Below are 144,179 nucleotides of genomic sequence, written 5' to 3'. Positions count from 1 at the left end.
GAACAGCAAATCTTTCGGTGCTTCTGGGTTCAGCAATTGGGAAGCATAAATCTAGAGCTTTTGGTGCAAATCTCTTTTAGCCATCTGTTCTTTAAGGGCAGACTCAAATTTATGGAGGCATTCAAAGTGCATGTTGTGAAAACAAGGTAGTATGAGCATGACCTCACCACTTTATAAATGTTCATACATCTTTCTCCCTTTTGAAATTTGCGCTTCATACTTTTTTGGGCTAAGACAAAAACTGTTGACTATATGTCTGCTTCTCTGTCAGCTGCTTTCTTGATTTAGCCGTCTTGACCAAACTTCAAAACTGAGAATAAATTCAACGTGCTTATCTTGTTGCCATTTAGAATACATCAGAGAAAACTTTATGTGATACCAAATTTACCAACCCTATAGACACTGTCTATATATATCTGCAGGCTTAGCAGAAATAACCTGAAATAACAAAGACAACCAGCAGTCACAGTAGCATTGGACAATTACTCCACAATGAATACTGCATTCAATATACCTTTTTCAGTTTATATTTTCTGCTTCTGTTTGTGTCTAGGAAACGATTTCCCTCTAAACATCTGGCATTTGTCCTTTTGTACAGTATGTGAGTAGCAATTTCCTTGGCTGGCTGGCAGCATTTCTTCTAGCATGCCTTTGTGAAGATTTGGACCCAAAATAGGGTCTCATGCATTCCCCTTTATAAGCAACCCCTTTTTACTCAGCTATACCTGCTACGCGCAATTTGTTTGAAACAATTCTTGGCTAAAGGTTTATTCCAAATTTCATATACTTCTGATCCTGCATGTAATGCATCTTCTATGCACCTATCTATTTTTTCTGCTTCTGATCATAACTCAAAGTTAAGGAATAAATAGAAAGAAAAAAATTCCGCACACTTCTAAAAATCAGAAAAAAAGCTTTGACAGTTCATACACAAAATCACATGGAGAACCAGGTGGTAAAATGATCCTGTTTAGTTGCATTAATCCTAGTGAAAAGTCAAAGCAGGTAGTTACTACACCAGGAAAAAATAAAGGAAAGTTTTTGCACTCTTTCCTCACCTCTTTTGCACCCACTGTATAGACATGAAAGCTGTGAGAATGTTCAAAGTAGGGTATAAACTACACTTTTGCCTGAGACTTTGGTGAAGAGAGGCCAGGCTCTGAAGCTGGGTACTTGAGGTACCTTCTGCACATCAGATAGAGGAGTAGTTCCCTTCTTTTGCACCATAGGGAATGTCCCGACTCTCTCTTATTTTGGTACCTTCAGAAGCTACATGCGATCTCTCAGTGTCACAGTGCCACTTACGTTCTGAGATTTCAAAGCTATTTCATTTTCTAAAAGACAAGACATGAAGATATCTACTCTGCTCAGATTCTGCTCCTTGAACAAACAATGGTTCTTTCAACATGGATCTTTCAAAAAAGTAAAAAAACCCCAAACAAACGCTTTGTGTAAATTAATTAGAAAACAGAAATGTAGCTTTGTCGAACAATCCATGTTTTCTTGCTTCCAGGAATCCTGTTAAACAGACTTGGTTTTTTGATGAATTTTTCATTTTTATGCTAAATTGAGCCTCATCTTTGATACTTTCTACTTAGTTGAAATTGTTCTTTCCTCCTGCATACCTTCATTAAAAAGGAACTTGGAAAAAAACAGTATATTCTAGGAATCAGCATGCTTTTTGTGAGTGAGTGTAGTATACTGAAGGAGCGTAACGTGTGTTAAAAACTGTTTAGCAAAAAAGACTGGTAATCTGCACCCAGCGATGCAACTTGACAGCACCACTAACTGCAGTATGCACAGTATGATACAAATACGTTTTCTCTACATTACCACATGACAAGAAGCGCACTGGAACTCTGTTAACTACTTCCCAAGGTGTATGAGCTAATCTGATCACTTCAGGAGTATGCTTTTGCTCTAATGGTTCTATGAGTAATTTCTAGGCTTCACTACTCCTTTGCCTGGACTGCCTCTTGTAGGTAATATCTAGGGATGTGAACCTACAAATGCCACGTATTAGACATGACAAATGTCCACCTTCTATCTTTTTTGGAAGGCACTTTGACAAGAATCTCATTAAAACCAGAAATGAATAAAATAAAAGGAGTAAAGTTAAGAAGTGATGGAGTTAAAAGACAAATGGTCATCGTTTTGTGGATAAGTTACAACAGTAATACTATATGTGGTATAAGCAACATCTGTTTGCCTGCAGAGGACTCAAGATGCTTGCAAACAACCTCACACCGAATCCACAGGAATGAAGAGACTCATAATTGTTCACAGGGGGCCTTGGAGTCTGATTCAAAGTCCTTCATATTTGTATAAATTCACCATGTCTTTTGAAGCCAAGAGATGTTACAAAATCTTTGTTGTGTGAGGCCCAGAAGGAAAGAACAATGTTTAAAATATTAAAAATAACATTTTAGCATGGCTGTCGGAAATAATCTGTATGTTGTCCCTATTTGGTTTGACATAGAATACCTATGTATTCCAATATACTGACAAAAATGCTATCCTGAATGAGTGTGATGATAAAAAACACCACACGAGCATGAAAGGGAATTCTGTCTACTCTAGGGTTTATATTAATAGTGCATCAACATGGTGCTTGAGTGCTCCCCATATTAAAAAGGCAAGAATACCTCAGTGGGTCTCCTTGGATCTCTGAACCATAAGCATAATTTTACAAAAGGAGGTGAGGAAAGACTCTGATGTGATTTGTGGTGATAGAACAGATTTTCAGCAACGTGAAACGGCTATTATGTGGGAAGTATAATCTCATCTCTAGAAAAGCAAAGGCTCTCTATCTCCAAAGCTGTCTATTCAACACCTTTTCACAGCTTGGCCTTCATTCTGCAATAACACTAGCACTGACGCTGTCCTGTTCCTAAATAATAATTTAAAATCCCTTATTCTTTTATAAAATGTTATGAACTTTTCATTTTCATTTCCAAAATCACCCCAGAGCACCAAATGACAGTTACAACTAAATTAAACCAATGCATGCATCAAAATGGCAGATCTGCATTTCTTTCTTTACAGGCTGAAGAATCACATTGTGTATGTGCGTATGCAGGAGTGGAAAGAGTGCATATACATATGCAAACACACACACAAAGGCAGATATAGAAACACAGCATACTGAAGGTTGAAGTGATGTCTCCATTTTACCTAGAAAGATATTAATATTCTAAAAATTACTTCTCACATATTTATGCACAGAAATACATAACAAATAGAAAAAACTGATTTATTAGTTGTGAAATACAACTAAGTCTTGAGGTTACAAGACTGGCAAGCACATATTCTACACCCAAAGCAGTTTTGTCTAAGGCTTCCTGAGATGAGTCTATCTAAAAACCACCTTTTGTATTCTGCCCCTCAGCATGATAGCTCAGATTTCAGCAAAGGACAACTGGAGGACATCACAGTAGAAATTATTCTATTATGCCAGCTGCTAAAACAAATGGGAACACTGAACTACAGTATACAGTACTAAAAAAGAACATTTTACTAGCATGGACTTGTCTCAAAATTTTGTGAATGTCAAATCTTTAGCCACAAGGACACCCAAGACATAAAGGAATTAAACAGATGTTTTACATGCTGAGCAGTGAAACACAGCAATGCTATATTCTTATCTGCTCCTCAGATGAAACATACCTTTCCTATCTGGTCCTTTTATTCTGCCAGTTCCTATTTTCAGTGTCACAAACATATGAGTTACCTTGTACATATATGGCTTATTAGGCTAGCTCGTAGAACTTGGTATCCCAATAGTCCTTTTGGCCATATGTGATTGACAGAATGCGAAGGACATGGAGCTCAACTTCCACTGAAGTTAGCTAGAGTAGCTGTACACGGTTTGCATGACAAGGTTTTGGTAGTGGGGTTACAGGGGTGGCTTCTGTGAGAAGCTGCTAGAAGCTTCCCCCATGTCCAATAGAGCCAATGCCAGCCAGCTCCACAATGGACCTGCCGCTGGCCAAGGCCGAGCCCATCAGTGATGGTGGCAGCAACTAGGGGATAACAGGTTTAAGAAGGGGGGAAAAAAACAACTGTGCAAGGGCAGCCAGAGAAGAGAGGAGTGAGAAGATGTGAGAGAAAGAACTCTGCAGACCCAAAGGTCAGTGAAGAAGGAGGGGAAGGAGGTGCTCCAGGCACCGGAGCAGAGATTCCCCTGCAGCCCCTGGTGAAGAAGGCTGTGCCCCTGCAGCCATGGAGATCCACGGTGGAGCAGATATCCACCTGCAGCCCATGGAGGACCCCACACCAGAGCAGGTGGACGCACCCTAAGGAGGCTGTTACCCCATGGGAAGCCCATGCTGGAGCAGGCTCCTGGCAGGACCTGTGGACCCATGGAGAGGAGCCCACGCTGGAGCAGGTTTGCTGGCAGGACTTGTGACCCCGTGGGGGACCCACACTGGAGCAGTCTGTTCCTGAAGGACTGCACCCCATGCAAAGGGCCCACGCTAGAACAGTTTGTGAAGAACTGCAGCCTGTGGGAAGGATTCTCACTGGAGAAGTTAGTAGGGGACCGCCTCCCCTAGGAGGGACCCCATGCTGGAGCAGGGGAAGAGCGTGAGGAGGAAGGAGCGGGCAGAAACAACATGTGATGAAGTGACCGCAACCCCCATTCCTTGTCCCCCTGGGCAGGGAGGAGGTGGAGAATTTGGGAATAAAGTTGAGCCTGGGAAGAAGGGAGGGGTAGGGGGGAAAGTGTTTTAAGAGCTAGTTTTTATTCCTCATTACCCTACTCTGATTTGATTGGTAATAAATTAATTTTCCCCAAGTTCAGTCTGTTTTGCCTGTGGCAGTAAATGCTGAGTGATCTCCCTGTCCTTATCTCTATCCACAAGCTTTTTGTTGTATTTTCTCTCCCCTGTCCAGCTGAGGAAGGGGAGTAATAGAGCAGCTTTGGTGGGCACCTGGCATCCAGCCAGGGTCAACCCACCACAGTAGCTCTCTATATACCTTTGAAGGTCTGGGGTAAATTACTTCCTAACTTTGCACAAGTTCCTCCATAAACAATAGTGATTTCATTCTGGAATGCCTCATTTGAGGCAAATGTTTCATCAGTTTTTGCAGTCTTGACTACCTTGCTTTGAGTAGACGGGCTGGTTTTATTTGTTCAGCCAGAAGTAAAATATTGAAGTTTAACAGCTTCTTTCTCTTGCCTCCACCCCCATGTGGGATCAACGCTACTGAAACATGACCTAGAGATGATTTTCAGTTATGTCGTGTTTTCTTTCACAGATTTCCAGCAGTTCTCCGTTGCTTTCAATTTCAGCATAAAAAGCCCAAGGTACCTTTATTGTACCTTGGCAGCACAAGTGGATGTACAAGACGCAAGACTTAAAGACACAGATGAGGTAATACAGAGAATCTCCTTTACTCAACTGCTGTTGAAGCTCCAGTGACTATAAAGCCTCACTCCACAAAACTGAAACATTGACATGAATTAGTCTATTGTCTCTCATCATCTCTTCTGTTGTGGGAGTCCAGAACAGATCATACTACCTTAGCATACAGTTGCACCAGTGTCTCTATGAATCTTTCTATAGAAACTTATTAACAATTGAAAAAACATCTTTGATTAATTTTGTGGTATCTGATGCAAAGATTGAAAGGAGATACTAAGCAAGATTTCAGAATTCCTCTATTTTAATGAATCACAAATTGAGATAAAGCAGCTTTTTTCCAGACCTAAATTATACCTTGAGTTCTGCAGAAGTTTGACTATTAGGACATCCTGTCCAATTAGTCAGAAATGTGTAAGTGGAGCCTAACAGAATTAAAGCTTGATGAAGGGGAAATGTGGTAAAATATCTCAAATTATCAGACAATTAGGTGATTTCACTGGCTAACAGGAAGCAGAACTTTGAGGAGTGTGTTCCAGAGTTATTTTCAACAAAGTGACACAATAGTTAATAAATATAAAATACCATATAGACATGTCAAAATGCTTTTTATTTAATGGATGGCTAGCCACAAGGAAGTCTGTCTGCACAGTATATATACTTCAGGCAGATAACAGCAAACACTATCCATGTTTCAAAAAGCCCATAGTTCCATTAACTCAACACTGAGATAGTACATGCTGCATCTCAGCAGGAATGGAATGGCTGAAGTTAAGGACCTGCATGTAAAAGTCCAAGCATATATCAGGGCAATTACAATTTAGGCAAAGAAATATCTGACTTCTTTACACATCCATTTTGCTATTGGATTCTCAAAAGGAGTTTCCTGATCTGCTTTATTTTTCATAAACATCTAAGGCACCCTGAATCTTCTAATCAACCAGACTTCCATGATCATGAAATTCTGAAGCTCTGCCACATAGCAAAGTAATTCCTAGTGCCTTGGTTTTACAAGCTTGTAATCTATGTGCAGTAAGAGGTTCGTGCGTCTTTTCTAATGAAGTCAGCAATGCAGTTCAGTTATAAATATCTAGTCCTTGTAAGCTTTTGTTGAGACAACAGTTTGTAAAGACTCATCCTTTGAGATTAAGATTCTCTTGGCATGCATTTACCCATGTCACATAAAACAAACTATGCATCTGAGATGGAATAGCTGGATGCCTGCCACCCATGAATGCAAAAGGTCACCTAACTCTTATGGCTTAGAGAAGGGATAGATACAGAGTAAGAGCAGAGCTTTGTTCTGTAATTTCCAGCATACATGTGAAATCAACTGGAAGAAGCTGGGGCTAGAATCATCAGGGGGCTAGCATGCATGGGTCATCTTAGCTCCTTGTAACCATTAGGATCTGCACTATGTACATAGCAATCCAACATCTTTGCTAAGAAAATTCCCCCCTTTGCTAATGGCTGCAGGCCAGATCTAGTAATGGATTCAAGCCACCTGAGTTAGTCACAGCTTTATGTCTGTTGTAGGTGCTTATATTAAGGTGCAGTTAAGTTCTGTTAGGCACTAAGGTATCCTTTATGTGGAGAGTTAAACTCCTTGAACAATATCCAAAATCCAAAAGTTGGAAGCTGGTGGACTCTAGCAAACAAAGAAAGGCTCTTGACAGAAGCAGTTGCACAGAGGGTAAGAAACAGAAGAAAGCCTGTCAGTGCTACAAGAAATCATACCTTCTCCTTGGAAGCTCTGCCTATCCTGCCCTATGGGCAGGAGCATACATTTTTCTTTCAAAACATCAAGCAAACCTTACTAAATGTAGTTCTGAGAAGCCGTGGTTTTAAATTCTCCTGGCAGACAAGGAAAACAACTCTCCCATTTCCTGGATAAATCCTCTAGCCACTACATCATTATATGGAAGGAGGGTAGCAGTTCTTCCTTAGGGTGCAAATTAAAGAATAAGCAGTTGGAGATCAAGTCTGTGATCCTTTACTAGATGCATTCTGAGAACCTCCACCAGGAAGCTTCCTTGGGGATTTAAGCAGGGTACTCGCCAAATTTCTGGCTAATCATCCCCAAGAAATGTGAAGTAGTTCTCAGCATGACTGCAAACATATTAAGAACTTAATGGGAAGGTACTTTAGGCATCAGCAGAGCCAGTTATACCATAGCATACAAGATCATGTCTTTGAAATTAAATATACTGATTCTGCCAAAGTCTCTTTGTGGATCTGGCTTAGCTTTGGAGTCTCTTTAATGAAATAGGATACATGCTGCCATACTTCTGGCTTGGCCAGAGTATTGAAGTGGAACTTGCATTTTAAGTAAAATTTTTATTCACAAAACCGTGACTCTCGATATGATAGCATGTGATAAAACTGAACTTTAAAAAAGTATCTAATTAAGACCATTGGGTTAAATGTAATAATTAAAATAATTAGCATATTTACCATGACTGATTATAAACTTCATTGTTTTCCATCATCCGTGTGTTTCAGTTGCTCAAGAGACATAGTCAGGTAGGCTAATTTGACATCTTAGCTGTTCTGTTTCACTCATAGTAATTAACCTCTTAACATCTGTAGCTGTTTCCTCTTGTGTGGTTAATGTGCACCTAAAGTGTCCAACGTGCACTATTTCCCCAAAGCGCTATGTTACTTCAACTTGGCCAAAGGCCAACTTTTTAATATCCACCTTTGCCCTTCACATAGCATTTCTGATTGCTAGTGCAAGACAGCAAAGGTAGTGAGCAGCTCCACCTGGGAGAATTAAAAAAGTGACTGCATAGCCCACTTATGGATATTTGCAAAGGTGTTAAACATAGAGCTTTGATAATTGTCCAGGGAAAATCTGGCCCAGCAAAACATCTGAAAGCCTTGACCTTTGATGTTCTTTAGGAATTGCTATTAAGTTATTTCAGTTCTATCTTATATTCTATGCGGTAAAAAAGGGATAGTCTATTCATCAGATTAAATACTTAATTTCTCAAAAAAAGGGTCTAAATCCAAAACCCACATCAAGGCTAAAGGAAGCCTTTTTAATTATTTCACTAGTCTTTGGATCAAGTTCACTTACTTTCAGGAGGATTTAAAAATTGAAATGGATTATTTCTTTTCGCCCAGGGGGTTAGGTTACATGAGAATGAAGCATGCCATGATAACTGATTACTAGAGCAGTCTAGGAGTGAAATATGAAGTGTTAGCTGGATTAGATGATGAGGTTCTTTATTGCTTCTTTTTTGTGTGAAGGAAAAAATTTCACTGTAAAATTACATCCAGTTAGGTTTTACAAATTATAATGGTGACAAAACTTCCCAGTGATCTGGGATGCCTTAATCATCTCCTGATTAGTCAGGGAATATTTATGTTAAATAAAATAATCTAGCAATAAAAGAAATTAGCCTTCCATTCCCCTCAGACTCTCTACTTCCTACCAACACTAGCTTTGCTCCTGTGAAGCTCTACTCATCTTCACAGTCAGGGGAGAAAGAAAGGGTCTGCTGATTGTTCTAAAGGTTCAAGGGCTTTTCTGTTCCAAAGTTTGAGAAAAGGACTCATGGAGTTACTACTGAAACTATTACAAAGCAAAACAGTTTTTAAACATTTGAACAGCAATTTAGCATTCTGCTTCACTGAACAGTCTCTTTCACCTCCCTGAATGCATCACAGCATCATACGTTCTTCTCAGGATGATGCAATTTGACAAGCACCTCCATGAGATCTGACCTAGACCAGTCCATCTTGGTGCACAGTGATACATGAGGGGAAGAAAACCTCATCTAAATCACTCCACATTCCTGTCTAAGAATCAGTGTAGATGAATACTTCAAAGGATGCACACAGTAAGAATTGAGTGATAAAACCAACATTCACAAGTGGCATGCCTTACCTATGGACCACACACTGTCTTTGAAATGATGCCTATGCTCTTCCCAAGTACAAGCAGTAACTCTATAAAGAAACCCACATACAAATACACACACTTTAGACTTCAATCCAGTGTCAGTCCCATTGGCACTGAGGGCAAAGTTTGTGTAAATTTGATTAGCACAGACCTGTAAAGGACAAGATACCCACTACTAAAAATAAGCAAGTGAACAAGTGGCATGTCATATTAATATAAGTACACAGAATTTTAGGCACTAAAACTCCCAGAGCTACCTAGAACCAAGAAATTGACAGTCTAGAAAAAAGCAGGTTTTGGCTGAAGATCTACAAGAGGCTGAATACCATCAGTTGCACAACTTTCCCCTCCATTCTGCCCAATTTGTCAATGGATTAACTTCCAGGGGCAGTGAGCATGGTAAACATTCAAAGACTACACAGTGCTGTAGATTTTAAGGAACTCATAAATTCAAGGCCACAGGGGACTACTATGGGTAGTATTTGACCTCCTACTTAACAGACCATTTAATTTCACTCGCACTGAAGAAGATTCTCTGCCATTTAAAGTTGAAGCTATAGACCTTAAACTAAGACCAAGGCTCTCATTTTGACATTTTTATACCAATAAATGTGAAGGTTCCACATTTTTCAGCATGGTTTCATTTTTCATGCAGGAATAGATTAAATTTGAGGAAAAATCTGCAAGCCTACCCCTAGAGCAACAATTAAGAACAACCTTATGTTCTATTACATGGTAAAGGACAGAGATATCAGAATTTAATTCCACAGCAAAATACTTACTTAGTTAATGAACTTATTTTACATTATTTGTAATTGCTGTGAAAAAGCTGCCCCAAGATTGCTTCCCCTCCTTGTTCTTGTTTCTCTTCCTCAAAGAGATTTTTAGATGTTTTTAAGGCAAAAACAAGAGCTCCCGCCAGATCTGCCATCCTGTTATGCCCTCACAGGAAAATATCTATATATCCTTCAATATGTCACTAATCATAAATCTGAGTAGCTGAAGATCAGGTTGCCATGACAGAATGCATCAAACAGGGCATTTTTGTTGTACATGTCTGTGTGTGTGCTTGTACATAAATATATGTACAAGTATATACAGCTATAGAAAGGTATGGGGCCAAGATAGTTGTAGACACGAAACATTTATTCTCTGAGAAGAGATAAATTTGAGTATGACCTTTCATTTTCATCTGACCTTTCAAAAGACACGATTAAACTCGATCTCCTGGCATTGTAATTGATTTTCCCCAAAGGACCATTTATCAGAGAATAAACTGGGTTTGGACCTTGAAGTTTATGTTTTGTGGCTTTTACGTATCAATTGGTATTTTAAAAGAAGCTCTCCATTCCAAAAACACTTCTGAGAATACGAGGGTTGGGGGGGAGAAGCCTCAGGCAAGAGTCCCTGGATTTTGTCAACACATCATTCCAGCAAAGCTTGTCAGTTGACAGATCAACTTTCGAGAAGAGCTAAATTCAACTAAGAAGCAGAATTAGATCCAACTAACAAGCTCTCAGCAAAGAAGGGGCCCAAGATCTTGTTTGAATCAGTGCACAAGGAGACTACAGTTCATGTGAAGTTTGGGCTTTAACAAAAGGCACAAGTCCTCTTTCCCCTCTGTCAGAGTGGGTGGAAGACACTTCACAGTATCCTACCAAGCTCACTGATGCACAGAAACCTTTTCTTTCCTTTCAACACACAGTACCGTAACATAAAGGCATACACAGCCATATTCCAGTTAAAAGTCTCCAATACCATAAAGATCAAATATTTGATTTTAATTGATGTCTGGGAATTACCATGCACACCAACCTGGTCATGGAGACACTTACACCTGTTCTCAGCTCCAGTGTGAGTAACTCTAAAACAGCTGTTATATTCCTTGGGTTTAGAGTTGTAGACATCCTGTTTAGGGACAGGCAAAAATGTTCATAGATTCCAACCTTGAGGCAGAATTCCTTACTCTGAATGTTTTAATTCATTCATTTTAACACTGTTTTTAAACAGAGTACTTACAGTAGAGGGAATTACATCATTTTTATAAGCAGTCCAATGCTAGAATGTACAGACTCAGACACAGGATTCACTAGTCCTACAAACAAGACTTAGTCCTCTAGATGCATTAAGAATAACTTCATCATGGCAACTACAAAGGAATTTAAGTTAACCAGAAAGTAATTACCTGCACAGTGCAGCAGAGGTAAAGTGATATCTAGATTTAACATTAACATTAATTGAATTATACATCTGCTGTGGGAAAAATAACTCCCTTAAACTCAAATTATGTTCTCCCAAATGTGATTATACATAACACATTCACGTATTCTCAGACAATCGAAGCAAATATTATTTCAGAAGGCAGAGTTACTAGGAATATTTACTGTAATGAAATACAAGAACATACAGATAAACAAAGGATTGGGGGGCAAGTGCTAACCCTCTGTAGTGACCTTTACTTGATTCCAAGACTAACAAGAGGAGTTGGTAAGTGAACCAACACAACATTTGAGCACATCCTTAGTCCTGAGCTTGAGTTGTCTCAATGCCATCATGCTTCAGAGTTTTGGCAGAGCCAGGCATTATACAAGCTGTAGATTGTCCTCTGGAGATAAGTGATAGCAAGGTTTAAGTTTGATAAACCATTCATTTAAGAAGCTTTCAGGGCAATACTAAATACACCTTTGGTATCTGATCCTCTCGTTTGGAGGGGGCTACTTAAGTCCACTGATTTTGGGGGAATACAAGAACCAGAACTGCATGTCACGCCAGGACTCCAGATCAGCATTGATGGCTGCGTGTCAGGAGGTATGCATAGCTTCTTGCAATCCTCTCAAATTCAGCATCATGCATACAGTAGAACAAAATCAGAGTGTAGATGGAAAGATATAATACAGACGGATTTGTGGAGATGTGCAGCATGCCAGATTAGGGAACATACCATTGTTAAACAAAACTTCATTTCCTCCAGGAGATCTTACAGCAGCGTCAGCTTTGGTACTCTCATTAACAGAAGGAAAAGCCAAGTTGCTAGAGTACAAGTGCCCTGCTGATGGCTATCCAGCAGACTCAAGGCAAAGCCTTACACAGGGCCTGTGTAAGAGCGCAATAAACTATACTGAATCTCTGACAAGCGCACTAAAGAGGAAAGGTTATAAACTGAGGAGAAAAAAAAATCTCAAAAGACTCTACTTACAGAACAGCATTAGTTTGAGGCAGATTAGTTTTTAAAACCACATAGCAACTGAGATGAAAAAACTACACTTTAAAACTGCCTTGCTTTCCAAGTGAATGATGGGTATAATTTACTGTTCAAATGCACATGGGAAGGGATTACTTTATTGGGTACACTGGCCTGCCACTGTATGCATTTCACTTGTAGGAGCCCTTAGGCACTGTTCAGAGTTGGGGACAGCTCCGATTTAGCAGTCACCAACTGCCAATCAGGACAGCTGCACCAGAGCTGGTTCTCAAGCACAAACATTTGTGCTGATTAAGCTAATTGAGGTTAACTTCTTCTAACTCAATATGCAAAAAGCTCTATCTTGCCTGGCTTCAGCCAGGGGATATCACAACAGCTACTTCAGTAACTGCCCAGTATCCTAGGAAAGTTGGCACAAAAATCAAGCAAGAGAAATTAATTGGGCAGAAGATTGCATGACAAGATGATTTGATCCCTAGAGATGTACAAATAAATTTGAAAGAATGTTAAAAACATACTGATTTGAAGGGAGTGTGTTTAAGGAGCCCCTTGTTCCAATAAATTCAAACCTTAACTCTGTTCCTCCATCTGGCACAGTAATTTACAGGGCGATTTGAGAATTAATGTGCAAATTTTAGAGTGTTTAGAAAAGTCAACATTTCAACATAAGGGTTTTTCAACTAACTGTAGCAGAACTAGATCTCTACTATAATTAAATGTCCCTGATCAAAGGAAAACATAAAACACCATCTTCAAAGTCAGAGTGGTAAGAGGTTATCAGTAATGTGCACCATACCTTTCTAATTTGGATGAGAACAGCAGTTTTGTCTAGGTACTCTGTGGCCTCTTATGTAAAACAATCTGACACCAACTATTTGTCTAAACAAGTGCTCTTCAAACCATGTCTTCACAGATGTCATATCACTGTTCTCACTATGCACACCCACCAAAAGAGAATATGAAATAATTGCCAGAAAATGAAAAATTACTCTAGAAGCATGACAAAGGCACTGGCAAGATACAATGCTGTGAATCTCACACAGTGCAGTAAGGAACCCAGAAGAAATAGGAGATAATCAGTAACAATTCTATATTGAGAACGGATTATAAACTAATTGAGGTTGTTCATTCTGACACATGTGCTGAATTCATGAGTACAAGTGTGCAAAATTATCATTCTTAGAGAAAAACTTAACCAAATTGCATGTCTGATGGGAGACAGTAATATCTAAAAAGAAGACTACATTTCAGTTGGTTCAAGTTACTAGGGCCCTGACAGAGTCAGTGCAGCTGCACTGATTTATACCAGCTAAGCATCAGCCTAGCATATCATCTAAAACAGCACACTGAATCTTTGCAGAGAGCCACTAAGACTGATGACATGTTTTCCACACCTCAAAGTAGGGATCCCAAGAGTATAAGCACAAGATGATACTAGAGAACTTGAAAATACAAGGCACAAGATGAAGCCAAAGGCCACCAGCATCTAAATACAAATGGTCAATTACTAAAGGAATGTAACCTTGAGAGCTGGCTAGAACTGGTTTCAGGGCATAACAAAGAGAAAAAAGCTGCTGCAGTATCCAGCATATGTAAAATGACTCGTATGGCAAAAACACAAAGGTGATAACAAGAAGGTACGTACGTGAGACACAACCTTCATAAGAACACAAGTGAAATATTCCGGCACTGTCCCCCAGGGTTAAGGACACCACAACTGATCAATGCTGTTGTGTATCTGCAGAAGGTCCTGGCGCAACTTTGCTGGAGAAGTGCTGTTTTTTGATTTTTCAATCACCCTATTTTCCTACTTCAACTTCTCATATGTAATATATTATATTTACTAAGTAATTGGGTCGAGTAAATTAGAATTTAGAGAGCAGTGTGTATATAGATACATGTGTTTTCCGCTCCAACCTTATCACATGACAATGTGATTAATACCAGCACACCACAGTCAGTAAACCTTGTAAATATTTAATCTTTGTCCTTATAAATGCATTAATAAAGTAGCAGTAATAGGTGTAAGAATGCTGCAACACTCCACCTCTCTGCTATTATTATTTTAGGTTTTTCTGTAAAATCATGTATTGCATAAAATATTTTAGCACATTGTTGTGGTTTAACCCCAGCCAGAAGCTAAGCACCACACAGCTGCTCACTCACTCTGGAGTAACTAGCAGCAAACTTACCATCTTGTAGGATTTCCCTGCACCAGAGGGCAGGAATCTGAACTCAATGATCTGTGAAGTTCTGTACATGCAGACAATCTATTATAAAGTTTGAATGCTAGTTTAAAGTTCCCTTTTCCAATCCTCCAGACTTTTATTTCCACTCTTATTTAGTATGCTGCTGTTCAACATGTGAGCAAGGATATTTAACTGGTGGGCTAAGGTGAAAACAGACCGCCACCAACAAAAGAACCCAGGACCACAGTGAGACAAATGTAGTTCAATAATTTCAGTGTAAAGATGTACAGCCAACATCTTCAGCAGCATTTTGACTTTTAACTCCTTTTAGCTAAATTGGCTTCAAAGGGAGTTGTGCTTCTAAACACCTTTGTGAACCTGGGCCTTTCACTGGGGGCTGCAAATGCCTCCACCAAGATCCCTTAGCTGGACAGCAATAGAGGGAGCCAGTGTAGACTCCCCAGATCAGTGAGCAGTAAGTGAACCAACCTGTAAATCATTAACTTTCTAGTCTTCTTCCTCCCTCATCCCAAAGACAAACCAACAGAAAAACCTTCTTTCATTTTGCTTCTAAGCTATGCATTGCACCCATTCAGTACACAAGAAAACCTTCTATCCTTTTAAACTTAACACATTACCTTTTGTTAGCCTATTATCATTTGGCATATGTCACACTTCAGTGAAATTGGTTTAGTCTTATAGAGGCTAATGGGACATGGCGAGCCTGTTGATTACAATCCCAACATATTGATGACTGTAATACAAACATGAATATCCCTAAAAGTTCTTCGGTGCTTGTTCTAGACATTAGTAAGTTGTGCAAGTTAGCTGTTCACTGCAGCATTTTGGCATTTGATTTTTTTTTTAAATATTCTTGTTCTGTATCAGGCACTCTTCTCCTAGGAGAAACACACGGGGAAAAAACCTGCACACTTTGATATTAAAAGTAGCAGGGAATGTTCAGCTGTTCATACTGCTCACTTGGTTTCACATTTCTGTACTTGCTTCCCTCCAAAGAGAGGGATTCTTCTGCACCAAGGGATTTGATACATTGTTCTGCACTGCTGCACTCTGGATAAGGAGGAATGCTTTAAAACTATCGACTAATGTCCATAGGTAGCTGGGGAGCCATCCTTCCCTTTACAGCATCTTTGCACACAGATCCCATTTGGGGAAGATGTGTGGCACAACCCTCAAGGCTTCCAGTATGCATAACCCTCCTGTGACGTATAATCAAAGCACCAGTGTCCCTCAGCAAATATTATACACCGCCTTAGCGTTCCAGGCTCTGAAATTCAGCTTTAACTCTGACATCTACTCTCCTCTGAGCTGGCTCGATACAGCACTTGAGTCACACAGAGGCAGACAAAATGACCTTGTGAATAAGAATCTACTATGTAAACTTTCTAGTTAGGAAAACTCCACTGCCATTTGCTTTCCAACCCAAATATTGATCCACGATTTCCCATTGCAGCTGAACCTGCACTCAAAGCTCTTGCCCAGGAGGCAGACTGAGCTGCACAATGTTAGTGGGACTTACCCATGTGGAGCCAGGCAAGGAACCACTTTCAGGTGCTAGTGGTTCCTCTGGCACCATAAAGCAGCAGACAAGGAGATTCTCCCCCTGACCTCAAGAGGTTTGTTCCCCACCTTATCCTACCTTCATTCTGTCTGCCAAAAAATTACTGACTACTGTGCTGAATCAAAAATAACTGCAGTAGGTATAGTAACTACATTGCTATTCTGCAAAATGAGTTAAATGTATTCATCCTAGCAAGCATATGAATTTCTTCTGATGGGAGGCAGGTGATATTCAAAGCATAAGACACAACAAATAGTGCATTTTTAGAGGATTAAGTCTATTCTTCAAGTATGTTGTCACATGGGACTGAAGGTCAAGTACATACAACCACCTGATCAGTGAAATAATCCTCCAGAAATACCTTGCCTGCCAAGATTCATATTATTCTGAAATAAAAATTAAGAAAAAAATCAGGAGCTCTGACTTTTTCAGCGATTAAGTCTATAAATATAACATCATTCAAAGCCAATCAGAAAAGTAAAATATTTCAGCTGTTCTGAATATATGGTATTTCTGGATGTCAGATATTACTCATCACTAGGGTAGCACTGTGGATTTGTTTTAGCTGATTACATTAAACTAATATTGTTTAAAAATTCAAAAGACTAAAAGCCTGCATGTGTCTGCTGCCTGTGTGAATAAGTTTGAGGTTGCTATAGTGGAATGACTGCTAAAGTTGACAGTTATGTCTGGAAACTGAAGATACTGTGCCATGGTCTGCCTTTCACATCCTGGAGGAATACTGTGTAAAGCATACTTGAAGCAAGTTAAGGAGATGAGCAATCATTTTGTATATATGAATTTCGTTCTTGCAAGATCCCTTCTGCATGTCCAAGTTACTTTAGTGAAAAATTCTGCCTAACTGAACTTCTGTGGCACTGCAGCTGCATACGATGGAACTGTCCTTCAGGGCAGCTCCTAGTCAGGAGTAACCCCAGCTGTCCTACAATACCAAGACTTGGCAGAGAAACAATTTAGCTTCTAATCACATGGTAGGCAGGCCCCAATCTACTGCACAAGTATCAGTTAAATCAAAGAGGACACATTTCTCATTGTCTGATACAAAAATTCCTACAGAATTGTTGTCAGAGCCCCATCATTTTCTATTACATTGCTAAACCACCACCAAGATAAAAAGCACTTGAAAAAATTGTGAAGGATGCAACATTCATCTGAAACTTCTTACAGTTCTTAAGGCCTTTTTTCCTCAGAACACAAATCAAATAAAAGGGGTGCTGAAGTTAAAAAAGAACATTCACTTGGTTTTCTTATTTCCCAAGAACAGCAATTTACAAGAAAAGCAGCTGCATTACCTTCTTTGAAAAAAGGACAATGAAAGCCCTTATCCAAATTCACTGAGTCTCTCCAGGGCTTACAGAAGGCCCAAAGAGTATGGAGAAGAGAAAGCACATGGAGATTCTGGATACTTGTGCAATTCTTTTCAGCAAATCCTCATTGCATTTTTTGATAAAACTCTTTCAATTACCAGGAGCACAAGCACATCAGAAGATCACAGAATTACAGAATCACTAAGGTTGGAGAAGACCTGTAAGATCATCAAGTCCAACCATCAACTAACACCACCATGCCCACTAAACCATGTCCCAAAATGCCTCGTCCACACATTCCTTGAACTCCTCCATTGACAGTGACTCCACCACCTCCCTGGGCAGCTTATTCCAGTGTCTCACCACTCTCTCAGTAAAGAAATTTCTCCTAATATCCAGTCCAAACATCCCCTGGCGCAACTTGAGGCCATTTCCTCTCATTCTATCACTAGTCACTTGGGAGAAGAGGCCAACACCCACCTCTCTGCTACCCCCTTTCAGGTAGTTGTAGAGAGCAATGAGGTCTCCCCTCAGCCTCCTCTTCTCCAGACTGAACAACCCCAGCTCCCTCAGCCGCTCCTCATAAGACTTGTGCTCCAGACCCCTCACCAGCTTCGTCGCCCTTCTCTGGACACGCTCCAGCACCTCAATGTCTTTCTTGTAGTGAGGGGCCCAAAACTGAACACAGCATTCGAGGTGCGGCCTCACCAGAGCCGAGTAGAGGGGCACGATCACCTCCCTGCTCCTGCTGGCCACACTGTTTCTGATACAGGCCAGGATGCCATTGGCCTTCTTGGCCACCTGGGCACACTGCTGGCTCATATTCAGCTGGCTGTCAATCAACACCCCCAGGTCCTTTTCTGCTGGGCAGCTTTCCAGCCACTCGTCCCCAAGCCTGTAGCGTTGCATGGGGTTGTTGTGACCCAAGTGCAGGACCCAACACTTGGCCTTGTTGAACCTCATATAATTGGCCTCGGCCCATGGATCCAGCCTGTCCAGATCCCTCTGCAGAGCCTTCCTACCCTCGAGCAGATCAACACTCCCGCCCAACTTGGTGTTGTCTGCAAACTTTTGTCATTTGCAAACAAAAAAGATATAGCAGTATCTATTTAAAATGACATGTTGCAAGGTATAAACAAGGTGCTTCAGATTGAATGGGTTTACATTAAACAACTGGCACCAGCTGAGGATCAAGTTCAAAAAACATGACATAGAGTCGATTAAGAAATTGAATTCGAAATTACCATCACTTTATAAACCATATTTAACACATTAAGTAAGCCAAACAGCAATCCAAGTTCCAGAAATACTGTTTTTCAGATCTTTGTATTCCAGGAATACTACACAGGCAACACCTCCCATCACATCTAGAAACCACTCCAGATAAGAGACTCTGCCATCATTACAAACCAAACCACTCCCAACTCAGGCAGGCATGACCTTTTAAAAGGGTACCTGCATGTCACCTCACTATTCAGTACTATATCCATAATCTGCCCACCATTCTGCAATCTAAAAATATTGCCTAAGGCATTTGTTTCCTTTCCTAGCCTCATAATTGCAGTCAGTTTCTGCAGCAGATTCTGACATTCTCTTGTTTGCTGGCTGAACTCATTCTGTCATGAAAGGTCAGAAAGCAAACTGCTTCAGAATGTCAATAGGTATTTAAAGCATTCCACCTCTGCCTGAATTTCTCATGTGCGAAACCATCAAGTGTTGATTTAGAGGTCATTAACTTTAAGGTAGGCAACTTGAGCCCATAAAGGGAAAATTTTCTCTTTACTTACCTTCAATGAAAATTTCGGTCCAAGTCACATTGACCATTAGCAGCTATTCAGAGTTAAGATGAAGACTATTGCTCTTCTTAATCCCCCTTAACAGTTCCATGATGTGTATTTAATGACAGTGATATTTAATCTACTTATGTTTTAGGAGGCTGGCTTGTTTAATAAATGAGGATGTTGCACTATAGATCTATTTAATCTGACTTTCCCCTAGTTTTCCACAGTGGTGCAAAGGAACTATTACAAGTCAAAATAAATCTAATGCTATATAACATTTTTCATCTGTGTATTTCAAAAGACTCTCTACAAATACAGTTCAGGATCATTTCTACTAAGAAAAAAAAACTTGCCAAAAGCTGGCCCGTGCTGAAGCCAGGAACATAACGCAGGTCCAGTGCATTGGGTCAAACAGACTCAGTTGCCCAAGTGTAGACTAATACAGGCAAAACAAGTGATGAATGTATAATTGCAACACAGTAGAAAACAAGTGAATTTGTGAGGAAATCAAAGGACAAGGAAGTACTTTGATTCTCAGAGCTATAACCATGTAAAATTTTGAATAAAAAAGTTTCTGCAAATCACTTTTCCTTATTTGATATAATACAAATTCACAGGAAAATTAATGTTAAATTTAGACCATATGTGAAACTTAGTATTTATTAAACTTAACCCTGCATTCCCCAATTTGAAATTCTTTGTTGACTGAGATTAAGCTTTTTGTTTGCATTCTACATTAGGTTTCCTTTTTCCTTTAAAAAGAGAAGAACAATGAGAAACAATGTTATTTTTCTCATAGTTTTAGACTGGTTATAGCATTGTCTTTAATATTTCTTTGAAGTTCAATCTTCTTTAATGAAATTGAATTTTGAGAGCTCATGTTGAATCCACTCTATTCATAAGAATAGCTGGGAAAAAATTACACCATGTAACAGACCACCTATAAACCCAATACCTTTTAAAATTTAGTTTGAAAAAAATCTACCAGAAAAATCCCACTGAGAATATAATGAGTGGGGGGCTGAATACATATTACTTTAAAGCTTGTGAGCTTATTTTCTCTAAAAATAGCAAGCTCTCTACATTGTTTCTCTTTTTTCCAGTATGAATGAAAACAAATGTTTCATTTTGTTATTCATGTTCTTAATCACTTAGTGCATGTTTGGTTTTAAACACTAGCCTTAAAAAAGCTGAGTAAGACCCAGTTTTGCAGAAACAAACAAGCACCAAAATGTCATGATCAAATAGAGGAAGTTTCAACTCAAGAAGACTTCTTGTTTGCAAAGTGAGGAGCAACTGAAAATGGAGTTTACAGTGAAGCTGCATTTCCAGCACAACTTTATTTGATAGATAAATGATAGCTCTCTCAATGTACACTACAGTAGTTTAATTGAAAACAAACAAAAAGCTAGCTAGTCTCTGAAAAACAAACCAGAGATTGAATAATGAAGTAATCTCTGAACACTCCTTCAGTTTGCCATGCAGCATCTCTTGCTTTTATCCAGCAGCATGCAATTTAAACATTTTTGCTTATTTCCTGTTTTGTTTCTTTGCAAGAACAGATATACACAACTGACTACTAGCCTCCTTCTCTATTAGTATGCCATATGCATTCTGGGCTCCAGCTGTCATGTTAAAAATGTATAAGGCTAAATTAAAATCTGCTGCAAAGACTTTTGGTGGTAATCAGATAACTCTATGTGAAATATGATTTAAAATGATAATATTTTCCACACATTTCACATCAGTAATATAGCTGAAGGATAAAAGAACACTATGTTTTGATAATTATCCTTTATGGACATTCTGTGTCATGCTATAAATGAACTGTATTTCTCAATAGCATTTAAAAGTGCAAGTACCAAGTCGTAGATTCAGTGGTACAAACAGTAGTGAATCCAGACATTTTCACCAGCTTGAGCATCGTCATCAAATGAGAACAGTTTTTCTCTTTGGAAGAAAAACAAACCCTTAAAAATAGTTAGACTACTCAATAAATGCAGTGAACTGAACTATGATGTTCAGCCAAAATCAGACCAATTACCAAATGGAAACAGTGGAGTAAAACCCACAGTAGTTTTTGGATGATCGTGATGCCAGGATGGATTGTTGTTTTGGTCCCAAGGAGGGAAGAGCAGAAGGAAGTGAAAGCTGGCAAATGTGAAGTATACATAGTACTTGACATGGCCATGAACTCCAGAAAGTTCCATCTAAAAGTGTGTAGGGTTTCTGGAAGCTAGTTGATCTGAGAGGGAAGATGACCCTTACAGCTGAGGTGGTATAACAAGACTATCCTACATGCGTTACACTTCTTCAGTCAAATGCAGTTTAACTGGCTTAGTCACAACCCTGCCCACCCTTCTGTCCACAGCAGGAAGACAATGAAAGAAGTATGTCATGGTTGTTGGGCTCCTTTTTCTGTATCTCCCCAATGTCCCACTGAGGGCACGCGTGATTGCCTCACTTTCTGCATGTGGCCTTGTCTGAAATATCCCAACTCTGCCTCTCAGCATCCCTAGGATGTTTAGTGGGAATGTCCTAGCAGCAGTGCTAGTGACACTTGAGATTATTCTTTTCAGGTAACGTAACACTGGAAGTTGCATTCTTCTTCCACAGCCAGTAACACAAGTTTTCAAAGACCCACTATGTCACACTGCTGCAAAAGCAGGGAAGAACAGCAATAAGGATCAGACCCTGTGCAAGCAGACCCACTACTGTGCACAGCAATGGGTCCAGCTCTTTGAGCTCTCTATAGTTTGATTTCACTGACTGTATAGGGCTTTGTGTTTAATAAACTGCCATTCTGTGTCTGTAGATTACTACTGTTATTGGATCCCCAAAGTCCAGTAGTGGACTTGGGACAACAGATCTCATAAAATAGTACTCTGTGAGGGATTTATAGAATCCTTCCTTTGCAGATAAGGAGACTATAATCTAATCCATCATCCCAGGCTTTCTTTGGCTTTGTTTTTACACATGGGAAAGAAACCCATCAAAACTACTGTTCAGCTGAACAGATTTATTTTTTTAAAGCAAAAAATTATTACTATAGACCATCTGTATATCTGCACAGAGGTTAATAATTGTCAAGTCAGGAAATAATGGGCACATCTAGATAATAATTTTAATTTTAAAAAATCTTGGACTACTGCACAGTAAAGTCTAACAATTCTTCCCTCCAACTACAGGATGTAAATTTCTAAATACATGATTATTCAATTTATTATAAGAAAAGATAAGTATTGTGGATCAACCAGCTATCAGAAACGGATTAGAATCAAGAAATTCCTGTGCTGTGCATAATGAAACATTACTATGTAATTTAAAAAAGACAAATGAAGCTAATTTCATATTGAGGAATAGGGTAGCTTCATTATGCATTTTATAATAACAGATACTAATATATCTATCTTGTCCACAAGCTGTAGTTTCAAACTCAAGACAAAAGTCCACATCATTCTGATATCCACACATACATAACACAAAGAGAAACCAAACCATAGTTGCTTTAAATACACACTTGTAATAAAGCAGTGTCGGAACATTCATTTCTAAGACGCAAATGCACCGATAATGCAAAACTTCGATTACTTAAGCTATTCACACCAGAAAACTCCATATAGACACATTTCACCAACGCAGGAAAAATTGTTATCAGACTATCCCTGATAATTAAGATGTGTGGCATTTCAACACAAGACCTATTTTCTATTGTCACAGCATATCTAACCTAGGGTACAGCACCAGTGCAACAGAATGAACTGAACAGTGCACTGCCAAGAAAAATCTTTAAGATACCTCTATTGCACATACTACTGTGGGAATTTTGTTATTGCTGTCCAATGTTTTAGATGCCACCATAAATAGGATGAGCCCTAAACATACACAATTTAAAACAAGGGATACATTGACCCTTCTGCCTGTCCCCTCTCCTCAGGTAACAGACAATATAGAGTTACATGAGCTTCCTCAGTGTCTGCTTTTCCTTTTTGTATTGAACCCTACGATAAAGAATGAAATTTTAAACCCTTTTACTTAAATGTATTGATTCAATACATGGTGCTAAGTTCCACAAGTCTCAAGTTGAGCCTTCAGTGCCAATGCAGATTGAATTTGTGAGTATGGGATGGACAGCTGACATACCTGAGGAATGCAGCTAGCATACTGTGGAACTGCACAGCATATGCAGATGCTGACAACCTATATACTCAATGGCTATTTAGCAAAAGCTTCAAGACTCCTTAAAAATCACTGCCTCAGCACTGAAAGCAATAGATTACCTCTCTATTGCTAAATCATTAAACAGAACAGGTTAATGAATCTAACGAAACAGAAGACTAGCATTTTATATTAAACAGAAAGCATGTAAATTTGCCTTGAAAGCATTAGACAGGAGTATGTGGGACAGAAAATGAGTACTTCACAATAATTTTAACCCAAGCAATTGATCTGTACAAAAAGAACTCCAACATTCAAACTTGAAATTCAAATTGGTCAGACAGTCTTTTATTTCATCTAGTAGTTAAACTAACCTTGCCTAGTGTTTGGAGGAATCATTATGTGTCTATTATGTAGGGCAAACTTGCTTGTAAATTAAGTATGTCATTTCCTTGACATGATTGACTTTGGCAGCATTTTCCAGGGGAAAGACCAATTCAGGGAAACCTCCTGAGCAAAGGAACACAGCTGCTTTTTGCAATAGGAACTCAGATGGAATAGGAACATGGCATCAATCCTACAAGCAAGCCTGTCCCTTCCACATCAGTGACTGACATGCCCATTTCTGAGTCTTAAGGGACCCTATGATTTGCTCCCTTGTAGTCTGGTGGTTGCTTTGTTTTGGTTTTTTGACATTTCTATTCACCAGAAAATGAAATCAATCCTTGCAATAATATGCTGCTGCTTTTCTTTTCACTGGGTGTACTCCTAGGTTTCTTTCTGCAATAAGGCCTAAAATCATCCTATTACATTTCTAAAGGAAGTTTTACTTTCTTACTCACTTATGTAACCTAACATACAGCATAACATAGCTATCGACCTTATACATCTTGCACAGTACATTAGCTCTTAGTGGTATCTGAAGCAGTCCAGGGCAGGTAAGCTTGCCCTGCTACTTAGCCAGGTTCTAAACTGTATGCAGTCCCACAGCTCTTTTTTCATATGAGAATGAAACTCAGACCTGTTCTTTCAGATCCATCAAGGTTTCTTGCCTTCCTTCATTGCATAAAAGGAGAAAACTGAGAGTTCTAGAAACAATGTTCGCTCTTCCTCCTCACCCAGGAATTTACATCTGGCAAGATGACAAGAGCAAGCTGGCAGCTGCTGTGGTGGTTAGTCCAGGCATCTACACCATCACAAGGAGGAAGAGTCCCTAGAACCTCAAACTGCCTTTCCCTATAGAGTGTAAGGGCGAATTACCTCTCAGCAAAATATCAGCATAATGAAAAAGCTTCAGAACAAATCAATAAAATGAACAGTAACAAATTGCTTTTACTAATTCAACAGTTCATTTTCTAAACTCTCCTGAATTCACTGAAGTTTGCTACATATGGAGACTACCTTTCATCTTAGTTCCCTTCCTACATCCAGGAACACTTCTTTCTAATACAAAGATCAGACCTTTTTTCTCTCTCCTATCATTCCCTCTGATGCTCTGGAACTTGTTTCATTCTCTGAAACCACTTGTCATTTTCAGGTGGGATGGTTCAGAGCTGCACCCATTTAAGTGTCACAGAGGCTCACAAAAATCAAATTAGGCAGGTGATAAACTCAAAAATACAACTTTATTTAAACCAAAATTGTTAAGCAGAAAACTAGCTAGAAATGAGGTTTATCAAAATCATTCAACACTCCAACAACATCAGTAAACCCCAGGTTCAGGAACTGATATTGCACAGCCGGCTTTAGAAATGAGGATTCAAAACACACACTACCACTCACCTGTAAGCTGAAGGCTCTCAACCTTCAGGGGTTTCCCTGGACAGCAGCCCCAACCAAGCAGAGAATGGACCCCACTCCAAACAGAACTAACCACATTTGCTTTCCGGCGGGGCTCTATTTATACCCTGGTCGAATGGGAGCTTTGGTCATATATGGTCAGCGGTCTAGAAACTTCTCTCGACCGAGTCCTTTCATTGGCTGAGGGCCTTGTCTGTCGACGGAGGTGTACAGGTGAGGGTCGGCAGGCGTCACCGTAAAGGCGCGAAGGCAAAGGCGCGAATAGTAAGGACAGAGCGGTCCTAATGCCCCCGGTCTCTGGTCAGGGAGGGTGCGCCTGCCACCTGAGCCTTCAATTAGTCATATAAGTAGTAGCAGCAGCTATTTTCTTCGTTTTGCTTGAAAAGACAAATCATGGAATATAATGATGCTGATTTATCTTTTTTAATTAAACATAAGAAGCTTGGGAAACAGTGCCTAGCCATAGTAATGCAGTATTGAAAAATGTAAGTAATTTAATTTTTCCTGCTGTTTGTTCTCCTCCTGCTACACAAGCATTCTTTCCAGCCATCACCTCTCATATCTACATTCTTATTCCAGTGGTATAATTAGAAGCCACAGAAATGCAGCTGAATTACTTCATCTCTAGGAAAAGATAAGTAATGTGGTTATATTGTATGTATGTATGATTATTAAGCAAATAGTTGTCTGGTGTAAGACCAAGAACCAGAAAATTACCCGAAGTGTCTCATTGCACAGTATAATTTCTCCAGATGCCTGATTCAAAGTCCATAAAATGTTGTCCATTTCCTAGGTCGTAGAATATGTTCCATATACAGATTGTTATTAATTGAATAAACAAGTTTAGCTGTGTTGCGTCTTCACTGTCTTTTCAATTTTATATGCAAACTTATTAATATACTCCCTTCACCTCTATTTTTAAAACCTGTGCTTTGGTGAATGAAGACTCACTTTGCAGATTTTCATTTCATCTTCTTTCTTTGCAATACGTCAGTGGATTGCAAGTAAATCAGTAGCTCTAGCGCTGTTTTAAAATTTGGAAAACACACAAATAAAATCTTTGCACTGCAGTAGAACTTGATGAAGTAAGATTTCTAAAAGATCTGACATAGTTTTATGCAAGAGCTCCACAAAAATTATATATGGATAATATAAGTAATAGGAAATAGAGGAAAATCATTACATAGGCTGCAAAGAAACAAATTAAAGTATATTCTACATAGCTTACAATGGAAACAATGACAGAGAAATAAACAGTCTGTTGCATTTCACAAAACCCTCCAGTTACAGGGAATTTTATATTTACTAAATCCATACAAAATCAACACATACTATATTCAATAACCTAAGAAAACCAATTGTTTTATAGCAAGTAGAGGGTCTACTGAAAAAAATTGAAGACCTAAAAGACAAATTAAAGTGAAGACATGAATTGCTGCTGTACTCTTCATTTTTTTTAATAAAAAAAAGAGTTAGCACTTCTACAAATAAATTTCAAGCCAATAACCTGCTTTTCCCAAGGCAGCACTAACTACGTCACATTATTTTTAGCAATTTCTTCACGGAAAGTTTTTTCCCAGGATGGAAGATAACCAAAAATAACATTAACAGAGCTTCATCCTGGTATCTAACTCATGACCTCCAGCCCTAAACCATACACTACAATATATTCAGGTTTGAGCACAAGTAGTTCCATTAAGCTTAATAACTTCTTGTATAACAGCCTAATGCCAAAGTTAGGGAATATTTCTGCCTCTTTCAGCTAATGTTATAGAATGACTTCAGATCAGAGCAATGAGTACATTTTTGGAACAAGTATTAGATCCCTGGTTTCACTGAATCACATCTGATTCCACTAAGTGAAAACATTAAAAATGATGAAGATATAACCTCTGTCACAATACGACCGCAGTACGAGATGACCCATTCCCAAACAGGAGACTGGATGGCAAACAAATATATGTAGCTCTTACGTAGGCATATCAATTTCCCAATATTAGGAATAGTAGCCTCTACTATTACATATCATCTGACATTCTCCTTAGTCATTGGCTAATTCTTTACAGGCATTTTGCAGGAACATATTTTTGAAAAAAATGTTCAAAAGAGGGGTCTCCTGTGGACATCACATACTTTGTATTGGGGAACTGCACAGGGAATAGCATGGTAATTAATAAACAGGAAAGCATATTTTTAAAAATTGTATCATCAAACAACGGAGATGGAACAAAGTGTTTGATTTTGAGGTTCTACTTTATGGGATTCTTCTTAACAACAGAAATATGTGACAGATTGTAAAATATTCATTGAGTTTCTCAAAGCCAAAAAGATGACGTGAAACTAAACAGTCATGCACATATCAGTAATCACAGTGTCCATGAGATACTGTTAAGTATATCTAATGTTAAAGATGATGTGTTTTAAATTTGCTGGTAGTGAATTAATTACATTTATTGTACCTAATGTATCTTGTTAATTCATAACTTGGGCAAAGATTTCTTTACTAAACTCGTGAATTTGGCTGTTCTGACATAACGGTAACAAACAAAATACAGAAAGAAAACCAAGCAACTAGAACACATAAATAAATATGGTGGGGGAAGAATTTTCATCAGTTTCCAGCATGTTTGAGTTACAGCTTTGGTGCTCAGCATGTGATATTGAAATATGAGATTTAACAATTCACTCAGATAAAAGGGCAATTTACAGTTTCTAGAATTACCTCCATTATAAAGCACCACCGCCCTACTTATTTCTGAACATAATCTCTTCTTAAGGTTTGCTACCAATATGATGGGTATTTATTCTTTCCTGTAGATAGATAATACTCAGATGACAAAAGGGTCAAGTATTATTGAGAGTTTCCTCATAAACAGCTATAATTCTGGTAAATGGGTCTTATGGGTGTTGTGGACAGCCCAATAATTCTAGTAATTTTCTTATTACTAGCTGCTCCATGCCTTCACACTGGTTGGGTCACTAACATTCATTTTCTGTCTTCAGAAGTGACAAAAAAGAGGAAAGACTGTATTGACAGCTGACAGAAATGAACATGATAGTAAAGGTAAATTAATACATTAGCTAAAATAAGAACACTGGTGTTATTGACATGATAAATTCTGTTACTTCAAATAACAAGACAGATACCATTCTGAGAGTACTTGGAGCATCCAGAACATTAATAAGTATAGACAGGAAGTTGCAGGGTTCTGACATTTTCATTTATAATCGTATTTCATGGGCTGACATTAGGATTTGGTTACACTCATTCAGAATCTTATTTGAAAACAGTTCTATTTTCAAGAAAAAGCAGGATAATCTACAAGACAGAAGTGGAAAATGTGGGATGTGGGATTTGAACTGATCTTGAACAAACCTTGGGATGTTGGATATACCAATTGCCTTAGCCTATTAAATGCTAAGCCTAAAGTTGATTTAAGCCAAAAAAAATATAGAGTCAGTGAGTATACAGAGAGCATTCCAACACAGACAGAGGAAACAATAAAAGCCTAACACCATCTTTTAGAGACCTGCTGGCAATTTGCGAGTACAGTACTAAATAAAAAAGACTCAGCAGATAAGGAATTGCTTCATACAGGCAGGAATTTTAGATGGGACATATTGGAAACACAGCTAAGAGGAAAATCATGGCCTGGAAACCATCCCCAGTACACGAAAAGAGGACACTAAAATCAGTTCTCCCCATTGCTATTAGCAGCATGGGATCCTCTGTGACATTTTCCTCATCCATAGTAGTCTGTGTGTCTCTTGAGTGACAAAAAATATTTCTCTAATGAAGCCCCATCCACAACCTAGCGATGCCAGTAGAAAATGTCCAGTTAACATCAACAGGCTTCAGATCCAGCCCTATCTGTAGAAAGGTTTATTCTGAACTGAGAGTTCCAAAATACACCAGACTCATTGTAATTATTCTTCATTTTGCCAAGGATTCAGATTTCTTATAATGGGCCCAAGCAGGTCTTGAAGTCAACTTTAACAGGCCAAATCCCCTTCCCATTTGGAACAGTAAGGAAAAAAGCATGAACAGGCACAGCTGGTTTGCACCTCTCATCCCATTGATAGTAACAATTCCAGCTGCTGAGGGATCTTTTCTCTTCCTCATGTCATGCTGCTACTTAGGGCACATGCATAATGTTTTCTTTTATTTTGGTTAATGCTTATTATTAATGTATGTAACATGTGGTAGCCTGTTATAAATTCAATTAAATGTTAATGTAAACATCTGCTCTATTTCATTTGTATACTGATACATCAGGCCAAGAACTAAAATTGTTACCCTATGAGTTGCTTTTACGTTATGCCCCCCTCCAAGTAGAAGGAGACAAAGGAAAGGGACCTGTTAAACTGACACTGGGCAGCTACAAACTCCTCTAAATCATTGACACTATAAAAGATGTCTGTATCAAAGCAATTGAGATTACAGGGACAACAGTTAAAACATTTCTTGCATGGCTCAGGAGTACCAATGACTGTTAAAAGCATAAATAATAACCTCAAAGAGACTGCAATGGGAAATATAACTATGTGGAAACAGGAGAGCGAAGCCAGTTGTATGGGCAGGAGTGTTTACACTCCCTGGCCATCTTCAACTTGTCAAAAAATGACATAATTCTCAGGCACAATCACAGGTCACTCACAGAAGAGGCACCCTCAGGAAGCAGCATCTGAGAAAGGCACATAAATAATAGTTTCAGCTGTTACAGCACATATAAGCAGAAACAGAGATGGCCAAACAAGCAATAGCAGTCTTGGACTGTGAAGCACTTTTTAGGTATGTCCCTCAATTTGAGAGAAGCTGGGAACCATTAGAGAAAATGTGCTGTGTTCTACCACACACCAAAGCAATTATCACCACCTTCTGAGTGTAATTTCAGCGCTTGGTTTCAGCTAAACCATCTAAAAATGAAACAGAACTTTAGAAAGTAGAAAAATACTCACCTGAACTAGTCATAGAGGGATGATAAGAATACCGTTAGTCACATCAAACACAAGAGGCACCCACAACTCCCTGGCATGCTGGAGAGCAAGAAGCCTTTCCACTACACAGCGTAGCCTGTGAAAGCAACAGGTTGAAAATTAAATTACAGAATCACAGAATCACTAAGGTTGGAAAAGACCTGTAAGATCATCAAGTCCAACCTAAAAAAAAAAAAAAAAACCCAAAAAAAAAACCAACAAAAAAAACCAACAACAACACACCAAAAAACAACCCACCCACACCACACAGCACCATGCCCATCAAGCCACATCCCACAATGCCACATCCACACGCTCCTTGAATACCTCCAGGGACGGTGACTCCACCACCTCCCTGGGCAGCCTCTTCCAATGCTTCACCACTCTCTCAGTAAAGAACTTTTTCCTAATATCCAGCCTGAACCTCCCCTGGGGCAACTTGAGGCCATTTCCTCTAGTCCTGTCGCTAGTCACTTGGGAGAAGAGACCAACACCCACCTCTCTACAACCCCCTTTCAGGTAATTGTAGAGAGTGATAAGGTCTCCCCTCAGCCTCCTCTTCTCCAGACTGAACAACCCCAGTTCCCTCAGCCGCTCCTCATAAGACTTGTGCTCCAGACCCCTCACCAGCATCGTCGCCCTTCTCTGGACACACTCCAGCACCTCAATGTCTTTCTTGTAGTGAGGGGCCCTAAACTGAACACAGCATTCGAGGTGCGGCCTCACCAGCGCCGAGTACAGGGGCACGATCACCTCCCTGCTCCTGCTGGCCACACTGTTTCTGATACAAGCCAGGATGCCGTTGGCCTTCTTGGCCACCTGGGCACACTGCTGGCTCATATTCAGCCGGCTGTCGATCAACACCCCCAGGTCCTTTTCTGCAGGGCAGCTTTCCAGCCACTCGTCCCCAAGCCTGTATCATTGCATGGGGTTGTTGTGACCCAAGTGCAGGACCCGGCACTTGGCCTTGTTGAACTTCATCCCATTGGCCTCGGCCCATGGATCCAGCCTGTCCAGATCCCTCTGTAGAGCCTTCCTACCCACTCCCGCCCAACTTGATGTCATCTGCAAACTTGCTGAGGGTGGCAGATGCTGACAGATACATACACACTGGCTGACTTACATGATGAATGTGACCCTACAGCTCCCGTGGAGGCACCACCGTTCTGTTAGGTGAGGAGCTGTAGGACACAGACGTACAGGGCTCTCTAACAGTTCTAGGCTGCACAATGCAGCACTGCCTCAGAGGTCCTCACGCTAGCTCAGAGGCAGCTGAATACCTACATGACACTGTAAAGAACCACTAATGCACCCCCAGAAGCATTATATCCACATGCATTGTAACACTGTCTTAAAGTCTAAAGCTCCAAAAGTGGCTGGAAGGTCTGACAGCAAAAGACAGCTCAGAAGCTCAATCCTATTTTCCCCTCCTCCAGTACTGTGCCTTTGATTGGCAATCTCAGTTAGAAGTGGTGCCATGCAGTTCTACTAATTATTGCTCTGCCTAATTCTTGTTAAGTCTGAGGCAAGTTAAGGTTGGAGAGAAGTTGGTGAATCAAAAGAACCTGTGGGTTGTCATGGTATCTGCTCCCCTGTTGTCACTGTAGCATGTAGACTAACAAGATGGACCGGGTCAGGATAGATAGTAAACTAATGGTAATGGACAAAATGGACAAATGGACAAAATGGACAAAAAAGCAAAAGCATTTTAGGTTTCACAGAGTATAACATTTAGAACACTATCATAACTGTACTAATTATCTCACTCTTGGGAAACTAAAATAGAGCATCAGTGGTCTCTAATGGTAATGCTATGGAGGTTGGTGAAAATGTTGGTGGAATGTCTTGAGATCTTCTAAACTAATTGGATTAGTGCTTATATAGTTAATAGGATTACTCTGACTCTGCAGATTAATAGGATTTTTCCTTATCAATTCCAAGCTTAAACATTATGAAACTGTGTGTGTCTATATACCTCCCCCAAGAACTGTGTGAATCACGACAGTACCCAGACTCATAATCGTGAAGCGGTTTCTCAGAAAGCTCCCTTCTGAATATATTTATCTGGTGTTTTGCAACATCCTCTGGATAAAAATATACAACCAAACACATAAATGTTTTCCAGTGTCTTATGTACACCTTTACCCATTCTAAACTGAATTTTCCAACCACATACATACTTTACTGAAACAGGACTTTCACTAAACATATAATACCCAGTTCTCTCCAAGGTTGCATTTAAGATTACTCAATTTTTTTTTGCCCTTTAACTGATTTCCAATCCATTAAGCTGCTCTACTTTTCTCTTTTCTGCAACTATTTAACTTGGACATTAACCTTTGTGGCTGGCCACAATCTCTTAAACACATTTCTTTGCAATATACTTTCCTAGGTTGTCAGAAACATTTTTCTTAGAGAAATATGGAGAGGAAACTAATAAGCCTTAGTATGACATCTTTGCTGCCATTTTTAGCTTTTGACCTCCCATGAAGCTCTCATATGAAATCTCTGATAAAATAAAATTATTTGGGATAAAGTACATTATTAAAGCAATGGAAATAAATCCACATCAGTGCATGACTTTATTTACAGCATCTGTTTAGATGGCAATTTATATGGACCAAGCAGACCAACACACACATCCTTGATGTGGTACAACAGCTCCGCCTCTATTTCCTCAGCAGAACCATCACCAAAGTGTTCCGAATGGATGTCTGCTTTAGGAACCTATGTCCTCTGCCAATGCATCCAGGGACAAAGCAAAACCATCAGTATCAGGCCACTCTTTTTCCACCAGATAGGAGCCTGTGCTCCTCATCCACTCCCTGTCCTGCCCAGAATCTTCTAGAGAATCTTTCAGAGCCTCCTTTAGAAATACTCCTATGGACCAATCAAGTCTGCTCTCTTTTTCAGTCATCCCATACCCAAGCAGCAATTTCTGATTATATCTTCGTTATGAAGGTGCATGATTTACTATGGGAGTTTGAAAATTGAGAATGAATTAACCCACAGATTGTGCAAAACCTGTAAATGTTAAGAAAGGGAAAACATCACCCAAATGCTTTGAAACAGAGGGTGGTTTTTTTTTTTTCTTAAAAAATAATGCCAAAACCAATTACTGAAATATCCTGTTACTCTTGATCATAACTGTGGAGGAGAAAACAATTGTTCCAAAATGTTAAAGGCAGGTTGATTCAACCCATGTGCTTTTTTTCTTTCTTTTTTTTTTTTTTTTGTTAATTTAAATCACATGATTTAGTCACACATTGTTAATTCTGTACTTTCTTCCTGTTGTCTAAATCACTAATAACAGATATTCAGGCAATATCACCTTAATTAATGTCATGGCTGTTAGTAACAATTCATTTTTTTCATGTAGAATTGTTTTCTGCTAGAAGTTTCGTAGGTTGCACATTCCGCTGCATAGAAAAAAAAAAAAAAAATCCTTAGCCTGGTAAGCTATGTTATACCGAGAACACTATCAACCAAACACAGAAAACTCCAGGCTATGTAGATCATTCTATCTCCAGTATACTGAAGCGTTTCAGCCAGTTTATCTTACTATACAGTCTTGCACTTTTCATTGACTGCGAACTTGGCATCCACAGATTCAGTAATTTTGAAATCCTACCACTGGTGGTCAAATACAACTCCATGGATGAGTTTGAGGCTTCTGTCCCCCCAAATGCTGTACGTACAAAAAGTGAATGTGTTAACATTTATAAGAAGGTAATTTGCACTTTCAGTGATGAAAACAGTTGTGCAGATGTTGAATTGCAAGCAAATTAGTATTTTTACTGTAACCACTGAGACTGTTTATGTGAACCCGATTCACTTTTTTTCCTGGTTAGAACTGACTTTGTTAAATAATTCAATTTAGAGTTCAAATTAGAATCATACTACTGGTTGCACATATTGTTAGATATTTACTCAAGTTGATTATGAATATTAGCTAAGAGTCTGAAACACCAGAAACATCAAACTAGTTCCACAAAGCTCAAACTGAAGACAGAAAATATTTCAGACCGGTTTAAAGCATCTACCTTTATAACATTTGTTTAAAAACCTTCACCAGACTCCTGGGAAAAATAGAAAAAAGTTAATAAGCCCATACTTACCATTTCAGATTGACCTCAAGCAGCCTAAAAGCTGAAGGGCCAGGGAAGTCAGCCATCTCATCTTATTCCTGTAGAATATGTCTTGCTAATGGGTGGAAAAGCAATGAATGCAGTGAGGGAAATGTCTTTTTTTTTTTTACTTCCGTCAATAATAGCATCAATTCTTCCAATTTTTCAAGAATATTTGTGAGGTATTCATGGGGACAAATCATACACAGCAACTCATCTGTGCTTCTGCTAAGAATATGCTTTCTTCTTTAACCTGATCCTTACACGTTTTACATTGGTTTTTGGTGACTGAATAATTTTAATCACAGAGACCCAAGCATGATCATGAAGTTAACTCATGTAGCTATTTCCAAGTCAATTAATTGCTAGTGAATTGATTCCAAACTTCTTGCCCTTCTTTTTTCTCCTCTTGTGCTCTTTTGCAGAAATTTTCCAAATATTTAAGTCTGAACTCTACACACTCTTTCAGAAACAGCGCTTTTTCAATTTGCAAGGTTGTGCAGCCACTCTTTTTGGTAAAACGGAGGAGTAGAGATGGTTTCTTAAAGGCTGCTTGATCTCAGCAATAAGACCACCATAGAAATTAAAGTTAGCTTGCTGGCAGAGCTGAGTGGCACAGGACAATATTTGCTATGCTTTGGTTGTGGCCTTAAAAGCAAAAAGAATGTGACCCAATCATTCAAATTACATAAACAGCAGCTGAAGTTTGTTTGATATTTTCTTATTTGGCATAATTACGCTCCAAAGCTCACAATTTATGCTGTAGTTAAGATCCACAATGCGCTGCTATGAACATTTGATGTGAAATTAATGAATGAATAGGCAAAATCCCAAGCCCAAGCTTTCAGCACAGCACACTCCCTGGAGTTTTTTCTTTATAAAGAACCAATGAAGCATAAATCTCAACTTAAGGTTTTTTCTCTGCTTTTCATCTTCCTTGGGTTTCTCCATAGTATAATTTAAGACCTGAGTAAACAGCATGTGGAGAGGTTTAGAAGATGCTGCTCAGGTTAGCAAAGGCTGAGCCGGTGCCCAGATTCAATTCAGCAGGGTGCGTTTATATGCCTGGCACTGGGCAGATACTCTTTTTTTTCATTACAGTGGATCTGGATGAGTCACAAGAATTACTAGTTGGAAAAACACACTCCCCCACAGGAAGGGATAAAGGAGAAAGGAAATACTTTGTTTCAGTCCAGGAAGATGAGACGACTGCCCAAAAATTCAGATGGAAAAGAAATCAACTTTAGGGAGAAATTTTACAACTTGTTCCTTGCAAACCATGCTTCCAGGTAGCTGCTGCTTTGTCTTATGCAGCTGTTCACACAGCTTGGGGAGATGGAGATTTATTGAAAGTAGACAATTAGTGACTCTGGCTTTTATATTAGCTCAGGGCTCCAGCTTGCTCCTCCACCTCCTGGTTCATAGTGACTATATAGTGGGTATAATCACAAAGAAGGCAACAAGCTCTCCAGTCGGAAAGCTAAGCCTCGATGAGACTCGCCTACATTCAATTTCCACTGCTAAGTGTAGATAGGGGCACCTGGCTTGAGCATCTTGGCTCTGTGAACGGGAGCCAGCAGTTGAGCACAGTTACCAAAGGCAAAATAGTAACAGTCTCCAAGGGAGAAGAGGCTGCCAGGAACCAGAGCTGACAAGTCTGTTTGTCAGATCTGTAAGAAACAAGGTTTCAGTTCAAACAGTACGTCCCATAACAATCCTCCCAGTTCAGCACGCTCTTCTGGAGAACCCCAGTGGGAAAAAGGCTTGATCAGCTCCAGCTCTTCATGGTCATTATTTAGAAGTGTAACAGTCTTGGGAACAGCATTCCCAGATGAGCAGGTTTACAGGAATACAAGGAAGCAAGCGCCTGAATTGCACCTCCTGCAACTTAGAGGCTGACAAATATTGCCCAATGAAATCCATAAAGGATCTGGATTGGGAAGTAACCTGTACCACCCACTGGCAGGGCAAAGCCCTTTTTAGAGGCTGCTACCATTTTCCAGCCAGGCTCCATTTCTCAGTACGTGAAAAAAGGCACATTCTAGCAAGCCAAAATAGTTTGCAAGTGGGATGCACTGTAAGTTAAAGCGCCTGCAGGAAGGGACTTACACTATTCCTATCCCTACAATCAACTTCTTATCTCAAATCTTCTCAGAATTTTACAGTCAGGGTAAAAGTAATTTTTTCACGCAACGCTGTACAAAAGGAGCATATAATTGAAATGATGCATTCAGAGACAGGCATGAAGAACACACTGTCATTTACAAGAGAAGGCAAAGAGCTCCATGTGGCTTCCCTGTATTTGCCCCTTAGATTTTTCATGTTCTCAATGTGCATTTCATTCCGTCTCTTTCATTGTGGCCACAGATAAAACCCACCCTGCTTGCATGTGCTTGGTTAAAAATAAATGAAGCCAAATTTATTTTTGGCACTTTAAAGATTTCCCTTTTGATGTATATTTTATCATAGCTCTGTAAATAAAGGCATTTTAAAAATCATTTATTGTTCTTCTCATGTGTTTCTGATTGAAAAATCTGACTTGAAAATTGAGTTCTCAAGTTTATTTTTAAGTAGATACAAAGCAAATCGGTGTTGTTTGTCTACTGAAAAATTGAACTGACTTGAGCAGAAATACATTAAAAAGTAACACGAGAAGAATACAGGAAAAGATAAAAAATGGTGTGATAATTACCACAGATATGTATCAACCCTATTATTAATCTTTGATGTTACTCACAAGACTGAGTAGCAAGCTCATTAGCAGAAACGTAACCTTATTTTTATTTGTAACAATTATTTTGCACTTGTTTGCAGTGGAGGCGTGACAAAGTAACATGGATTTTGTACATCTGTCTTACAGTTTAGGTGATTAAATACTGGGAAGGCACTAAGCACAGATGGATTGCAAACAGTTATAAAAATACATACTTGATCTTGTATTAATGTGAAAGTTCTAAAATTTGAACCTCAAGTGCTAATTACATTATTTCATCTCACTACAGGCTGGAAACAAAATATCATCATCTGGAAAAAATCCATGACTTGAAAGTTTGCATAGAATTATGGTTTCATTTCTATTACTCCTGGTGCTGCTTCACAGATAAAGGTAACAATGTTTATTAATAGCGGTAAAGTCTTTGGAAAAAAAAATCCCAACAATCATATCTCAACTCATTTCCTCTTGGCAGAATTCAGTGACCACATTAATTTTGAAAATGCAAGTTCCTGTGTCCTTTTTTGTCAGAGTTTCTGTTGGAGCACTGAGCCATTTAAAAGCACAAACTATTTGAGAATTTCACCAAATAATAGATTTGATTAACAAGAAAAAACAATATATGAAATCCAATAGAGAAATTACTTGTTTCAAACTAGTTATTCTAAAAAGTTCCTCGGGCACTCTCTAAGGCAAAATCAGTGTACAGTTTAAACATCTCCACTACTGACTTCTGGATTGTTTTCAACATATATCTTGTAAGTACCACAGGTCATTGGTATGGTTACAATTTTTATTTTAAATGATCATGTTAAATCCTACTGCTTAGATTAACTAGCTTGGCTAACTTGTACTATCTCCAGGTATAAGAGATTCATAGATCCATAATGCTATCTAATGCTGAAAAATAGATGTGAAAATATTGCCACTGAATCACTAGCAAATAGATGACTCTCTTCAACTGACAGCAACTTATTTGAAGGAAAGTATACTGAAAGTAAACTGTCTGTCCTGGACTGAAGATCCTGTGATGTCCTAGGAACACCACCCAGTGATACTTACATCCTACACTTGAGATTAAAAGAAATTTTATACATTATTTTTTTTTTAAATTTTCTGTATTTGAGGGGAGTCACTTTTTAAAATTTAAATTAATCCACTTTTCAGAGTTTCTCTGTCATACAGCAGAGTTCCCGATTCTAGATCTGTGCAGTGAGGAATAGTGTTATGTTACTGGGAACCATTTTGAAGTGTTTTGATGTTGCAAATTGACATGACAATGACAGAACAGCAGTATTGTGGAAATAAATAAATGCAATAAAAATATAAAATGCATAAAGATATCTATTATAACACCTTCATTCCTCACATATTGAGGAAATCCAGACATTTTTACATGGCAATGTGGCATATCTGAATAATGAATAAAAGTGGAAACTTTTTCGAAACTAGACTTCTACAAAATAACAAAGATAGCCTACAACATATAGGCTTATTTTTTCTACCTTAGATTCTACACAAGAGTGTATTCTTGGCATAGTGCCATCACTAAAAATCAAATACACAATGTGTAGACTTAACGCTTTTAAAAATATTTCTAAAAGAGCACAAATGAAAAGATTCCACGTCTTCTGTTCTGTACAAATGAAAAGACTTCACAGTACAGTGGAGCAGGGTTAAAAGCAACGCAAGGACACTGCTGGAGCTATAAGGAATAATAAGATGTGCAGTATAACCATCATGTAGACAAATTGTTTACATACGGCAGAAAGTAAAGCTGCCAGAAAAATCCTTTAATATTCCTAGCTACTTTTCTTAACCAGCTTTCACCTGGTTTTGATCATTTTCGAATATCTATCCTTGGCATGGAGTGGCAGATGATAATTTGAAACTCTGTCATATAAAATAAGTTTGCCATAATAAAACCCTAATTAGTCTTTTTTAGTTTTTAATTTGCCCCTCAGTCCTCCAGGATCATGTTACTCTAAACTTCGTAATAGTTTTTAACACACAGTCTCATATTACTTTTTTTTTTTTCCATTAAATTCAACAGCATTTTAATTCACTTCTCAGAACGTAACATTTTTTAAAATGCTACTCACTTTCCTAGCTGGTCATTCATACTTTAATAATGAACAACTGTCACGTATGATACATATTTGCTAACTTTTATTATTTTAATCTTCTCTTCGATAATTAAAATGCTTTTCAAAATTACAGTTGCTGTATTTCAATTCCACTTGCAGAAAATATTGATGTAAATTTTGTTTCATGCTGAAGATACTTTCTGTGACTATCTGCAACGCAAAGAGAAAGAAAGCTCTTCAAAGTGAAAAATAATTGCGCATACAGATTGTGTTCTGCCTCTCCAAAAATCTCTGGATAGGCTATCTCAGGAGTCATGTCTTTACTCATTTCCTTTTGTCCCCGATCCTGGAAGAATATAGTGACCTCACTTACATGGAAAATGGAAGTTTCTGTGGCATTTATGAAACAAGTTTCTTTCGGAGCACTGAAGGCCAGTTATCAGCTAGATCAGCTAGATTCAATGTCAGATAATCAATTTGTAACATATTACGTTACAAAATTACATAACAGAGGACAAGAACCCAACCGCTCGGTGCCAGGTATGATTTTGGATCCTTGCATGGAAGTTTTTTCTCTTCATGGGTACATTTTGCCATAGGCTGACAAGCCACTCAGATTTAAAATTCAGCAGATATCACCATGTCTGAACAGGAAAAATAACCAACATTCCTTCTCCAAATCTCAAGACTCAAAACATGGTAATCATGAAAACTTTTCTGTCCCAGAATCCTCATGATGAAGGCAAACCTTCAAGCACTTGGAATTCAGCTGATGTGGTGGAATATAAATTTAGCCTAAGGTACTCAGGTTGTGTTGTATTCAGAGTGTTAAATACTGTGGAATGATCCCAGTAATGCATCAGCAGACAATATAAGATAAAGAACATTACTGTGATGTACAAGTGGCTCTGGAAAAGGAAATCATAACACACTCTGAGCTGCAACAAGCTGTAACTGCTGAGAGGCCATGAGAATCACTTCCAGCTAGACCACAACGCAACAGTATAGGTTTCACAAGAGGAATGAGGTGGCTGCTGTTGTTACCTCTCCACCACTATGAATAAATTCAATATCCCAGCTGAAGCTAAGAAAACCACGGGTTTCAATTTCTGTAACCCGCGAACTCAAAAGATGCGATTAAATCTTTTCATTTACAGCTGTTATCTGTGACAGTTGCACTGTTTGTTCTGGCAATGGTTATAAGATTTTGAGCAGCGCACTGGTCACTCAGAAATCCAGGTATGCTTCAGGTAAAATTGTGTTGTTTTATGAGCTCCAGGACATATAAGCCAGTGCTACTCCTTGGCATTTTTACTTACAGAGCCAAATTTTCTTACTTTTCTTAAATTGCCTTTTAACCTAGATATTCTGCAAACTATATATGAACACCTGAGTTTACAAGTGCAGAACTGTAGCTTGAGGATTTGTGGTATATTTGCCTCATCACAGGATAATGCTGCCAAGTGAGTCAGTAGATTCAATACACTCTATTCAAGGAGAACAACCAATCCAAGCAGTGTTTTTCACCAAGTAAAAACTAGTATTCATCAACAAAAATAGAATGTGTGTTTAGTCTGGCCAAAATTATCTCTGTGCACACCTACACCAGCTAAGTCCCCTTTCTTTATCTTGACAATCAACTCAGTTATATCTGCCGAATGCTGTAGTAAACCAGAAGGATCTGGCTCCAGACTCACTTCTCATGGCTGTTGGACATCAACTGTCTTTAAGAGTGTGTTTATTATGAAATTCAAAGGCATAATGACAATTTATGTAGACATGCTGGTGCTGGCTTTAAATAAGCTGTCTTTGCTGCAGATAGGAGTGTTGCTATGGCAGCATTAGAAGTCAATGCAGGCCACAAAACCTGCCTAAGTCCTGGGATCTAGTGTCCGCTAAACTCCTTGTTGCCATGGCTGCACTGCTGTAAGTACTGACTAATTTAGCAAGTTATAATCTGACTCTATGCATTGCAATCTGTTTTTTGTATTGCTCTATAAGCCTATTCTGAGATTATGAGGATAAATTCTAGGAAATAGTTCTGCCTACTATTCCCCAATCTTCCTAAATAGGATGCTGGTTGGGAAACAAGATCAAAGTGACATGATCTCCCAAAAAATAAACAAATGTCATTCGTACAGCTAACACACTTACACGTTTAGCATGTTTCTTAATAGAAGTGCTATCTGACCATATGTAGAAAAAGCCACAGACGTTTACTTCCCTCCATCTGCATGTCAACTAGGTTCATGCATTCACCATGACAATCGGTATTACAGTGTCTCCTGACCAGTGCCTAAACTCAGCTGATTTCAGAAAAACAAGTATGAAGATTTAGTGTGTAGGAAAAGGAGGAAGTTTTCTTTGCTTTAAATACCCAAATAACCAAATAACTCTATAGTGAAGTCAAGAACAAGATATGCCACATTCCATAGGATCTAAGAAGGAAACAAGGCTAAGCTCTCAAAAAATCAAATTTTTTGATTTGTCTGTTTTTAGTTAGAAAACCTCAAACTCAACATGCCACCTAGTGTATATAATTTGCCATCAAGTTCAGTACATTATCAAACCATCCAGACTGCTATAAAGCAGACAAGATCTGTAGTTTTTCAGATTGTAGACTACAGGAAAAATGGGGGAAAATGAGAAGAATGTAAATATTCTTCCCTATCAGAAGATGATGATAATATTCTCCAGATAAGATTCAGATGTATTACAAGATATAAGAGCATCAAATTCAGTTAACCTTCCCCCAGTTTTTACTTTCCAAGTGTTCACAGCACTACGGTCACTATTAGCAGTATTAGTCACTCCTGTGTGCGCTGAGTGACTTTGGTTTTTCAATGAGACAGGAATAGTATTTTCTTTAATACCTTCTAGCAAAGTTTGAGATGCAACACGCTGTGCTTATGGAGTCCTGTATCTGTTTAGGGAGTTAAACAATGACTGCTGCTAGAAAAATCTTCATGAATAATGGGAGTCTCAGTCTTTCTGATTGATGAGATTTCAGTTTGAGATTAAATTACTTTCCTTAAATACCCAAAATTACTTCACTAAAAATAGTTTGCAACCAAAAGTTTTATAATTTTGTCTACTTTTTCCTTCCTCTCCCTAAAGGATCATAGTTCTATATCTGAGGAAAATCATCCCTAATCTAAATGTTTACAAAATATTTTCTGCTTAAAAATAATGCACAATTGTTTTTAAACATTTCCTTTTTATGAGTATCAAGATAACCAACTTTAAAACACATGTGTTCCTTAGCATTACCTATGATGTAGAGAATACAAACTCCTCATAAATTTTCTCTTCTTGCTAAAGTTCAGTCAAAAATTCTGCATGACAAATCACTGCAGAACCGCCACTTCCATTTCTAAGTCAAAATGCAGTGTAGATGGAAAGTCAGGTTAATCCTTTTAGAAAGGAGCTTATCAGTATTTGTTGTTCATGTCATAAATGCACTTGTTTCCATTAATTATGCTTCCTTCCCTGCTTAAGCATCACGACTATAACTTTGCTGTACGTAGTATGCTTAACAAGCTATGAAATGTCCTTGTAGGGCACCATGAAGGTCGCTTCCCCAGTTGTACCATTCACTATGTGCTTAAATGTAATATAACTAATTTCATTTGTGTTGCTCTTGTTGGATAAGAAAACAATCTCAGCTTCCTTCCCCTAAGACTGAAGCTCAAAATCGAGAAAACTTATTCACTGCTGTCTACATTTATAACCTAATGCTGCAGACTGTAACCTTGGAACACTAAAACAAATGCAGCGTTCTAAAATGCATCAGTTTATCCTTCCCACTAAACAATACAAGATTTCTTTTTCTTTACCAACACTGGCAGGTAGAAAATTTACTTAGATGGAACATTCTTTGATGTATCCACAGAGGCCAAAGCAACTGCATACTTTTCACTTAACTCAAAATCATTATTGAAAAATAGATCAGTGTTTAAAAATAAGAAATATAAGGGTGAGCTTACTTCAGGTTTGAGACAGAAAAATTTAGAGGCTAGTTCAAGAGGAGCTGAGAATAAGGATATCCATATCTTAATTCTTATTCTGCTAGTGCTTGAAAAGTGGTAAGAGAAGGCTGACTTTTCATGTGTTTCTCTGATTTCCTGCATGCAATTCTCTCCACTTTCAAAGCTACAGCCAAGACACTGACTTCCTTGACAAAGCCTTAGGCTATCTAATAATGAAAATTGTTGTGTTAAAACAAGGTTTCATTACTAAGAATTTCCTAGAATGACAACTAAGAGCTTCCTATTTCTTACACAAATAAATATATATTGGAGTTAGCATGACTACTACTAATCTAAGTGAACGCAACACAGAGACAATGAACGTAGCTAATAAAGAACAGTATATGAATGTATCCACTTCTGAAGTAGGAAGGCTTATTCTGAGGACAGCAGGAAAGCCTAGACAAAAGAGAAGCAGTGGCAGAGCAAATGCAAAGGTAAACTGGGACTCAGCAACAACATTTCACTCTATAAATGTAACTGCTGTTAAAAAACAAAGTTCCCTAAATTATTTTTGAAGTCCATTATGAGCTTATAATACAGAGTAACACTAGATAGAATTATAACGTAAGACTATACATAGGCTCAGAACTAGAAAGTCATGTAATTCCTTTTTTCTATTTCAGAACTGATATTGCTAAGCAAGCTGATTCAGAATTTCTGCCCTGATTTACTTTCACCATAATTTGGCGAAGTTACAATAATAGACATATGATAATAAAAAAATACAGCTCTCCTCCTGATTCATGACATGTGAAGTGGTAAGTACTAGTGTATAAAAATACATGCTTGCTTCTGAGACATTTACTTTTGGTTCTCCTTACGTTAATGACTAAAAGAACGTAGGTGATAATAGTCTTTCCATGCTTTTGTAAAATTAGAAGGAAGTCCACATTTGTTAATTCTTCTCTTAAAAAGAGCTGTTAGGTCTCCCAAACAAGATCTAGTGAAAGCTGGCCCAGTAAAGCTTTCCTGATTTCCATCTCTTAGAAGATTTTGCTCCTCACCAAAGTTGCTTCCCAACAAGGTGGTTTGATGGTATATTGAAGGTCTTATAAAGTCCAGCTTTCAAGCAAGTGCCTGATGAGAAAGCCCAGGGTACAGAAAGGAAGGAAAACAATCCTGACTACTGTACTAACCTCACTATCTCTGCTCCTGGTTCACCACTGAACAGTTGGTAGAGGGTGTTTCACATCATACAGTGTGGCTTCCGTAGGTACAGTCTCCTGCTGTGCTCAGCGGGGTTGAAGACAGGCTTGGCGTGCATCCTGCCCTTTAGGGCTCTGTCGATCTTTCTCACTTATCCCCCTGGTATAAAACCAGTTATTCTGCTGGGAATGGAAAATAACAGGAATACAACCTTCCCTATCCTCTCCTCTGAAGTCAGTTTATTGCAATCCTGTGGTGGCCAAGGGATCTCATTAAAATGAGATCTCTGCAGATACCTTACTATATTTTTCTCACGGAAATCCAGTACCTGAAAGCTGTATACAAAGCAATGAGGTGTAAAAATGTAAATATTATGTGATATAAATAAATTATACCAAGATAGTGGGCAGCGTTTATTACATCCTCACCTTGCATAACGATTGTGATTGTGCCACTTTCCAGTGAACATCACCTACCCAAACCGTGTGGAAAATAGGATGCAGTTTATGGAATGAAACTGAAAACCTTCCTGACAGTGATGTGTGAGAGGCCCTGCAGTTTGGTGTGACTTTTCAGGTTTGCACTTATTACCTAGCTACATATTCTCTGTGCAGAGGATAAGTCTTTCCTCTTTATAAATGACAAGGATAGAGAAAGAAGTCTATAAATCAATGAGGTACAAGACTTATCTCAATCCAGTCTTGTATGGATTAAATACCACTACTAGAACAAAGATTGTCTCATTTTCAAGGTCTTCCCTTATAGTAAATCTAAGCAAATATGAGTTAGATTTCCCCAAAGTAAAGCTGCAAACAGAGATATGCTTTTTCACGCTCTCTTTCCTTTCTTCCTTCAAAGCATACCTGGATTTTATTATTTAACGGAGTATTCAAGATAACCCAATAAAAAGTTAATGTAATTATTTTGCTGGGTTTATCTTTCGTGGTAAAGTTTCTGATGCATATTGTACTGTATGTATTCCTAAAGTTCTTTTGAAGAGTTCCAGTATGTAATTACCAATGCACAAGGGACTGATATCTCCACTGCAGGTTACTGACTCTGCCATAGGTAATCTAGCAAAGCAAAATCATATAAAGCAGCCTTAGCTGGCCTGCCAAACTTTCTGATACTGGACAGAATTAATCCTTGCTGAAAGCAGTTCTTCTCAGTCAGATTCAGTGAGTACTCTAAATACTGAACTCAGATAACAGTTGGACAGAATGTGTAAATGGAACAAACTCTTTGTTAAAAGATATAAAATACAGCGGCAGAGTCTTATCATCTAGCATTACTCCTCATGATAGCCCATTCTTTCACTTCCTTGCCAAATTAGCAGGATCTGTTTATACTAGTTTATGGAAATTTAATATACCTGGTTATGGCTGTCTTTTCCTAATTACACCGTTGTAGTTCTTCCTCTCAAGATGTTCTCTTGTTTTGGGACCCAGAACAAAGGCTACTTAAGATAAAGGGAAAGATTGCCACAGATGTCAATATGCTTTGTATCAGGCCATTGGTAAAGCCCCCTTTTTGGGAAAATGGTAAAAGAAATGTATCCTTTTTTCTATATTTATAACTGTTGTTAAGCATTGTGCTTGCACCAGCACTGTCAAAAAAATGAAGGAGAAGGCAGATGTGAAAAATTATGCTTTGGGAACAATAATATCTGCTTCTATCCCAAGAGCTGAGGCATGTTGTAGATCACGTTTAAGTTCAATTGAAGAAAGAACTGCTAATGGTGGTGGGTGTTGATGTTAATTCACATTAACTACCAGAAAGAAAGAAAAAGAAAAAAAAAGTGAATTTTATTTTTGAAGGGAGAGAATCAATACAGTGAGAGAATCAGAATTACAAAGCACATTGTACCGAATACAATGGTGCAGAGGAGTACAAACCTTGACTGCAAATTCAGATGAGCTCAGATCAACTCTGGGTTTATAAAGAGCTTAGCAAAGGGATCTCTGTATGTGAAGAAATTCCTCGGGGCTCTCATGATACAAACAATCATCTGTAGGTGATGATAAAGGAAAGCACCAGCGACAGACACCACGCAGCCTTCTACACATACTAGCAAAAACTGGACAGATTATGTTAGGCAAACAGTAGATTTATGCCCAGCAGCAGTGAAGTTTGTCTGTTCTCTGTACAGACTCATTATAGATCCTGTATTGCTGGCATGGCCAACACAGGAACCAAAGAGTGGCTCACAGTGTCACAGTGCAATCTCATGCTCATTACTGCTGAATCACCGATTGGCATCAATCTGATCCTCTCTGTCAGACAGGGATGGGAATTTACAAACAGATAACTAAGTCTCACAGGTGAGGCTTTGAGAATAACATGTTGAGGTGCTGTAGCATCGAGGAACCTTACCACTCCTTCCTGAAAGATAAAAACAAACTAAATGAGTACCTTGCCCTTCAAAAAACAGAATTCCTAGAGGGCAGTGAGATGTATATACATAACATTTTGGGGAGTTAAAAAGCTATTTGAATTGAGTATTTTTCACCAGTTAATTGATGATGTTTCCTCTTTTGCATGTTCATGTGATAATACCTAAGGATTAAAGCTATCTTGCGGAAAGATGTCAATTCCAGTTGCTTTTACCTTTTTTTTTTTTTGAATTATTATTCCAATTCTTCATAAGCTGGCATGTAGCCTGCAGATTCATATCTCACATTTTGCCAGAAAACAACACAATGCTCATCACCATTGCCTTTCACTTGCATAAGTGTTTCTTCCCTAGTATGCAGCCTTCTCGTTAGACTAGTACGCTTGTCAAAAGCCATCCTATATAAAGAAATCCATAGGTGCAGTCCTGTTTAAACCAAAGTAAGAGAGCTAATTATGATAAATGCTACAGTTCATTACCTCAAAAACAAAACCACAAACCACTGTGGAACACTGATGCTACAAATTCTCATTAGGTTTGGTCAAAGAAAGAAGTAGTTTTCATCAAAAAACACCTTATCTAAGCTATCTAAAGAATATCTTGATTTTTTAAAAAGAAATCAACAGCAAATTCAACCAAAAACAACAACAAACCCTATCTATAAATCAAAAAATAAAAAGATTAAATAAAAAATATACTTGGATTTTCAGCAGTGGCACCTCTGGCTTAATTTCCTCCCTCTGGGGCAGGTTCTCAGGTGGTATAAAGCATCTTCAACAGCTGCCAGACAGCAATAACAACATTAGGCAAAGAAAGAGCTTTTCTGAGACTATCAGCCCTTATGAAAGACTGTTCATTTCTCTCTGCTATCTATTTCACCATCATTCACGCCTGTGGCAGTTGTCATACCACCCTGCTCAGCTGCAACTTCATCTTTCCATTTTATTGCATATGCCTTGCAAATGTCTTTCCTGCTAACTTATTTGACTTGTATTAACTGTAAAATAAAGACTGAAAAAGTGGCTATAGTGGTTTCTGGACTCAATCATATTATCATATTAGACGCCTGCGTGTTTCCTTATAACAAGATGCATTTCTAAAGAAGTGAAGGAAACTTTTTATGAATAGCAACACTGTGGCCTGTTTCTTTTTGTGATTTCACATATGTAATTACTGTAGGTTAGCACTATGTTAGCAAGTAGTGAATTGGATGTTGATTTCCTAAATAGGAAAAAAAATATGGCTTTACAGTCTCCACTTTCATATTTAGTTTTAATGACAGTTTCATCTGTAGCTTGAATACTAGAGCGCCTGGGTATGTGGGTGTGTATGTTGTGGGGTTCCTACTCAAACCCTGGAACCAATGGGAGACACTTGCAGATGACAAAGCTATGTCTTACTCATTTTGCTTAGGCTCTCCTGTTGCATATTATGCACTATGAAATACATGTTTTCAAATGATGAGCTATTATGAAGACAAAAATGGGTCAAGATTTGGCTTTCTCACTGCTTTCTCTCAGTAATATATTACTGTTAACTACAGGCTCTATCAACATTTAATCCCAGTGGTAGCAAGTTTTCCTCCAGAATGGGAGGTTATTCGTTAACTGTATCTAATAATTAATGCAGACATCATTAGGAAGAAAATAATTTTGGCTGTTGATTTCCACAAGAGACTGCATACAGCGTGGCTTATACATTGTCTCCCTAAGAACATGTTTATAGCATGAAGAATATTTCACCAATACTGCACAAATTCTAAAATACTTACGTAAGATTGACCAGATATCCCTCCCAAAAATATAGAGCAGAACGTTATGACCACTTCTAGGTTGTTGCGGCGCTAGCATTTCTATTATGGAATTCCATTTTGCCAGAACACTCTAAATATTTTGCTAGTGTTCAAAAGTCAGGAAGCCAACTACAGAATGGTTCTCTCCCGCTAAAGAATTTTGAATCAATAATGCACATTTGAGCATAAACTAAATCTTTCATAATTTATTTACTGACAGAGGAATCTTCCCAGTTATGCATTACTCAGGGAGGAGAAGAGTAGCAGAAATATGCTTTAGCAGTGCAAACTCATCGTGATTGTTCTGCCTTAATCAAAGGTCTAACATTTGCCTTCAAATTATGGTCAGGATGCTTTCTTGGCTGAAAAACAGAAGCAGAAATCATTGGATTGTAAAGATTCTTGATGGGATATGATGTCAAACCTCTCTGTCTCTCTTAAAAGGAAAAACGTCATTGCATGTTTAAACACAGGTACTTGTTTTGAGACAATTCTTTCCTTTGAGAACTTTTAACCGAATATTTTGTCTTTTGCTGCTCCTATAACACAGGCGTAATCTGCTTCCCATCTTAAAATGGAGATATAGCAAGTTCCTCCTTAAAGAATTCATCTAGGTAATTCTCATCCAACTGTCTGGGTAACAAAGGCAGGTTAACCAAAGCAATATTATCCCTGGGCTAACATTTAATTCTAACACCGCACGTTCTACGTCTGTCTGCCTCTCCATTTATCTTTCTGGAAAAAAAAATATATACTGTGCCACCAGTGTACAGAACATATAGAATCACAGAATCATTAAGGTTGAAAAAGACCTGTAAGATCATCAAGTCCAACCATCAACCCAACACCACCATGCCCACTAAACCGTGTCCCGCAATGCCACGTCCACACGTTCCTTGAACACCTCCAGTGAGGGTGACTCCACCACCTCCCTGGGCAGCCTGTTCCAGTGTTTCACTACTCTCTCAGTAAAGAAATTTCTCCTAATATCCAGCCTGAACCTCCCCTGGCGCAACTTGAGGCCATTTCCTCTAGTCCTGTCACTTGGGAGAAGAGACCAACACCCACCTCTCTGCAACCCCGTTTCGGGCAATTGTAGAGAGCAATAAGGTCTCCCCTCAGCCTCCTCTTCTCCAGATGGAACAACCCCAGTTCCCTCAGCCGCTCCTCATAAGACTTGTGCTCCAGACCCCTCACCAGCTTCGTTGCTCTTCTCTGGACACACTCCAGCACCTCAATGTCCTTCTTGTAGTGAGGGGCCCAAAAGTGAACACAGGATTCGAGGTGCAGCCTCACCAGCGCCAAGTACAGGGGCGCGATCACCTCCCTACTCCTGCTGGCCACACTATTTCTGATACAGGCCAGGATGCCATTGGCCTTCTTGGCCACCTGGGCACACTGCTGGCTCATATTCAGCCGGCTGTCAATCAACACCCCCAGGTCCTTTTCTGCTGGGCAGCTTTCCAGCCCCTCGTCCCCAAGCCTGTATCATTGCATGGGGTGGTTGTGACCCAAGTGCAGGACCCGGCACTTGGCCTTATTGAACCTCATACAATTGTCCTCGGCCCATGGATCCAGCCTGTCCAGATCCCTCAGCAGAGCCTTCCTACCCTTGAGCGGATGAACACACCCACCCAACTTGGTGTCATCTGCAAACTTGCTGAGGGAGCACTCGATCCCCTCATCCAGATCATCGATAAATATATTAAACAAGACCATCCCCAAAACTGAGCCCTGGGAGAGTCCTCTTGTGACCGGCCGCCAACTGGATTTGACTCCATTCACCACGACTCTCTGAGCTCGGCCATCCAGCCAGTTACTTACCCAATGAAGAGTGCACCTGTCTAAGCCACAATTCGCCAGCTTCCCCAGGAGAATACTGTGGGAGACAGTGTCGAAGGCTTTACTGAAGTCCAGGTAGACAACATCCACAGCCTTCCCCTCATCCACTAGGTGGGTCACCTGGTCATAGAAGGAGATCAGGTTGGTCAAGCAGGACCTGCCCTTCATGAACCTGTGCTGGCTGCGCCTGATCCCTTGGTTGTCCTGCATGTGCCCTGTGATTGGCCTCAGGATGAACCTCTCCATAATCTTCCCCGGCACCAAGGGCAGGCTGACAGGCCTACAGTTCCCCGGTTCCTCCGTACGGCCCTTCTTGTAGACGGGCGTCATGTTGGCAAGCCTCCAGTCTTCAGGGACTTCCCCTGTCAACCAGGACTGTTGATAAATGATGGAGAGTGGCTTGGCAAGCTCCTCCGCCAGCTCCCTCAGCACCCTTGGGTGGATGCCATCAGGCCCCATAGACTTGTGAGTGTCCAGGTGGCATAGCAGGTCGTTAACTGCTTCCTCCTGGATCACAGGGAGTTTATTTTGCTCTCCATCCTTGTCTTCCAGCTCAGGGCGCTGGATACCCTGAGGATACCTGGTGTGGCTGTTAAAGACTGAGGCAAGGAAGGCATTAAGTACCTCAGCCTTTTCCTCATCCTTGGTGACAATGTTCCCTCCCTCATCCAGTAAAGGATGGAGATTCTCCTTGGCTCTCTTTTTGTTGTTCATGTACTTGTAAAAACATTTTTTGTTATCCCTTAGGACCGTGGCCAGATGGAGCTCTAGCTGGGCTTTTGCCTTTCTAATTCCCTCTCTGCATGACCTAACAAGACCCTTGTACACTTCTTCAGTTGCCTGCCCCTTCCTCCAAAGGTGATAAAATCTCCTTTTTTTCCTGAGTCTCAGCAAAGGTTCCCTGTTCAACCAGGCCGGTCGTCTTCCCCGCCGGCTCTTCTTACGGCACATGGGGACTGCCTGCTCCTGTGCCTTTAAGATTTCCTTCTTGAAGAAGGTCCGGCCTTCCTGGGCCCCTTTGCCCTTCAGGACCATCTCCCAAGGGACCCTCTCAACCAGTGTCCTGAACAGGCCAAAGTCTGCCCTCCGGAAGTCCATCGTAGTGGTTTTGCTGACCCCCCTCCTTACTTGGCCAAGAATTGAGAATTCTATCATTTCATGGTCGCTAAGTCCAAGATTGCCTCTGACCTTCACTTCTCCCACCAGACCCTCTCTGTTTGTAAACAGCAGGTCAAGCAGGGCACCTCCCCTGGTAGGGTCCCTTACCGGCTGTGTCAGGAAGTTATCTTCCACACACTCCAGGAACCTCCGGGACTGTTTCCTATCTGCTGTGTTATATTTCCAGCAGATGTCCAGTAAGTTGAAGTCCCCCACAAGAACAAGGGCTTGTGACTCTGAGACTTCCGCCTGTCGCTTGTAGAATGCTTCGTCTGCCTCTTCGTCCCAGTTGGGTGGACTATAACAGACCCCCAGCAGGATATCTGCCTTGTTTGCCTTCCCCCTTATCCTTTACCTATAAGCACTCGACCTTGCCATCACAATACAGCTTGATAATTGATACTCCACAGCGTGTAGTTATTGTATGATGTATACTGTCCTCTTCTGAAAAGAGGAGCACTTCCATCAGAGAGGTGTTTTGTGGAAACACTTTGGGTTTAGTACCTGTATGCAGGACTGTAAAAATGTTTTAGCAACAATATGAGGTATGTTTCCAAACCTTGAAAAAGTAAAAATGAACTTCTTTCTCCACAACTTTCTGAAAATTCTTGTTCCTCCTCTCAGACTGTCAGGTTATTAGCTGCTACTGCTACCTGTGCTGATGTAGCCCAAACATACTGGGTTCATCAAGATCCTGAACCTGAAGACAAATGAGAGTGAACACAGGATAATTGCAAAAAAGTTGTTGTAGGTCAAAACCACTTCAGTTATGATTCTGATTCACTGCAACTGACAAGTATATCTCCATCAACTTTCTCTTCAGGACTCCAACAGTACTTTTAGTTTTATGCATGAACTGTTGTTATGTGTGGCATTTTAGGGAAGCAAGCATAGCGAGATACAGCAAGTCACATTTGACTTCTCATATACATGTTCTTTTATCATTTCTCCTACACTGCACCAATAAAATTTCTTGTCTTGATTTAAAATAAAAAATTCAGAGCTCAGATGGCCACAGATTCTTGAGGTGCGTTACTGAAGAATGATTAGTATGCAGCTATCTTTACAGAAATTCAAATATAGGTTGTATCTGCTGCCTCCTGTAAGAAAACTACTTGTCTACAAGAGCATCTGGTGACAGGGCATTTGCTTTTCAGAGATCATATATCAACAAAAGTTTTTTATATATTCTACACCATTACCAAGAAATATCTCAAAGTTCAGTGCATCAGCAACACAAGAAGATGATCTTTTTATTTGTAGGTATGTGATTGTATACTTTAATTCCAGATATGATCAATCTCACTGTAAAGGAAGTACACTATGTTTTATTAAGGACTTCTGGAGAATATAATTCTCACTGTAAGCAAAAGTGTAAATAAATATTCTTGCAAGTGTTACATAAATTATTCTAAGTGAGCAGCAGCATGTCAGTCAAGGTTGATCAGATTCTTTACAACATAGCCTTAGAAAAGAAAAATGCTAGATTTGGGTCCATATATGGAAATTTTCATGACTGACATTTGTGGCACTTTTGGGATCAATGTACCTTTGGTCAAAACCCGAAGCAAAGTTTTTACTGCAGGACAGGGAACTTTTTTTGGAAATTCAGGTTTGTTCATGTTATCAATCTGAATTATATTAGCACCTGGAGAGCCCAACTGAAATCAACCCTTATTGTAACAGGTGCTATATTTGTACATAGCAAGAGGTACACAACTCATTATCTTACTGTCAAAATTGTCCAAGTGCTAAAGAGAGGAAAAGAGGTAAATGGCAGTCAAGGTCATGTGTTATTCCAGGCTCAGATGCTGACTTGACACCTGATTAACATATCTTCCTGTACGATGCTCCGCCCTCTGGCAGCTAAATCCATTTGAAGAAAAACGGCATCAGAAAATTTATGCAAGTATGTGTTCTTCTAGGAAAGTCTTCTAATTTCAAGGGTGCAGAAACCTCCCCCCCCCTCCCCCCCGCCACTACCCTAGCAGCAAGCTCAACAATATATGGTCTTCAAAGCATAAAATAGTAAAGAAACAGAATGTTTCCAATTCTCATCAAGATATATCTAAAAGTATATGCAGAGGATATATATGAAACCCACCAGTACATAATATCTGAATACTGTAAGAAAACTACCTGACAATTCACCATTCCTTTCAGATCCAGTAAAGAGTCTCTTAAACAAATAGGCAGACAATACTGCCGATTATTTTAAGTGCAAGTTAGGAGTCTGTACGCTTTCAAAAAGATTCTTGGACAAAGTTTGTTTCCAGTTATAACAACTTAAATCCAGAGTAACTTAACTGGTATATACAAAGCTGTTTAAACTTACACAGATGTCACTAAGAAGAATTTGGTTCTGTGTTCCACATACACTGATTTAACAGTTTTCTTCTGTAAAGCACAGTATAGATGACTACAAGTATTTCAGGGACACTGGTATATTATTCTGTATGGCAATTCCATCTAACTTGAAACAAAGTAGTTAAATATGCTCTAGCATGTTGCTGCAAAATTGATCACCACTTTCTTGTGAATAGCTATGCATTTATATATAAAGATGAATGTTCCTTTCTAGAAACGGATCATTTCCAGATTAATGGGTAAATTACTGTTCCTTGGAAATTAATACAACTAGGTCTACTTCTGCAGCAACTTAAATATTCACAAATGAAATTGAAATGCTTTCATCTTTTCTCTGTCCATTGCCTTCCCACTCTGGTGGGAAAAAAAAAAAAAAAGAAAAAGAAAAGCAATGAACAAATTGTGTTGTCACTTCTGTGGGAAAAGTAACTTATAAAGTTACCATGTGGTGTTGTAAACCCCAACGTTACAACTGTGTTAAAAAAAATAGTGAATCAAACCACCCATTATGATGAGATGCCATTATTTTTAACAAAATCAAGCAGGCTACTTTCATTTCTTTGTTTGACCCTCTAAAGATTAATTCCTTCAATTTTCTTCCAAGAAGCATACGGGCTAGGACCTTTAAAGAAAAAGCTGACGTTTTCACATAATCACAGAATGGGATCGTAACGAAAACCTAGATGTAGAAAGAATTTCATCAGTAGGTTAAAGTGGTATCTTGAGAGCTGAATCTGACCTTAAGTTAGTTGCTTACCATTTCATCAATCATGGCCACTATTCAGATATAGTTTACCTCCACTCCCTTCCCCTCGCTCCTTTGAAACTTGTTTTGATAGCTTGACAGGAAAAGTGTTCCCTAAGTTGGTCCCAAAATTTTCTGGGACATTAGCAATACTGAGTAAGAATGCAGGTCTTACCCAGACCTGCTTGTAAGTCTTCAGCACTAGTATTTTATACAATTGTTTATACAATTTACCATAAGTAAAGATTGTCTATTTAGACACTAAAATGTGTTTTTCATCAGCTAGTAAAAAGCAATCCCTTTCTTAAAACTCTTTTTTCTCCTATTATTCAGATTTGCTATGAAGTACCATGGAAACTCAGCATCAGCATGGTGTGGTATTTGAAAGCATCTACAGGTTTAACAGGAAAAAATTACAAAGGGAATCTATGAACCTTGCTGTGTTTCTCTGATATGTGAGTTTTATTAAATAAAAACTTCTGGATTATTAAACAATCAACCTATTCTTCCTGTTCTAAGTGAGGAAATGACTAATGATTTACCTAGTCTCAGAAGCTAGACAGGAGAGGAAAGAAAGCCTATTTTTCATGGCTAAGGAAAACCGACAGTTGGGAATCAATAAGGAAATGACAAAAAGCTCAGTGGACCCTGGTGGCTCACCAGGATAGTATGATAAAACTTCCCTGGTTTCTAAAGCCAGATATATGCAAGTGTTGCATGTGGTGACAAAACGTGCCATATTTAACTCCCTGATCTCAGTGGTCAATACTCACGTGGATACAGATGGAATGGAAAACAGAAAAAGTCTTAAGCAGAACTTGAATTAACACTTGTGGACCTAAGTGACCCCCTTTCTGGGCATCATCTCAAAGCATCTGGAGGAAAAGAAGATTATCAGAAGTACTCAACATGGATTCACCAAGGGGAAGTCATGTCTGACCAATCTGATAGCCTTCTACAATGGCATGACTGGATGGACAGATGAGAGGAGGGCAGTCGATGTTGACTACCTTGACTTCAGCAAGGCTTTCGACACCATCTCCCACATCATCCTCATAGGCAAGCTTAGGAAGTGTAGGTTAGATGAACAGACAGTGGGGTGGATTGGAAACTGGCTGATAGATAGAGCCCAGAGGGTTGTGATGAGTGGCACAGAGTCTAGCTGGAGGTCTCTAACAAGTGGGGTTCCCCAGGGGTCAGTACTGGGTCCCATCCTGTTCAGTACATTCATCAATGACCTGGATGAAGGGATAGAGTGTGCAAGTTTGCTGATGACACAAAACTGGGAAGAGTGGCAGACACAGCGGAAGGCTGCGCTGCCATTCAGCGTGACCTGGACAGGCTGGAGAGTTGGGCAGAGAGGAACCTTATGAAATTCAACAAAGGCAAGTGTAGGGTACTGCACCTGGGGCGGAATAACCCCATGCAGCAGTACAGGTTAGGGGCTGACCTGCTTGGAGAGCAGCTCTGTGGAAAGGGACCTGGGAGTCCTGGTGGACAACAGGATGACCATGAGCCACCAATGTGCCCTTGGGGCCAAGAAGGCCAATGGCATCCTGGGGTGCATCAAGAAGAGTATGGCAAGCAGGTCGAGGGAGGTTATCCTCCCCCTCTACTCTGCCCTGGTGAGGCAGTGTCTGGAGTACTGTGTCCAGTTCTGGGCTCCCCGGTTCAAGAAGGACAGGGAACTGCTGGAGAGGGTACAGCAAAGGGCTACAAAGATGGTTAGGGGACTGGAACATCTTTCTTATGAGGAAAGGCTAAGGGACTTGGGTCTTTTTAGCCTGGAGAAGAGAAGACTGAGGGGGGATCTTATTAATGCTTACAAATATTTAAGGGGTGGGTGCCAGGAGGATGGGGCTAGTCTTTTTTCAGTGGTGCCCAGTGACAGGACGAGAGGTAACGGGCACAAACTTGGTCATAGGAAGTTCCATGTAAACATGAGGAGGAGCTTCTTTACTTTGAGGGAGGCAGAGCACTGGAACAAGCTGCCCAGAGAGGTTGTGGAGTCTCCTTCTCTGGAAATATTCAAAACTCGCCTGGACGCATTCCTGTGCAATCTGCTGTAGGTGAACCTGCTCTGGTGGGGGGTTGGACTAGATGATCTCCAGACGTCCCTTCCAACCCCTATCATTCTGTGATTCTGTGATTCTGTAAAGCAGCTGATATTCTCTATGAAATAATAAAGCACTTAATTTATCTCTGTGGTTCTTTTACCAAGAGATACAGTTGCGTTAGGCAAAGGCATATGCAAATACTTCTCATGTGACCAGCACAAACATGTGATTCCCAAGGCCCTGCAGCATGAGGTTATCACCTTGCCAAAAATATGGCATAGCAAGGAAGTGCAAACACTTTGCGGTACGGTGTCAATCTTGGGAAAAGGTTACAAGAAAAAGAAGCGGTATATTGGCACACTTCACCAATTCCCTCTTGAAGAATTTCAACCTCTGATCTTTCTTAATTTGTAGGCTTCCTGCCAACCCCATGATTTAGGGGACTGAAAATACACCTGTGCTTCACTCTGATCCCATAGTGCCCAATGATGATTACCAGTGAATACATAGTTTAATCGCAAACAAATAAAATAAAAAAAAAAATCACATGCGGCAGACTCATTCTGCCTATGAAACATGATTAAACAGGTATTTCTGTTTGAGACAGTAGTAACAATTGTTCACTACATAAACAAGGTTTCATTCATCAACAACAAAGGCAGTTCTTTTAATGTGCAGTATTTACATAATTTTGCTGATTTTCCAAATTTCTGAAACATATTATCGAAGAATCATAGAATAGTTTGGGTTGGAAGGGGCCTTTTAAAGGTCATCTAGTCCCACCCTCCCTGCAATGAGCAGGGACATCTTCGACTAGATCAGGTTGCTCAAAGCCCCACCCAACCTGACCTTGAATGTTTCCAGGGGTGGGACATCTACCACCTCTCTGAGCAACCTATACCAGTGTTTCACTACCCTCATCGTAAAAAATTTCTTCCTTATATCTAGTCTGATTCTACTCTCTTTTAGTTTAAAACCATTACCCCTTGTCCTATCACTACAGGCCCTGCTAAAAAGTTTGTCCCCATCTTTCTTATAAGCCCCCTTTAAGTACTGAAAGGCCACAATAAGGTCTCCCCAGAGCCTTCTCTTCTCCAGGCTGAACAACCCCAACTCTCTCAGCCTGTCTTCATAGGAGAGGTATTCCGCCCCTCTGATCATTTTTGTAGCCCTCCTCTGGACCCATTCGAACAGGTCCATGTCTTTCCTCTGCTGAGGACTCCAGAGCTGGACACAGTACTCCAGGTGGGGGCTCACCAGAGTGGAGTAGAGGGGCAGAATCACTTCCCTTGACCTGCTGGCCATGCTTCTTTTGATGCAGCCCAGGATACGGTTGACTTTCTGGGCTGCGAGCACACATTGCCAGCTCATGTCGAGCTTTTCATCCACCAGTACCCCCAAGTCCTTCCCAGCAGGGCTGCTCTCAATCCCTTCATCCCTCAGCCTGTGTTGATACTGGGGGTTGCCCCGACCCAGGTGCAGGACCTTGCACTTGGCCTTGTTGAACTCCATAAGGTTCACATGGGCCCACTTCTTAAGCTTGTCCAGGTTCCTCTGGATGGCATCCCGTCCCTCAGGCTTATCAATTGCACCACTCAGATTGGTGTTGTCGGCAAACTTGCTGAGGGTGCTCTCGATCCCACTGTCTGTGTCATTGATGAAGATATTAAACAGTGCTGGTCCCAATACGGACGCCCGAGGGACACCACTTGTCACTGATCTCCATCTGGACATTGAGCCATTGACCACTACCCTCTGGATGTGACCATCCAACCAATTCCTCACCCACTGAACAGTCCACCCATCAAATCCCTATCTCTCCAATTTAGAGGGAAGGATGTTGTGGGAGACTGTGTCAAAGGCCTTACAGAAGTCCGGATAGATGACATCAGTAGCTCTTCCCTTATCCACTGATGTAGTCACTCCATCATAGAAGGCCACTAGGTTGGTCAGGCAAGACTTGCCCTTGGTGAAGCCATGCTGGCTGTCTCAAATCACCTTCCTGTCCTCCATATGCCTTAGCATAGCTTCTAGGAGGATCTGTTCCATGATCTTCCCAGGCACAGAGGTGAGACTGACAGGTCTGTAGTTCCCAGGGTCTTCCTTTTTACCCTTTTTAAAAATGGGTGCAATGTTTCCCTTTTTCTGGTCATCGGGGGCTTCACCTGAGTGCCATGACTTCTCAGATGTCATGGAGAGTGGCCTGGCAACTACATCAGCCAATTCCCTCAGGACTCTGGGATGCAACTTGTCAGGTCCCATAGACTTAGGTATGTTCAGGTTCCTCAGGTGGTCATGAACCTGATCTTCTCTTACAGTGAGAGGGACTTTGCTCCCCCAGTCCCTTCTTGCGATCCATCCACTTAAGAAGTGTGGGAAGAGAGGTTGCCAGTGAAGACTGAGACAAAATAGTTGTTGAGTACCTCAGCCTTCTCCTCATCTGTTGTTACCAGTTTGTCAGTCTTGTTCCTCAGGGAGGGTACTCTTTCTCTGACCTTTCCTTTCTGGCTGATATACCCATAGAAGCCCTTCTTACTATTCTTTGCATTCCTTGCCAAGTTCAGCTCCATCTGCGCTTGGGTCTTCCTGACCCCATCCCTACCCAAACAGGCAATGTCCCTATACTCCTCCCATGATACCTGTCCCTGCTTCCACTGCCTGTGCATTTCCTTCTTGCCCTTTAGTTGGACCAGCAGGTCTTGACTCAGCCATGCCTGTCTCTTGCCTTCCTTTCCTGATCTCTTACACCTGGGGATCGAGAGCCCTTGCACTTTATGGAAAGTGTCCTTAAAGATCTGCCAGCTCTGTTCTGCTCCCTTGTCCCTGAGGGAAGTTTCGCAGGGGGTCCTATTGACTAACTCCTTGGACAGCTGGAAGTTTGCTTTCCTCAAATTCAGGGTCCTGACTTCACTCTTCACCTGACCCATGTCCCTCAGTTCTGCAAACTCCACCAGTGCGTGATCACTGCAGCCCAGGCCGCCTCCAATCTTGACGTCACCGATTAGCTCACTTGTGTTGGTGACCAACAGGTCCAGTATCGCATCCCCTCTGGTAGGGCTGTCTATTACCTGGCTTAAGAGGTTATCCACAATGCCATCCAGTAGTCTCTTGGATTGCCTACAGCTTGCCGTGCTACTTTTCTAGTGGATGTCGGGCTGGTTGAAGTCCCCCAGCATGATGAGAGCCAGTGAGCATGATGCCTCCTGTAGCTGGAGTAAGAAGGCTTCGTCAATAGGCTCCCCTTGATAGCGCGACCTGTAGTAGACACCAACCACAATGTTCCCTTTGCCTCAGTCTTTAATTCTTACCCATAAGCTTTCAACCTGCTCATGGCTATTCTTCAGAGACAGCTCTTCACAACCTATCCATTTGTTGATGTAGAAGGCAACCCCTCCACCGCTCCTTCCTCGCCCATCCCTTCTGAACAGCCTGTAGCCATCGATAGCCCCACTCCAGTCATGGGATTCGCCCCACCATGTTTCAGTAATGGCAACTAAGTCGTAGCTTCCTAGCAGCACGGTGGCTTCCAACTCCTCCTGTTTGTTGCCAATGCTGTGTGCATTGGTGTAGAGGCACTTCAGCTGGGCTGTCAGCCGTGTCACCTTCTTAGAGGAACACCCCTTAATTCCTCTGAGGTGTTTCACTGGTGTTTTCCTCTTGGCTCCTATTACCTCAGGAGCCCCTGGCTCATCTCCGTAAGACTTCAAGTGTGCTACAGTGTACCCAGCACTTCTCAGAGCAACAGGCTGAGGGCCCTCGCTGTCACCCTGTCCCTCTAACCTTGGCGTGTTGTCCCACAGGTGGTCACGGGCAAGCCTGATATTATCCCCCTCCCCCTTCAAGTCTAGTTTAAAGTTCTGTCAAGGAGCCCTGCTAGCTCATGAGCAAAGACCTTCTTCCCTTTTTGAGAAAGGCGAATCCCATCCAATGCCAGCAGGCCTGGTGCCATGTAGGCCATCCCATTATCAAAAACCCCAAAACTGTGTCAGTGACACCAGACATGGAGCTATGTATTAATAGACTGGATCCGCCTGTTCCTTCCAGTGTTGCTGCCCTCAACTGGAAGGATAGAGGAAAAAAATATTCCCTTACCAACCGTCCCAGAGCCCTGAAGTCTCTTTTGATTGCCCTTGGATTACGCATTGCAGCTTTATCACCATCCACACGGAAAAGCAATAATGGGCAATAGTCTGAGAGCTGTACCAGGCTAGGAAGTTTCCTAGTGATGTCCTTAACGCAGGCCCCAGGGAGGCCTATATAGTATATAGGATGTAGTTCTTATTATTCTTTTTCAGGAAAAACTGATACAAATTAAGAACTTAATCCCTGCATAAAGTCTACAATTCAAGCCTGTGATTCCAGCATCTTGGCGGTTATCCACTAGTGCCATACGTACCAATTCATCAAAATCTGCATTTGAACAACCCCCTGTCCCAGCTTCAGAATGATCATTACCACAAACACTGGAAAATATCCTGTGTAGGAAAACAAAGTAACTGGATTTCCCTGGGATACATGCCATTCACAGCAATAAATATGACCAGATTTGTTTAGATTTATTACAAAAAAGCAGCACTTCACCTTACTTTTGACAGTGCAAGTCAGGTTCTTGAATAGAGATGGTAGAAAATATTTTTGGTTCAATTATCCAATTTTGATTCAAAATTACTGCAAGTTTCTATAAAGCAATCTAGGTGCAAGTTTCAGGGTTGGATTTACTAGAAGAGAACTGGGATATTGGAATACAGTAGCCCCTAGGAGTCTGCACACTTGTACTCTCCTTCCCAAACTCCTTTGATTTCTTATAAGCCTGGGATGTGCAGGACCAGTCCTACGGCTTGTTTTCACAAGGAAACTAAGCATGACATGAATTTGAAGCGTAACTATTAACCTTGGGTTAGCTGGTGATGCAAGAATGTTTACTCTGGCAAAAATCACCTCTCTTATTCAGTGTAACCAGTGACAGTGATTCCAAAACTGGAGGATTGACATAAGAAATTAATCAGGAACAGGTATTTCATAATTACTCACTGTCTCTGCAAGTCTGGACTTCCACTGATGACTCAATGTGCCGTGAAAGTGACTTCAGAAACTTCAGCATAGCTTTTCCCAAGCATGGAATTAGCATGAAAAAAGAGCATGAGGAACGAGTCCAGAAACACCATGTCAAAACAGCTATTTCAAGATCTTTCCTTAGGTGTCTGCATTTTTCCCCAAAGATCAGAATGCTCTCCAAAGCTTGCCAGAATGCATGGGATTACAGAGGCTTGAACATTTGATAAATCAACTGAGAAACAAGATTAGTTCATTTACTAAAACAACAGGGACCAGATAACTGTATGGTCTGAGAGAAGTGTTTGGTCTTAATAATACAATGTTCATATAAGGTGTGATTCTCCTTTGCATGGAGAATTTGTTCTAAGTTTTAAGAAATTGCTGATATAGATATGTTGGTTAGTAGAAATTTTAAGTGAGTAAAAAAGATTTTTAAAAATATAACTGAAATTATGCAGTTCCCTGCATTAAATAATTTATATAGCACAGGGACTTACTATATTATTACCAGTCTACTTCCATCTACATTGGGGTATTTGCAGCAAATTTATTATGTTCTTACATATTTGCTACACTGCACTACTAACAATTTAGTGTAGACAAAGACTGGTGTTACCTTCTACTGCTTTGATAGTAGGAAGATGATCTGAATGTCATTTGTACCATCTCCAAGACAAGAAAAGTTTGTTGCAATATTAGGGTAAATAAGATCAGCTTTCTCAGCCTGAAAAAAGAAAGTTCAAAAAAAGGGTGGTCTGTTAGGTCCGAAGAATTTGCACTCTGCACACAAGAAAAAAAATCATATTTAATAATGGTGGTTTTTTTCCCTAAGATCAGATCAATAATCTTAATCAGAAATTTAGAATTCAGTCTTTGAAACAAAAAAAAAAAAAAAAGCTTTTTTTGGAATTAAGAGTATCCAAAAAGCATATTTTTGGAATTCAGTGTTGGCAAGGCTAATATGTTTTGAATGATCAATTAATGCCACATTTATTTAAAAAGATTAAGAACTACAAATGTCTTTTACCAAGTTATGAGCTACAGAATCCAAACCATTCCATATAAAATGGCAACATTCATCACCTAAATTAAAAACCAATAATTAGTCAGGTCTTAGTTAGAAGGTGCTTTTATTACTCTCCCCTCTTCATTTTCTATATTATTCTGCAATTGCTTTAGGAGACACTGTTTATCAAAGACAGAAAGAAAGCCTTTGTGATAAATATGTAACTGATGTAGCACAGAAGTGACAAGTTTTTATGTAGCAATCTTTAAATAGAGATTTGCTTTAAATAAAAGCTCTCTGTAAATGCACATTATGGTGTGCTATGGGAAAACATGAAGACGAGAGTGTTGTTTTTTATTCTTCCCTCTCCCAATATAAAGCAATGTTAACATTAAAGCCAAAGCTCTTCAAAAGAGGCAGAGGTTTCCTCATCTTGTAACTTGTAGCACAGTACAGTGTTTCCTGAAGCCTTGACCAAAAGCAAATCTAACTCCAGACATCTTTATTTAGGCCATCTATCCAGGCTCTGTGAAAACCTACCCTGTGCAATGAGAGATGTGCTGAACCTTTGACATTTCCACAGGTATATATCAGTGCCCTAGAGATTTATGTGAGCATTTCCATTCCACTAGAGTAAACAGATCATTCTTATTGATTTTAACTTATCTAAACAAAGACTGAAAACACTAACTTCATAATGTCTAGTTTAATGGTTGGCTAGGTGATGTTACGAACCACTTACAGTCCCAGCAACAACCCTAATCCTCTAAAATGCATGAAAATCTCAAGAAATAAAATGAAACTTAATAGCACTTCCAACTCAAATATACTCCTTCCCAGCAAACTTCTTGAAGTGCAGATTTCAGAAAAAGCAGAAAATTGAAACACAGAAGAAACTACTCAAGAGAATGCTGGTTTCTTTTGACTAACCCCATAAGTACTCATGTTTTAAAAAAAATCACAAAAGTAGTTGTATTGGCTTTGCGTGGCAACGTTTTGGTAGCAGGGGGGGCTACAGGGGTGGTTTCTGTGAGAAGCTGCTAGAAGCTTCCCCTATGTCTGATAGAGCCAATGCCAGTCGGCTCCAAGACGGACCTGCCGCTGGCCAAGGCTGAGCCCATCAGCAACGGCGGTAGCAACTCTGGGATAACATATTTAAGAAGGGGGGGGAAACTGGGAAACGGCAGCCGGGGAAGAGAGGAGTGAGAATATGTGAGAGAAAGAACTCTGCAGACCCCAAGGTCAGTGAAGAAGGAGGGGGAGGAGGTGCTCCAGGCGCTGGAGCAGAGATTCCCCTGCAGCCCCTGGTGAAGACCATGGTGAGGCAGGCTGTGCCCCTGCAGCCATGGAGGTCCACGGTGGAGCAGATATCCACCTGCAGCCCACGGAGGACCCCACACCAGAGCAGATGGATGCCCAAAGGAGGCTGTGACCCCATGGGAAGCCCATGCTGGAGCAGGCTCCTGGCAGGACCTGTGGACCCATGGAGAGAGGAGCCCACGCTGGAGCAGGTTTGCTGACAGGACTTGTGACCCCGTGGGGGACCCACACTGGAGCAGTCTGTTCCTGAAGGACTGCACCCCATGCAAAGGGCCCACGCTGGAACAGTTCATGAAGAACTGCAGCCTGTGGGAAGGACCCATGTTGGAGAAGTTAGTGGGGGACTGTCTCCCCTAGGAGGGACCCCACGCTGGAGCAGGGGAAGAGTGTGAGGAGGAAGGAGCGGCAGAAACAAGGTGTGATGAACTGACCGCAACCCCCATTACCCATCCCCCTGTGCCACTCAGGGGGAGGAGATAGAGAAAATCGGGAGTGAAGTTGGGCCTGGGAAGAAGGGAGGGGTAGGGGGAAGGTGTGTTAAGATTTGGTTTTATTTCTCTTTACCCTACTCTCATTTGATTTGCAATAAATTAAACTAATTTCCCCAAGTCAAGTCTATTTTGCTCATGATGGTAGTTGGTGAGTGATCTCCCTATGTCCTTGTCTCGACCTACGAGCCTTTCATCATATTTTCTCTCTCCTGTACAGCTGAGGAAGGGGAGTGAGTGAGCAGCTGTGTGGTGATTAGTCCAGCTGGGACTAAACCATGACAGTAGTAAACCATCGGAATCACGGATGACTGAAATATCAAAGCTCTCATACCATAGGAATCATGAATGACTGAAATATCAAAGCTCGCAAACCAATATATTTCACATAACAAAATAGGATATAGATTTCACTATTCTTACAAGTGAACTATAATTCAAGTTGCACTTTTTTTTTTCTTTTTTACTAGTTGAGAATCTCTAAGGCATGGAGTGATCTGACAGAAGAATAATCAATACTTTCTAAAGTTCAATACTTGAAAGAAATACTCAGTGAGAGAAAAGGCTAATACATTTAAAAACTTTCCCATCTAATGCTGTTCCCAGTGGAACGCACACAGAATAGCAGCAACAAACATTCATCCTAATAAACTTTGGGTGAGAAGGATGGTTGATGGTTTTTAAGTAGCTTTGATTTCAATTAAGACTTTCAGGCAAATCTCCTATGAGGGTGTTCTGTGATGCTTGAGGCACAAGGTCATTATGAGTTGCTCTACCATTTCCTTCCAGAAGAACTACATCCAGTTTGATTCTACTTAATTTTTGGCACCTGCTATGATTCCTAAAATAGAGCACAGTTCTCCTTCAGTCCTCAGCTAGTCAGGAGAGAGAAACAATCATCTCTGAAAAGCAATTCAAATTTTTTGGATTCAGTCACTTTCTGGAGTGTCTTTTCTGTTTCTTTTCTAAAGGATGGGTCACCACTTTTGCCTGACATTATGAGCACTTCGTATAAACACATACCTTGATCTCACAGAGATGGAAATGACTGAAAGGCAGTTGTAACATACTTCTTAATAAATTTTAGACCATTGTTAGAAACTCTCTCTCCTTTTAAATCATATTGTCAAAGGTGAACTTAAACATTTAGAAAGCTCAGAGTTACTGCAGATATGCCAGGAGCAGTAACTTAGTTTCTTTGGAAGGAAATGCAAAGACCTTTCTCTCTGTTTAAGCTATACAGTCCCATTTCATTGCATTACTTATTGACTTTAAGGGGCTAAGGGAGAAGACTTAAATATTGCTTTAAAAATCTTTAGCTATGCTCTCAGCTACATAATTACCAGCTTTCACCACACTGAAGAGAGTGATAATGGCTAACACATATGACTCACGAGCTTGATTCAAGTGACATCACACCCACAAGTGGGTTCATATACAAGGGAGAGTTTTCAGTAGCAGTCAGAAACCATCGGGCTTGCATAGGATGATCAGCAAGGACATGATCCAGCTCCCACTGAAATCACTGTGAATGTTTCCATTTGCTTTAGCAAGTTTTGAAACAGAGACTAAATACTCTGCTGGAGTAATGCTAACTCTAAAAACACTGAACTGACAGTGACTACTGTGTCGCTGGAGAGCCTGCCAAAGATATTTCTTGATAAGGTTTGGGTAACCTTGTGAATTAACTCAAACTCTTGTGAACTGACTCCTTATCTGGGCTCTAAGGAAAATCGGAAGAAAAGTTTAAATAGTTACCATCTCCAGCATCTTAATCACCAATACTTCATATTCAAGAATAGTATGTCAAATGAATGTTTTCTCTATATATGGAATCTGGCTTGGAAAGTAAGTAGTGGCAGGGTTGCCACTGTTTTTATAGCATTTTGCTTACAGAGGCCAAAAACGTCAGCAGGGGTGAGTATGTTGCATACAGCTTCTTTACCAGTGCAAGAGGGATCTTTCATAAACTAAGCTACTATTAATCCTACCAGCATTTTAGAGGAATCATACCATCTACAATGGAGATGAAGTGACTCCAATAGTCCTATCCAATTACAGTTCCACTTAGATGAGATAGATGTGCAAATTAGGTAGTCCTCTGTCTAGTGGAGACTCTGGTATGCAAAAATGTCACTTCAGGAATTGGCAGGTTCTCCTTAGCTTGCAATTTTGCATGTTTTGCTCTTCCATATTTCACAGAAGAGAAAATTCCTTAACTTGGCAGCCAGGAACACAGGAATGAGAGGAAAATAATTCTGTAATTACTTCAGAAACAGAATAGGGAGGTTTGCTGCCCTAGTGTATTTTCAACATCTAATCAGAAAGCTTAGTATACACAGATAACAACCTCTGTTTATAAGCTGAAATAGGGTACAAAGCAGTAAAACAACAGAACAGAACTGGAGAGGTAACTGCAGGTCTTGGAGAAACTAATAAAAGCATCTGTGTTATCCATACTATAATGCAAGGAAATTCTCTGCTACCCAGAATGAAACATCAGCCAAGAGCCCAAAATAAATAAGTAAATGCCAAGCATGAAAAATGGAGAAGCAGCTTACATATGGAAATCATCCCCTCAGAAATGGGAACTTAGATAAATATAAGACATTTTTAGAGATGGATGCAATAAAATGACAACAAGAAGCTCCAGTGAAATCTCCCATCAATTTTGTCATTTAAGGGTTCAGAGCTCTTGGCTTTGTACATGAGATTTTTTTGCAGGACATCAGATTTAAATGTACACTGGAACCCAGCGGACATAAAATGCTATCTGGCTCATCTCACTGCTGAAATGCTGTTGTATTACTAGTGTTGTGTCAGTAGATAGAAGAATTAAAAGAAAGGAGGAAAAGGGATGTATTAAATAAAAAAAGGCAGAATGAGAATTTTGTTCCCAATCCTAATTTTTATTACATAGCAGCATGATTATAACAAGCCATAGTAAGGGCAAACACAAGACTTTTCCCATTAAACTGTATTTAACTGAAGAAAACACATGTAGAAGCAATAAGAAAATACCAACGAGGAAAGAGTATTTGCTAGTCCATTATCGTATTTCCAACAGAAGCAATGCCATCAGCTTCAGAAGGAATTAGAAAGTGAAAGCATTAGTATGGAAAAGAAACATGAGTAAGAAAAGCTTCTTTTTGGCTTCAGAGGTTGGCTTATGCCTTGGAGTATGAGGGCTTTGACTTCCTACCCTCTCTGAAATTGTTTAATCCTTTGTAAAATAACTGTGAATATATGCTAGACACAGAAATTTGTAATCTATTCTGCACATATACTCAAAATTACTTTGATCACAAAATCATAGAAATACAAGGCTGACAGAAACTTCCTGAGATTCAGCTACGTTTACTCCTTTCACTGAGGAGAAATCAAGTATAACTAAACCGTTCTCAAACAGTGTCTAACTTGACTTTAAGTTTTCCACAAAGTCCCTAACGGTCTGTTCCAATGGTTCTCCACTCACCTGGATAGAAAATTTTTCCTTATATCTAAAAAAAATAATGTTGGCTGCAAATTAAGATGGCTTCTTGGTCTTTTTCTGCTGTGAACCATGTTTATTTAATTATCTTATGAGCATTTCTTTCCCTCAAAAGCATCAGCCACAAACTTAAAAGAATATAAAAAATCAAATTACTAACAACCAGTTCTACCATTACACTGTTTTACCCCTTTTACATAGTGGTTTATTTTAGCTTTTTCTAATAAGGGCTATTTTTAATTGGCTATTAAATTATTGTCATTCATCTAGATTTTGTATATGCTTGCCATGTACTCATCAACAGTTTCGCTGCCTCATTTGGTTAACTTTGTACACCAAATGAAGATGATAACAATTCTAAGCAAAGTTGGACTCAAATCATCAGAAGGGTACTTCTATATCTAAGTACCCTAAAGAACTGAGTCACAGAAAATTACCCGTATTTTGTTTCCTTGAAACAAGGTATTATTTTATTTTGCCATGAAATTCACTTAAGAATTCTGTTCTACTGCCATGTTCTTTCATTATGTTCAAGAAGTTGCAAAAAGCATTATTTCAATGTTCTGGAAATTCTAAAGTAACGTTACTCATTTTCTGACTATGTTGTATCAAATATTGATTTAAACAATCAGTATAGGTATACAAAAGCCTGATTGGTTAGCAGTTACTATTGCTTTGGAGTGAATACCTCACTATCTTAGTCTAGGAAACCCAGAAGTTAATTAATGAATGAGTTAGAGAATGGAAATCTCTATTTGGATCCAACAACTGGACACATAACTCATTTTTCCTTCTCAAAAAAAAAAAAAAAAATATTTAGTAGAAATTTATAGGATTTTTTATTCTATGGTGTAAGAACCATTGCTGATAAGATACATGATGGCAATCTTTTTGCCTTAATCCCAGAAAGCAATCCATATATATGTCTTCATTTATTCAAAATTCTTTATGAACATGTGATAGCAATTAAGGCCGATGCTGTAGTAAGATAAAAAGTGTGATAAATTTGACAAAGAACAACATTTCATTTGAACAAAATAAACAGGTATAACATAATCTAGTCTTCTCATAATTTAGACAAATGTATGACAAGTTAGAAATAATTGCCCTTAAGTTATGATGATGATTTTCTAATCAAAATGTAACTAGATTCTTTTCAAATTTAGAATATGGCTATCCCTAATGTGAGAGGAGAACACTGCATTATAAAAAGAAAAATGTTACACCTGCTCTACTGGAAAAGTTTAAGAACCTCCTCCCTCTTAATTACTGCATGTATAGCTTCTGCTTTTGCATTGCCTTAATCGAATGCTAATTCACTGTCTACTTTGCATCTCAGTGGAGAGTGGTTTTCTTGATTGTAGATAGGCATGTTGTACATTTCATTCCAGAAACTCTAAACTTCTAAAAGATCTTCACCACAATTTCACAAGCTTTTCCCCTCTGACGTCCTCTCCTTCCAATATTAAGCTGAAAGATCTCTTTGAAAACCTGTTAAAAGAACCAGCGGAACTTTTTCCAGATTCTTTAATCATTTTTATTACCAATCTTCCAGAAACCTTTTCAAAGTCAGTGAATATCTGTAGTTGAAGAAACAGTTTATTTGTTGAGCACTGTTGATGATGGACACCATCACTTACACCTTTTCATTATATTGTCTATTCTACACAAAACTAGCCTATACCTTGCTTGTCTTAATGTCAGCAACTGTTCAAGCTTACATTGCATCTTTAGAATAAGGCTCTTTCCTGTACTTGACTCTCCAGTTGCATTCATTTAATAGTCCCTCATGGGTATATCCTTTAAAACTCTTGTCTGCTGCAAGACGTATTTGGCAGAGCAAGCAGATTGCACCCTGCTGTGCTGTGTAAAATATTATATCCCAGTGATACTTTTCAGTGGAATCTCTGCAGTATGGCAACTAGCAGAAGACCATAAGCAAAAGGGATAAAATAATTTTGATTCCATATTTCAAAGCCATTGGTTTCTTTCTCTTTTTAGACAAGCTACTTTATTTTTTATAATGCAGTATATAAATACAATGCAAACTTGAAATGAAATGAAGAGACAAGCAAAACAGAATTGCTAATGAAAACCAGGTAAGCATTAGTGTGGCACATTAACAAATCTGGTTTAGAACTAAAAAAATACCTTCATGCTAGCACTGGTTTCTTAGAACACCTCATGAGAGATACACAGAAACTTGATGGACAGATTGCTCAGCACATTCAAAACTCACTATGCAATAAGGGATTTAGACTGAGATTCCTGGACAGAACTACGTTATAATTATCTTGTAACTAAAAACTATGTTGTTGTGTAAGTTTTGCCTAAAATCTCAGCAGGATACAGATTCACAAGACTTCCATTAACCATTTGAAGAGCCCTTCCTACAGGATTTCAAGGCTCAAAAAATTCCACTAGATGTCATTTAGTTTATAATAATGGCTAGAGACATTAATATAATTATTCCCCATTACTGCACAATATAAGAGCCAGTCCCTTTGCCAAAGATCTCTTTAACTAGAAAAGACAAACTGCTGGGAAAGAAACAGAGACAGAGACAAAGGAGAAAACTTTCTTGAGGTTACAAGGCAAACTAATGGCAAAAATCTCAAAACATGACTTGGGCCACCTGAATCCCTACCCACTGCTCTATTCACTGGGCATATATTAGTCACGCTGGTAGTATCACAGCTTTTTGTCTTTTTTCTTTTCTTTTCCTTTAAATAATTCAGACATTATATGAATATAATTTCATTTCTTTATCGAGAGGGTAGTCAAACACTGGAACAACCACAGAAGTGGTTGATGCCCCAAGCTTGTCAATGTTTAAAAGGCATTTGGACAATGCCCTTAATATATTTTAACATGGTCAGCCCTGAATTGGTCAGGCAGATGATCATTGTAGGTCCCTTCCAACTGAAATAGTCTATTCTATTCTTTATCACATAACACATTTTGCAAGAAAAGTGACATAGCATTGAGAAGGGAAATCAAAGTCTTGCCTTCATTTACATCACATATTCTACAATGTACAAATTCTCTACACCTACCATTTTCCCTTTGTTTCCCTATTCAGAGCTCTTCTGTGCTCTACAGGAAGTTCTGTACCCTTGATTGAAATTGAGTAAGTATATTCTGGACGAGAAAAAAAGTCTGCCATAATTGGGAACCAACCAATGCACGATTCAGCTATCTCTTTTACAAGAACACAAAAGACTAGTAATAGGGGAGATCAGCAATGGTGATGCTAAGAACTGACAGAATGATCACCTGTTTACTCATAGCTACTGACAAATCTGATTGATACAATTACTTGCAGCTCCTATCTTTATTACAAGAACAGAGATCAGAGGAAACACTCTCGCCCAACTCACCACAATTCTTGGGCACGTTCTTCTTGGTGAATGCTGTGTGAATGTGGTGATGCATTCCTCCCCCCCACACACCCCGGGCCACTCTACAATCTCAGAAATTCCAGCTAGGCCTTGGCCTTTGTGTAATGAGTTGGGCGGTTAAGCGTCCCTTGACTGTACCAGGAACTCTTGCATGGCAAAGGTAGGGAACAGCACTGACTGTACCAGGCACTCCTATTACCGGACTGAGGCAGGTAACGAGAGCCGGAATAATGGAATAATCAGTGAATAATAGAATAATCAGTCATTCCCTGACAGCCCTGGAACATTCCTTATCTGGATCATAACTCAAGTGGCATGACACCATTGTTACTGAAATTCCATCATTTTGCTAATGACTAAAGCCAATCATCCTGCAAACCTATAAACAGCAGTCCCAAGTGAGGCCCTTTGAGCTCTCCTGGACTGCAGTGGGCTGTGACCAGCATCTCCCTCTGAGTGGGACGCCTCTCAGAGTTCACAAACTCTCCAGTTTGCGAAATTCAGAGGACAGCCGCCAAAAGTTGGCAACGGGACCTGATCTGAAACCCTTTCCTCCTTGAAGTTCAACCCTCACCCACTGAGAAATGCTGGGACATCTCAAGTGACTATTTTCACGGAACTCAAGGGGAATTTTTAACAGGTACCTTTTATATATATATCTATATTTTCGTGTCTGTGTGTATGTGTGTGTGAATCAATTTGAGTACAGTACTACAATTTAAAATCTGTAATCAAGCCACTGTTGTGATTGTAGTAAAATCTATTAACTCACTCTGAAAATGTTAAACTAATCAATGATTAAGTGCTGTTAAAATCTTGTGTTCTACTTCAAACTGTGAATGAACCGTAGATTGCTGCTAAATACATACAATCCTTTAGATAAAAACTGTTGACCAAGTCTGAGACTAGGATTGGACCTAGCTGCCCCTAAACTCGTTTCTGAGAAGTTTAGAAAGCAAGGGGGTGGCTTGCTAGAAAGCAAGAACCTTGTGGCTCAATGGGAGGGTCTTTCCTACTCTTTGTATTTCTTCCATTAGACATAAACCATTGTCCAAGTCTGGGACTAGGAGTAGACCCAGCTGGTCTTCTCTGAACCTCGTGACTCAAAGGGAGGATTTCTTTGTTCCTTGTACCCTCTCCTTTCCTTTAGACATGAACTGTTGACCAAGTCTGAGACTAAGTCTGGATTCAGCTGCATCTAAACTCCTCTTTGAGAATTTTAGAAAGCAAGGGTGTCCATTCTGATTCTCGTGACTCAGCAGGAGGGTGCTCTTTACCTTTTTGTTTCTCCGGTCTCTCTGTATACATCATTCTGATTTGATTCTAATTCAATTTTCCTTTGTATGTTTTAGTAAGTAATAGAGTGAGCCTTGCCATCGAATTCTGTTAAGTCGCATTTTTGTAAACTTCTATTAAAATAGCTTTTGCCAATACCCTTGATGGTGATTCTTTAAGCATCCTAAACCACTCATTCGTGACACTAAAGCAATGATAGACAGGGACACTAACAGAAGCAGAAAAAAACCCCAAACCCACAACCTAAACCCCAAGAGTCACCATTTCTACAAAACTAGGTCCTTACTGGTTATAACAAAATCTCCTTTTTCTGCCCAGGTGATATTGATTTATGATACAGACAATATTTATAGAACTCAAAAGATGAGATCATTTTTAAAGAAATCATTACCAATAGAAAGTTTTCTATGTAGCCCACTGAATGGCTTTGAAATGCCATGACTATCCACCTCAGTTTCTGATTGTGAATCTCCATCTTCCAGGCTCCTGCAACATTAACACCCCCACCTTGTAAATCACCGATGTTAAGGCACTTTCTTTTGGTCAGCTGAAAGTCAATATTTTTTTTCTTATGCATACACACACAAAAGCAACATGATCATATACACTATATTTACGTGGGATACTTCACCCGGGCTTGGGAGAGTTTCCCAGCTGGCTATGCATATTCCAAGTAAAGAGATATTCTTTCTGTTGCTAAGACTGAAGAATTTTTTTCTTTCTAATTATTAAATGGCATGGAAGGAGAAAAAAAAAAATCACCAGAAGAATTCTATCTTGTATGTCCTGATAATAGGAAACAAGTAGACAGAACCAAAATAGCTTGGTATTACAGCAACATGAAGACCTTGGACTCAGAGAAAACACTGACTTTTGTAAGAGGACAGAAGTCAGTGCTTACACGACAGAATCCAAAGACCCTCTGTAAGATACGTTGTTAAGGGATTCAGTTCTTTTATGAATGGATATTTTAAGCTCGGTAGTGCACTGTCATTGCTGGAACGTGAACCTTTTGCATAGCAACACCTTCTGGGAACTCTTCTTCCAGCAGTCCTTGCACTTTTCTCTGGGGTCTTTCTGTTTCAGCCTATCTTTCACCATAATCACAGAATCACTAAGGTTGGAAAAGACCTGTAAGATCATCAAGTCCAACCATCAACTAACACCACCATGTCCATTAAACCATGTCCCACAATGTCTCGTCCACATGTTCCTTGAATACCTCCAGTAATGGTGACTCCACCACTTCCCTGGGCAGCTTATCCTACCAAAGGTTTGAGTTTTCTGCTTTGACTCTACAAGGATGATAAATATGGTTCAACATGATGGATACTGTGCTATACAGAACTTTGATTTGTCCTCGTGTGGCAGTTTGTACATTAAATCAAGGTACAGCCAAAATCATTGCACAGGGCTTATGAGTAAATAATTTTTTCATACAAGATAAAATCCATAAGAATACCTCCTGCTACAGAAGGACGTAACTTCATGTCATCTGTTTAATATTTTCTGTGTACTTGCTTCATGCTCTCCCTACGTGATTCTAGGAAACATGTCCTCTTAGCCCTGCCAACTCCATTTTTTCCTCTCTTTAGGGAAAAAGAAAAAAGATTGCTTTTTTTTTTTTCCCCCTCTCCTCTCAGTTCAGGCAAGTAATCAACTGTCCTAAGATTAAATGAGTAGGGCCCAAATGCATTCTAATGGTGCAAATTATCTTGAGACTGACAAGACAAGAGCTAATCTGACAGTCTTTTATGAACATATACAGACAGCAGTTTTCCTAATACCAAAGATTATTCAAAAGCTGTATAGATAAATTATACAAATATCACAGTCAGTTTCCAGTATTAAAAAAATATACTTCCACTTTCATCTCCTGGTGCATCCTATTAAGATATTGAAATCAAGAGAATAACCTTTTATTTTGCAGGTAAATAGTAAGTAGAGGTCAAGAAGCATCCTCCAAATTCATTAGAAGTAGGAAATGTTTGGTTCAAGGAATAAATTTGTATTTAGTCTCTAAAAATAAAAGCATTTAAATTATATTAAAGGATATTATCACTTTACATTTTGGGTCAACCTCATGAACATAAAATAACAAAAAGAAAATTAAAAATAAGGTTTTGAAAAGGTACCTGTTGCGAAACAATTCACACAGATAGGACAGAGATCTGCTTTGTTGTTACCAAACTGTATCAATTTCTGTGAGTTCATAGAGTTACTGTACCTAAAGTAAAAACATTTTGAACATTTTGTTCAATGCTGATGACTCTAATGCATTTATTAGAAAAACCCTAAAAATATCTTGGCTTCCCAGGATTGAAACAATCAGGCTACCTAGCTGGCTAACAGCCCCATCCAAGAGCTTTAATTTTATGGATTAAAAGATGAGGTATATTAATTAAACAAATGCAAACTAAATAAACAAATGTTCATTGTTTATCCTAGCCGTTTCAAGGTAACAGACATCTATAAAGTACCTTTCAGTGCACTGATGGGGGCACCTGAAATGTGTTCTGTACAGTTACAAGTCATCCTCCAAATTACTTTTCGAAAGAAGTACTACAGACAGTTTAATATTTATTTATTTATTCTTTAATACATACCTGGTACATTTAACATTTGCTTTGTGTACAGCCATCACGAGTACCATTCTCAGCACATGCTCTCCAGGAAACTCTTCAGAAAACTCACCTTAATAATATTCTCCAAGCCTACAGAAGGAAAACTGTCTGAAATAGCTGTAACAGTCAGACACAGCAGCAGGGAGGGATACACACAGACAAAAGCAAAGGGAGGAAACCGCGTCAGAAAATAATTTTTGATAATTTAAAAAAAAAAAATCATATTAATTAAAACAGGATTAATTAGATAACATTTTGTAGAATGTTATTTAATGTAACTATATCACTTTGACACAAATATAGGGTTTTCTTATCCCTTTTGATGTAGAATAAAGAAACAATTGCAGATAACAATTCTTTTAAGGCATCAAATATATTTTACAAAACCAAATTTAATTAAAATGCAGTGTGTAAATGCAATAAGACATTCCTGATGAGTTACTGCAGTATTGATATCATGTACTGACACCAATGCTGCTCTTGTAGTTGATTTTGCAACTGTCTTTAGCAAACTTCTCCACTTCCTAATTGACAAACACCTGAAGAACATTTGTGTATACTTTCAGGTGGCTGTAATTCTGTTATCTGTTATTTCACAGAATCACTACGGTTGGAAAAGACCTGTAAGATCATTGAGTCCAACCATCAACCAATACCACCATGCCCATTAAACCATGTCCCACAATGCCTAATCCATATGTGAATGGTGCTATGGAGTAAATTGTAGATATCAGCAATTGTGGGAATTCAAAGGCTGAGTGCAGATCTTATGCAAAACAAAACTACACAATTAGATGTGCCAATTTATAACCCATCCTTAGCGAAACCCTCCTCTACTGCCCCTTAACGTCTTTGCCAAAGGAGATGCGTGGTGGATGAAAGCATTGCTTAATGTGCAGCCTAAAGCAAAAATTACATTTTTTTTGTACATTTTGTAACAGAGTTTATTCCATTCACCTGCTGAAACAAATGAGAGTCTGACATCAATTGTGGAGTTAATATATGTAAGCAGCAAATAAGAATATGTTTCTTTGCAACTGCACCTTATCCACAGGTTCACCAACCACATGCATTATTTATGGAGCTGCCATACATTCTGACTGTTACTTAACTATCACTGTAAGCATCGCTGGTAGATGGGAATCTATGTAAACTGACCTGAAATGATGCTAGCCATTTCCTGTGAACATGCAGCTGAATTAACTTTTCTTCAAACTTGCCCTGAGGTTCTTCTACATTACACTTACTGGAGGTGCAATCAGAGAACAAGAAGAGGAAAAGAGAACAGAAAATAAAAGATTAAAACCTTTAACTTTTTTTTTTACTTCTTTTTCCAAATTCACAACTGCTTTCCTTTTTCTATTGCCTTCTCCTGATTGCCTACCCTTGGCACCTGTGGTACCCATATCCTCACATACCCCGTTCTATTTACAGTCTTCCCATCCTTATCCCTTCATGATCATCACCTGTTCCACAACTGTGCCTAGATCTTTGCTTTTGTAAAGAGTACAGTGAGAGAGAGTTCATGACTCAGCAAGGTCACAACTGCAGAGAAAGGAGGTCATTACCCTAATATAAGCTACCTGATTGAGTAGGGCAAAGTGGCTGTCCCCAGCGAGACAACAGCCTGCCAGCAGAGTCAGAAATAAAAGCCGGACCTCTGAAGGCCAGAGCTTTATCTAGTTGCAGTCTAAGTTTGGTTTAGATAATTCTTTTCTTTTTTTTTTTCCCTCTACCATATGAATCTACAATTAAAGAACACATAAGTATTTCAAGCAATTAAGCATCAACCTTATTTTTAATAGCAGTGAATAGATAGGCAGGTGTGATGCTCAAACATAATTTTAATGTCTGGAGTACAATAAGCAAGTCAGACTTAATCTGCCATAATAAGTAATTTTATTGCTGCCTAAAGGCTTTTGGGATCTTAATATGGAGCAGATGTTGAGGACTTCCCCAGTAATTATGGGAAGAAATAATTCTGTCCTCCCCCACAGATATGCTTCATGTGATCTGCTTTATTGCATTTGTGGTTACTTGTCCTATTTATCTACACTTTTCACAAATTTGCCATGTTCGCAGCCTTTTAAAGTAAACATTATACAGACAACATCCAATCTATATTTTACCTACATCAATAAACAAGATTGTTCACGTGCCTAAAGTTAAGCACTAGTGGAAGAATGGACGAATCAGATGTTTACCCTAGGCTCTTCTAACAAATCAATAAAATTAAAGTGTCAACAGAAACGATAAGTTTGCTCGCAAACTACAGTACAGAGACTCACCATGTGGGAAAGGAAAGGAACATGGAAACGAAACTCAAAACCGAGTAAAGAAGTGTGAGGATGTCTCAGATGAGAATGAGGATTTAATAGGGAGGTGAGACTGTCTTTAAGACACAAGTTAAAACATCAAGAAATGGCAAAAGCAGCAGTGTGGCAAATGACAGCCAGCCAGAATCAGCCAAATTAATATAGAAGATTCCAAATCTGCCCGGCAAGCTCCATTTGAGAACTAATTGGCAGGCACAATCCTCAGCAAGAATGACAACAGTTTTAGGCAAAAAATGAGAGTTACTGTCACATCTCTTTAATATCAAAACAGCATAGTGTAGACAGCCTGCCAAACTCAAACCAACTGCACCGTTAACAAGAAGAAAACAGGATTGTGGACAAGATCATGGGATTGTAATGGACTTGGAAACACAACTACATCTACTTCAGACATTTGCAAGAAAAAGCATCAAAAATAGAAAAATCTGGTGTCTTTTTACCTAAATCTCTGAGAGGAAGCAGCTAATTTTATTTTTGTCAGAGTACCTTACTTGGAATGAAAGTTATTAATATTCTAGAGGAAAACGATGCATAGGAAATAGATCCTGAGCTTTGTAACAATGCCACTAATGTTCTCCCATTAAAGAAATTTTTCTGCTGATTTTAATGTGTGTGTATCTTAAGTTAGGTTATAAAATCAGATGAAGTAGCACATCCTTTCTTAGAGGCCTGACACTCATAGGTTATAGGATGTCAGCAGATAGAAGCACGCCCTGATTCCTTACTGACAGCAATCAATGAACTGCCAGCATTTTTAACAATAGCCTGACGCAACATTCCCTTTACCCTCATCTGCCATAAATTACAACAAATATATAGACTTGCTAGAAGAAAACCTGAATTGACGAGTCTGTTCGTTACCATTTAAGGTATATGCATATTTATTGATGTTTAAGCTATTTTAGAAGGAAGATGGTAACTTTTTGAAATGTATGTCTTTTGTAATTATTTTTAGTTAATACAGACCAAAGACCTGAGGGATTGGATACTATTATTTATTAGTTAAATAAACAAATGTGTCCAGACATATGAAAGACTAACATTCCAAACCAAATCTCATTTGATTTACATACTGTCTAGTCGCTCCTTTTAGTACTATGCAACACAACTCATAAAATAAAATGCAAGTTTTAATGAGCCTTTATTTTTATAAGTGAAAACATTATTTGGCTCACTATTCTTCCAACAAATTTTTATCTGCAGACAATAAGCTGTGAAAGGCTAATACTATATTAATCTTTTGTAAGCTTTCAATAGCAAATATTTAAAACATATAATCTTAAATTGATTGCTTCTATCATATTTGGAAAACATGCATATATATTCTAGACTAAGGAAGAGGAAACTGTAGCTTCAAAATTTCCATCTGAGCCAGGATGTAATAAAACTGTTATCTTCACTATATGCAAAGACTCATTAATTTGTTGTCACTGTGAATGATTATTTTATATAAAACCAGGTAAAATTTCATGCCAGGCAACTGCCCACCATCCAACAGCACTTTCAGTGTTTGCAATGAAGCATTACAACTAGCTCATCTCTGATAAGTATCAGTAGGAATGAATAATAGTGTAATCTAACAGCAAGATGATATTCATTACAGACTTAGTGTCTGTGATGTAATTCTTGAAAAAAAACTATAGTAAAAATGGCACTCACATACACTGACGACTAGTGTCACCTCTAATTTTTTGCTGTGACATTGTGAGACACACCAGCTTATAAGATATATCTAAAACATTCCCCATGTTCACATTGCAAAATTTCTCTTAAACAAGCATTGTGTCAGAGTTCATATGAAAAACACATCTTGTTTCTGGAAACTCCGAATCAATGCTTTATTCTAGTGCTCAGTATAAGAACTAATTTTTTAAAAAATTGTTTATCAGTGATCTGGCTGAAACTCTATTCCATAAGGATCTCCTAAACGGACAAATGTAAGGCTACTTCAGTTATTTGATCTCGTCTTTCTTGACCCTGAAAGGCCTTTGCTACTAACCCCCTACCAGTATTGTAATCATCTCTTTCTGTGAAACAATCCAAAATTATTTTGGGGCATTTTCCATTTTGCTGTTTCCGCAACCAAACAACAAAATGTGCCATTTCACCAAATTCAGTGTTATTTGGTTTTAGCTTAGCACAAACATTTGATAAAGCTATTTACCAACAATCAAGACCTCTAACAATCAACCTGGCAAGCATGCAAGAGCTACCTGAGATCTAAAACTATCACCATTTGGGCTGCAGTCTTTGCTTCCTGCTACGTGGTAACAGAGTCAGTATTCCAGATGGAGTACTCCAGTTGACTGATGTGCATCTCTACATGATGATGCTTATCACACTGCCATCAGCTCATATCTATACTCTGACTGCCAGTGCTGAATGATATGGATTTGCTGTGTATTCTCTATTAACAGTTTCATCTCCATCTCATGGTCAAGAGTCAAAAGCTCTCCTGAACTCTGAGGTGTACAGATATCTTTAGTTTCCTCTGAACTACTTTGCTGCTTTAACTTGCCATAAAATGAATGCTACGGACTATCCACTTTCTTCTTGTCCTGTCATTCAGCAGCCAATTCTACCATGCCATTTCTAGGTGCTTCTCAGTTCCACACTGGAAGGAAGGGCAATGCTAGCAGATAGAGATAAGGTTGGTTTTTTAAACAACCAAAGCATGAGATGTGGCCAGACACATGATTCAGATATGAAGGACTGCTCTGTATATGAACTTTATGGGGTTGAAGCACACTGGATTTATGGTGAATGCTTTAGCTTGGCAAAATCTGCAAATGATATTAATAGTATAATATCAGTTACTCTGATCATGTCTGAGATCAAAAGCAGCCACTTATAGCAATCTTTTATACTGTCATTATAAGGGAAGTGAGTTCTTACTCTGTATGCTGCTTAAAGACATAAAAATCCATTAAGGCAATTTTATTAGGCATGTAGGGCAGAAAATCCAAAATTGTAACATAACCTTAACTCTGCCAAATTCTGCTAAATTCCCAACATATTCATCAACTGATGGTAGGTATTGAAACAAAAGCAAGATTAACAGTCGGGAAAAAAAATCACAAGCTTCTTAATGTTTTATATTAATATATTGAAATTGAATAAAACTATTTTTTTTTTTTTTAAACTGACACTGATATTACATATGCATAGAATATTTTAGCAAGGATTATATTATGGAGTCAGTTAATTACCTACCTGCTGCACATGAAATACTCATTCAGTTAAATTAATTTACAGATTAAAAAAACCCCAAAATCTACGAACACAAAGGTAGGGGTTTTTTCTTATGCTGGCCATTTTAAATAGCTGAATCTTTGTTTTTTCCACTTTTGACCATAAAGGAAACACTGGAAAATGCATTGCCATATTGAATTTAAACCCTGTGAAAGGGGGACTCAGACTCAATTTATTACATACTGCTTTTACTTTATTGTGCAGGTGGACTCAATAAATTAGAACACTCATTAAATTGAATGGAACTTGTGGCATCATCTAGATTCAGGCTTTCAGCCAAATTGTACCCTTCTGTAAAAGTTCCCATGGAGCTTTAGCTTCAGAGGGTGTATATATATATATCTCTATGGTTCAAACAGGGCACAGATGTGCTTGACATACTGTTGATGCTTGTTCTTTATCTCTCCGATACACGTATCTAAATGGAGTTTCATGGAGCATTTATCAGATGGGGTCTTTTCAACTTTGCTTTTTGACCTAAGAAATTATTTTTCTTCTGTTTATTACATTGCATGAGCTTTCAATGGGGATTATAAAAAGAGAACTTGGATAACTCTTTCTTTATAAACACCAGCAAATCCCAATGTGGTGGTGTGTAGCTCATTCTGGGGCCTCAGATGGATGGTCTTCATTCTATGCCCAGAAGCTGAAACAGTAGTGCACTTCCTATCCCTGTATCTATTTGGCTTAGTGCAAGAACCCGAGTTTGCAGGGGAAACTCAATGACTTTACCACTTAATTACCTGGTTTGTCAACAGCATGTACTACAGAGATCTAAGAAAAAAACTTTGTGGGCCAAACAACTTTTCTTATTAGACCCAGATGCTCAGACCTCTGAGGTATACAGAGCTGTGACAGGACAGGGGAGACATGAGGTTGTGTGCAAGAAAAGAACAGGTACATCCAGGTCCCACTTCCTTGCAGCTTTCTGAATTCAAGGGTTTTTCTTCTGGAGACTATGCAAGTGATAACAATCTCCCTTCCTGGGGCTGACCTGTGCTACCTAGGCTTAGGCTATCTGCAGGCATGCGGACTCGCAGCACAAGGAATAAACAGGCTTTCGCTATATTGTCAGCAGTCCACCTAAGGATAGCAAGAAACATCTTAGGGTTGCTTCTTGTGTTGCTTTTTGAAAGGATAACACATAGGTAATTTAATAGTTTCAGACCACTATCCAAAAACATCTCACTGCATATACAAAGAATTGTGAACATTGCTGTAGCTCAGTTTGTCATGATGCTGGCTATAAAAGTTGCTTAGTTAAATCACATAAAGAAAATACCTGTAGCAACCCACCGTTTCTTTAAAATATTCCAGATCATTACTCTCTGCTTCTGCCCCTAGTTGCAGGTGCTATTACTTTTTGCAACGTCATATATATTTATTCTTTCACATCTTCCTCCTCTTTCAGATCTTGTTCTTCTAGTAATTGCATGAGAGAAACCATGGAACCAGCAATTTATCCTGATAGCTTTGATATCACTTTCAAACTTACTCTCTTACAGCATAAAAAAATACTGACATTTTAGTGGTGCAACTACTTTAAATTGCCCAACAACTTTTCTCTGAATGTTGTGCTCTTCTGTGCACCTGTGTCTCTCTATGTAGGGCAAGGCATTAGAGAACATTCTAAAACACTCACCTGTTTGGTTCTAGCTAGTCAGTCCTGCTTTTCTCTACAACCAAAAATAGAGAGAGTTCTCATGCAAGTTACCAGAAGAGAACTATATAATTTTAGGAAGCCACAGGTCTACCTGCAGCCAAACTAAATTTGTCTCCCAGAAAGGGCATATCCCCAAGTCCTTTCACTACTTCCACAGGAAAGCCAAGTTTTTAAAAAGCTTATTACTTCCCTGTATCTTTTGGCTCAATTATCTGATTACTAAATTGATTTTGTAACAGAACCAAGGTACTACATATTTTTTTGCCACTGAATAACTTTTTTGCTTTTTGGACAGTCAATCCATGTAGGAATGTGCTGTGATCACAAATGATTTTTTCTTCCACTGCTACAACTATTACGGTTAATGGTTTTCAATGATTAACCTTGTGACTGTATCAGCTTCAGAAGAACTATGCTGGAAAAAATTTGCTGCAAAAAATCAACATATAAACCACTATGAGATCCAAGTCAAACACTGTTACTGTGGACCTGCATGTTTGTTCACTGCCTACTCACATTAACAAATGCAAGGTTTTAGAAAAAATCCCCAACCCAACTCAAAAAGAAAAGTGCTTTTTTTTTCTTTTTTAAAAATCTCCAAAATCTCCATGTTTTCAGTTAGTGAGTAGTCTTTTCAAAATCCAGACTCAATTTTTACATTAATATAGCTCTTTCCAAATATTTAGTTGAACCCTGGATCGATATCCTAAAACAAAATAGTAAGGTGCTTACAGAGACACTATTTTATTTTCTACATAGTAGAGACTATAAAACAATGCAGTTACTAATGTAATTCTAATACATGCTACCATGCATTCAATTCTTTATTGTAATCTCGAAATTAATGGCTCATTTACATGTTATGCCAGGCACTGTTTTGTTTTGTTTGGGTTTTTTTAATTAGGTTTCCATTGTGGTTTGATGTATTGGAATTTCGCAAGTTTTTTAAAACAGTCTTTCATGAACGAGTATGCACTAGTTATCACCACTATTTTGATAGCAAAAAGTTGGTCTTTATCTTTGGTAATATAAATACTTTAGTGTATAAAATAGTACTGATTTTTAAATGCTTCTCATTTCTTTTTATGTTATCAGCACAGCACAATTTCAGTTCATATTTTCCTTTTATAAAATTATTCCTACAAATGTTTTAGTATGGCATTAAATGTAATTTCCATTACAATTGATTTTGACATCCATATGCACAAATGCATTGCAATAATAGAAGTCATCTGTCAGTGCTTCCACATCTTCATTTAAACTTTTTAATGAATAGCTCAATAAACATGTAAATGCCTGCCATATTATTTACACTTGCAGTAAACATACCAATCCTATCTGAAGTCTAGCCTTATACTCAGAATTCATTCATCTGTATAGGAGAACTCTTCATATAGGCTGATTACAGTTATGGCTGTACCCATTTACAGCAGAGAATCGTCCCCCCAGGCAGTTCTATACGAAACCACTTGCACCAAATACTAAGGTGGTTCATAATGGTGTGCATTCTGCATAAATAATTGACAGTGAACTTCAGTCTTTGTAAGAAACAAATTACTTTGCCACAGCTGAAAATAGTTCAATAATAATGTCATTCACTCTGATCAAATATTACAGTGAGATATCTCCTTTGCAAAAATACAGAAACACCAGTAACTCGCATGAAAATACATTCACGATATCAAAATAGTCATGGAAGACGAAGATTTATGAAGATGTAAACTACTGGCTAGCTCCATACAAAATACAAATGAGTAAAATTTATAACTTAATTCTGAAATATTTTGACTTGTTGCTATCTATAGATAAAGAATGTCTACATGTCTACCTGTGCTGGCAAAAAAAAGTAAAGTTTTCCTCTGCTCTGAAAAAAAGCCATTACTTCTTGTCCATGAAAGGCAAGGTCTCCCATTCAGTGCTTTAAAAAAAAAAATATCTAAGTAGGTGTATTTTGTAGTTATATGGACATTCAAAGCTCATAGATGCTGACAGACTTTTTCACAGAATCACAGACTCACTAAGGTTGGAAAAGACCTGTAAGATCATCAAGTCCAACCATCAACTAACACCACCATGCCCATTAAACCATGTCCCACCGTGCATTGTCCACGTGTTCCTTGAACACCCCCAGTGAGGGTGACTCCACCACTTCCCTGGGCAGCTTATTCCAGTGTCTCACCACTCTCTCAGTAAAGACATTTTCCCTAATATCCAGCCTGAACCTCCCCTGGGCCAACTTGAGGCCATTTCCTCTTGTTCTATCACTAGTCCCTTGGGAGAAGAGGCCAACACTCACCTCTCTGCAACCCCCTTTCAGGTAGTTGTAGAGAGCAATGAGGTCTCCCCTCAGCCTCCTCTTCTCCAGACTGAACAACCCCAGTTCCCTCAGCCACTCCTCATAAGACTTGTGCTCCAGACCCCTCACCAGCTTTGTCACCCTTCTCTGGACACACTCCAGCACCTCAATGTCCTTCTTGTAGTTGAGGGGCCCAAAAGTGAACACAGTATTCGAGCTGCGGCCTCACCAGCGCCAAGTACAGGGGCACGATCACCTCTCTGCTCCTGCTGGCCACACTGTTTCTGATACAGGCCAGGATGCCGTTGGCCTTCTTGGCCACCTGGTCACACTGCTGGCTCATATTCAGCCGGTGTCGAGCAACACTCCAGGGTCATTTTCTGCTGGGCAGCTTTCCAGCCACTCGTCCCCAAGCCTGTAGCGTTGCATGGGGTTATTGTGGCCAAAGTGCAGGACCCAGCACTTGGCCTTGTTGAACCTCATACAATTGGCCTCTGCCCATGGATCCAGCCTGTCCAGATCCCTCTGCAGAGCCTTCCTACCCTCGAGCAGATCAACACACCAACTTGGTGTCGTCTGCAAACTTGCTGAGGGAGCACTCGATCCCCTCATCCAGATCATCGATAAATATATTAAACAAGACCGGCCCCAAAACTGAGCCCTGGGGGACTCCGCTTGTGACCAGTCGCCAACTGGATTTCACCCCATTCACCACAACTCTCTGGGCCTGGCCATCCAGCCAGTTTTTAACCCCGCGAAGAGTGTACCTGTCTAAGCCACGAGTCGCCAGCTTCTCCAGGAGAATACTGTGGGGGACAGTGTCGAAGGCTTTACTGAAGTCCAGGTAGACAACATCCACAGCCTTCCCCTCATCCACTAGGTGGGTCACCTGGTCATAGAAGGAGATCAGGTTGGTCAAGCAGGACCTGCCCTTCATGAACCTGTGCTGGCTGCGCCTGATCCCTTGGTTGTCCTGCATGTGCCCTGTGATTGGCCTCAGGATGAACCTCTCAATAATCTTCCCTGGCACCGAGGTCCTTCCCCGGTTCCTTCTTCCAGCCCTTCTTGTAGATGGGCATCACGTTGGCAATCCTCCAGTCTTCAGGGACTTCCCCTGTCAACCAGGACTGTTGATAAATGATGGAGAGTGGCTTGGCAAGCTCTTCCGCCAGCTCCCTCAGCACCCTTGGGTGGATGCCATCAGGCCCCATAGACTTGTGAGTGTCCAGGTGGTATAGCAGGTCATTAACTGCTTCCTCCTGGATCATGGGGAGTTTATTTTGCTCTCCACCCTTGTCTTCCAGCTCAGGGAGCTGGATACCCTGAGGATACCTGGAGTGGCTATTAAAGACTGAGGCAAAGAAAGCATTAAGTACCTCAGCCTTTTCCTCATCCTTGGTGACAATGTTCCCTCCCTCATCCAGTAAAGGATGGAGATTCTCCTTGGCTCTCTTTTTGTTGTTCATGTACTTGTAAAAACATTTTTTGTTATCCCTTAGGACCGTGGCCAGATGGAGCTCTAGCTGGGCTTTTGCCTTTCTAATTCCCTCTCTGCATGACCTAACAAGACCCTTATACTCTTCTTCAGTTGCCTGTCCCTTCTTCCAAAGGTGATAAACTCTCCTTTTTTTCCTGAGTCTCAGCAAAGGCTCCCTGTTCAGCCAGGCCGGTCGTCTTCCCCGACGGCTCTTCTTACGGCACATGGGGACTGCCTGCTCCTGTGCCTTTAAGATTTCCTTCTTGAAGAAGGTCCGGCCTTCCTCGACCCCTTTGCCCTTCAGAACTGTCTCCCAAGGGACCCTCTCAACCAGTGTCCTGAACAGGCCGAAGTCTGCCCTCCGGAAGTCCATCGTAGTGGTTTTGCTGACCCCCCTCCTTACTTGGCCAAGAATTGAGAATTCTATCATTTCATTGTCGCTAAGCCCAAGATTGCCTCTGACCTTCGCTTCTCCCACCAGACCCTCTCTGTTTGTAAACAGCAGGTCAAGCAGGGCACCTCCCCTGGTAGGGTCCCTTACCGGCTGTGTCAGGAAGTTATCTTCCACACACTCCAGGAACCTCCGGGACTGTTTCCTATCTGCTGTGTTATATTTCCAGCAGACATCCGGTAAGTTGAAGTCCCCCACAAGAACAAGGGCTTGTGACTGTGAGACTTCTGCCAGTCGCTTGTAGAATGATTCATCAGCTTCTTCATCCTAGTTGGGTAGTCTATAACAGACCCCCAGCAGGATATCCGCCTTGTTAGCCTTCCCCCTCATCCTTACCCATAATCATTCAACCCTGTTATCACAATTGTTGAGCTCTATACAATCAAAGCACTCCCTAACATACAGAGCCACCCCACTGCCTCTCCTTCCTTGCCTATCCCTCCTGAGGAGCTTATAGCCCTTCATCGCAGCATTCCAGTCATGCGAGTCGTCCCACCATGTTTCCGTGATGGCGACCACGTCATAGCTGTCCTGCTGCACAATGGCTTCCAGCTCCTCCTGTTTGCTGCCCATGCTGCGTGCATTGGAGTAGATGCACTTGAGCTGGGCTATCGATTTCGCCCCCAACATCGGCATGCCGGCCCTAGGCTCATCTCTAGGCAGCCTGGTTTCATGCCCTTCCCCCTTCAAATCTAGTTTAAAGTGCTCTCGATGAGGCTTGCCAACTCATGAGCGAGAATTCTTTTCCCCCTTGACGATAGTTGAACTCCATCTGCAGCCAGCAGGCCTGGTGCCATGTAGACCGCCCCATGGTCAAAAAAACCAAAATTCCTCTGACGGCACCAGCCTCTGAGGCACGTGTTGACCAGGTTCACTTTCCTGTTCCTTTCAGTGTTCCTCCCCGCCCCTGAAGGGATTGAGGAAAACACTACCTGACAGGCTTTTTGCTCAAATAAGACGGCATGCAACATTCAACATTCATAGTTCTCTGAGAACACAACACTTTATTCTGAATCACATAAAAACCAGTTATCCTTTCTTAGCTGGAGCTGCTACTGATATAGTATTTCCCAAAAATTTCACAATTTGATATGTATAGTGCAGCTAAAACCTACAGTGTGTCATCTGAAAAGCCTGCAAAACAGAAAGCTGTTTACCTTACTCATGAGAATCACCACACTACCAAGAAGTGAAGATTCATACTTCTGCACCATGTACTATTACATAAGAAATATTAACTTAATGTCAGCTGCCAAATTGGCTCTAAGTTTTGGTGTTGTCTTTGTTTGTGTTCCACTATTCATATTTATTAACAGTAACATTTTTTTCACTTTAAGTCACATCAGCTTATATTAAGGGTTTCTGCAAGAACATAGGCTATACACTTTATTATATTGACATTTATTGTCAGTTTTATTTGCAGTTTTATGCGTGTCGTTTCAAATGCTTGGTGTATTTCTATTTTTTTCCAACACAATATGTTTATGTGATGGTGCACTTGCCAAAACAATTCCTATTCTAAAAATGGGGATTTGTCCTGTTTGATTTATGCCAGTCAGATGTGACTGATGGAGGCTCTAATGACGGGTAATATTTCATACGATGCGGTGCATCTCTTATAAACACAGCACACGTTGCCTACCCATTACACACTGTCAAAAGTGCCAAATAAAATTTGCTAGACTTGTCAGTGGAGAATGAAATAAAATTCCTCAGTGATGGCAGCTCAAATATTCTATCTGGGTAGTAAGCACTACTTATTTGGGAGCTATTTAGCCACACTTGCTTGCGATATCGAGCAGAAATCAAGAAACTTTGAAGTCATTCTTTAGCTTCACAATAACATTCATAAAGAAAGAACAAACCAGAAGGCCTAATCAGCAAAGCCTTATGGGATGTAAATAGCTAAGCATCTTCCAGCATTCAGGCTGCAGTGTTCCCTTTTTCACCAATCAGTAACTATTCTCCATGCCTAGCAGTAGTGAAGAATTGGCAACAACTACTACTGTATGTACAAATGCTTCACATTTCTTCATTATGCAGTTAATGAACTGAGTGAGAGTTGGAAGTCTTGAGAATATGAGCCTAAATACTTGATATGACCCTCAGAAAATGTTGTCCAACATTATATAACCATGCTGTGCTTGTTCAAGAGAGGGGCTTTGCCCTGAGCAGACTGGTTTTGTTCCAGCACCCCAATGAGTGCTGATGTTTGTTTCCCAAGATTTAAAAATTATAACTGTTTAACAAAGCTGTACTTAAACTGAAGAAAGCATCAAACTTGAATGATGTAGAAAAAGAGGTAAATAGAGGTGTGATAGCATTCACTGATGATACTAAAGTATTCAGAGTACTAAAAATGGAGGCTGACTGAAAAAAACTGCAAAAGGACCTCAAAGTACTGAGCAATCAGGTGACAAAATAGCAGGTGAGCCTGAATGGTGATAAATATTAAAACTAATGCACTGAAGGTCAAGAAAGTCCTAACTGCACATGAGTAGTGATAAACTCAGGAAAGAGGAAATAGTTGTAACTCCAAAGATACCCAATAGTGTTCAAAAACCCAATGAATACAATACTTCAGGAAAGGAACAGAAAAACAAACAGAATCCTTGCGATGGCTTTGTATGGACCTGCAGTATGTCTGCAATCAAAGCTATAGAAAGGGAGAACAGACTAGGACTTTCCAGCATGAAAAAGAAATTACTGCAGAGGTATATGATAGATGTCTTCATAAGTAACAATGTGAAATAGCTAAATGAAAATGTCAGATGGCAGGTTCAAAATAAGGAAATGGTGGAACTTAATCACACTTACTGTAGTTAATGTTGGAATCAATTGCCTCAAGAGCAGTGCAGATATCAACAGTTTATCTAGGTTCAAAAAGCGATTAGACAAACTCACAGAAGAAAAACTTCCCCTTGGGTTTATTAAACTCAAACATGACACATCTGGTTAAGAAAATTTATTTAACAAAGTTTCCATCAGACTCCCATTAGCCTGAGGAAAAATAGAGAAGACAATGAAACCTTGGAAAGAAAGTAAAAAATCTATGCAAAATAATATAAGAACTATAATCTTAATGGGAATACAGTCCTAAAAAATTCAAGAAAAAAAAAAAAATAGGACACTGTAACACCAGAAGACGTTTTGATGTAACAGATGTCTACAAAACATATGAAAACATATTAAAGACATTATAACAGAGAGGCATATTCAGACTCTCTATCTGTTTTCAGGATGATCAACTCCATCAAGAAAGTTGATTGTTTTCCTGAAGAAAGCTTTCAGTAGTATTTAGTTAGTGAGATAAGATATTCACAACCTTAATTTGCTGTGCTTTGAAAATTATAACTGCAGCAACAATGTAATGAAGCATAGATTATACTCTTTAATTTCCTAAAATGAGTAAACAATAGTTACAGCTGAATGTCATGAAATGAAGAGAAAGCTGTTTGAAGAACAGAACATTTTATCAGTTCCTACTCATTTAAGCCATTAGGTTCCTTAGGAATAGCTATCAGTTGTGTTCATCAGTCCATAAAGGTTATCAGAACACTCTCTCAGATGAACACTTTAAAATAGCCAATGAAAACCAAACATCACCTTCTTAAAGCCTTATCCTATTAAAGGCATTAGGCACTCTCACCAGAATTCAAGGCATGGAAAGTTGGTACCTAAATAATCTTGGGTTGGTATTTTCTCTTTCTCAAGCATACCACACTTGTTCTCTACAATGGATAACACAAATGTCTGACACATCTAAGTGCTAAACTGCCATCTGCCAGCTACAATTCCCCTCACCTTTTAAATATAAATAAGAGAAAAAAAAAATCTTTCTCCTTATGTTTATAGTAAAGCAATGGCCGACAACCCCTGTGTATTATGGTGAACATAACTGTCTTGTCAGTATTTACCAACTGTATTATATACACTCTTCTAGAGCCAGGTACTACTGGAATATTACAGTAGACTATAAACCTGCAATTATTTGAACATATTATGTTCCCCTGTGACAATCTGGCTTACTTGTGATATAAAGACATGCTATTTAACCCCAAAGGCTACTTTTAGTTGCTTAACAAACACCTTTTTTTTTTTTTCTGATAGACTTTGTGGGTTAGATGCAACAGTGTTTTTAGGGGTGTTCAGAAAGGAAGATGGGCAGCATGACCACTATTCTGTCACATGAATAGGAGTACAGATCTCAAAAAAAAAAAAATGGAAAGGGAACTAGAGAAAATTGTTGTTCTCCCATATTAATCTTTGATTTAATTCAAGACTTCATTAGGAAAAGTGATTCTATGAAAGCCTCTGTTAGGAAGAAAAAAATCTTTTTATTATTTGTTAAACAACACTTCATCTGTTTGTAATTAGCACTGAAATAAGATAAAACCTAGACATCTTTTTTATAGAAAGTAGTATCCCTGACCTAAGTAGAAACAGATGTGTTGCCTATTACATGTGTTCCCCTGTATTATTCATCTTGGACTGAAAACAACAGCAGCTTTGCATCTAAACCTAGAGGGTTTTACTTTATCCACCAAAAAAACCCCTCTGGTCTGTAAGTTCTAGCAGCCTCATTTTTTTTGGCTGGCTCATTCACTGTCCAAGAAATCAAATCTCTGGAGCAGGTGACAGCACAGAGTGCTTCATTTCTTGCTTGCCATGTACCCAAATAGCTACTTCATTGGCAGTCAGGATATTCCTGATGACATACTATGGTATGTCTCTGTGCTCTAGATGACATGCTTTATCCATGTCTAAATTTTTATTTTTAGCGTGGTCTGCTTTTTTGGTGATGGCTCCAAGCTGACCTCACCTTGATATGCAGACATATCCATTACACTTAGCTATCCACAACTCCCACTTTCGTGGTCAGAAACCACTGAGATTACAGTATCTTTCTTAACAATGACTTGTACCTTGGCTTTAAGAAGCTAGCACATTTCTGTAGATATTAATTTTGAACAGCTCATCTAAGTGAAGTTTATAATTTCTCCTTTTCTCCTCTACAGATTGCCCCTTGTTGCCATACATTCATAGGTTCCATGGAACAATTTACAGTTTCTAGATTGTCTGGGAAGTGGCTGACATTCCCTAATCTTTTACATTTTCTCAGAGACACTGAGAAGGGCAACTCTCCGAGACAGGACACTGAATTAGGCTGATATTTGGTGTTGTCCAGCACAGGTAATCTCATACTGTATAGTCAGTTTTAAGTTTTATATAACGTTACTGCATGGCCTGTGTTGATAGTTTTTAGTCATTACATTAACAAGCAAACAAACACCACCGCCCTACCTCACTATTATTATTATTACTTCACTATTATTATTACTTCACTATTAATGAAATCACTTTGCAAGGGTAATATCTCAACCAGCACCACTTAGGAGAAAGAAATGGGGAGGGAGGAATAACAGTTTTATTTTCCTTAAAACCATATTGTAGTTAATTATTCAAGAGAATCGCTGTAATTGTTTATAGTGTTAACATTATGTTCCCTCTTTCTTACACCTTTAAATCCCCTTTAAAACCGTCTTTTGGATCTCCCAGTCCTCTGTGAATAGGGTTTCTGTACAGAATCACAGAATCACTAAGGTTGGAAAAGACGTGTAAGATCATCAAGTCCAACCATCAACTAACACTCACCATGCCCACTAAACCATGTCCCACAATGCCTCGTCCACACATTCCTTGAACACCTCCAGTGAGGGTGACTCCACCACCTCCCTGGACAGCTTATTCCAGTGTCTCACCACTCTCTCAGTAAAGAAATTTCTCCTAATATCCAGTCCAAACCTCCCCTGGCGCAACTTGAAGCCATTTCCTCTTGTCCTGTCACTCGTCACTTGGGAGAATCACAGAATCACAGAATCACTAAGGTTGGAAAAGACCTGTAAGATCATCAAGTCCAACCAAAAAAAAAAAAAAACCAAAAACAAAAAAAACCACCACAACACAACACACCAAAGACCAACCCACCCAACACCACACAGCACCATGCCCATCAAGCCACATCCCACAATGCCACATCCACACGCTCCTTGAATACCTCCAGGGAGGGTGACTCTACCACCTCCCTGGGCAGCCTATTCCAATGTTTCACTACTCTCTCAGTAAAGAACTTTTTCCTAATATACAGCCTGAACCTCCCCTGGCGCAACTTGAGGCCATTTCCTCTAGACCTGTCACTAGTCACTTGGGAGAAGAGACCAACACCCACCTCTCTGCAACCTCCTTTCAGGTGGTTATAGAGAGCGATAAGGTCTCCCCTCAGCCTCCTCTTCTCCAGACTGAACAACCCCAGTTCCCTCAGCTGCTCCTCATAAGACTTGTGCTCCAGACCCCTCACCAGCTTTGTCACCCTTCTCTGGACACACTCCAGCACCTCAATGTCCTTCTTGTAGTGAGGGGCCCAGAACTGAACACAGCATTCGAGGTGTGGCCTCACCAGCACCGAGTACAGAGGCATGATCACCTCCCTGCTCCTGCTGGCCACACCATTTCTGATACAGGCCAGGATGCCATTGGCCTTCTTGGCCACCTGGGCACACTGCTGGCCCATATTCAGCCAGCTGTCAACCAACACCCCCAGGTCCTTTTCTGCGGGGGAGCTTTCCAGCCCCTCGTCCCCAAGCCTGTAGCGTTGCATGGGGTTGTTGTTATCCAAATGCTGGACCCGGCACTTGGCCTTGTTGAACCTCATACAATTGGCCTCTGCCCATGGATCCAGCCTGTCCAGATCCCTCTGCAGAGCCTTCCTACCCTCGAGCAGATCAACACACCAACTTGGTGTCGTCTGCAAACTTGCTGAGGGAGCACTCGATCCCCTCATCCAGATCATCGATAAATATATTAAACAAGACCGGCCCCAAAACTGAGCCCTGGGGGACTCCGCTTGTGACCGGCCGCCAACTGGATTTCACTCCATTCACCACGACTCTCTGGTGGTTTTGCTGTAGTGGTTTTGCTGATCCCCCTCCTTACTTGGCCAAGAATTGAGAATTCTATCATTTCATGGTCGCTAAGCCCAAGATAGCCTCTGACCTTCGCTTCTCCCACCAGACCCTCTCTGTTTGTAAACAGCAGGTCAAGCAGGTCACCTCCCCTGTTAGGGTCCCTTAATGGTATCTGCTATGGGCAGTGAAAATGTATCAGGTAATCCATGCAAGGTACTTCAATTTGTTTTTCATATCTGAGGGGATGGTCAGGCTGTTAAAGTCAGCGGGTGATGCTGTTTTCCTGTGTAAAATAAAAAAGTGAGCGAAGATTAATCAGTGGCATCACATCAGTGCTGATGAACATTTGTTAGTAAAATCAGCAAACACTTTGGAAACATTATATAGTCTAAACGGAGCAGAGGAGACTATCCAAAGGATATCAACAAGTTATGGGACTGTCACTCAATTGTACTGCATGCAGTATTTCAGACTCACTCGTAAAGGACTACAGTCTAAATCACCAACTCCTTATTGGAGTTCAATATTCCCATTCTACCATTTTGTATATATATATGTGTGGGTATTGTAGACAGAGAATCAAAGAGAACTCTTACATTGGTTTTCCTAATGGGTAGGGTAAGGCAATGAAATTACCCAATGGTACAGATGATCTTTTAAAAAATAATAGTTACATATTCTGGTGCTCTGCAACAGGTCCAAATAAATACACTTATCGAAATTAAAGTAATTCATCATATTGATCTAAATGACAGTGATACATCAAAGAAAAAAGACATCTTTACATCTTCCTGGAAAAAGTAACAAAGCAAACCAGAAAGTACTCCTAAAGATAAAGCATTGATCAATATAATTTGTGGGAGGCTAATATACCTGACTTCCCAGTCCAGACTTCCATACATATTAAAGAGGAAATTTTTGTGTCTTGCATGTATACAAACAGTAATTATGGGCAACAAGTTGTCATCATACATTTTAGAGCAAAGAATGTTAGCATTCAAGTACCTTTTAAAGCGAAAAAATGTGTTTATATATAAACTTATTTCCAACAATATTACATATTACACATATTACAACCCATTCCATAGTTAAATGAAGTTCAATTTCAAATATGCTAGCCAGTGGCAAACCATAACTTGTTAAGAGCTGAAAAGCTATCACCCAGCTTGAGTGAAATGAGGATCTACATCCTTAACTGTTTTGTTAAACCCACTAAATACATGGTGACAACTACTTTAAGAACCATTTTAATGATACACTCATGGAGCAGGGTGCTAAAAAAGGTCAGGCAGGTCATGGACCAGCCTATCCATCTGGTAACAGCCAATAAATATTGTTTATCCTTCATATTCAGATGATATTCTTGACACTTCAGGAACCTGCCTTTGATGAATCTTCTCACCCACCCTCTCAGACAGCAGACACAGACAGTGACATGTAAAATTTTGATCTAAGACATACAAGTACCATCAATGCCCAATGTATTTCTTAGTGGTGAATTTTATTCTTCTTCATGATAAAAATTGGGTAACAAAAGTCTTCTTTTCTGTGCATAAAAAATATGCTCAAACAGTACCTTGGCCAGCTTGGATATAGTACCGTTAGTTCATGGGATAGATAGGCAATTGATTAGTATGACAAGAATGATATATATTAATGCTGTGTGGATGTAGTTATGACACAGATAGATAGCTATAATCACTAGCTGACAATAGACTTTCATCAAATTCTGTAGTGTAAATAATGTCCACTGAAATTCCCCCAATTTTAATTAAAAGGAAGGCAATTATTCATTACAGATTTTGGGAAGGTAATTTTATATGTAGATGACATTTAATGAAACATTCATTTCTTCTGCCTAATTGAAACAATGTTACCAACACATAAGAAAGCTGTGCTAGCTAAATCTGAGAGCAAATCTGTGCTTTGCATTTAAGAAGAGTGAAGAAAATAAGTCCCTTTTTACTGTGAATCAAATCTCATTAAGAGTTATTAAATTGTTTACATTTGGAAACTAAATAGATAATTTATACATATCCATATAGTTCATAGAATAGATGCACCACTGTACCAATGAGACAATAAAGTAAATGGCACAAAGGTCTAAACAATCTTCTTCATATGCATCTGTTTTCCACTTTGGCATTTTTAACTGATGTATACTGTTGGGAAGTTTTTCGTTGGCACAAATAGAATGTAGGTGCCCGAAAAACATCTGTGCTCATGAATCACAGAATCATAGAATCATTTAGGTTGCAAAAGACCCTTAAGATCATTGAGTCAAATAGTAAACCTAACACTGCCAAGTCCACCACTAAACCATGTCCCTAAGCGCCACATCTACATTTTTAAAATACCTCCAGGGATGGTGACTCAACTACTTCCCTAGGCAGCCTGTTCCAATGCTTGACAACCTTTTCGGTGAAGAAATTTTTCATAATATCCAATAAACCTCCCCTGGCGCAACTTGAGGCCGTTTCCTCTTGTCTTATCACTTGCTACTTGTGAGAAGATATCAACACCCACCTCGCTACAATCTCCTTTCAGGTATGAAAATCTTCTCTGTAAGTCTTCCATAAAACATCTTCTATGAGATGTTTACAGTGCAGCACACAGAAAAAAGCTTGGCTTTTTAACATCTTGCCTTTCATAAATTAGAGGTTTAATCACATACCTAATTTGAATCCAGGTGTATGGTAACATTGCAAGTATTCCACATCTAAACAGTAATCTCTGGGTTTCTCTCCCAGATAAAGCCTCAGTACCTACTAAGCTGTTCCAGTCATACCTACTTCCCATCCAAAGCACATTTAATATTTCTCAATCACCTATTAGAATTTTGATGCATATTACCTAGGATTTGCCAAAAATTTGAAGATAAACCTTGTTACTACAGTTTCTGCATTCCTTCTGTAAGAAGAGGGGAACTTAGCACCACTGTTCTCAACAAGTAGTTTTACTTAATTTGTGATTTGACTAGAAAACTTGGGTCAATCAATCCCCCTCCCTTTTTTTTTTTTTTTAATTATTGCAAATAGCAGATTAGCCAGAAGGAAAACGTATGTGTGTGATTTAAGGAAAATATGCTGGGAATGCAAGTAATATAAAAGATTCTGCAACATCTAGTCTCTCCTTTCAGCCTTAAGTTTAATGTATCGGTTTCAGAACTGCCTATAACATTAGCAGGTTATTTGCAGATAATAAGCAAACCTAAGTTATTGTCCTTTGTCTCTGAAACTTTGTATTGCTAGCTAGTAAAGCAAAACTTAAATGAGGTAGTTTAACAAACCATCTTTTATTTCTCAAATCAAAAATATCTAATTGACTGTTTATTGTGTTGCAGATGAAGATTCAATTCCTAATAATAAAGAAGAAAAAAAGTTAGAATTCTCTTAGAAGCCGGTAGTTTTAGTGTGATTTGGGGTTTCCTGACATTTCTCTGGGCACCATATATTGGCTTTTAAGGAGCTGATATTTTATTCATTGCCTCATCAGAAGTAAATATTCCTGTGCATGCTCTTCCACTTTTAAATATTTATACATATGTTTCTTCTCACAAACTTGGAATATTTCTGTCAATGACAGCAGTGTGACTACTGACATGGTTAGAGAAGAGATGCCTGGTTTTTTAACTCAAGGTATTAGCTAGTGAACAAGTTTTAGTTATAAATTATTTACGGGGCTATTGCTAACAGCAGATTACTCTACCACATCTTCCTGACAATATATCCTGTACAGTGACATTCACATACCCTATAAGCTCCAAAAGGATACTATGCCATAACCCTCGTGCTGTGAATAATACAGAAGATTTATTGTCTCTCTGAATTCCCAGGTGAATAGTAGGCCAGTGACATGTGAAGAGATCATCACCTTGTGCCTTTCAGTTCCTTTAGAGCAGAAACTGTCAAAAAGAGTATTCCTTTTTCACAATCTTATGTGTGACACCGTGGAAATACTGAGGACACTAGATTTCCACTGACTTGCCACTCCTTTAAAAGACTATCATCTATCACAATTCTATTTCATGCAACAGTTGTGGGGTTCAAAGAACACCACAGAAAAGTTTGGGTTTTTATGCACTCCTCAAATCCCTGTGCTGTGGTTACTGGGGAATAGAAAAGGCCCTATCCACCCTTGTACTGTGGCAGAGAAGGACGTAATCAGATATAGCTTCATATTGTCCTTTCCAGAGATAACATTGAAGATATTTATAGCTACGTTTTACAATCCATATTTCAAAAACACCCCCTCAAAAGCAAACGTTCAAGCATGACCTTTAATTCTCCTCATATCAGCAGCAAAGGACCTTTCCAGAAATATTTATCCCAATGGCACTCATTTTGTATTAGCCCTTGCTCATTCAAGCTTCTTGAACACGTCTGGAGGGTCCTTAAACAAATTTTTTGACACTATTGATGGAACCTTTCCGACAGCTCATTAGAGGAATGGCAGAGAATTCATGAGCTTTTCCAAACATGCCCAGAGACTCATGTTCATCAGAGTTCAGTGCTAACAGATTGCTGCAGCTCTAATTAAAATGTAAAGCAATTCTAAGCACACAACCTTTGGTAAGTCAAATGCACCAACTGATTAAAAAAAATTATTTCAATTGTAATAATACTTTACCAAAAGAGAATATTATGTTTGCATTTAATGAAAATGAGGAACAAATTTATATCACAGAGTATCTAAAAGCTGAGTGGAAAAAGAGCATTTTAAACAAGGGACAGCATATGAAACTCTTTGTTGTGATGAAGAGATTATTAAGACACATTTTTAACACAAACTGCAACAATCTCTGGATGGAATTTCTAATGAAGCACACATTATACCCTTCTGATAATGTTACTGTTGTTAAAAGTGTTTGAATGAAAACGCAAAGTGTGGTAATAATTACAAAGCTTCATAGGGAAGTGATTTCCAAATCTCAAATCGAGGTCAAAGGCCAACAACATTCCCATTAATAGCAAAAACTTCTCTTGGTACGATTTCAATATAACCTATAGCTGTACATTTCATATCCAATATAAGCAGAGAGTGTAATTTCACTATATGTTAACTTAGATTGGGTTGGTGTTTTTGTAAATGTTTGTTGCCCCAAAGAAGCAAAGAAAATACCAACAAAGAGTTTTCAGGAAAGTTTTATACATTGTAGAATGTTGTTATTATTGAGAGCAATAACAAACTCATGCTCACACCTTGAATATCATGCTTGCTTGCATTCCCCAAATCACATACTGAGAGACTGATATGGCAACAGTAAATAACAGTGTAGTACTCTATATGGGTACTTCTCTATAACATAAATATCAAGAGCATTTACATTAAGAAAATTAACCTATATAAAATATATATAGAAACAGGCATAGAGAATAAAATGATGAGCCATAAACAAAAATACTGAAAAATTCTCTTCAGAGGCTCTATCAAAATGCATAGAAACATATCTGTCTCATAGGCTACCTTTAAAACAGCATGACCCCAACATATGTCTCATACACTGACTTAGCCATTGAGGAAATACATGCACATGACCGATTCATTCTTGCAAAGTGCAAGTCCTATTAAGAAAGCAACGACATTGCAAACTCCCACTTTTGTTAGAAAAAGTGCAAAAACATGCCACATATTTTAGAACACCCAAACCTTTTTTTCTAGCATAAGAATAACTTATAGTTTATGATCTTCCTTCACTGTTTCTCTGTTTCTTTTCTGTTCCTCCACCAACAGAGGAGACTAACAAGATTGGTGCTATCAAGCAAGCAGCAGAATTTGGTCACTTTCTGCACCAGTGGCTCCCTCTCTTGAGGACTCAATGAATTAAGGCCTCATCAACTCACAAATATGAAGATACAGAGGGTGACCAGTGATGCATCACCTAAAAGCCTGCAGCAGCATTTATTAGCAGTTGATGTGGAGAACAGTTTTGCCTCATCACAGCAGTAATAAAATCTACAGGATTAGACTTCTGTGTGTCTCCTGTGCAAAGCTCCATAGCCAAACTTCTCTCTCATACCTATGTGTCAACAAACACAATATAAAGCACATCCTTCCTTCCAAAAGCTTGTGCTACAGCAACTTCCAGATAGAGAGCTGCTCTTATATAGTGGCACGGCACAAACGCCAGCTGCTCAGCAGTACATGCTTCAACTAACTAGTGAAATCCGTATTCTTAGTCTCACATCCAGTGAACAAGCTGGCAAAGTAGTAATATCTGATTTAAGGGCCTCACTCTCTCAGGATTGATGGCTTGAAACACATAGATCCTCAGACTTTTAAGCACATGCTTAACTTTCAATGTGGCATTAAAATACATCAACTTCAATGGGACAATGGGACATAAGCAAGGCTGTAGCCAGGAAAACTGCCTTGCTGCTGTACATCTCTGAGTGAACAAAGGGAACCAGTCCTGGAAGCGGTAAGTGCATGTTCACCAGCATGAGCACAATGCAAACTGCATTCGTAACTGTGCTCTCTAGCTGTTAACTCCCTTGTTAACTGGCTTGTAAAAGTAAGATGAGGGAGAAGTGTCTGTTCTCAGGACAAAATTTGTAAGTCAGAATTTCTGCATGGAAAAAAACAGGGTTGAGAGACATCATAACTGACTCTCAGCACCTAAAGCAGTAACGGGTGGTCTGTCCCAGCGCTAACTGCTGTCAGTGCCTTTCATAGACAGATAATACCCGCTGTTTGTGTTATACTTAAAAACAAATAAACAAATCCTTCTCTTTAAAAAATAAACTAAAAATAAAATTATTTAAATTTTCTGGTAGATGGTGTTAACATTTTCTCCCCTGTCTACCTTCTGTCTTTTTTAAGATGTCACATGAAAATGCAAGCCCATGTATAACTGTGGATTCTGAAAATATGCTCCATTGGGTGTTTAACCATCCTACCTTTGCAGCCCTGAAACTGTGTGACTCATCAGCATATTCTTTCAGCATTGAATTCAGTGATGTTCCTCAGCTCAGCAAATATTTTATTTTTCAACAGTGCCAGAAAAAAGGTGAGCATGACAAGAAGTTGAAAAGATTTTCAGTATAAATGGCTTTTTTTCTCCCACCTCTTTCCTTGTATTTTTTTCCATGTGTTATATAATCAGGAGACAAAGTCTTATAGCCCTGTAACTAAACATTTCTGCACTTATTTTTCTGAAGAGTGCTTCTCAGGATCTCATACTGTTTTTGCTGGCTTTGTATTTCAATTAATCTTTGTGAACGCTAGGATAAATTGAAACTTGTTTTTGAGATGTTAGATTTATTTTCATTCCTGTATTGCCCTTCACTTCTTTAGGGCTTTCATACGTTCACATAGCATGGAGAGGGGCTAAGAAGATAAAATTCTATTCAGGCAGAGGACGATGGAATGGCTGATAAGCTGCATGACAATGAAATCGCTGGATCTTCCCTGCACATCTCTCCCTTCTGCCACACGATCTCAAAGGCTCTTCTTGTGTCGCTCTCATGTAACCTACGGCTTTCTTTTCTAACAGTTTTTACTTGGATTCTCTTTTTGGCGAATCACAGGTATGGGAAAGCAGCAAGGACTCAGATTCAGAGTCATTTGTTTCACCTACCATCAGAGAAAATTATCCATTACTATGAAAAGGCTTTGTTAGGAGCTCAGGTGTGTAAGACGAGAGGGAAACAGAATTTCAGTGCATGCCACCGAGAAAGAGTATTCAGTTCTGGGAGAAACTAAATGGATTTGAGGGAAAGGTTGGATAATATATGGAAGGACCATGTATAACTATGGTTCATGACTGCTGCCAGGGGCCCGACTGAGGACTTGGATATCCTCATATCCAGTTGTTCCACGTATTTGGGAACACAGGCCTTCCTGAAACTACTTCATACCAGATCCAGAAGCAGCACGGTGGCTTAGGATGTCTGCTTCTGTGCCTTTAGAAGCATAAAGGCCTGGGCAAGAGAAAAGTTATACTTAATAACTCAGAACTCTAGAGAGAGTTATAGTTTGAAATTATAAGAGGCTAATTACCTAGCCTTTGTTTGCTGTTCAGCTATTCAGCATTATCTCACAAACTGAAATCAATTACGGCAGGATTATGGCACTCATTCACTCATTCCATTCTTTTTATGTATTAAGAATAAAGAAAAAAAGCCTGAACTTTCTTTTTTAAAACCCTTACAAAAGATCCTCTTTTTAGATTCTTGGTGCTCTGCTTCATCACTCACAAGAAGACATTGAAAATGGCTGAAACACAGTGTACTACTAGATAATTCCTTGCTGGTACAGAGTATCAGTTAATTCCTGCTCTACAGAGCAGTCCCTAGGCATGTCTAACCGTAGTTTAGGGTGAGAGCTAGGGCAGGGAATCCAGTAAACTACATGTAATAGAGTACCTGACCCCTAGAGCTGCAAACGCTCTCATCCCTCTTTCTCCCTTCTTTTATTTTTAAAAAAGTTCACAGGAACATTTATTCCAGCCTCTGAACATAATCACTGAGTTTCATAAAGAACATTATTCCCACAAGGCCTCATAAAAGTTATTCTTGGTGTTACAGCTCTACTTCAAAGGGCCAAAAAAGCCATTTTACAATAACCTTGCTGTCATAGAGTGCTTACAGTCAGGGTGTTCACTGGGAATAATCCATAATAAAAAGGAACCCTTTGGGACTATCTGTCCAATTGCCACATATAAAACAAAGCAGAAAATAAAGTGTTGGATGCTTAGCTGTACATTAAGCTACTGACACCCGCAGTGTCAAAAATAAACAAAGGAATAAAAAGATAGGCTAGTTAGATAACAATATCTGAAGGGCTGCTCTTTGTGGGTTTTATTTTGCTTTACATCACATCTTTTAGTTCCAATTTTTCTTTCTTTCTTTCTTTTTTTTTTTTTTTTACATTTTAGCTCAAGCTATCATTAATTCCAAGGTGCTCTGAACAACTTTGCACTAATACAGGTCCTTTGAACTCCATGTGGACTAGAATTTGGCATGTGCAAATGCTGGGGGGGGGCGCGCCACACCTTAAACACTGAAGTGATGGGGCCCAAATTAAACCCTACAGTTCTAACCCTCTCACGCTTAATGGTTGTTTTACCCCTGAAGAGAAATATCATGCCATTTTACTTAGATTTTGTTCTTTTTTAAAGCAGGTACATATCTAAAGACCTGGGCGGTTAAGATACGAATCTTCAAAAGCCAAATCCATCGAGAATACAAAGGTAAAATCCATAAAGCAATATTAATTTTTTTCACATCAGCTAGCAGCTTCACCTTAGGTCCACCTCACTCTGACACTGCATTTCACTCATAAAACCAGGTTCTTTTATTAATTTACATAACGGGAATCCTCTAGAGGATATCTGTCCTGCCTCCTGTGAACCTTTATGGTCTGCCCTCTTATACCTTCTCCGTGAGCACATCCATAGTGAAAAGCTACTGTTGCATCTGGCTAAACCATATTCTGTTAATCATCATATTTCACAAGTTTCTTCCAGCGTCAAGTAGACTTTGGGTGCACAGTCAGAAACCTCTATGCTCTAGGAACTTCTCAATGAGCAGCTGGTCCACAGTGGATCAATCTGATGCCAGCGTAACTAGCATTGAACCTAATTTCAGTCTTTTCCTCACACACCCTGAAATCTTGACAGCAAGCCTAGGGTATGCAATTCAACAAGGATTATGTACCATGGAAAAGATCTATTAATTAAAAAGGATGGTAATGCTAGTGAGATAAAAAGAAACATGAGCATAAATGGAGCCTTTGGAAAGACGTGAAATGCACATATCTTCAACTCTTAACACATTTGTATTTCTTATATGGAGGTTCTGTTTCATCACTTCATTGTGAAAAGGCCACCAGATCAGAAAGAGATGCTCTATACAGTACATTGCTTAAATGAAAGATGGAGATTATTTTCCGTTTAGAAGACTTGCATTGTGATTATACAATTACCACACTTCAAACTTAGAGCCTCAGTGCATTCAGTCAGTTTACGTGCATGATTTTTTCCAAGCAGTTTCAGTTAAGTCAAAAAGGTATTCTTTTTTGTTCCTGTTCTATTCTTACTTTTACTTAAAATTAATAACCTAGATTGGTAATATTTATCTCTCAGCACTTTTATAAAGGGAGAGAAATTTATATAAGAAGCAAACATGTCACGAAAGGAAAACTTTTGATCAAAGTCAGACAACATGAATTAGTTTCATGAGTAGTCTTGACCAAAATAGAGATCTCCTACTGCAAGAACTCCTGTTCTAACCTCTTTCATCTACACTCTCTTTCATCATCTCTTTTTCTTTTTTGTCGGGGGTTTCTTAGTAGAGTAAAGTTCCTTACCACTTTATTAAATACGTAATTTCTAAGGATTAATAAGAATTCCTTAATACCCTTCTTCTCTCCCTCCTCCTTGTACACTGAAAGTAGAACACCTTCTACTTGTTTCACCTTTATTGGCAACTAAAATCTTTAAAGTGAAGTCACAGTTTTAGTGAAACCAATGGGGCAAGGATTTCCTTTCTTCTGATTACTCAAAGTTTGATGACAAATGCTGCGGATTTGCAGCAGCTGAAGTCTAAATACCTGTATCACTTAGGCTAGGGACTCTGCCACAGATAATATATGTAAGTGCAGCTGAATAATCTTATTTAATTTTTGTAGACACATGCACATGTCAAGGAGTCCACTTCTAATTAGGAGTCCACTTCTAATTACAAACCAAATACACGACTACGTAATTTCTCTGACTGCAGAAAAGTCACTTGTCATTTATACCCATGTACTTGCTCTGTCACCACTGCAGTTATTACTCAAATACAATTGCAAGAAGAAAACTTTTCAGTTAAAATCTTCCATCATCTCTTAAATTAAGAGATGTGCAAGATCCCATGCACCGATGACAGTCCATGATACTCTAAGGTCATAAGTTTACTGGAGACCTTTTTTCCCTTAACATTTTCTAGACTCTGTAGTTAATCTTCCTTTTAATTGTTGTAAAAATCTCCACTAGACACACCCTCATTTTAACACAGGTCAGCTTGAAGTTGACACCTGATAGTTACTGTACCAAGTAAAAAAGAAATTTCATTGATATTGCATACATTTATTTCTCATGCTCTTCCTGAAGTAGGACTGAGTTAACACCTATTTGAAACAGCAGGAGGAATCTTAGTTTCCTTGGAATGGTTTGTTTTGAACCCTTCAACAAAAGCAAGTGCACAGGAGATTCACTACTCCTTAAATCAAAAGGAGGATGATTGAATTTTCATTCACCTCTGGGGGAACAGAATCTAGCTCAAGAAGGAAGATGCAACAGCTCAAAGCTGCCTGCTAATAGCACCTGGACCGGTGAATCAATAGGAACACTTCAGAGCCATAAAGAGAAATCACACCAGTAGAAGAGAGTGTTTCCTAACCTAATCAAGAAAGTTACAAAAGAAAACATACTGGGACAAAAGAAATACACAATGTGTTTTAAGGAACTTTTTGAAATGTCTGAAGTGTCTTCATAAAAAAAGGCATTTTCTCTCATGGAAGGAGCAATGCAATGAAATAGATGTCATTTCAAAGCAAAATCTATAGGTCCTGCCTAAGTTAATACAAAAGGGATAAAGTTTAGACTGAGGTGAATGAGAATTTTCTATTCTCTCAGCCCTACAAAGGAAATGGTCACTTCTTAAACAACTCTGGTGTGACGGAGAGAAAGAGACTTCACTGTAGGGTTCAAATTAACAATTTATTTGAACTTCACTCGCAGGTCCAATATGCCACTATTGCAGGTTTTATTGGATACAATGGAGGAATGCACTATCACAATTAAATACACTATTGCAACCCACAAGTGATTTCCAGAATGTACTAAAACAAACCACAAGTGCGCTAGATATTAATACCTTAAAAGTGTGCACTAATCATGGTCTTAAAGCATGCCAAATACCATATGTATTTCTTAATCACTTACACCTCTATCTTGGGCAAGGCCTCTTAATCCCTGGGAAGTTACTTTGCACAGTGTCCTGGACAAGGGGGAAAGAATGTCCTACAGGCCAGCTGTATCCTTGGAAAGACTCCCCCTTTTTCTGCCCAAACCTTATGGGTTTTATTCCCTGATTTGATGGGCGGGGGCAGGATTATGCATGAATATTTATCTCTGGTGCCTTGATGGCCTCTTAGTCTGTATGGCCAATTTTGTGATGTCTAGCACACTATTACTGCTGATGAGACACTACTAAAATTTAAAAGTGATGATACTTTCACAAATTTTCATTCTTTGTTCAAATTCTGAATCTTTTTCTATTTCATTCTTTCTGAAAAGAAAGAGCTGAACAAACCTCGTCTAAATGGAAAATAACCATGTGAGCTGATGATTTCCAGAAACACAGAAATTCCTCAAGCACTGTGTAATTTAATCTTCAGAAATAGAAATAAACTTTATTTCCATAGAGCAAGAGGTTGTAGCAGAGTGCATATTTCCATGTGCATTATGTTTTAAAAAAGAAACTAATTACATTGATGAATACGCTTTTCATTCTTTTTAATAATCATATTATGATCACACAAGTGGCTTCAGAGTTTGAATGACGATGTAATAATTCAGCCATGTCACTGTCGATGACACTTGGCTTTTGGCCTTGTGCTTAAACTGTGTTAGCTATAAAATATTATTTTCTAATTCACGCTCTGTTACTTAAGAAAGAGATGATTAGAGCATAATAACTGCAAGGCTTTTATTCAACCAGTTAAGTAAGTATTTTCAGCACCCTTTAGAGTAATGCTTGGATTAAAAAAAGAAGAAAGGTGATAAAATGGGCTTGAGAATTTTGGATAACAGCTACTGTTGCTGCCTTGGAGATCAGAGAACCGTAGAATAGAGACAAATAGAATGAGACAGGATTTATGGAGTGCTACACCAAAAAAATCATCACTATCTAAAACAGACATTTCTGAGCACATGAATAAACATCAACTAAAAGATGATGTATAACAGTCTGTTGCGACTTGCTATAGAAAGTTTTTCTAGTGCTCGGGAAATGAATACTATCAGAAAACTGTTAACTTCACAATGTGTCTGACCCTATCAAGCAAGAAAACAAAGAAATCAAATTTTCTGTGAAAACATTTATGTTAGAGCAGCCTTGCAAACTAACTTGGGTTGCTTAGCTTAAGTAAACTGTTCCAAACCATTATCAGCAGTGATTTTACGCCTGTAAGACATGCTAACCACCAGCTGCCTGAGGTCCTTCATTCAGAAGTCTATGGCCCATGTTTGCCATTTAAAAAATTCTATGTTAGAAATGATGTTCCACAGATATATATGGTACGCTACATGGCCTTTTTTGAAGCTAGCTCAAATCATTGCTGGTGTAACTTAAAAAGTATAATTGATCTGTCCCTTAAAGGCTTGATAAGTGTTCACAGAGTTATTTATGCTTACTATCTTTCAATGGTTAATTTTAGACAAAAATGCTAAGAGCACAGGGCACCAAAAAGAAAGAGAAGACTAGGGACTGGCAATTACAGTAATAAGCTAGCAATATTCTCCTAATGGAGACTAGCGATTTTGTCACAGCCTGATACATACAATGATCATTGAAGCAATTGCTGTGGGCATTAGATCACTTCTTAGTGAACATTTTGAAGAAAAGTTAAAAATGAGAATTTCAAGAAGTGTTATTGTTGGCTGTATACCATATTTATACATTTAATTATGTCTGCTTGCAGATAAGTATTTTTTCTCTTGAAGGTTATAGAGAGATGAGAAATCATCATAAGCACACTCTAAACTGTAATTCACTGCTTTTAATAAGGAAGGAACAACCCAAAACACACTTTTCCCATATCTTCCCACAGAGTTACAAGTGAGCAACTACAACCAACTAATTTGCTGTATGATATCTGAATACTCTATATAGAGCCTTTAAAGATAACATTACATTTTAAAAACAAGCACACCTTTTGTTTTATTGCCAAACAGATCCTAATGCTAGCGATGCACACATTTACTATTTGCCTATATTAGACCTTGTTTGAACCGGAATACTAGCAAAGTATCAAGCTGCTATGCCTAGGTTTTAAACACATAAGAGGATGCAAAATACGGCACTGGCTGTCCCCTGCTGCTATCATTTCTGCTGCAACACACACAAAGACAGTGTGGAAAACTATCTCTTAAGTCATGGGAAAAGAAAGAAAAGAACAAAGCCATCATCAAATGATGACAAAATATGAGCAGAAAGAGCTTACAATCTGTACAGATACGCAAGGAACAAGAAATGATCCCTGTCCCCATTTTATATGGGTATGCCTAAGAAACTAATGCTCTGAAGCTCCTATTTGGGTGTGAGGGTGATTTGAAACCGCCTTTCTCCAAGTACTTGTTCATTGCTATAAAACACTGTCCTCTTCATTTAACAGGCACAGAATACAGAGGATCTTTTGCAGACATTGATGACCAGATCAGTCTGCTCTTCTTGGCCTCTTATTTTGGGAATTAAGCACAAGATACTAGCAGACTGCCTTCAAACTTGTATACTTCAGTGAATTTTTCCTTTTGGAAGACATAATCCTGCTCATGGAATTTTTGCTTCTCATAGCATGTCATTGTTCTTTTCTCTTTCAGCAGGAGTTAAAAATGTCTAGCATCGTTTCAAGCTGCCTGTAGAATCTTTCTTCCTTAATTATATTATCAAATTATTGCAGCTATCAGAAGAGACAAGAAACTGTGAAATAAAAATAACTCTGTTGTCCTGCGTATATACATTGAAAATTAAAAATGCAAAAGACAAATGATGTTCTCAAAACACAGTTTGCAGCAGTATCTCTATTATCTTTTGTATATCTGCCTAGGAAATCTGTTGCTACAGCCTGCAAGTGACAGTGGTAATATTAAACCTGAGAATTTGCAAAGATGAAAATGAAAATGAAGAGTGAAAAAAGGCAGAATTGCTATTGCAGGCAAAGCAGAAATCATTTGTCCAGTGTCTGACTAAAGTCTTTTTGATATCTAGCCATATTAACATGTTTAGCACTGCAGCTAAATACTTAGGGGTAGACTCTGTAGAACAAGGCAGCACCTTTTCGATTCAGAGGGTCTGGATTAATGAAACTCCTTGTCCAAATCTGAACTGGAATAGAACCTAAGCCAAATTAAGTGATCCTGTATAAAACTAGGTTGTGTTGTTTAGGTGGTGAGGAAAAACTCCAAGTCTGAACTAATAATTTATTTACCAAAATCAGGATTTAGCATCAATGATTAAAGAAAGATCAGAAGAACATAGTACAGCGAGAAGGAGAAGAACCCTGCCTCTGTGTCTGGGAGAGATCACTAACTCATCCTAACAAATTCACAAGTACATCATATTTCATTCCAAACCTCTTACAGGGTTGGTTACACCCTTACAGATGTTCATCTTTATTCCTTAACATTGTTGATATATTACCAAACAGAAAGCATAGAAAACTATAAACACCTTTTTAAAAAAATTTTCCAATTTGCATTTAAGCAAAAAAAAAAAAAAAACCAACAGAAAAAAAAACCCAAAAAACCCACAACAAAAAACCCCACAAACTTTGATGTTGGAGAATAAAAAAAAGGCCAAATTTCTTCTCTTAAAGCAACCAAGTATATTTTCTTAGAGAAATTGAGAAATGCTCTTCAGGTAAAAATTTCTTTCAAGCTGGGTTAAAGGATTCATGTAGAAGATATCTACATAGAGGATATTTAATCCTATAATTAATGTAACTAGACTCATGGTAATGTTTTAGGTTTCAGATGATGATATGTCAAATAAGTTCCTGTTATTCCAGCATCACTTGTTATTCTATAGAATGTTGTGGGTTTTTTAATCATGCTGAAATGCAGCAATTATTTTTGAAATGTTTCCTGTGCAGTAAAATTGTTTTTACTGTATCGTGGTATTTTCTTCTCTTACGCTTAAACTATCTTCTATTTTCATACTCGGAGCCTTTGCCTTCATTCTCACAGCTTTTGCCAGCCTTTGTTCACAGTTGCAAAGCAGCCTAATCATTTCCCAGTTACACCTCTGACACTGAGTGATCATTCATGTCACAGCGTATTGAGTTTATTTACACATAATTGTACCATACCAAGCTTTCCATTATACTACACCAGTGATCTCATTTGAATCACATACAGTTGATAATGATGCTATTGAGAGGGTTTTCCCCTATTTCACTGCACAAAATTCCTTTTTGCAGCATAGTGCAACCATTCAAGCCAATATCAAGGTTTCTGCCCCACACACAAGTAGTGTCTTGATTCCTCTTCTCATCAAAGCATGAAAGAAAATTCTGTCTATGCAACCTAGCACCATGAGGTGCTAGCAACTGACTCATAAGAGACCATGCTGGAAATACAGTATTTTACTTTGCTTGAAAATGACAAATATCAGCTGATCCCCAGGAAATGAATTGCATTATAACACAAGGATATCTTAAGAGTCCTACATCCACAGCTAGACCACTGACTTCACTAAGGGTCTCTTCTCGCTTTTTGCTCTATTTGTTCAATTCACATAACAGCATGATGAGAACTGACTCACAAAGCTACTTCTGGAAAATTGGAAGCCTGAATTGAACAGCACCTCCACATCAGAAGAGATTAAGTGCTACTCTGACTGTAGAAAGTTGTGCTAGTAGTGTAGAAAAATACAGACAGTTTCAAATTTGAATAGGCAGTAGGAGACTCCCAGCTCCTGACTGCAGAACAAGGTCACCGTGGCACAGCACCTAGTAGGATAATAGAAAACACGTGAAAATTTGAGTTAAACTCACTTGGACTACACATCTTCTCAGGGGTGATCTCCCCTACTACACACACTCCCCTATGGCCTGGCTGGATTCAGGGACACAGAGCAAGTTCAATAGTATCTTTAATCTAAGAGTAAACAGCTGGAGAACAGGAAGGAAAAACAAGCTTTAGTAGGCTAAGGTGACTAAACTAGAAATACATGACCCAACAGCAAGCTGCAACTCTCCTATCTTGACGAAGGACGAAGAAGCAAGGTAAAAGCTTTCAGAACGTCAGTCTTCCAAAAGGGCCACAGATTCATCTTCAGGGGATTCATGTATTTTGCAAGCATCTAGATTCAAGGCAAAGTAAGATACTTGAGAGAGATCAAGAATAAATTAACTTCCCCCATCACCTTTTGGGATGTAGTCTACATAACAAAATCCATTCAGAGAAAGCTGTAGTCTACCTATTCGGAAGATTGCACCAAGAATCACTTCCATATAGGAGTCAGTTCAACTGTTTGCTCTAGAATGATCCTTTTGACTTCTTGCAGAGAGTAGGGTTCCTTTGGCATAGTCACTGAGCACATGACTGGTTTTGTACCTTCTGTCTCTGAACAGAAACCTACCAAAAGAAACCTACATAAAAATGGAGACGACCACTGTGCTCATGGTTACACATCTCAGTTGACACATGGTTTTAAGCTGTAGGTTTTCAGCCTATAAAATTTCCTGACAAAATGGAACTCTGGACAAAATAATTCATCTTTTTAAAATTTTGTAATTTTCAGGGAGCTTGAATGATCGTTCATTACCACTAACCTCCCCACCACCAGCCTCACCAAGCCAATCTGATTAAAGTAAATACACTATAATTATCCATGGAAGAGAGTAGCACATGACAATAACATCAATAGTATTTGAGTCCCAATGCCATTTTAAAACAACTTGGTCCTTTGAAGCCATAAAGTGCCTGCAGTGGAGTGTACAAAGCACAAATGAAGTCAGAAAAAACTTTCTCTATGCCACTGTAAGCTCATTGAATCTTCACGTACCTCCCGAACACTAAACCAGCAATTATCTTTTTTTTCTGTTTTTTATTAATTTGCATATATATATATCTCATTACCATTTCTTGACTATTACATGAATTAGATCAGTAACTTATTTCACAATTTTTCTAACAGAAGGGACTGTCCTTCCTTTACACAGGAACCAAACACAATCACAGTTTCTGCCTGGGACACAGATGTTTGGTGTATGTTTTACATTAGAGACGTAACAAATGAGATGATAATGAGAGCAATAGCACCTTATGAAATATATCTGGAGCTCTTGTTTACTGATTTATTGTATCATTCTTCTTTTCAGTCTATTGTGCTTTCCAAATAACTCATAATTATTCTTTGAGAGTTACAGGAATTGCATCCAAGTATTTTTATAAATTTCTAAAAGTTATCAGGGATAAGGATTGCATTTTTATGGGATCTGCATGAACTTGTAAAATAAAATTGCAATTTAAAATCACTTAAATTATGCAGATACTAAAGTACAAATACATTTCTTAATCTAAAAACATTCAAAAAATACAAATCTGAGAAATAAAAAGTCAATAACAAATAAAGATAAGGATTGGCCATTGGTCTAGAGAATGTGAAGGTGTAATGTTCATTTGATGTTCTTCAAGTAAAAACGCATCTGAGGAAACAGGAACGTGAGCTGAGGGGTGAAGTAAAAAGCCACTGCATTTAATAAGGCTAGTCAAGTAACTGTGTTTGTATTACTAAAAAGAGTGATCGTGTTGGAGAATGTAGAGATACTTATTTAGGAAGATTAAAAGGAAGTTCAGGAAGATATGTAATAAGGGTATTTCAGTGTTGCTTTGCATTGGTGGCAGCACAGCAGCTCTGTTGCAATAGGAGCACTCTGCACCTAGCATCGTATCCCTGCACGCCATCTACTTCTGAATCCTACACTGGAGCAATAAACACCAAATTTACCCATCCCCCAAATCCCACCCCTCCATGCATACCTTTTTATCCTTTTCTAGAATGCCAAATACATCTGTGAGCCTAATTTCTTAATTATCTAACAATGTACCAATCACCAAAAGTGACTTAAAAATATTAAGAGATTTTTTAAAAGTATGTTGAAAAGAGAAGTAACCCTTACTGTATTCTCTTTTGCACTACATCACAATTCCCTCCTCCATACTTTCTCTGATATTTCTGTTGTCTTTTTTTATATAAATGTATACATTGCCAAAGAAATCAAAATCTACCATTGCAGCTTGACTGCAGTTAGAGTTATAGAAGAGTTTTTGCAGCATTGTATTTGTGCCACTATTCCCAAGGCCATTGACCCAGGAATTGTCTGCTTCCGTTTTTTCTGCTTATCAACCTTCCAGAGTGCAGATTAAGCCAAGTTCTCTGTCTTCTGTGACCAAAGTGCAATAAAAAGCAACAACTGAATTTGAAATATTTATTAGAAGTGTAGAAAATGAGAAGAGAAAAGCAACCAAGGGAAAAGAAGGAGCAAAAGAGCATTGGACAAGGTTACTTTAACTGCCAATTAGTGTTCAAAAATAACCTCAGCAACAAGGACAAACATGACAGTCATGAAAAAGAATAAGGCTGCAGTGTTGATAAATACTTGATATCAAGTGCAGCAGCCAGAAAGTAGTTTTTTCCCAGGATTTCCTATATCAAACAATGCATTTTCCCTCACTTCTGAACAGACATTAAAAGTCCCAGGCAAAGGTTCAAAGCTCAAAGGACCCATCAATTTTGAATTCCCAGCCAGTGGACTCAGAGCAAGGCCTGTATTGGGAAGCCTGTGTCTGTCAGTATGGGAACAAAAGAAACAAGGCAGTATACGCTGCCGAGATAACTGATACGAGGCTCTATCTACAGCCTGAAGTTTACAATTTGCTTTGCCGCTGTTCTTCTGCATCCCCTTGGCCCCTTGTGCCCCTTCAACATCTTGTCTGTTTAGATGGGAAGTTCTATGAGTAAGTATTTTACAAACACACAACAATAAAAAGTACCTAGCCCAACAGGGCCTATGGGACCCGAGGTAAAAAAAAAAAAAAAATCTATTAAAACAACAGAAACATCAACCCTTCTGTGAGCTGTTTCTTTATCATTACTGTGTTGAACTGTTCTGAAATGACTCATGCACCCTGCGGTTTTCACATACCATGCTCCTCTCCAAACAGAACAGGAAGGAGCCAATGCTTCCATTGCCAAACTTTTACACAGTCAACTTTAGATCTGAGTTGTCTTTTAATTGTCTGCCTTCTCCTATACAACCTGATTAATTACATGCCTTTTTCCCCATCAGCGTCATGTGTTTGAACACTGGCTTGAATTGTGACTTTAGCTAATGAGCCATAAATACTGTCTTTTATAATATATCAGCTTCTGCCTTTGGGCTTCTGTTAGCTAACACAAACTTGCCCTATTCTTCCTGTGAAGTCCTTCACAGTTTATAGTGTTCTTTCAAAAATATTTCAGTAACTGTCTCCTATTTTCAATAACTGACTTGCCTAACAGTCATACTCATAATTTTAATTCTATTTTCTTTAAAGTTTCAAGTACCATTCTGTTTAAATCTTTTCTATATAAAAAGAGAAAATACTTAAACAGCAAAATTATAGCAGATATTTGTGCTGTATTTCAAAAGAAATAATATAGTTCAAATATTAAAAAGAAAACAGAACTTTAAAAAAGTAACAAGTGATTCAGGATCTCTGTATTAACTTTTAAAAATAGACTTAAATTAATGTTTCCCAAGTTCTTTTTCACCTAAAGATATAGCAAGACTTTCAAAAACCTTAGAGACTTGTCTCTCTTTGAAATTGATAATGGAAAAATCTTGCCCTAGGGCTTTTAAGTCACTTTTGAAAATGTGACAGCATTGAAATAATACAAATCGCTTATTAAAGAGCTTGAAGTTATTAGTGGATATAGAGTTACAATTAAAGACAAAGAGGTTAATGGCATTTAACCTGTGTCTATGAGTTTGTTGCTTGGCAGACAGATAATTTCTTGCCTAAGGAGCTTGCTAAGAACACATAAGTAAGTGGATGGAGGTGATTGGAACAACAAAGAGGAACATGTTTCATTTGAAACACAATTTCATGCACATGAACCTCTCCATGCACTCAGAAACATACTATTGAATCACTTTGATTACGCTAGCACTTTTATCATGCAGTTTGGGCAATAATCCTTACTTCTTGTTCTTCACATATATAAGTCTCCCAAGATGCTTATGCAGGAGACATGGGCTAGGAAAGCCATGGATTCTCAGAAGCTGCTCCCCTTTGCTTTCCACCCAGATGAAAGGAATATTCTAATTTTCAGGAAGGAATGGGAGTTTTCCAGAGCTGCATGTCCTTGAAACTTTGCTCTATGAGTGAAGTTTTCAGCTCTTATTTTCTTGCTGTAATACACATTATGTAGCATAAGTCAAAAATTATATTTAATAAAATATTAGCTGTTAAGTGTTACATACAGGTATTTCAATACAAAAGATTCATGTTTGTAAAAGGTATTGTAAAGTCACAGTATCTCAACTTGGAATTATGTTCTGTATAATAGCTCTTTTTTTACTCTCCATTAACCCTTACAAAAAGGCACAGCAGCCGTGTCTTCTGACAACATATCCAGCAATCCTCTACATAATCAGTGTGGCAGAATGAGTCCAATTGCTCAACAGTCACTCATGTTACATACCCAAGAACAAACTTCTAATTAGTTGAGAAAGGTGAACATTCCCTTTGTCTTGGCATAAAACAAAGTTTTCCTAAATTAAGGTTTATCCCTTCTCTGCCATGGAAAAAAAAAGAGATCAGAAAAAAGAGATCAGTTTTTTGAACAAAGGGATTTAATAATTGAGTTCACACTTGAGACAAACTAGACTAAAATAAGAATCTGTTCTCCATTTCTTTTGAGCTGTAGCTGAATGCTAGCAGAAGGAAAAAACTGTGGCACAAAAAGACAACAGTAAGAAAAAGACAAAGAAATAATATTATTTACTCTAATATCACAAAACGCCATATTGCAGTAAAGGACGGTGTCCAGTTTTATAAAAGAAATAGAATTGAAAACAATACTTGGGAATGGGTCAGTCTTGATGGCTAGATTTACCAGCAGCATTCTGTTTTCTCTCCCTGCATGCTCCTAAACCTGTATGTTTATAGCAGCCACCCACTACATTTTTCATGGAAAGCATTCCTAAACGTGATGTGCAGCCTTGGTGTACGTACAAACACCTGGTACACGCCATTGGTCTCACTGTATTAATATTTATTTCAACTCCAGCTTATTTGCAGCAGATAAAGGTGAAAGCAGAACTGGCATGCCATGTTGGCATGGCCAACAAGAATTTAATCTAATTGGATTTTCTGAGTATGCAATGTTAGACGAATGTCACAATGTTGCACATGAACCAATAATAACACAAATTGACTTTTTCAGCTTCAATGATTTAAAAAAACAAGTAATAAAACCAGAGGAGATCCAATCAAAACATAAAAGTTTTAGGTAATTCTTTTTCTATCCTCACTCTTAGATTTGTATTCTTTACATTCTGATTACCAAATCCCCTTGCAGTTTCTGGCTCCTGAATACTCCTCTTACCACTCCAGTCCCCTGCTGCTCATTACCCACGACTGACTCAAATGGATTTGATACATGGTTTATATTTTGCACATAGGAAACAAGGTAAACCTGTAATTTTGACTACTAGTACAACTGGAAATGAACAGCATGGCAATAGCGAGGAAAACTGAATTCTCTAACGGACTACAGAGAGATAACTGGTTATTCAAACACAACTTTTTGCTCATTTTTCAGAGAGTAAGTGGGTGAATGTGAAGGGGTCTACCTCCAGTAAGAATGAGCTCAACAAGTTGCAACTAAATAATGACATATTGAGAGCTAAGGGTACAATTTTCAGAAGCATATTGGACCAGAGAATTATTACATAATCATATATGTGACTTTTATGTTCTGAGTTACAAAATTACATGAAAATGTCATACACACTGTGCGATTCCTGGATTTACACATTTAAACTCATACTAACCTTACTACCTTCCCAATCAATGTGATAAGTGGTCAGGACAGTATTTTTCTTACTGACTGTGATACTATGTGGTGTAGTTTTTGGCTGAATATACAGCAAGGTGAAAGAACCACTATATTTAGATCTCCCACGCTGTAGGTTGGATCTGCACTCTCACTACGCAGAACATTAAGTGAATTGATCTTTAGAAATATGCAGATAGCAAAAGGTATGCCAGAGTTTCTTTCCATGGACAGCCTCTTTCCCATCTAGAAAAGGGAAGGAAACCACTGCATATGGAATAAAAAATGCCTCTAGTGATATGTCACTTCAGACAACTGCACTACTTATAAGCCTGTAAGTACTGTTTACCTTTTAAATAGAATATGAAATAATAATTTTTTTAAATATCAGTATTTAAGTAAAAATCTTTTAGCCTACCCTACTATTATTTCAACAGGAATTCAGATATTCATACTCTCGCTCTCTTTGCAAACACATCCCTAAACATTTGTGATTCTCAATATTTTAGAGGCCTTTAACTCATGACTTAAGCATACAAAACCGACTGCAAGACTTTACTGAAAAGTTGTAAAACAGACTGCAGTAACAGCCTAACAAAGACTGCAGTATCTCGTCAGTTGTTCAGTGCTTTTATAGCTAGGATCCCCCACAGAATGCAGGACTGCTGACAAATAACGAGAAAATACTGACAGAAACATTTCTGCCACAGTGAAATTTCACTGGAGCTAAAAACAGTTCTATTTCAATAGCACATATGGATTGCTGGGCAAAAATGGAAGACACTACAAAAGATAAAACATAGCGTAGATGGGTGAAAGCCAGGTTCAAGTCCCTTGTTTGGAATGATTTAGAATGATAAGGATGAAATACCCTGCTGTATCACAGCCAGAGTATCCTAATTCCAGATCCTTCTGAGTCAAGACAAGTCTACATCTCTCGCATCCACAGCCAGTCAGCACCTACAGCTATCTTCAGCCAGCCACCATTTTCACAGCAAAACGTTCAGAAGTTTTTTTCTAGTTTAGCGCTAATGAAAACAAAACTGCAAAGCTCCAGAACATGATGCAAAGCAGAATAACTCAGCTGTCTCAGGAAGACCCCATCCTGACATAACCAGCTAGAAATCTAAAAGTTGAATAGATATACCAGATGAACAGCTTTGAGTCACGGTGCAGAGGGTTCAGGCTAACCAATGGCTTTTGCTGAACCCGTCTACAGCATAAAAAGGGTATGGTAAAAATTGCAAGATGTGTATTTACAGTCAGAAAAAAAACAGAATGGGCATTAAAGATACTGAAGCGTGATGGTTCATATAATTACTTGCATCTAAATAGTTGCTCATCACAAAAGAGACCTTCAAAAGGCTGGAGAGGATTTCCGTTCTAAAATGTTACCTCTAAACCTAGCAATGCTATGGTTAATCTGTCCACAGCTTAGGCAACATTGTGTTGTTGGGTTTTCTACCACTGAAAAACAAAATGCAGTGAGGGGAGAGATGGTTGCATTGCTTTCTTTTCTCATGGGCCCTTCTGAGCTGTAATAATCCCTTATTTTTCAAACAATCCCACTGTACAGGTATTCCAGAGTCAATTCAGAGCAAGAACCTTTCCCTATGAACACACATAACAAGCATTACTTTTAAATCAGTTCTTAAAGTATTAATTCATAAGTCATTAAGTCTTAATTCATACATGAATTCTACATCCCAGGCTACGTATCTGTCTTGAAAACTTCAGATAACACCACAAAACCGAAAATGTTCTCCCCAAATTATGTTGCCTTTGTAAGCTATTGTGCAAGCAAATGTGGTCAAAATAGACAGTGATTACATATACTTTTAAAAGATGCCTTGAACTCTGCTGAGTCAGGATTGGCTGCACACAAATTGCCCTTGAGGGTTTTGATTGTTCCATAAAGTATCTCTGGGACTGTTAGGAACACTGCACGCTCTCCTTGCTACCATTAAATGAAATGATGCATTGCATACTGGATGAGAAATGCTGAAGAATTGGCTTGGCTTGAAGGGGGAGATTCTTGTACAAGTCTGGAAAATTGAGCAATTTTGAAAATCCATAGTAATAAATGGTTTGTCTAAATTGAGCAATACAGAATGCATCTGAACTAAAGACCCACACAGAGATAAAAATCTCTTCTGCATATAGAAAACAAAGAAAAAAATTTCACAAAATAACACATTACAAAGTACTCACCGCTATTTGCTCTTCAAAAGTAAAAACTGTACCAAAATTCTAATTTCACTGTAAATACTGCTTGGATTAAAAAAAAAAAAATACACACCACAAAAATACAGTTAAAGCTGAAATACAAATGGTCAATAATTTACTACGTTTCAAAGAGAATCCATCTTTACAATTGACAGAGAAAAATTCAGACATTTAAAAGCGAATGGTTTGGACTTTGATTAAAAAAATAAAATATGCTCAGAATTAAACTTACTTCTCGGTTATTCATGAAAAAGCTTTGGGCATGGGCATCCCCAGTTGCACTCCTGTTTAAAATGTATTGTCAGCTACTATTAGATCACAGATGAATTTCAGTAACTGAAATTTCCCCAGTAATGCAATTTCTTTGTTCCTGTGTGTAACTGTAAGATTGGAAAGCCATTCAAGTCCCTTGTAAAGCTCATCTTGAGAGTTTAAATGGGATGTACATTAATAACATGCATAAAATGGGATGTACATGTAAAATGGGATGTTTATAATACATGCATGTAAACCTCTAAAGGAATATATCAGTCATTGGTTTCAAAAAAAATTGTGCATCAGAGCAGAATAGATAATGATTAGGCAACAGTGCTGAAAAAAAAAAGAAAAGAAAAAAAGAAAGCAGTGAAAAAATATTTGGATAAATTAAATGCATCCAAGTTGACAGGACCTGATGCAGTTCACCCTAGCATACACAGGAAACTAGCCAATGCAATCTGTGAGTCATTAATGCTTATTTTTGAGAATTTGTTGAAGATAAAGAGAATTTTGTAAAGGACTGGTGAAGGGCAAACTTCATGGGTATTTCCAAAATGAGGAAAAGGGCCTGAAAAATTATATAGCAGCCAGTTTAACTTCAATGTTCAGAGAGATACTAGAACAAATCACTTAAGAGTCAATTTAAAAGCACCTACAGGATAATAAAGGTGATAAAAAGGAGCCAACATGGATCTGTCAAGAACAAATCACATCAAAATGATCCAATTTCCTTCCGTGACAGGATAATGGGCCTAGTAGATAAGGGGGAGGCATTAGAGACAATCTGTCTTGACTTTAGTAATGCACTTGATGCTGTCCCTCAGAACACTCTCATGAGTAAACTGGGAAGTTTGGTTTTGATGAATACAACCGAGGATGGGAACAAAACCTCATATAAGTGCAGTAATCAACAGCTTGCTGCCAACCAGAAATGCCTTTTAAGCAAGGTTCTAGAGGAGTCTGTCCTGGGCCCAGTTCTACACATATTTTCAATCATGACTTGAATGATAGGACAAACACTTAAAATGTTCACTCACACAAACTGAGAGATTACATATAACTGAATAACTGGATAGAATCCCAAATAGATTTAAAAAAAAAATCAGCTGTAGTAATTTCACAAGCCACTATTGTTAGGAAGATGTCCAAAATATTATTTTGCAGCAAAAGAGCAGCGTAGAATAATTTTCCATAACCTTTGAGAATGCATGACTGGTCTGAGTATGAAGACCATCAAGTCCTACTTTATGCCTTCAGACAAAAGCCTGCATAAAACTTTGTACTTTTTCTATACATGTTCATATTAAATTAACCAATTTTGTTCAACATTTATTAAATGTTTCCTGTGTCCTGAAGTACTAGCCACAGCAAATGGACTTGGAGGACAGCTTGTTTTATTTTAGAACCCTTCATATAACCTTTCCTTCACTTCATGACTTCTTTCAGCAACATCCTAGATTGAAATGTATTCATATTTTTCTGAAGTGTATTTTTTTTTTAATTTTGAATTAGTGGCTGTGCCATACGGAAGCTGAAATTTTCCGATACAGCAAAAGCAGAAAATAGAACCAGCCAATAATTTGCATAAGTTATCATTTATACAGTCAACTTGTACTGGTATAGTCTAAACTTACACATATGAAAGTGAATCTGGTCTATCCAGTAACTTTTGCATTAGGTGCTCACAGATTTAAATACAGAAAACATTCGTCCTTCATACATACTCAGGTAAAATGACACTGGTATTCTAACAAGAAATACATTTATCAAGACTATCTTGATATACTGAGTTACTAAAATACGTTGCGCCTTGAAAGGCATTATAAGCTTATTTCTCAAAAAAAAAAAAAGTTACAAGTCCTCCACCTACTTTTACCCCAACTCATTATAGAGCTTGAGTGAGTTGCTTCAGCTTTTATTCTATTTAAAAACCAAATGATAATTCTTCCTCCATTTACCTCCCTGTGCTGAATAATTAGTTAATCTCGGTGCAATTATTTCAAGCTATATAAACGTGCTAAATATTATTAGCATAACCCAAGCTGGGTAAGATACAGAAAAAATACCATTGCATATATTCTATCATATCAAATTGTTATACCTTGCAGTAAAAAAACCTGGCTGGTTTAAAGTGAGATGCAACAGTGAAAGGAGAAGCTGAATTTGTTCTAAAAAAAGAGACCAGAAAGGGACTAAATAGAGATATCAACACAGAACTGACAGCTTGTCAGGACAGAGGGGAAAAATAGGCATGACCCAGTCAGCAAGACAACCACACCTCCAAGCCAAAGACAGCTCAGCTGGAAACAGATCAAAACCTTTAACAAATGTTCAGAGTGATCTCAGTCATTCATCTAAATAGGGAATCCCTAAACTCACAATCTTAGGCTGTTTGTAGTGAGTAAGAAACTTGATAAAAACTTGGAATTTGCAGAACTGCAGAGATTCCTCCAGAACTGCTGCAGCAGGGATGATGGAGGCACAGAGTGCAAAAGATGAAAGCAAAAACCCATGCACCACAATGCAAGGGTAAAGCGAACATAATATTTCTGTAGCTAACATCGTTCTTTATAATGTCCTGCAGGTCATCTACCTTGGCCATTCTTTACTTTTCACTGTCAAAGATGAATAGAAAGAGAGGGAGAGAGATAAAGGCAAATTAAACATCAAATATTTCTGAAAGTGAAAAATGCTACAGATTTGGATACAACTTTAAAATCTCATTACATTAAAAATGGTATACCAAAATACTGCTATCGGAGCACATTAGAGGGTGAATGGTGATACGTACACCGCATATGCAGTCCCCACATTTGTTGCCACAGATTATTTTTTTTCTGTAATGGCACTTAAAAACCTAGGCCCCCTGTATTCAGGGAGATAGGTAACACATTTTTTGATTTACAAAGGCATGTTAATGTGTTCTGCTACAAAATCTTATGGCTCCAGATACAGCAAGAAAGCATCCTGCTGGCCAAGTTAAAAAGATCAGTAATTGTTCAGCCAGCCATGGGATGAAGAATGGTCAACCATGAGAGGAGGATAGGGATTTGGAGATTACATTGCAATACACAAAACTGGTTTTTTAACCATTAGTAACAACTTCCCGTTTAGCATTGCCAAAGGTGGTTTTTTTTCTTTTTGCGGTCAATAAAATGCTAGCACTTGTTGTCTTTTTTACCACCTTAAGTAAGTTAATTTTAAGATATTTGTTAATAATAAACAGTTAGAAGTTCTACAGAGACTTTGTAGATTTTTCCACTGCTTAAATCATCAATTTGACAACTTGTGCAGGGAGAATCAGTATTGGTAAGGTCGAAAAACCCTGTTCTCCAAGGGCATGCATGAGTGACAGCAGTAGAGATTTAGAAAAAAAATCAGCTAAAAAGGGCCTATGGGTGACCCAAGAATAGATCAGCCATCGGTTAGCTTATTCAGATACATACACACTGTATATTCACCCCAGGCTAGGGCTCCAAAAGACTTCAGCAGGCCAAGATAATGAGCATTTAAACATAGATTTGGGGTTTGAACATCCATGGGAAGTCTGTTAGGACTTGTGTCCAGGGGTTCTGCATTCCTGCTTGTCCTTCCTCTGGTGACTAGCTTTGTCCTTTCCGCCCATTCATCCCATTAGGAGGTGTTGAGCAGAACTATAATTTGAGCAGTCTTTAGCTGTTTAAACATGTAAAGAGAAACAGGTTTATCCTTTGCTCATTGCTCTTCAAGTAAAGGACCACTCTCCCTGGAGAAGAACATCTGTATAAGAAATTATAAGGTTAGTACAGTCTACAGGGGTAAATTATCTCCTCTTTGGCCACATAACATAAGCTATACCCTCAAATCCCAACCTATTCTATTTACAATATCCTCCAAGACAAGAAAAAAAAAACTGGCTTTCTTCTTGCTACCTGCTTAGTCACTGAAAGTACTTTCAGTCACTTCTGCTAACCTGGAGTGTTCTATTTAGAGCACAGTTATCATGACCTTAACTCTCTTGAGAGCCCACCATTTCATTTCTAACTAGTTCCTGGGCTAAACAACCAAACAGACTTCAGAAAGTAAAGCCTCCATGAACAAAACCCTAATCCTTTCCTACGTAAAAAAAAAAGTCAGCTTTCATTTCCCTGACCACAGGTCTGTCTGGGAAGGATCTCCCAGCAGTCATGGATTTAATAGTTTTTATGGTGGGCTTGACAGTGTTAGGTTTAATGTTGGACTCAATGATCTTAAAGGTCCTTTCCAACCTCAATGACTCTGTTCTGTTCTATTCAATATGTTCCTACTGACACACAGAGAATCATTGGCTGAGTCACTGCAGCAAGAAAAGGACCACTGATTCATGCGAGAGTCACCCTTCTGTGTTCAGGACAAAAGGCAGAAAACAGGTAGGAAAACTTCCTTTCTCTCTAACTTTGCTCAAAGATTTCGATTTAAAAATCCTAAGGTAAAAAGAACCACTTTTCAGCTCAAACACATGGATTTTCTCCTAAATTTTCTGCTAAATTCCAATGCACTGTTTATCTAAATAGAAGAAAACAGGTTTCTATAATAAAATGGTGCAGCTGATACCACACAAAATCAATAGCATGAGAGGTACACATCTAGGACAGCTAGTATTTTATTCCTAAACCCATTTAGGGGTGCACACCAATTGGCTAAAAATACGTGGTTAAGTCCACAAGATCAAAGGATCTTTCCACTGCAGTCTAATTCCAAGTTGATTTACACTGACTCTATACAGGTGACATCAGAATCAGACTATTCATCTCCAGTATAAAAATAACCTCTTACACAATAATACACTGTTTCAAAATGAGAATATGAACTACCTAATAAATACAGAAATAAGAAAAAATATTAATATCCAGAGAAAGAGGTATAAGGAGAATCACAAACAAATCTGCTTATCCCCTGCAGTGATTTTTTTTATAAGGTAGCTAGACCAAAAGGATTTGGGGGCCATTAGTTTCCACTACACATTGATAATACTGTTAAAAGGAGAGAGTGGGGGACCAAAATTCTGGGCATGGCAAGCTAAACTTAAAACTTTTATCTATTAAAAAAGAATGCAGATCCAAGGCAGATTCTATTAAATGCATCTATTTGGGTACCCATAACCAGCAGAAATCATAAAGGAATATGTGGTGCAAAGTGGCTGCTTTTGTTATTTGTTGGGAATAGTATTTGGGTAAAGAAGAAACTATCTGAAATTCATTTCCCCTCAAACATTAGGTAAAGTAATGTATTTTTGTGGCTATAGCACGAATTAAAATTTAATTAAGGCTGAGAAACTCTCAGGGTGAACAAAGATATCTGTTGAAAATGCTGAAACAAAAGCAGTATTCTCCATTCAGTAAAAGAAAAGGCAGAAACTACAGCTGAACCAGTGCAAGAAATGGCCAAGATTATCACTGAGGTAAACTCTTGAATCAGAGTATCAGGATAATGAAGGTTGAGCAGAAAGAGGCACAAGGGAGAGGGAAGAAAGGAAGACGAAAAAAAAAGGTGAGCATAGTTTTCTGTGATGCTTAAGAAGCAAAACCAGAATGCCTAGAAATAAGAGAAGCCTTTGACCTCAAAGGCACTGCTGAATGACCAAAATCAGTGAGTCAAATAGGTCATAGGAATACCGTTGTACCACAAGAGTCTACAGAAACCAGTAAGATCAATTTTCTAAGTGGGCATAAACTCATGAGAATTTCTGTGGATGTAATTCCCACTGTCCCACTAGCACTGTCTAGTACTGTTAGTACAAATAGACTAACACCGTTATACAAGTAGGTTTCTGATTAGGAAAAGGATATTTAGTGCACATTTTTGAGAAAGACAAGAGAGGCAGAAGTAATGTGAAACAGGGTTTACAGAAATAATACTTTCACAGAATAGCTGTTTCTAATACAAGAGGAATGTAATGGGACTGACTGGATGTCCATCATTTTACAGGAAAATAATGTGAATATTTAAGTTCTTCAATATTCAGTTTCCTATTTACCACTCTATATATAACAAGCCTAAATTCTTTTAATTTAAACATTAGTTTTAAATTTCCTTACACTGTGATGTTTATTTTCAGAAGTAACAATTTGACTATGGCACAGTTTTATACTCTAGATACATATTTCTCAAATTAGTGGGATTTTTTTTAAATTGAGAAATAAATGCAGGAATTCAAACACTAGTATCTAGATCATAAGTAGACACTAGTTACAAGAAGATTCAACAGCACAGCATTTTGTACCTTTTTCTTCTTTTTTTTCCCTTTTCTTTTTTCTGTTTTTATAAATTTTGGCCTTAGTAATAGACAGCATGCTATGGAAAGGCAAGCAAAAAGACATAATAATTCTTGTTTTCTATTTCCTAGTATGCAAGGACATAATCCAAGGCAGGTAAGCCTTACTTTAATACTTTTAGAGGCTTTATATGTGCATGACAGCATAGCAGTCTCATGACTAGACACTAAAGCTCCTATCTATCAGGAATTTTAACAGTATAGTGTGTTTTCAAAATTATAGAATTTCTGAAAAGTTTCACTTCAAAAGTTCCAGTAAGATGAAAATAAAATATTTTGAACACAGGACTGACCAAATCAGAGTAGTTGAAAGATTTGTCTAATTCAGTCCGGTCCACTGCCTGTGACAGTACCAAAGCAGATAAGAAACAGGAATATACGACTAATACATGCATATGTGATACTTTCTCCAAGTATTCTCAAATCTCTGTTTGCAGCTCAGGGACTGCCTGACCTAAAGTTGTTTCCATGGATTTAGCAGCTATTAAGGAATTCCTCTTCCATACACTTCACCATTTTTTTACTGAGCCTCTGAAAATTTTTCACATCCACAGCATTCTGCAGAAAGTAATTCCACAAAGGGTTCATCATACAATAAGAAACTAACAACTTTTTTTTCTTGTTTTGAAACTGCCACCTCCCAGCCTCACTTAGCAAAAATGGAGCAATACATACAACATATATAACAAATTTATTACATCCAATTACAAATAAATGTAAATGAAGAAAAAAATATTGGACTTTTTCTAGTGGACATTTCAAAAAAAAAGATACATGTTACGTAACTTCATTTTTGAGTAATTTATCCAATGCAGACTACCGAATTATTTTAAAAAAGAAGATAAAAAAGGTGGGGCAAGGGGATAAACTAGTTCTACCAGCTCTATTATGTTTCTAGTTAGGCACATCTGCTGGATACCGTGTTCTGTCAGTGAAGTATAAAGCTATAATGAAAGTTAAAAAAAAAAAAAAAAAAGCTATTTTGGAATGTGAGAAACACAAGTTTTATGTCTTTAGATAATAGCTCCTCTGCTTACACCAACCATATATCAAGATCCAATTATCTCTGTGTTTGTTTTCAAGGAAAATTAAACATTTGGTGTCTTTTTTGTTGTTGTTGTTATGTAATGAATTACATGACATATCTAAGTGTTACTTAAACATGCAGCAGAGCTCTGCTCCCCTAACAGTTCATTTTCTGTCTGTGAAAATCTGCTGGTATTTAACAAAATAAGACCTCTTAATCAATCTTTAAGTGTAATAGCTAGCTTGGGTTTTGATAACAAATTCACTGGTAAGATCATAAACACATCAAGGTTTCTACAAATAAATATCTTAATACTCAAACAGTACAATATAAAGCCAAAGATTAAATAACATATCATTAACTGTAGAATTAATCCATTTGGCCCTGTTTGATGCAGACAGCAGTTAAGTGATAAAAATTGGCCTGGAGGATCTCAATTAATGCCAATGGAGTTGAATGGAGAGACCATCCCATATTTTAGGATTCACTTGGTAATGAATATGGAAGAAGAGGGACCTGGTTAATTTTTTTACTTTAGAGGACTGTTGTGGTTTAACCCCAGCTGGCAACTAAGCCCCATGCAGCCGCTCACTCACTCCCCCCAGGTGGGATGGGGGAGAGAATGAGAAGAGTGAAAGTGAGAAAACTCGTGGGTTGAGATAAAGACAGTTTAATAGGTAAAGCAAAAGCCGTGCACACAAGCAAAGCAAAACAAGGAGTTCATTCACTACTTCCCATCAGCAGGCGGGTGTTCAGCCATCTCCAGGACAGCAGAGCTCCATCATACGTAATGGTGACTTGGGAAGACAAACACCATCAACTCCAAACATCCACCCCTTCCTTCTTCTTCCCCCAGCTTTATATGCTGAGCATGACATCATATGGTATGGAATATCCCTTTGGTCAGTTGGGGTCAGCTCTCCCGGTTGTGTCCCCTCCCAACTTCTCATGCACCCCCAGCCTACTCGCTGGTGGGGTGGGGTGAGGAGCAAAAAAGGCCTTGACTCTGTGTAAGCGCTGCTCAGCAATAGCTAAAACATCCCTGTGCTATCAACACTGTTTTCAGGACAAATCCAAACCATAGCCCCATACTAGCTACTCTGAAGAAAATTAACTCTACCCCAGCCAAAACTAGCACAAGAACTAATCATAACTTGTAGACATAAAACATTACACAAAAACCTTTGTTGACGGCAGAAGTGGTTTTGAAAAAGAAATAGACAGAAAACGTATCTATGAAGGAAATTTCTCTTTCTTTCACTCTCCTAAGAGACTCAATGTTAAAACATATTTAGAGATCATTTTAAAGCTGTATCATGAATCCTCCTTGTAAGAAAAAAACCCCAGACTTTGGAGTAAATCTCTTCTTTAAAACTGTGAATATATTTTAGCTGTTGTGAGCTTCTGTCATCACTCCTGCACAACTATTACACACTGCACAACGTCCTTTTCCTCTCTTCCATTATATGCCAATTTTGCCACTTTCTTTCCTTCCATTCTACACCTGTAACATTTTTACTGTCCTTTCCTTCAGCTTTTGCTCTTCCAGAACTTCTGCGGTATTGTACAGTTTGTTTTCTCTGTCTGAAATAACAAAATCTAAATTATGTAATTATCATTACCAGGAAAGAAAATATCAGTATACACTAAGGTATTAGAGGATAATGCATAAAACAATCTATTTCCTTCTTAAGCAGAGCTCAGCATTTTATTTTTCCATTGGTGTGAACTTAGCTGAAATCTGTATTAATTTCTCCATAAAGATCCTTAAATCTCCTGAGGAGAAATCTTCCTGATGAAAAAACATTCATTCAGAAAATATTAATGTAAAAGAGGAATTAAAATCTCTCCTTTCTACCTCTTCGACCTTTCCATGTTTACATTCTGCACTGATTTGTGCTGCTCAGCTACCCAGACTTCCTGAATTGATGGGTGCTGCCTGAGATGGGACTTGCTCTCCTCTCTGCTGGTGTTCTAGCGCCTGGGAGTGAACTGCAGAATTCAGACTGCTGTCTAGAAAATATTTGGAAAGATTGGTCTCCGATCAACTGCCTTGATTCAGTTCCCTCTCTTTTACCCATGGCTTTCTCTTCTCTCTGCCTTCTGCTTCTCAGGCATCACTTTTTTAAGAAGCATTTCTTCACCCCAGGAGTATAAGATTGGGTCCTCTTTCTGTGCTATGGGAAATCTACCTTCTGTTTCTTCCATGAAGCAGGGAAAACAACAATGTAGGTGTGAAGACGGTTTTGTGAGAAATTTTGGGTGTTATTTTTTTGGGGGGTGGGTGGTTTTTTGTTTGTGGTGTTTTTTAAAAGAGAATTAATAATTATCTTATGGCTCTGATCCACAGGAAATTCCTCACCTGGCGCAGTTCTCATCTCCTCAGAGTATTAACACTAAAATCCCTGTACAATCAAAAATGAAAGAAAACAACCAAGTCTCGGCTGATATCTTCCAAGGCATTACTTAGAGGAGCTGAGAACAGAACTCGGATTATCTCAAACTCAATGACATAGTTCAAGAGTCTCTTCAAGCAAAGCAAATCAAGACACTTCTAAAATAAAACTGGAGTAGGAAACAAAGCTCTTTACAGTCACTGCTCCGTAATCTTAATTATTTTAATTAATATTTTATGGGTTGCAAATGCAAGGGTTTTTATGCTTTGCCACTTCTGTGTAATCAAGTTTCTTTCACTATTAGCTGATTAATCTCTGCTTTCTTTTTTAGATGATTGCATTTGTTCAAAGTCAGAGTTCAGGTCAAAATGACACATTGTAAGAAAAACCTACTGAAAAAGCTAATCCTTGTTGGTAATTAGCTGTAATGACTTCTAAAGGAAAAAAGAAGAAACAAGCGTGGGGGAAAAAAAGTGTTGTTTTTTTTTCTCCACAGTATTTGTGTCTTAAACTTATACTGCATTAACCCCAAACGTTACTAGCTTATTTATTAAATCACAGGTGGTCTGTTGTCAGTTTCAGACTTAAAATACTGAACATCCCTATCACTTGTGACATCTAAGTTCCTGAAATTAAGAAACTGTAATATGGCTACATTTAAATTTTTTACATTTACAGATTGCTGCCCTGTCCACTAAACTTATTCTCCATACCTTTCTGGGAACTCTGAAACATATATATATATATATATTTATATATAAATGTACTCTCAAAAAGTGTTCTTCCCCTTTCTCTTGAACTAAATCCAAACATGACTGTGGAGTAAGGGAGGAAAATGAGAGGGGAGAAAAATAGAGGGGGAAAAAGAAAGGTAATGCAACATTTCTTCCACTGCCATTATCTCATGTCTTTTTGTTAATTTTCCAGGTATTGTTTGAGACTCTCTCCCTCAGTTTGCAAGGTTCTCTGTGGAATGAAAAGAGTTGCTTCAGAAACAGCAGTATCAAACATATCAACAGGATGGAGGGAAGAATAACTGGGATTTCACAGTGAAAAGGGTACACAGATTATTCTTACTATTTCCTCCAGTCCTTTGGGAAACTTTGTGTAACCCGAAGTAAAAGGCTGTCATACACAAAGTACTCGCTCTTGGTTGTTTGTAGTTTAACCACACACAATATGAAGATGATGCAGTCCTCAAAACGAAAAATGAAGAGCTTTTAGGAAAATGGAGTAACAGCAGATAAGGAGTAAGACAGATTCTTCATCCATTAGATAGACATACACAGAGGGAAAAAAAGAGAGGGAAAGAGATATCAGTACTATGAGATTAGAAGAAAACTAACTACAAAGAATGGTAAAAGAGGCTTGTTTGAAGTTCTCAGATCTCCTATTGGTAAGTTTTTAAAACTGAAGGGAAAACTTGCCTCATTCTCCTCCCACCCTTCTAGATCGAAATGAAGGTCCTTTGAGCAAGAAGCAAAACAGAACCCAAAGACACATAAGAGTAACAAACTGATAGAAAGGCTGGGGCCAGAGTGAAAGCATGAAGAGGATCAGAGGATAAAGGAAGAGTCATGGAAAAGTATCAGGAGAAAAATAAAAAAGCAAAGAAGGTCAAGTAAGATGGTTAAAGTTTAATAAAACTGGAACTTTTGTGTTTATTTCTAGAGTTGTTGCTTAAAATATCAAGGAACATACTTAGTCCTGATTCTACTGTCATTAATATTCTCTGTAATAGCATAAGAAAAACCCTCTAGCATTCCTGCACTCAGGGAGAAAACAGTTGTTTCCAGTTGATTTTAACATGCATTTGGTGAGTTCTGGTATTTTCATCTCTGTGTGTATCCATATGCTGTCTTTTGGTACTATAATTGTCATCTGCGTAACTGGCTTACAATTAAGTGAAATACTCTGCATATTTTAATGCCAACTATATGGGAAAACAGTTCCTGACTGAAAGTCAATTCAAATAAATGGAACAGTTCCTATCAGGTCTTCCTTTTCTCAGTATTTTTCATTTAGTTATCAAGGTAGAAGTTCTAAGGCAGTTGTAAGGCAGTGTTATTGCATCTTTGCAGATTATTTATTTTGGTTTTTTGAAAACATTTCTAGAGATGAATATTTCCACAGTATTTCACCACAGAAGATAGATATGACTAATCAAAATAAGAGATGAGAAAGGGAGGTACTCAGTATTTGTTGTCTAATAGAGAATGACATCTATAAAGAAAAGCAGAAAGAGAGCAAACATACAAATATCCAGAAAAGCAAAAGGATCACTTAATGAAATACACTGGTGATATATGCTGACCTCCATCACATGTAAAGTCAAGAGCTTTGATGTTCAGATGTCACTCCTATCATTGGGGATGGTGGGTGGGGGAGAAGAAGGAATCAGAGGTCCTTCTATTGTTCACCTGGCTCAATGGAGAAGGAAATCCTACACCCCAACATATCCCTTTCCTCTCTCAAATATCTCAGCGAGGGCAGACAAGTCACCCATTTTACCCTTTCTTTCCAAAAAGTCCAGCCTGAATTGTTAACTTCTGTTCATTCAAGTCTTTGCAAAATATTCACATCCTTTGTGATTGTCTCCTTTCATAGAGAAATTTTATTTCTCCGTAAAAGAATACATTAAGTTCAGATATTTCTGGGAGTAGAAAGGAAAACTCCTTTTAAACACACCAGGGGATGGCCTGGCCAGTTCAATTCTGTTGGCTCACCATGACAAACGAACAGTTGTTAGATAATTGATGTTTGGGATCTTGTGCCAGAAAAGTGAGTTAAATATTAATGTATACTGTCTATGTCCACAGTCAAGGAACACCTAAATATACAACAGAAACATGGGGGAAAAAGAAGACTTTATCATAAAAAGCATTAATTTTACATCGCCTATATAAATAGCCTTTCAGGAAGCTTTCCTAATGAAGTCTCAACTTATACTTGAAATTCAATTATACCTTAGGCGATCTGACAACAGGAAATTAATACACTTAACTCTTAAGCCATTTGCTCTTCAAGTTCACCTGTTCAAATATGGCACTTTTTTTCCTCTCTATAAAAGAAGTGAGTGACAAGACAGAATGATATGATAATGGCTAACTAGATTTGAGTTACACTAAGCACATTATTGAATCATGATTTATTTCAATAGTTGATAAAATTATTTCAAAGTATGTAAATGACATCATATAAGATTGGAGAAACATTTAGAGATGTGGTTTCACTATTTCTTAAAAGACGGTTTCTATCCTGAAACATGATATGTCTTCCAAAACAAAATGTGTAAGACGGCCAAATATTTTGTTTGCATTTGGGTTGGTTTTTTTTAACTGGGATTGGCAAATACCAACACAAACACTTTGGTGTTTTTTCATGGAGAATTTTTATAGAAAGGTACTTAAATTCTATCCAAGATACATTAAGAATGAAATCTGAATGGTTACTATTTCACCAAACAGCTTGAAGTAATGTGCAAAGGACAGACAAAAAATTTCAAAAGTAATTAGGGAAGGAAACACAGGTAGTACAAATCCCATAGGATTGTATGCACATTAGTTCCAGCCACTTTGTGCCTTAAAGAGCAGATGGTGTAAGAATGTAAGGATTCAGAATCCAAAGCCTCAAATATTCAAGTTTCAGCTAGTTTTGTTTATATTACAGAAAGCTTTTATCCAATCTGTCTTTCAGCTCCTTGCAAGCAACAGGTAGCAAGAAATCCCTCAAAAAAATAATCAATTTTCCAGGTTGACTCCAGTTCTTTAGCCATCAGACTACTAGAAGAGTATACAAAGCTTGTTGCATACTAATGTGGGTTCCCGAGTGCCTCTGTCCTACCCCCTCAACACTCATTTAGTGTTAACAAGATTATAATGAAATATAGTTTTGTGTGAGAACCCACATATGCAGAGCCCTCAACTTGGGCACAAATTAGTGTTGGAGTGTCATTTTTTGCTGGAGTTTAAATGGAGTAACACTGCTCTTTTTTCAACACCTAAGATTCAACTTTCAGAAGGTCCAGAAATGGCTTGTCTTTACTCCCAATAAACATCACTTCAATGCTAATTTCTATTAGGAATATACTTTAGAAGTCTTCATGGCCTTCAGATTTAGCACATCAAACTAGAAACCAGATATGTTTGGTGTAACTTTTGTCCTGAATGTGTATTTTTAGAGGGAACATGAGGCTAATGGAGAAAAAGCCATTTTTCCCTTTTAGGATAGCACCAAAATAAATATATTTAATAATCAGTTTTTAAAAATAATTATTTTTATATTTCATAAATCTCTGGAACTGCATTCTAACGCACCAAGATCACCCTGCTTCACATAATCAACTATGTTCAAATGGAATACATAAGGAGATCATGTGAAAAGGACAAAGCATTTCATCTTTTCAACAGCCACTGAATCTCTTGCAGTAAAATTTTAAATTCATAAGTATTACAGTATATTCCCACCTATAGTATAGCACCTAAATATAGCTTCCAAAAATAAAGCTGTCATTATTTTCTTTTTAACACTTCCTTGTGATTTGCATACAGTGAAAAAATAGTGCCCTGTGGGTACCGTGATTTTATTTCTGTGTAAATAACCGACAGACATTTCATCATTCTAGAACAGCCACTGCACAAACAACTGCAAAAGGCTAATTAGATAATCACTAGTAGAAAAAGATAATTCCATTTATTGTGAACAGAGAAGTCAGCACACACGCCACCACAATTCTCAGAGGTCTTTGAAGTTAAGTACCATCTAGGAAACATTGTATGTTCAAAAGTAGTTACACTGTGTATCTTTTGCTTGGCACTCAAACAAGTTTTATCTCATGATCTAGTTACACTACATGCTAAACCTGGAGGACTTGCTGGTTTTGCTATGAGGCTTCAGATTATTTTGAAAACATGATTGAGACTTATTCTCATGTGGTATTTTCTTCCCTATTAGCTTTAATCTCCACCTAGTAAAATATGCATTAATAAATCATATCTGGTACTAAAGTCTGGTGATGAATCATCAAAATTACAGCCATACTTTTCATGGTTTCTACCCTAAACATCTTTGTTGTTCATCTTTTATGTTTTTGCTTTGCCTTACCGTTTTCTGCTTTTTAGCTATTCTGACTGGGTTATTCTGCGAATTACTGAGTTTCCCATTTTACCGGGCATCATTGATCTTCTTTTACAGTCAGATTTGCCCAGATAGGCAATTGTTCACAGTGCAGACACGCTGTTACTTGAGTGCTAGTGTCCCAATTCAATTTCTGTGGATCATGGTGGAAGCATAGTAGAGCAAGCAGTAATGATATGAAGTTGCTTAACACTGTTATTGTAGTAATGTTGGCTGAATCTCCTAAACTGTGTTGCAAATTCCAGCCTTCTCAATAGCGCTTTTTATGCCTTTCTTCCTGTTTCCATAAAAAATTAGTTCGTGTTATTCAAAATCTTGTTACAAAGCAGAAGACAACCTCAAAAGATATTACAGCAAAAAAAAAGTAACATGTTGGGGCAGTTCATCTGCAAGACTACCTCTACTCGCCTTCAATACATTTGGTTCTGCACATTGCTTGAAAAAGAATACTAGACTGCATGTGGCATTACATTCAACCAAGGAGACATTTTTATGTCTCTATAGTAAGAACCCAGATTTCTCTGTATTCAGTGATATGGAAGTCAGAAAAAAAATTAAAAACCAAGTCTTATAAAACTAGATGGAGTTTCTCCTCTGGTTTCACTGGAGAAAGAGAATAGTTTGCAGTGAGTTTTCATTATTTTCTATTTGTCTTTTATGCTATTGAAATTCGCATTTTGTGTATTCCACACTTGTTCTCCCTGATCCAGTTCCATACGTTTTAACTTCTAGAAATATAAGCCCCACAAGGCACTTGAAAGAACAATATCCAGGCAATCAATATGGCACTGTTAATAGTAGCAGAGCATCTGTCTTAGGAAGATAAACTTCTAGCAGAATAAATGCTTTTAGAAATGACAGCCACAAAAACTGAAAAGATCCGTGATTCTATGTCTTGTTGAAGGTACACAATGGGACTGAGATTGGCCAAACATATTACGTAATTGTTTATCTCTCAGCATTAATGTCTTTGCCTCTTGTCCTGTGGTCTGACAGATGCAATTTTAGCTAAAATAAACAGATGTCTATGCATTAAGATATATTGACAACAATATAAAGATCCTCAGCAAGTGCCTCATCACAACTTCAAAATTCACCATACCTGAGATCCAGGTGGCAACTTCTAAATGAAAGTAAACATGAAAAAATATCTACTTGTATAGGATAGTATTGGTAGATATTGCTTAATAATTATTATATCATCTAGAGATTTAGCAAAGAAAAGGAAACACCTTCCATAATGATGGCTAGTCAATGTCTGGCAAAATTTTCTAGAGTTATTCCATGACTGAACAAGACTCAGCGAAGAGGAAATATCTGCATGGCCACAATAGCTTGCCAATCTTTTGGGCTTATCCTGCAGTTCATATGATGGCTCAGCTGATTTTTCAAATATTTTCAGCAAAGTGAATAAAAGGCAATTATATTTGCCAAGACGCTATAGACTACCCAGCGACCTACTTTTATTTTCTTCTTTCCTAACAACATTCAATAATACTTAGAGGGACATCCTTCACTTCTTACTGAACAAGAAAGATATTACCTCTCCTTAAAAGGTCTTGCATCACTAAATTTACAGTAGTTTTCAATGAAAGAATTATTACATGAATCCGGGTGCTTACAGATACATAACTTCTAACCACATTAACATGTTTTCAGCACACCCACTTTTGAAGCCATCCCAATCTCATGCTGACAAATGCACTGCCTGTCCTACTTGTTACATCATCACATCATTCCCTAGCTCTGTAGCAGTTTATCTCATGCATAAATTTATAGCATATTGGGAAAATGCCTTGACGAACAGGTGGGGAAACTTTCTTGTCCAGACAAGACAATAAGGTTTTGCATTTTAGCAAAATTATGAACAGACAAATCAAATGGATTGGTCTAACTTCTAAACATACATGCCAATTTTTGTAATAGGAGTTGATCAGCTCTTTATTAAAGCACTTAAAGCAATGTCCATAAGGAATCTTAAAGCATGTTCCAGAACAAATGATATGGAACCTGTGCGTCAATCAGTGCCTAGAGACATATAATAAATTAATTAAATATTACATTTTCCATCAATGATTGCACTATTGTAAGCACACAGTATGGAAGAGGAGTTTATAAAACTTAAAATGGTCAATAATCCCATAAAGAAAAAGACTTCAGTTCCTCACCACCACTTCAGCACTTAGGAAAAGTTAACAGTATTTCTGTGCTTATTTCTCTCCCTGATGTCAAGGAAATGAACATATTGCCAGGCTCCCACAAACAGGTATTTTCAAGTCTGCATAGCTTTGTTATTTCAAAACCAATTGCTTCAAACAAGGCAAAGCGCAGATTACTCATACTCATGCCTCCTGCTGAGCTTGATACTTTAAAAGAGAGGCTTTTAGACTTATGTAACGCAAAAAGGTGCCAACATTTTCTGAACAGCAGAAAATACACTTTTCCTCACATTCTTATGCTGTAAGTCATGGATCTAGCTGAATGTTTGTTAAGAAACTTTCCAAAGCCAAGCTGAGTTTAGACCAAGCAGATGAAAGTTCAGGAACTCAATAGTAAAAATAGGGTGTTTGGAGGAAAACATCTTAGAAACCGAGCACTGATATTGTTGAAGCAGGCATTCCTGGATATTTTGATTCTGTACTGAATTACCAATCTGAATGCGTAAATCTGTACTTAGCACACAAAACAAAACTGAAAATATTATTTTTCTGATAACACCACGGTCCATCAGGGAGAACGTTGGTGGTACCAAAAAAGACTGTTCAAAATAATGCAATTTTATGAGATGAAGGTTGTCCGTGCATGTAAGACTTATGTGTTTAGCATCCACAAAATGCAGACCAAAATGGGAAGACTGAATAAGCCCCAAATACGTGCTTTGGATTACCTTTGCACCTTAAGTTAGATGCTGAGTAGCATTAGCACAGTTAGTTTAGAAGATCAAAGCATCCATTTTATTGCCTTTGTTTTTTACTTGAATATTAAAAAAAAAGAATTTAAAAAAATCAATCTTTATTAACAAATGCTGCAATTATTCTTATTGAAACCTACGTTAATAAAGTATTACGTTTTGTACACAGGAGAGAAAATGCTGTGTGTTGGGCTGAGAGGTAGCATGAAAACACCAACTTAAAGCAAATGGAGACTGATTTTCTCATCTTCCACTTTACAATTTTTTTTATCTCAGGGCAAATTCAGAATGAAATACTACCAAAAGTTAAATTACTAGTTGAAGTTTACACAAACTTTCAAAAAATTATAAAGCAATGGTGAATTTGGCCAGCTAAGGTTTTGCTTCCCTCTGAGTTACCTCTCTGTCATGGTGACATCATTCAGAAAGCTAAGGCAGTAAACACATGCTAAGCACCCTGCATTCCTTTTAATTTCAAAAGCCAGGCAGGCTCTTTTCAGGATTTGGCTTTCTAAGCATTTACTTTAGTTTCTAATATTCCATTTTATGCAACCAATAGTTACAGGTGGAGTCTTTAAGTATTCCAGTTAAATCATTAATGAAGGTATTGCTGCTATATTATAGCAGTTCAAAAGCATTTCTAACAGAGTTTCTAGCTTGTGGCAGTTGCACAGAACTCCCTCTGCTAGCCGTCTTTCTCAATTACCTGACCAGAAATGCCAAAGAATAATTCTGCCTCTTCCTTTAGTCATGCAGCCATGGCCTTTGCCCATTTTACCAGCCAGGTGCGCTACCTCGGAAAATTAGAAACCTAAGTCTGAAACCCACTGAGTGGTTTGGTGGAATCAGAACGACTACCCTCTAAGCACTTCAGTGATACAAAATCTGTGATACAACCTCGATTCGTAGTATGAATCATCAAGCACATACCTTTGCTTAGTTAATAATGTAATTGTTATTTTTTGTGCAATAAAGTCAGCATGACTGAAAGTTTACTGTTGTGCTGCAAATTTTGAAAGAGAAACTGCTAAAATAAGCAAATGATAAAATTATCCATAATAGGTGATTTGAATCATTTGAATCATGTCCACAATTCCATCAGTAAGGCAAAACCAAACTGCAATAAATGATGAGTTGACATTACAGCTGACACCCAGCTGTAGTGTGATGGAGAATCTGATTTCATTCCTAAGTTCCTCCAGTAATTAACACATATTCAGCTACTTACTTTGAAAGGCAGGATATAGTAATATCTAATTTTAAAAAACTAGTATTATACAAGTATGTCTTTTCAATTTTATATAAGAAGTGGACTGTACACACCTCACACTGGCATTTCCAGCTTTTGAAGGTGCATTTCTTTTTCTCCACCAGAGAATGTATAAAACACAGTGCCCATAGGTCAGTGTAGTCCTACCTTAGGGGAAGCACTTTCAGATACAATGGGCAATGCAGTTGCTGTATCATTTCACCACTTACTGGTTGCTTTAGATGTCAAAAAACCCCCATTAATTTGTCTAGCTCCAGCTTGGTAATCACTATAGAAATGGAGAAACTAATGCATCAGGAAATAAAATAGGGATATGCTCCGTTCTCTTTCCTCCTGGCCAGCTGAAGAAAAGAAGGCATTTTGGATGGGGTTAGCAGATTCCATTTTTAATTTATATTATCATATCACAAAAACATAAAGGAAAGAAAGTGAAGAAGTCTCAGAGCAGAACCAAAATCAATATTGACGGGGCAGCTACACACAGCACCTTCCCTACTCCAGAGGAATTCTGCAAAATTACCTTGCACACAAAAAAAATCTACATCTGTACCTGGGCTTAGTGTTCTTTCCCAGATGTTTTTTTAAGCCCCGGGTGTTTGGGGGATTCTAGTTGTTTTTATACTGTCTATAGTTATGCAAGGACTATATAAACATATAAATATCTTTACCCTTTCTGTAGAGAACTTCAAAAATAAGGAGCAAACTTCTGGGTAAATTTATACCAGAAAATAAAAAAGAAAAAAACCCAGGCAGAACACCAAACCTTCATCAAGAGATTGGGAGAAATTAATCATCATTTTGTCCTCAGTTTCTAGAGAATATTCACTTATGTGTTTCTTTCGTCATGACTGGATGATGAAGCTCTACCAACATCTGGGACAAACATGGATTAGTAGAACATGAAATAAATGCTGCCCAAAAAGCGTAAATATTATCTGGACAGAGCAGAGGGCTTACTCAGAAAAAAAAAAATATATTTATCATGAACTTATTTCAAGAAATAATGTTATCCAACTAAAATCAACAGAAGTTGCACATAAATTTAAGAATGGTCTTTAATTGTACATGACTACTGTAAATGTCCATTTCCTGATTTACAAGGTCCAAAGTAGACAAATCATTTCAAGTAATAGTTGGACCAAAATACCAAAATATCTTGGCACTGTATTGTGAAGAGATTTTGATGTTGGATATGCTGTAGGAGCTATTTGCTTCTTTAGCTTCTCTTTTCTAAAAAAAAAAAAAAAAAAAAAAAAAACCCACCCAAAAAAAAACAACCAAGAAACCCCACCACATTCAGCAACTGTCTAAAATGAGGCTCTTCCCCCACAGTCTGGACATGCTTCTGGCTTAATACAAACAACCTCCCAGTCCCTTCTCCCCTCAAAGAAAACCCCCAAGCTCAAAACTCACAAACTTTTATCTTTTCTGGTTGTAGTCATTCTTTTACTTGGCTGACAGACTACAGCATGACATGATGGAAGAGTAGCATCTTCTTAATTGACTTGGCAGTACAGAAGTACAGAAGCTAGGACTGCTTTGTCATCTAAATCATGCTGTTTAGGCAGAATCTCTATTGCTACTTTGAAACATCTGGCCCAATTAAAGCAGGACAGTGTCCTAACTCATCTGAAAGGCAGAGGAAGGATAATGTTACATGCCCCAAAGGCAAAAATCTGTTACATGCAGTATGCAGGATGTTCTCACCTATTACAGAAATTTTGGCTAGCTGAGGGATGTTTGTCAAGCCAGGCAGGAAATAAAAAGTAGAAAGATAAAGGGTAGTTTCTAGTTCAGCATGGATAAAAATGTTTGCACACATCAGCTTCTACCAGTGCAAACAATACTTAGGACTGCAGACACTTTTTTTGGCTATTTGTATGCACAAATGCATATAAAAGTAGCTTCTGCACATGCAAAATGGATGTCAGGCTAAAACCATCGAAAATTTCCAATAAGAGGCACTGCATAAGAGTCTGGGCTTCTTGCACTCCCACGGAAAGCCATTCATCTCTATAATGTACAATATGAATCTTCAGTTATGGGTTCAGTATAAAGTCTCTTAGTGAGCTCATTTAGCATGCTTTATAGGTTTCGAACAATGGTTTTCCAATAATTCACATCTTAGTCACAATGGTAACAATGTGGTGATCTGTTTAAGATACAGAAATTAAAACAATTTATTGCATTAATTAGCATCTTCTCTTTTACTCTGAGATACTTGTTCCAAGTAATCTGACAATTTAATTGAGGATATCATTGATTTTAATTAATATTTTTTCTTATGAGAAAGGCTGTTACTATTGGATGGTGTTGGAAATTAACAGGAGGGGGGAAAAAAAGGAACTCTAGGAAAATTATAAAGACAAAGAATATTCTTTTTTCCCCCCTCTGCACAGTTGTTTTGAAATTCACAGCCTTTTCTCTGGTTAGCCTGCATAATTTTGATATGTCAAAAATATAGGTGGAGGACATCCCAGGTTATTTCAGTGATAGGCCTTGATCATTAATCAAAGTGGAGTCTACATGCATAATATCGCATTAATTGGCCTATATTCAGACCCAGAAAAACTACTGTTTCTTTGTAGTATTCACCAATTTACTTTTCTTTCATTGACTAGTTTTTCATAGTTTTTGAAAACTTGATACTGAGCTTGACCCTCAGATTGAAATGATTTCTTACTCCAATCCAATTGCTCAAAGTAAGCAAAAGATTTGTGCCTTAACAAGACTATTTAAAAGAATGTGGTTTATTTTTATTTAAAAGATCATCCAGAATTTGTTAGATAGAAGCCATTAGCTCTGAAAAAAATAATTGTATTTATAAATTGAAAATAAAACTCATATTTGAAGGGGCAGGAAGTTTCTTTCAGGCTTCGTAACAGAATGATATACTGACCAAATCCAAGATGGCAAGAGCAGATCCCTTTACAAATTCTTTCCCTCAGTTCTTCAACACAACTCTTCCATTTGTCTCAGGCTCCAAGATACTACAGTTGCATCTTTGTGCAGATCCAACATTCTGGAAAAGCAGAGCAACATTCTTCTTTATAGGCATTAAAACATTTTAAAAAACACAGGGCAGGATAATTCAATTGCTGTTTGTCAAGCGCAAAGAGAACTAGCACTTCAAAGGAGAGAAAAAAAATCCACTACCGTTAAGAGATCAATCAGAAACAGCTCACTAAACACTTCATAGGCAAACACTTTTTTTTTCTCCCCTATTCATTACAAAACCAGAGGAGAGAGCTGAGAAACACTCAAAGAATACAATCTTCACACATGCAGTATTATTTTTGTGGTTTTTTCACAAATATATCTAAAAACATTCAGGAAGGACAACTAGAAGACCTCCTCAATTGCTTTATTTCAATTTAACCACTTTCTTAATTTATCACTCTCTTCAATACCTACATACAGTCATGGCTACTTGTAATTTTATAATTGCATCCTACACAATTGAAGTCAATGAAAGATTTGTTACTAACTTCGTTCCAAGCATGTATTGTCCCTATTCATGAGCAGAGAGCCACAGCTCCAATGAGATTTAGACAGCAGATGTAAATATTCTTGTCAAAAGTTACCTGCTTTACCTTTATTATTATTTTTTGCAGTAATAATTATTGACAGCAGGCTCCCCTGTATATCACCCAAAGCAAACTTACTGGCCTTTGGCTATTTTCACCTGTCTTTGTGAACGAAAGACATCAAGTCAGAGTTTGTATTTAAAGGCGGGGAAAGAAAGCCTTTTGGGCATTTGAGATTTCAGCTGGCATGCAGAACCTCTAAGGTGTCTCATTCTAGTCACTGTGCAGAAAAAGACAAACCAAAGCTGAATGCCTTCAAATAACACTCCCCCTCCACCTTGTGCCCCAGTTTCTCCTTCTACGAAACGTTGGAAAATCATTGGAAAAAATCTGAGGAATTTTCTTTCACTTGCATCCTATCCACAGTGAGAGATTTTGAGTATTTGTCTCTTGCTCCACAATGCTTCACAGCTATTTTTTTGCTGGTACACTGCTGAATTATTGTTATAACAACATTGATTATTTTGCTGTTAAGTCAGGTTATTGTTCTTTGTAAAGGACATTTTCAAAGAACCCAGCCTAGGGCTCATTTCATCTTAATTATGCATGAAATTAAGAGCATTACAAACCTCACCAGACTACTTGATTGCTTGAAGTTATAAACCAGTTTAAGTGCTTTTCTGGACTGGTGCATAGATGAAGATATGGCAAATTATTTGGCTATTAAGAAGCTATAAAGATTGACGGAATCTCCCATAACTACTTCATACAGTAAAGCATTGTCAATCTGAACCACAAATACATCACAGGCCAAAATTTAAGCTTTCATTAAATTCAGTGTGACCTTACAGCATCTACAACTGCTTTATCTGAATTAATAGTGTGTTGAAGGATCAGAACACTTGCAACATCCCTCATGACTCTGCCACAACTTCAGGATTTTACAGACAGGTGCATGAACGCAACAGAAACCCTCCTGAAAAACAAACCAGAACAATCACTCAGTTTAAGAACTATGTTTGATCATAATGCCTGTTGATGTTCTTGGGAAATTTAGCCATTTCAAGAAAAAGTCTCATGATATTTATACGAAGGAACATAATTGGGTAGTTTATTGTGCAGTAAAATTATGTATTTTACTTCTAGAATCCATTAATAATTAAAAAGACTGTGGAAGAGAATATAGGCAGTAAGACATTGCTCTCATCTGTCTTTCCTGCAGCTGTGAAAAATATTTTTTTTAGTTTTAATTCACATATTACTTCTTTAAACAAACTAACATATATTAAAGTTCTACAAAAGCCGTGCAAGGAGGAGATCCAGAATTTTGCATTCCCTGTGCCAAAGTAGAAAGCATAGCATGTGACACAATGAAATTACCCCACCAGTTATAAACTGTGAATAAAGAAAGTCTTTGTTGAGCCTGAAATGAGAAATGTACCTAAGATCCAAGTTTAGACTGACAAATGTGGTCTTGGACAAATCAGTTAAATTCATAGAGCATTTAAACTCAAGAGGCACTTATGCTTGTAGACCCTGGAAGCTTAAGTCAGATTTAAACCAGTCCAAATGAGAATACTCACTTACAAGTCAACCCGCTTATCTTTAGTAAATTACATGCAGTTGCTGCACAATCAGAGAATGTAAACAGGCAGTCACCCCATCATAGCTGATGGGCTCTATGGCTGTGTTGCCATAGTAAGAACCTCCAGTTTAAGAGGTGCTATCCCCCATAGACACTCATTGCTTGTCCTTCAGGCTCCTTGACTTGACAGAAGTTACTAAGCCCTCAGTCATGTAAGGCTGTGTTTCCACATAGATCTGTTAATTATTCCAATCTTAAAACTGTACAGAATCATTTACTAGACCAGTTGATGAAACAGAAACACAAACATTTCACTGACAATAATGAAGATTATGAGACTTTCTGGCATGAGACAAACAGGGACTACAAACCAAATCTACCTTTTAGTGAACTTTAACACTGACCCTCAACCAAAATATTCTCTTTGTGATACTCTAGAAATCTGACTTTTATTTTGAAATAATAGTTTATATATATTTTTCTTTTTAAAAAAATCAACTTCAAAATAAAATATTTCTGTGGACAGCCAACTAACCTCAACTCTACCTTGAGATTACCACGAACACAAAATAGGCGGATTAGAAGCAAGTTCCAGTGATGTCAGCAGAGTTACAGTTGCAGTCTGTTCATAAAATGGCAAAACATACCTCAAAAGAGGTATATACTAATAAACTCTTCATAAAAAATTGTAACTTCTGTGGGAATCCCTCTCATCCATTGACCACTTCTGTGATCTGTTTCTGCTGTAAATGAAGGGAAACAGAGTATATGGAACATAATGAACTGTGGGACTAATAAGCAGTGTCTATGGAAAATTGATCCCTGTTGAGACATATGCTTCATCTTTGGGATCATTACATCTCTCCAAGA

The sequence above is a fragment of the Gavia stellata genome, chromosome 14, assembly GCF_030936135.1.
Source record: "Gavia stellata isolate bGavSte3 chromosome 14, bGavSte3.hap2, whole genome shotgun sequence".
Taxonomy (NCBI): domain Eukaryota; kingdom Metazoa; phylum Chordata; class Aves; order Gaviiformes; family Gaviidae; genus Gavia; species Gavia stellata.
This window is presented reverse-complemented; position numbering follows the sequence as displayed.